Genomic DNA, 136,079 nt, shown 5'->3' with positions numbered 1-136,079 from the left:
AGTTGCACCCCAGATATTTTCAAAAGTTTCAGATTAAACGAACATTGCACCTGACTCCAAAACGGTGACGGACTTGGTCGCCTGAGACAGGCTGCTCATCTAGCTCAGTGAAATTAATGATTATTTCTTATCATTCCGAATGTGACGCTCGGACCCTCGGGTGTTGCTAGGACAGCTGCTGAGGAACCAGCGCTCTCACTTTCATGAGCCCAGAAAACTTCATCACCTTCCTCCCACTTCTCAAAACACACTGATGTCCTTGAGTCACAGGCCGAGATGGTGAGCCGACAGTTTGCTTGTCGGTAAAGATGAAACTATTTCATGTCTTTGGTTGGAAATGAACTACATGAAGCAGGATCAGGTCGCTCCAGTATTAAGAGCTGCATCAAACGACCCTGCAAGAGATGTGGGTATCGACCTTGGAGGCATGTCGGCACATCTGACTCACTCAAGTTGATGTCCCTGACATGTGTGCTGTTGTGCGCACCTGTTGAGTTCAGAGTCAAGCTCTCAGTCGAGCAGAAAATTGGTTGTAGGACGTGATCGATTTGATTTTGGTGGAATTCTGCAGGTCCATTTTGATTCAGGAATGTTCTACGTTCTTTTCAGTTTATCAGAGGGACACATGGAGAAGATTGATGTTACGGAGGTTTGAGGAACAAATGCAGACAGAAGGAGAATGTTCAAGCCAAGTGTGGAAGTGTAGGATGAAGGCAAGAGGAGTCAGAGCCTGAAAGGTGTCTGATCCTCCGTGGATCCTTCCAAAATCCAAGTGTTTACATGTGAAGCTTTTGCCTTAAACAGTCTGAAGTGTGAGTGGAATGCAACAGCGACACTAAACTGCCTGCCTGGGCTTGAAAAGAACAGACGGCACAAACATGCCATCAGTTGTTTGGACTCTCTGCTCGCCTTGAAAAAGAGCGTTTCACAAGTCGCGCTGAAAGTGATTTGTGTGTGTTGTGTGCGAAGAGATCCCCGTCTTCCATCCACGTCACTGAGCGCGTAAACAGACGCTCCATTTGAGCTGAGCCCTCCGTCTGTCCGCGATCAGGTGAAAGCACAGCATGTTCGCGGACGGGGGGGGGGAAGATAACGGCCGTGTTTTTGGTTTGAAAGGACAAAGTATTAAATTAAAGAGGGATTGTTGAAGGCATCTTGGGACCACACGGAGAGCCGACTGTAAATTTGCTTTTTTCCAGAGGAAAACAGGAGGAACGGCAAAGCAGTTTGATAGTTCTGCTCTAACTGTGATTCCATTTATAGTCAGAACTCAAACTGCAAACGGTTCTCAAAGAAACACTATTGTTATGTAGTATAGAAAAGCAGGCTTACCTGAGCCATGAAGGCAGTGAACCTCTCCCTGTCTGTCTGTCTGTCTGTCTGCCTGCCTGTCTGTCTGTCTGTCTGTCTGTCTGTCTGTCTGTCTGTCTGTCTGTCTGTCTGTCTGTCTGTCCGTCTGTCTGTCTGTCTGTCTGTCTGTCTGTCTGCCTGCCTTCTTATTTGTCTGTCTGTCTGTCTGTCTGCCAGCCTTCTTATTTGTCTGTCTGTCTGTCTGTCTGCCTGCCTTCTTATTTGTCTGTCTGTCTGTCTGTCTGTCTGCCTGTCTGTCTGCCTTCTTATTTGTCTGTCTGACTGTCTGTCTGTCGGTCTGTCTGTCTGTCTGTCTGTCGGTCTGTCTGTCTGTCTGTCTGTTTCTCGAACTTCTTGTCCGTCTGTCTGCCTTCTTATTTGTCTGTCTGTCTGCCTGTGTGTGTGTGTGTCTGTCCGTCTGTATCTCTAACATCTTGTCTATCTGTCTGCCTGTGTGTGTGTGTGTCTGTCCGTCTGTATCTCTGACCTCTTGTCTGTCTGTCTGCCTTCTTAGTTGTCTGTCTGCCTGTCTTCTTGTCTGCCTTGTCCATCCTTCTGTCTGACTGCCTACTGTCCCAGCTCAACAATGTGTGAAAACCAACACAATTTCTCTCCTCAGGACTCACATCTTGTGGACATGCGTCACCCAGGGAGGACAAAGTCAATATCTGATGCTTCAGGAGTGAATACGTGTTGGTTAACCATGGCACCAAATTACATGGCTAGAATAAAGTTATGGCAATAATGTTGAGCAGAAGAAGCATAACAGTGCTGTTGGAAATAAGCGAGTGGGCAAAGGTCTTCGCTCTCTCATTGGTCCCTCCAGACTTTTCCATTGGGGCTATCCACAAGACTTACATTGGCACTGTCCAACTTACTGTAAGACTCTGAGGTCCTCTCTGTCTTCATTCTTCTAATATTTGGTTGCTCAGTTCAGGATGTTATCAGGAGGCTGAAGAAAGGGTTGCAGGACTTAACATTGTTTGTTCTCACTGCAAGGTTTAGCTTGAGTGGAGAGGCAGTGGACATGCTGGAGGACCAGTGAAGGAAGGTCTTCATCTCCGCCTGGCTTTATTCTCGCCGCCTCTCCACGAGCACTTTCATGTGCTAATGGTCAGGTTCGACTGGACGCTGACTTCCAGACCAGAAATAAATGTGGAAGCTCACAATAAAAACCTAAAGACAGAGCTCAGCTGACTCTTCGCCTCGATGGCTCGAGATAAAGATCAGGATCTCTATCTTGTTTGGGGACAAGCCTGAACTGGAGCCTTCAGGAGCCCTGAAGACTTCAGTGACTCATGTTTGTCATTTAGTTCTGAGTTCTGATCGCATTAATGTTAGACCTTTAAAAAGCCACAATAAATCAGAACATTCACAAACAGCGACACCTTGAACACCGCTTTATCACCTCTTAGGATTCAGCTGCGGGAGAGACGCTGTTTTTAAGATGATAGTTCAGAAGTGGGTGGCAGCACTGATTGATTCTGCCAGTCACTTCCCAGTGAATTTGTCTGTTAGAATTTTGTCATAATCATGAATTGAATTGTATTTTTTATTCTACTGATCTTCTGTTCAATCATCTACCCATCAATTTTTATTTTTTAATTTTATTTTTAATTTTTTAATGTAATTTTTTACAAGAGAAGCAGTGAATTTCCAAAGTGATATTAGTGTGCAGAAAAGATGGGATTAAAAATCCAAATATCCTCTAAAAATACAGTTATGAACTGAACTAAAAATGAACTGAAAGAAGAAAAAATATATATGTGTGGTGAAGTGTGGTGAATAAATATGGCAGTGATAAGTAAATAAAAATGTATATACTGTTCAAACAATAGTTAGAATTCTATATACTGTTAAGTATATGTTTTAAGTTTATTTTTATTTAAATGTGTTCCAGTTTTGTGAAAAAGAAACTAGCCTTAAACACCCTGAGTCAGTGCAACAAAGGAGAAAGTGCAGTGTTGTGTTGTGTATATTGTTTTCGATGGTAACAATGCTCTGCACAGAGATTCAACAAAACAGGGTTAAACCCAATAAAAAAGTCTCGATGCTTGATCCAACCCTCCAATCTGTTACCCATCAGTGTTTGTCAGGACAGATGGAAGCTTTTAGTGCGCAGCTGCAGGGGAGATGTTATCCAATTGTTGCTTATGTGAAAAATAAATGTCCTTAAATGCTGTTGGAGAAAAACACAGGAGGATAATATCCCAGGTTCCCGGCGAAGCATCCGGCGAGCTGGAGGCGAAAATAAAAACTTGATTCACCAGTCAGTGTTGTCTTGGTTGTGCCAGTGAACAGGTCTCCGCCTGATGTGGGTCAGGAGCTATCGGGGCTCACCTCTGGAAACGTGAGCGGACTCCTGAAACATTCACGTGTCACTCACACCTGAGGAGGAAACCCGAGGACACACGCCTATAAATAGTCACATGACTTACGCTAGTTTGTTTCCTGGCTTGGCACAAAACAATTCCTCTAAATTCACGTAAAGTCATTCTGGGGTAGCAGATCATGAGAGAGTCATGTCCACCTGACTTGTTCCTTGGTACGATCCCTCTCAAACTCACTCAGATTCCCACAATCCTCAGCGGGGGCCGTGAGTCATCGATGAGCTACATGAAAGATTCACCAGCGTGTCTTGTTGGTCTCGTGCTGTCAATTGACCGCAGCGACCTGTGGACACCCGAGTCACGGCGTGGACAGGGGACTCCGCTCACGGACACCTGAGACTTCCACTTTGTCCACCGCTCACCCGACAGGTGAGTAATTACCTGGGTAATCTGAAGAGCGTTTAGTCACCAGCTTGCTATGCTAACACGACTGCCACCGCTAATGCTGCTGCTACTCGCACTATTATACATTCTTCTTCTGATTTTATACACTAATGCTGTAGTACTGCTGTAGTTGCTGTAGTAAGTACTTGTACCTTTTGTGCTGCTAAAATTACTACTGCTACTTCTACAAGTTCGACTGACTACATCTACGACTACCACCAACTGCTAATATTGCTAAGGCTTCTTATAAAGCTGTTCCCGCCTTCGCTACTTCCATGTACAACTACTTTGACTACTACTATCTCTGCCAATGCAACTGTACTTATACTATACTATACTATACTATATAGTGAGTTCTGTCTCTGGTCCTGCAACAGCTAGTCCTCAATCATCCGCTCAACGCAACAGCGGAAACTGACCTCTAGCTAACAGTGTTTGCCATTTGCCACACGCACAACACACTTCCAAACCACTGTCCAGAACCAGTGGTCTCTGCTGGGAGCAGGACGATTTGGTGCCGTCCACAAAGGCCGCTTTTGTCCAGCCTGTCTGCTAAACACACACACACCAGCACATCAACCCAAACAGACACCAGCTGCTTTGTAACCTCATTATGTTGCAGCTACGATCAGGCTACTTGGAATTGCAAACACGGGCCACGCCGAGGTCCACGAGGCCGTTAGCTTCTCCCGACACACACACGTGCACACACACACACACACGCTCTGGAAAATGAGGGTGGCCTTGTTTCAGCAAACTGGTGTCAGGTAGGTTTTTCCAGGGAAACAGAAGAAGCCCATCCGTCACTCTGACCTTTGAACCCTGTCATCGCCGACCCTAACATGGTGGTTTACTCTCCTCCAACAGAGAGCAGGAGCTCGCACCACACCCTGAAGCTCTCACTCTGGTCGTGGCCTTGGGACCCGGCAGTTATTTGGAGTGTGGATCTTTGTTACTCTTATTTTATCCCTCTAAAAAGGGGGCTTTGAGTGATCTACCATTGGTATTTAACCAGTAATTTTCATCCCTGAATACATATTTACTCAAATTGGGAAGAGTCAGAGAGGGTCACATGATTTCCTGACCTTTGCGCTCCTCGATCCTGAACAAACACATCAGTACTTGTCGCATGTTTGCTATGTTCACATCAAATATGATGTGACAAACATGGCTGATTCACAAGCAAAGTCAATGTGGAATCACAGTTTCATGCGACCAACTGTTGCACTGCAATATTGAATGCAACATATTTCGAGTTTCAAGCGGCACATGTCAAGGAACATCTGTCACTTCAAACGTGATCTGTGAAACAAAAGCAACTGATTCAAATATAGAATCGATGAAGAGATGTTGCGCAACAATATGGCAGCTTGGGATGGGACAGGGTTGCACTTTCAGTGCATTTCAGTCAATGTGTGTAGCATCAAACGCTGAAATTGAATAATCCGAGCTGACACCTCTCAAAAGGGAAGGAAACTCAATAAGAAGAATCATCAACAAAAAGCAATGAAATGAAAGATCCACAATGCTGACTGTCCACTCACATTAGCCCCGCCTCTAACAGACTTTTTTTAAGGCCACAAAGTGACTTTGGTGGCTGGAAGCTAGTGACTATGTGGGTGGGAGTCGTAAGTGTCGACAAGCCTGAAGTCTGAGGCTTCAGTTCGTAGTTGCACAAGAGTGGAGAAGAAATCCTTCCCTGGGTGGAGGAGTTCAAGTATTTTGGGATCTTGTTCACGAGTGAGGGTCAGAAGGAGAAGAGCTGGTGGAAGGAAGTCTGGCACTCTACACCGAAGAAATTTAAATTCAATGAAAGTGCAGTAACGTCGACCATGGATGGATGGTCAACTCACTGGGAAACGCTACAGAGATAAACATCTCCTCAGTCTTGTACCATTCCACCACACCACAATAACTGTATGACTCCCATAGTAGAGCATCTATCGTGTTTCCTTTTCACGACAGCTGGAGTCCAGATGTTCAGCAGACAAGCAGAGCGCCTCTATACAGCGAGATGTGACTGCACACAATGGATTGTGGCGTTATTGTGTAAGGGATCAGGACGGAAGGATGCCGAGGAAGGAAGGACTCCAGAACACGCCTGACAACAGTTACATAAAAGAGAATGTGATTCATCGGACCAGTGCATAATGTAACGGAAGAAGGATAATGCTCAGTTTGGAAGCAAATGCCAGCAGCGACTTCAACAATCAAACTTGAAAAGGTCAGTTTTCTATTTCATGTAGCTTTTAAATGGGCCGCTAAACCGTCAAATCACAGACTGTGAAGTAGTTTGTGGTGTTCAGGGGCATCATTGTCACACAGAACGCGAAAGAGAATGAAACTTTTTCACCTCAATGAACCGAGCAACATTTAAAGCTGGTTTTGATAAAGAATTTTTGGGCCTCATGTGAGCAACATGGAGGTGAGAGTCGAGCACACACTGATACATACGATGCTCCACCACTGGACTGACATGAATCACAGAGGATAAAGAAGAACGTGGGCTGCTCCGGAGGCAGAGATGAGACACTAAATTAGACGCTCATGCAGCACACTTTCAGCTGCCGATGACGTTCCTTGTCATGTTTGCTCATGAATCACGAGAGGGCAAAGGAGGCATAAAGGATCTTTTGTGTTGACTCTAAGCTCAGCTATGATGAGCCTATAGTCCTGAGTCTGAGTCACTCCCGGGCCATTCTTCTTCTTCGCTTTTTGTCGCCACCGGACAGGAAACATGGCGAACAAAGTCCTTTCACTTCTGGCTGTGAAACGCCACTGACGTAGCTCGGATCCAGTTCTCGCCTACTCCACGCATAATTGTCTCTATGACACACTTCATAAAGTCTGAGTGGGTTTTCCAACAGCTTCAGACCGTTTCAAATTCCTCTGGGTAGATTTACATACAAGTATGAATTCACTTTGAGGGAGACATGGAACATGAGGGACGTTTCTCCATATCCGACTTTAAGGCCGAGCCAAGGCACTGGTTTTGCTTGGTGGCCGAGATCACCATCTTCCTTAAATCTCCTTTCAACGCAAGAACGCAGATACGTTTTCCACTGTCACGTGACGTCGACTGGCGCTGATATGCCTTACAGGTACTATAGGAGTGTATTGGTCCATATGGAGAAGGAAACAGTGGACGGATAGCTTCTGTCACAGCTGCATTGACAAAATGATGCAGCGGCTTCTGCAATGAAGAAAGAGCAAGACCTGCCCAAGTGAAGACAGAGGCCTGTTGACCACACCAGGGACTGTGGCTGGGACCAAGTTGTCATGATCGCTCAGGGAGTCTGACTCAAGTGCAGAGTCGTTGTCAGAACAGAGAAAACTTGAACGACAAGATTAAGAGTTAACAATATGTTTAATACAATGAACACAAATAATACACGAACAAGAAGGATAAACTGAGGACGTCGACACCAGAAGTGGAGCAAGGAGGACAAACACAAGGGGAAGGGGTGAAAACCTGAAACAGAAAAGCAGGCAAATTCAGTTCAAACCTGGAAATCGGGACAACAGAAACGCGCTCGGAAACAAAACTCACGAGGCTAAGCTAACACAAGGCGCTCGGTGGTGGTTCAACACACACACACACACACACGAGGATAAAATATCACACGCTGAAACAGAAAAGGCCTGTCTAAACAACACTCACACACGGTCGAAGAAGCTAAAAAGGAAACCAGCGATAAGATAAACTAAACAGGCGATAAAAGATTCAAAAACACATACGAGGAAAACAGAGATATAACTAGAAACCACTAGAAATTGGAGGGTCGAGAGAGAGAGAGAGAGAGAGAGAGAGAGAGAGAGAGAGAGAGAGAGAGAGAGAGAGAATGTTACCATTGGAGCACAAGGTGACCATCTGGCAGAGCAGACTGGAACCCAGGTGTAGAAATCCTTGCAGATTGATCAGCGTAATAGGATCCAGCTGCACTGCCAATAAGCTAGAAGCGAGGGAATGATAAAAGGAAACAACAAATTGGAACACAGGAAATAACAAAATAAAAGCATGCAACAAATCAAAACAAGTGTTGCAGTCGAGACCGCCAAATCCGAGGTCAATTAGGGGGCGAGACCAAGTCCAAGTCCAACAGTTACAGGGCCTGAGAGAGCATACAGAGACCAAGTCAAAACCAAGACCAACGTGGGGTTGGAGACCAAACTGAATACAGAGGCATAAGTCTATTTGTCACATTTATTTTTTAACAAGAAAAAGAAACAGCAATCATTTTTTCAAAATACATCAAGAGCTGAAATGTTTTCATGGGAACTGTCAGTTTATTCTGTATTCAGTTTGGTCTCGGTGTCGGTCTTCTCCTCCTCATTGGTCTCGGTATCGACTCCCAAAGTCTTGGGCTTGACCTCTGTTGGCTCTGGTCTCAGGTCAGGTGAACCATAACTCTTCGGAAACATGAGCGCATTCGAAGTATAAACACCAAACTGTGGCAACTCTTCCATTACAATGAGCAGCAAACAACCATGGAGCAACGGAAACATGTTCCTGTGAAGAACACTGTTAAGGAGCTCCATATACAATCACCCGCTTAATCAAATTGCAATTTTCCGAAAAATCCATAAAAAATAGCGAAGGGTCGGGGTGGTGCAGGCTGTTGGGTTATTTTTAATATGTTGAGATGCTTTGCTGGGCAAAATAAATCCAAGGATTGCAGCAGAGACACATTTTCACTCAGACAGGTGCTGAACTTCAGCAGCACTTCTGGACAGATGAAGTGAGAAACTGGTCCACAGTGATGCTGGGTCTGATTCGGTACTGTGCTCCCTCCGATGATGCTTGCGGACTCTGGAGACGAACCGGACTCGGCCATCAAGCCGATCGTTCATCCGCGGCCTGAACAGAAGGAGCCGCAGGTGAATCACCTCATTTCACCGACACCGCGTTTGCCTCAGGCCGGAGAAAAACCAGGTGAGCGGAGGTGGCACCACAGCTTGATACAAACAAGCCTGCTGTCCCGTAAAAAAGGGCACCACGGACCGCTGCCGGAGCCAGACGGGACCTGATGTACATCCGTGAGGCGCCTCGCGGCTAAAAATGGAACATTGCCTTGAAGTTTGAAGTGTAATTCCCTACTGAACACTATCACGTCTTCCATCTGTCCACGTGGTAAATGGTCATAATGATGAAGAGGAGTTCACATCTTCAGCTCTGAAGCGACTACCAGGAGACAAAGTTCCTGAAATCTGATGAGCAGATACGAGGCCGTCTTCAGAATAATCCTCTTAGCGTGGATGATCTGAGGCGCCACTTCCTCTCAGATTTAGGAGGAAAACACAGCAGGGTTGATCATCATATCTCCTGCCCTGATTATGTCTCTCAAGTACTTTAATCACATGAAACTTTAATTAGATCTCAGCGCTGGATATAAATGGAAATTGTTTAAAGTGATAGAAACACATGACGGATGAGTAGAATCCAGTTTGTGTTGCCAGACTTGTCTGTGATTCCACGGGGAGACGTAAATATCTCATGTGGTTGGTGCTTAGACCAGGAAGTGAGAAGGCGTGAGAAGGGACCAAGGTCAACGGAGGCGCCTCATCCGATCTGTCAGCATCAAAAGTGACACGCACAAGCCAGACTTCACTCTTTACAAGCCTCACATTTTCCAAGCAGGGGTGGCTCAACCTGGGGAGGCCCAGAACTGAAGATGAAACCGAACCAGGTGATTTGGAGTGTGGACGACAGAAGAGGCACCAGCTGTCGTGGACACCTGCGAGGGGAGATGTTCCTGACATGGCCGACTAGGAGAAGAGGCTGCCCCAGGACAAGCCAGAACGGTCGTGACTCTCATGTGTCCAGGAAACACCTCAGTCATCCACTAAAAAAACTGGGGGAGGTTCCTCACCACACGAGAGTCCTGGCATCGCCATGTGCTGTAATGTCTCGAGACTGGTCTTGACTTGGTTTCGGTTGAGATGGTCTCGACTACAGCACTAGTCCTACGGCATCATTTTGAAGTCTATAAAGGGGGAGACACCATGTTTCCGTCATTGAGTCACGCATGCAGAGCTGTCATGTCCGGTTCTGTGACAGTAAGGATTAACGAAAACTGGACCAGACTTGAAGCATCTCCTGTGCTCCTCACAGTATCCTGGTCTTCCTGAGACCAAAATTTGCCCAACCCAACACCACCCTTCAAAACTGTGTGCCGTAACCCAGCCTGTTTCTGATGCCTTTTCTTTAGAGACTCGGAGGAGCCTCTGGTCAGCGGCCATCCGGGAAGAGGTGAATCCTAGGCCTGAATTATTGGGAAAGTCCAGCACCATTTGCTTATGTTTATCAATATGAAAGGCTCGCTTGTACTTGCCAGACTCCAGTCCGGAATATGCCCTCTTGGCTTGACATACCTCTGGTGGGAACAATGTAGTGAATCAGTGCTGCCAACTCCTCAACAAGGAAAGTCCATGTTGGCCTGGAGGTGGTGGGTCACAGAAGAACCCAGTGCCCAGAGACTAGGCCCGCAAAACAGTCGCTAACTTTGTCACGAGTCCCCTTGGGGGTTTGGAAATCAAAGTTAAAAGGTAATATTTTATGCTCAACAACCGATGAGTCCTTTTCACGACCTGATCCCATGATGGGTGTAAAACACGCCATTAGTCTGCCCAAATTACACACCAGTAATTGCTGTGACATTTAGAGAAACCAGCCAGAACGAGTCGCCACAAGCTCGGCTCAACCACTGACTGTCAGGAGCCTCCAAAAACACGTGTTTGTGCATCAATGAAAACAGCAGCCAGAGATGGAAAACAAAGCATCCCACCCTGATGTCATTGGTCTGTCTGTCTGTCCTGTCTGTCTGTCTGTCCGTCCGTCAGTCAGTCATGTTCCCACAGTGAGAACTGACTGAAGACCTCCATGGATGGAGGTGGCTCCACCGTCTTCCCTTGTTTGAGTCGGAAGCATTGATGGTTAAACAGCATGTTCACTGGAGTCTGGTGTTTACATTGTCGTCATCAGTCAAACCAGCCGACAGGTATGTTCTTGAACGAGACCCTCGGGTGGTCTGGGACCGTCAGCTGAGAGCAGCTATGCTGCACTAAAGGTTTCTGAATAAAGTTTTGGGTTTCCAACAGTGGTGGTTGCAATGGTTTGAGAGGGGGGTTCAATTTTATGAAGCTATATGATGGGAAACGTCTGTAGCGATGGGGGTCATTCAGGCGAACGTTCCAAAATGTTTCAAGCTTCTCCTGCCCAGGACAAAATAGAAAAAAAAATATTATAGACACTATAATAAGAGTGTAATTACTTCAAGAAAAAATATGTGATACATATTGTTGTCAATATGGGACATAAATATATTTAATAAAAAAGCAAAATGGAAAAATATGTTTTGAAGGGACAAGAAATATTTACAAAAAGGCTCACTGATGGTTTGACAAACACACAAGATGGTGAATAACACACAAGAAAGTGATTCATTTTGGAATTAAAATGGAAGCAAAGAATAAAATACAATTTTACAGTGTAACTTGTAACTAATCTATCACTCGGGTTCAGTTTTCCAGTCTCACTCTGACTTCATGAGGAGGAGAACCCTAACCTTAATCGTGACCCCAACCCCAGTCCAACCCTTGGTTCCTGAAGCGATCCCACCAACCAGAGAAGGTTCCCACAAACATCAGTGGAGGTGGACAAGAGATTCACAGCAGCAACAGTTCTCAGAAGCGAAAATTATCGTTGAGAATGAGGAGAAGAGATTTGCTCAGCCACTTCTGGGCAAGTCGTGTTGATCCACAGATAAAAGACGAGTTTCAAGCACGATAGTTGGAGGACGGGTTGGCTGCTCCCTCTGTGCACACCATCCTCAGCGTCTCTTCCCTCACACACAGTCACACACTGCTTCGATCTCACGTGCCTCCCCCTTTATCAGCCGCTCGCAGAAGCGCTGGGCTCGGCGGACGATCGGCAGCTCACATGCTGACGCCTCCCTCTGGCCTCCGTGCCGACACAGCTTATAGATAATCGCTGGCAAACGTACATCGCCTCACGTGCGGTCGGCTGCGCCTGTCTTCTTCAGTTTCACGCGAGTCAAGGCCCTCGGGGGTCTTGGCATCGATGCCATTTCTGCTCTGCCACTTCATTTAAGCGATCGCGCTTCAGAGTTATTCGTCCAGCATCACGTCTTCAGTCCAGGAGGATTCCATTATCGCCTCTGGAAAACCCTCCCGCGTCTAGATTCAGCAGCGATGAACAAACACGAGGCTGGGGCTGATGAGGTCAGTCCTGGTGAGCCGGAGGAGGCGACGACCTGACATCCATCATCCTTTATTGAGGAAGGTTTTGAAAACATGCTGGTTCTGGTGTAGGCGGCGTGTTGGCACGCTCAAGCTCAGACGTTTATTTTCCCTCTCCAGACAGTGACTCCTGGAGTGGCGCCTGGGTTCTGTAAACTAACTGGCAACCCATCCTCGACCGCTGGATTAGCGAACCGGACCGAGACTTCGCAGACGCGTTGGACGGCCGTGAGAAAGGCGTGGATTCAAATGCAGCTCATGAAGATCTTCAACTCTCATTCCTTCCATCACAAACTATCAGCTCTGCTCTGTCAGTCACAGTAAAAACTTGTTACCTCCTGAGTAACTCGATGACTGAAGGTGAAGGTGATAGATCAGGGTCACATAGACCTGGTCGCCGTCTGGCCCTTGAAGCCACACACAGCCAATTTTAACATTTTAATTCATCCAACGTGCCCATGTTTTGCTTATGTTTTTTGTTCTGTTTCTCCTTTTTATTTTCATGTTTAACTTGAAAATGTGTTTCATACACTCTATCCTATTTTATTGAATTTTATTAGTTTTCAGTATCCAATTGGTGTAGCTATTTTTCTTCCCCTTATATCCAAACTATTTTCTTTTGTTTATTTTAAAAATAATAAAGGTTGTTCCTGCATCCCAGCATCTTCCCAAATATCCATAGGCTCTCAACCTTATTTCCAGCGAGGCACCCCTTCTGGAGCACTTTTTAAAATACTACCACAGTCAATCAAGGGCTACAACTCTACCTCGTAAGCCGATTAACCAACACGGCTTGAGAGGGAAGTCGCTGGAAACCAACGTGCATTCAGCTGCAAATGCTGCGGCAAGTGTTGCCAAATGTGTTTGGTGTCAAAGTATCTCAGTCCATGGATGACACAGAATATTCAGGCATCAAGGGTCTGCTATATTGACGTGGACGTATGGAATGTTTTGGCCTCTTTTGCACAATCTTTAAGGACATCATCCAGATATGCGGCGCCGACATTGGTAATTTGGACATTCCTCAGTCAGGTGTCATGGATACCCTCCCCACATAAACCTTGTCATTATACGACTTCCTTCCCCTCCATATTCCATCTCCAACTCCATCTCCATGCCAGCGACAGGATAATTGTCGAGGAATGTACAGCTCTGAGGAGAACCAGAACGTGGCAGCACGACACGAACACTTGTTCTGTCCATTCACTCCAGGCCACGGCCATCTGCCGCTGCCGTCAACCCTCCATGAACAAGTCACTGTGTTGACCCCAATTTGATCCCTAACAACAGCTCATCTTCAGGAGCGCGTTCGCTCCGGTGCAGGTAACTTTACTTCCAATGTAATTCCCGCTCCCCTTTTTGACTCCCCCATTAGTTCTGTCTTCGGTCGGAACCGTGTGCGTGTGTCATATCACATTACACTTTGCCTATCAGCACAAAACAGACCTGAGCACTGTGACGCAGTTGCCGTGGTTCAGACAAAGGCCATTACATTATTCCTCTCTGTTTGTGTGGGTGCATTTGTTTTGGGCTGAATTGTGAAATAAGAGACGACTATTTGAAGCCTCTTCTCTCCTACTGTCAGCGAGCGGGGTCATTAGGAGTTCTTTTGTGTTTCCGCCTCATAGATGCACTTCTGAAACACAACTGAATGAGAGACAAAGTAAAATACGCACTATTCAGGGGAACCTTTTGGACCCAGTAGAGATGCGACAACTGTACCAAGCTGAATAACACTGTCTCCAGATACTGCAGTGAGTGATGGAAAGGCTACAAGTTCCTTTTTGTGTTTATCTTGTGCGTCCATTTGTTATTTTACACTTCAGTCCAAGTCAAATCCCTGACTCCTCTCTCCTTTTCTTGGGGTGTCTGCCTCGATCCCCATGCCACTGCTCTCTGCCGAAGCGTATCCTCCCCACCGAGGGCTTTTCGTGACTTGTATCTTGTCATTCATCTCAGCCACTACCTCAGAGCGCTTGAGTCCTGAACAGGGTGACACACAACAGTACTGTACTGCCATCGCCTATTGGTCTGTTGGAAATTCTGTCAGCCTCTGCAAATACATTTGTTCTGTGGATTCATCCAGATTCGGAAGTGATAGTGACATCCGTGTTGCGTGAGTTCTTCTGAAATGGCCACTGCGCATGTTGCAGGAGCTTTGTAGTGCTACTGCCACCTGCTGTTTGATCGCACTGTTGCATTCAATAGTATTTCAAATGCAAAAAAATGTGTTGAATGACATCGATAAAACAAATGTGTGAGAAATTATATTGAGAAAAATAAACAAAAATGTGAGAACATTGCTTTTTCGATAGCAACTGAATGTAGCATCAGCAGGAGGCGCTCTTGCTTGCTTGTTGTTAAAAGTCATTGATACTTGAGCATGGAGCGCCATCTGGTGGGCTCTGAAGATAAAGATACTGCTACTCAAGCCATCGCTACCCAGAACTATGGAGGGTAAAATCCTACCCTGACCCTCTAACCCGAGACTTACTGGACAGTTGTTGACCAGCACCTTCAAGTCCTCTGTTGGATAAGGTTGAAATGCCCTATCTGAGGGGGAGATAAGCTCCTACCCCAAGCAGAGCTGAGCCTTACGAAGTTCCTTAGAACTTAAGTCCATGGTTAGAGTCATGGTTAGTAGTGCTGCCTATTTTAAAATGCAAAGCAAGTGAGTCCATTTCCCCACAGCCGTCGATGGCCCATGCCACTTCCTTCACCAGTTGTCACGGACACTAGAGAACACCAGTCCAATCCCGGCCTCTTTGGTCCTTGGTTTCTAACGTCGTATGTTAAGAAAATGCTGTTCACCCTGAGTCCTGGAAGCTTTTCTTCCTTCTTCTCCATCTCTCGGTCTAAAGCTGCACTTCTCTCCCTCTAAACAGCCTCCGAACCTTTTGAGGCCTCCAGAAAAGCAGCCTCACGAGCGATTAGCACAGCTACGCATGCCACACATTCCCTTTGATTTTGTCAACGCATCATTAGCAGCAACCCTCGGGCGAATGAAGCAGATCCAGTTCTCTTGTAATCCCCCTCAGGCTGACGGATCATGCGCAGGTAATACACCTGGATGATTTTACAAACTGTTTTCAGAGCGTAAAGGAGACAGCTGCTTGGACCGACTCACAAAACCTGTCACGTCTCAGCAGATGAGGAGAAACAGATAGAAACTGCTTCAACGATCGGGTTCGATCCCGCAGCTCAGCAGCGACCTCTAGCTATAGCCTGAGATATGTGAAGAATGTGCTTCAAAATGGTGCCGCTTCTGTCTGAGGATGATTGAGTTTCAGCAGGCTTTTCTCCATGAGGAGACGCAGTGGCTCCACTTTGAGTCCCTCACTGTTGCCCACGCTTCACATCTGTCTCCAGAAGAGGGAAGTCATTTTGCCACCCCAGGTGAGGGCTTCCACGCTTTGGATTCTGAGATGTGAGCTCAAACCAACCGGACTTGGAGTCTGGACTTGAGTCTATCTGGTGGAGATCCAGAGAATGAATCACATGACCAAGGGGAAGAAAGTGATCTGGATTTTTTCGGGCAGAAAATGACCAAAGTTTCTTGTTTGGATTCATTTGGTCACCCTGACTTCTGAAACAGTGTCTTCTTTGCTGTCGAACTGGTTACTCTTAACCACAGCGCATAGTGCCCCCAGCTGGCCAGAATGTGGGGGCATAAGAACGTGACCACAGGTGAGGGCCGGACTGTCGACCAAGCTTTAGTCCTCTGGCTCAGCTCTTTCTTCACCAAGACACAGTTAGAGTCCAATAGTGAACCTGCCTTCTCATTGGCTGTCCCACACACCACAACAGGATTTTGGCTCAGCTGGAGCAGGGATCACACCTGAAGTGTCACATGCCTGCACCTCCACACTGTTCAAACTGACTTAGTCCTGGCATCAGAATAAACACTGTTGTCAAGGGTGTGTTTGTTTCCTGCTTGCTTCCATTAAGTTGTTAAAGTTTACGATCACCTGTTGGGAATATCTGGTTGGGACAGGACTGTGGGGCGTGGCGCCCAGACGGAGACACGCAACATTTGTGTGAGCGTAAACAAGCTCCTTCGATTTTTAAACGTCAGTCGTGGAACGATTTTAACGATTAATGGGGCTGTGACCTGTAGGGCGTCCCAGCTAGCTGGGATGGTGCGCAGCCCTCCAACTCTGACAGGGAAAAAATGGCAGAAAATAAATGAATTAAATAAGAAACAGAAGGCAGGAGAAGCTTCATTAAAAAGCCTCTATTTAATTTGATAAAAACAAAAAAAATCCTTGTCGGTTAAAAAAGGTGAGCTCACAAAAAAGGATTCAACCCGGATTGCGCTAGAACACTGGCGCCACCTGCTGTCCCATTCATCTCAATGAGTATGACGATTAATGATATTTCAAATGCTGAAAAAGGATCTGGTTTTCAGAATATGACTGGGGGATAGTCACAGTGCAGGTAAACGTCGAAAGTCATAACGGTGAGTCTAGCTTCGCTAAGCTAGGTGAAGCTAGCCCACACCGAAACACTGCAGTTGGCTCAACCTGCGACTCTTTGACTTGACAGTCCTAGAGGTACACGCTCCACACAGGGATATGAAGTGACACCCTTCTGGGTTTCAGTTTGGGATGTGAAATGACAACACAGGTTCAGAAATGAAGACGTTTAGGGACAAAGGTCAGGTGGACAGAGAGGTATAGCAGAGACTCACAGCCTTGGCCATGACACTGACTCACCAACTGACCGGCTGCCGCTCTGATTTATGACCGAGGTGAAGCGCTGTGGTCGTAAAGCAGGCGTCCACACTCACCAGAGGTTACGGATAGGCAACTGCTAACAAGGGCAACCACGAAAGAGGGATGGAGGTTTAACATGAGATGAGGATGATGTCACCAGCCTTCTAGCTCAGCTCAGACTGATTCTGGTTCCCTAACTCGAGAACTAAACCTCACACAGTGGAACTAGCTTCCAATTTTGCGCCACAATTCCATATCTGCCACTATCGGCAGTAACTGAGCGACTGGTGTGCGTGAGAGCCGGGTTCATGCGGAGTGTAACGCAGAGCGTGGGACTGTTGGGAACAACAATGCCGTCAAAACGCACGCACTCCAGCGTCTTTATGCTCATTCTCCTCTGACTCTGCGGGCGCCTGTCACAGCCTCCCCGGGCTCCTGAATCCCTGACAGGGTCTTGTTCGGTACATGATGAATGAAGCCCAACCTTCTTTTCTGTTCTCTTAGAAAGACTCGTTGTCCGTCATAATATAAGAGCGCCACATCAAAGAGGTCTTTGTGGGCTGTTTCCTGTCCAACTGGCCAACGATCTGGTCTCTTATTATGGGTTCATAAATTATAATCCGAAGGTGCTTCTCTGCTCATACGGAATTATGAAGAGGAAATTCTGGGTTTTCATTCCCTGTTTACAAAACAATTCAATAGAATTTTGTTGCCATACCCAACCACAAAATACCATAGTGACATAGCTGCATATATGTATATATATATGTATATGTATATATATAATTTTTTTTTTGAGGTTTTGCCATAGATCCTTCGTGAGCGTGTCATTTTTAATAATAATAAAAGAACTATGGTTGTTCAAGGTGGTTCCGAAGCAGTTGCAAGCATTAGCATCTCTGGCTGGTGTTGCTAACGTGGTTTATTTATTATTACAATTTCTATCACGTGTAGCATTTATTTCCACAAAATGCAATGTTTGTCCTTGAATCGCAAAGTTTATGTCCGTTCTTCTCCGCAGCCTGCGGAACAACGCGTCGGGATTGGCTGACACGTACGGAGCTTTGTTTTTCTTTGATATCGCACAAGAAATCACAATAGTCTCCACAGTAGTCACTTATACACATCCAGACACATTTTTATTCATTTACCAGGGAAGATATGCTTCTGTGAAGGAGTTTTCACTCCTGCCAAATCGGTTCTACCTCTTCCGCGTTTGCTGAAAGATGCGTCGTGATTGGCTGACATGTTCGGGGCATTGTTTTTATTTTATATCTCACAAAAATCAAAATAGACTCCACAGCAGATAATTATGTACATCTGACGGTATTTATAGTCGTTTAGTCGTAAAAAACAATCACCGTACGTGTCAGCCAATCACGACGCGTCTTTGGCCTAACGCGGAAGTGGCAGGACCGATTTGGTAGGGGTGAGAACTCCTTCATATATGCATGGTAAATGAATAAAAATGTATCTAGATGTGTATAAGTGCCTACTGTATAGAGTATTACAATTTCTTGCGCGATATCAAAGAAAAACAAAGCTCTGTATATGTCGGCCAATCACGACGTGTTGTTCTGCAGACTGCGGACATAAACTTTGCTTTGGTGCGAACAAGTTTGCTGTATGCCGGTGTCCATGGAACAGGAAGTTGAATCCTGCAGAGTATATCTGCACTGAAGTGTCTGTTAGCCATTTCAGTTCTTCGTTTTTGAGGTAAATCTCGAGCTGATGGGCGAGAATGGTTCTGGTCTGGATAAACTCCTCAGGACAAAGTGTGAAAGTCATGTTGTTCCGAACTTCAGGGAGGCTGTCAGAGTTAAGTTTGATTTCTCCCTCAAACTGACAGAGCTCAGATTTGGGAGTCCAGAGCCAGAGATTACAACCTCTCAGTCTGTTGGACTGGACATGCTTGTGTGAGTGTGAGAGTCATTGATGGGGTCCCGGGCCCGAGGGGCTGCCAAGACAGCTTGACTGGTGAGAACAGATGGTGTGTGTGTGTGTGTGTGTGTGAGCGAGAGAGAGAGAGAGAGAATGTACATTTTCATTTCCACACATGATGCAGAGAGAACTTGGACTCTTCTTCACAGACGTAACGCCAAACTGCTTTCAAACCCAAGTCCAAACTGGATTTTCCCCAAATCGATCCATATAAAAATGTCTTTGCAACTACATGACCCATTTTTCAGGACAAACATTCCAAGTGTTTCTAGCAGCTTGTGAATATTGTAACGCTAAATGAATGACTTTCAAGTTCAACGGGTGCCAGTGAGCTCACAACATCAACACTTTCAACAGAAGGAAGATCTGTTATCGTTGGTCTGGGTCTGATTTTATCATTTTATTATTATTTTCAAAAATATTGATCAAGGTATGAAGAACGACTGATACTGTTTTAGTCCACTATCTGGATCCACTCATCTCTTAAAGGATTCACATCAGGAGCTGCCAAAAACAGTCGTCTTTGCTTCTACTGTGGTTGTGTTGGAGAGCTACTGCCACCTGCTGTCGCTTTGAGCTCATTGTGATCAACAATATTTCAAATGTTAAAAGAGGTACAGAATTATTTAGGTAAAATAAATCACAATCAACTCCTTTCATCTGCATTGCAACATAACTTCTTGCCCCTGAAAATAAATGCGTCATTATTCATCATTTTTATTGTGAATTATATGGAGAGTATTTATTATTCCTTTCACCCTATTATCTCCTTGTTTTGTTATATTTCGAAATGAAAATGCCTTGTGTCTTCATGGCCCCTCACAATATCTAACAAGAGCAAAAATGATGAGCAAGAAACTCTCTTTTAATCTCTTCTCCAAGAAATGGGGAACTCTCCTCGGTTCTTCTGGAAAACTGACTTTACATAACACAGGGCCCAAACTTGAGCTCTCCAGAAGCCGTCTGCATTTATGCACATGTTAGTCCAGACAGCATGTGGGTCCCATCTGTCGGTTCTCATGGCGATCAGCGACAGCTGTGGTGGGAAACATTCTCTCAGCGCGAAGCCAACACGAAGCACAAGCAACAGACCGAAACCGAAGACCTGAGCCTGATATTACAACACAAGCAGTTTAGTGACAAACAAATATAATTACCATCATTATCATAAAATTGCCATGACAGCAATATTTATCCACCCACTCTGTAAAACGCATCAATTACACAGTAATAATGTGAGAAAAATGAAATATTCCTCACTATCTATTTGGGAAATTAAAGGACTGTTACCAAGAAATACGACAAATATCAACAAAAACTATGTTACGACAGAGCATAATAATAATCATTAGTCATTTTAGCATGAATGTTGGTCTCATATTTAACCTCCTCCTTGGATGATGTTTGTGTGACTATGTGTGACCGCTTCCTCCTGAACAGTGAATTCCGCTACGGTGTCGACCTCTGCTGGTCACACTGTGTACACGCAAGTCCCTTGTAATTCTGTTCCCACTCTTGGACCGGACTCCACCGGACCGTGAACCCTTGTGTGAGAAAAAAGTGTGATTATTTGTTTTTAAAAACAAGAGTCAGTCGGAGGTCCGCTTATAAATGTGACCCAAGTTAGAAAGAGTGGCGTCACCTGGTGACCCAGGAACCTGTCCGGTCAGAAGGTGGCCCCCTGCTGTCTCGTCCGCCAACTGCTCCGATGAATCATCCAAAAATGATCCACATCTTCAGTCATTGCAGTTCACAAGCTCTCCAGAATAATAATATAAAATGATAAAAATAACATAAAATAAGCGTTTCTGCGACACCGTCAACATAAATCCCTCACTTTTTTAGTCTCGTATTGGCGCAATTCACCATGTTCAGCAATTCCTGCACCAGTTTGCACCAATATATTCAACCAAAATTTTGTTACATTCTGTTAAATCAAATCTACATAAAAAAAATAATGAATAAAAATCAAGATTTCCGTTTTTCCCTCAAGCGCCTTGCATTAAAAATAAGGTGTAAACTAATCAAACTACAAATAGAAAAATGGGAGATCACACATTTACATAAATTAAAATGAATCTGCAGTCATATTTTCGTTGGACTAAACACAGTATAGAACTGTGAAAACTATGTCTTTGAATTTAGCAGCGTGAAGTGAAAGAAAGGCAGCGTTGGTGACTAGTTTCTATGGTGGAACGTACCATGTATCACCGCATTAGAATCTCAAATGATGCATGTAACAAAAAAATGTAATAATAAACATAGTTTAAACATTAAATATGAAACTGAGGACATTTTTATCACAGGAAAACATAGCAGATTTGAGCGTTATGGATGCATCGTCTCTGTCATGGATTGGAGAAAGAAAACGCACCTGAGGAGGTTGTTTTTCCAAGTGATATGACTTAGGTATTATATGTGTATTTATTATTGTAATTTGAAGTCTTAAAAATGGGTAGTCATAGATTATTTTGGGGGGAAAATAAGTCAAGTGGAAACCCCACCACACAGCCATGTGGTGATCTTAGTCAGACCAAGTGTCAGAATGAGTGACAGACCAGACAGGGTGGAGCTGGACCAATCAGAAAGCAGGATTTCCATCCTCATGAGGAAGCCAACATTGAGCCAAGTGTCCACCACGCTTCAACGAGAGCAGACAGTTGATTTTATATTCATTATTCCCATAAAATAGTTTCATAAATCAGTCACATGTTCCATGACTCAGGTGTGACGCGTCATGATCAGGGCCAAGTGACTCATCAAAAAGGTGAACTTCGGACCCGATTCCAGGCTGAAATGACTCATCTCTCCACGCACAACCTGGTCCAGAATTCCCCCACACACAGGAGACACCAGCGTCAGGTGAGTTTAACTGTGGTTCCGTGTGACGGTGTTGTTGCGAAAGTGATTTTCTGTGGAACAAACAGTCGAACAGGTTGAACAGCTTGTGTGTGTGTGTGTGCGACCGACACAGCAGCAGGTAAAAGCTTGTCTGTAGCTGTGCGTGTACGTCACACCCACCCGGGGCCAAAGTCTCAAGTCAGAAGGGAGAGGTCGGCTTAAACCAACAGCAACACACCTGAGAGGGCGTGGCTCCCTTCACATTCTTGTTCCTCATGATGAAGGCCTGTTGCACTGGGATGGAGAAGAGCGGAGCCAGGCGCACAGCATCTCATTGCCTCGACATGTTTCACACACCGGGTTTGATGTGGTGTGGGTCTGATAACCGACGACGGCTGGAATGAAAATAGCTCAAGACGTGCAGCGTCAAGTAGGTGTGATCGAACAAAGACCGTCCAGAACCACCCGTACTTCAGAGGAGCCTGAAGCAGGGAGTCTGTACGGAAGGTCAAATATGGTGACCCCATCATCACCATTGATGCAGCGTGTCCCCAAAAAACTAGTAGGAAAGTGTCATAGAAGAACCAATAAAAGTGTTCTGGGTTGCAAAAAATAGCCAGCACCCCACAGCCAAGCCGAGTTCTCCGAGATCTGTGACAGGACCTCAGAAGCTAAGGCTGAGCTTCTCAGCGGTTCCGCTCCCAGCAGCTGCTCCCACTCATCAGCCGACTCAGCAGAAAGGCGCCCTTTGATTCTCCTTCTGCATTGACTAAAAAGCTGAGGACCATTTTGGGAAGCGTGCAGCCACACCTGTCGGCAAGAGCCCTGACTCGTGTGGACTTGCCGAGAGCGGAGTCCACATGGCTCATCGAGAGCCACTCACAGTCTCCGGCACGATAAGGAAGTGACTTTTACGAGCAGAATTACTGTGATAGGATGGCGGCTGTTTTTGTTTGAATCCTGAATTATCATGTCGGGAAGCAAGGTGGCGGGGCCTCCGGTTTCAACTGGTTTCTGCCGGCGCTTCAAGTTTCCCACCTGACGAGTTTAGGCTGAACAAAACTGTCCATTCCACATGTCACTAACTGCAGATGCAGGTGTGAAAGAAGCAGCAGAGTAAACTCTGCTGGAGTCTGCTGCTGTCCTGAAGCTTTTACACTTGAATTTTGTGTTCAACTCGGTGCAATCTCATGAAACAAAGTGAATGATATGAGACATTTGCATGATTTTTTTTATTAAAAAAGGTGCTTTTAAGCCCCAGTCCCATGAAGAAACACTGTTCAAGCTCAAATCACTTCATTTCATGGCTGCCAAGTCATTTTACTGAGGGCGAAATCGAACTGAAACCTACTATGTCAATACTGAAGTGCACAAAAAAGGTAACTGAATGTTGGCTTCTCACGTTTCTCATGTGAAGGAACATCCTTGGACACTGGCCTCAGATGTTATTGCTAGGAATTCAGCAGCGAGTGCTTCTGCCTGAGCACCTGAGAGGGTTTTTCCAGCAGGTACTCTGGTTTCTTCCCAAAACAAGTAAAGGTTGAGTATTCTTGTCAGTAGGTCGAGTGAATGATTGTGTGTCTCTGGGCCCTGCGCTCGGCTGGACAGCCTCTCGCCCCAAGGAGCAGCAACCTGTGACCTCAATAAGGGAATGGACGGTAGAAGATGAAGATAGTTTTGATTTACTGCGTTACTTGTAACAAACTGATAAACACATCACTTTTGTCTGCAGCTTAGCCTAGAGCAGACCTGGGCAAAGTGCGGCCCGGGGGCCAAATGCGGCCCTTTGACTGTATTTATGTGGCCCTCCTGGAGTCAGAGCAAAACTATAAAACTGACATTGTTGTTGTCTCTGACATTTTGTCTTATGGATTGTTTTTTGTTTATTATGATGTAACTGAAACATAACCTTCTTGTTTAATTATTTTTTCTAAATCTTCTCTCGTGGCTATTTTAGGAGCATTTCTTGTCCCCTAAGTAAATTTTGAAATGTATGAGCCACATTGACAATCTTTAAATGAAATGTGGTTTAAATTAAATAAAACACAACAAACCAACAGTTTCTATGCATTTTTACAGTGTAGATTCATAATCACACATGATTTTTATTTTCTATTTTCTCTTGTCCTCCTCTCTTTGTGTTTGACGGCCCTTCTCAACGGTCACAATACATAACCCAGCCCCTTGGGAAATTTAATTGCCCACCTCTGGCCTAGAGTGACTGAGTTTGAGAAAAACCCAGGCCACAAACAGGAAATACAGCCTGTAAATCCGTAAAAACCTTGAGGCTCAGGGCTCCAATATGGTGTGGCAAGTCATTGCAAGTGGCCCAGCCAAACTTTAGACACAGAGTCCTGTAGATTCACTTGAATACGAATTTAAACCGTGACGAAAGGGACCCACAAGGAGGCAAGTGCCCACTCCACGGCTCATCACTCCTGTCAGACATCGGCATTAAAGTGAGCAACAAAAAAATCTTGGTGGACGTCCAAGTTATGTAATGTTTTTATTGGTATTTTTGGAGAAGACCATAGGTTTTACAACAGATTTAATAATAATAACAATTCAGAGCTCTAAAGAGAGAGGGAGAGAGCCAGAGCATCATTCTACCATCGACTGTTGCCATCAGCTGCTTACATGACCAACAGCCAAACTCCTAATCACCAGAGGAAAAAAAAAAAGAAAAGAAAACTCCGTTTGATTTTTTTTTTTAGTAAATAACATCCATGGTTGCATCATTCAATTTCTCAGGAAAAAAAAAAGAGGGAGAAGAGTTTTCAGGTTTACATGATTTTAACATTTGCGCGGTAAAAGGTGGAGGGGGAGTGACGGACGTGGTGAGGACGGGGGGGAGGGAGCTTGAGATGTTTCCACTGGGAGGGCGAGAACAGAGGGCCAGCTGACTAGCTCAACTTCAGTTTCCAAAGAAACCTTACAAAAAAGTCAACACTGAAAAGAGGACAGACGAGGGCGAGACGGGCGGGCGAGTGAGTGTGCGAGGGTCGGGGCAGGGGGCTATAGCCTCCACATCCAAAAACCTGGTTTGTCATTCTTCTTTTCTTTCGGAGTGGAGAGATTTATTATATACACATATGAATATATAGAGAACACAGCAGACAAATGCGTGTGTGCGTCTATACATTTCCATTACATAGATAGTTATTATGGAAGGAGAGACACAGACTTTCTGTTTGTCGCTTGTCCAGGAAGAGAGACTTGTTGGTCCTGGTCACCAACACCTCTACACCTCTGCTGTGGGTCCACTCAGAAACCTGGAGACACAAACGCACACTGGTTACCGTCATGTTGGAGGGGGTGAGGCGGCTGGGTGTTAGTGAGAGCGGATGGAAAAGGAGGAGACGTGGAGTGGCGTCCCGCCGAGCAACACGTGGACTGAGGTGACAAGGAAACGCAGGCGGGTTTGATCATCTCCTAGCAACACCACGGTGTTCAGGCTCATCTGGTTAGGCGGCACGTTGTGAGGCTCTCAGTGGCGTGGAGGATCACGAGACACTGCCTTTCGTTCTGTGTCCTCACACTGAGGATCAGACAGCAGGTTGAACACAAGTGTGATCACTGCTGCAGTAGCAGCGCTTATGTCCGCAAAGCACCTCCAAGCCATGGGCCTCATTCTTAACCCTGCCTAGAGACAACCAATGATGAAACCAGGAAGTTCTGGAGTTGAGCCTGGTGTTTGGTCAGGAAGACTTGGATACTCCGCATGAGGAGGTGACGCTCAGGACTGACACGAATGTCACTCACAGGTTAATGCTAGAACACTGGAAAAGCAGACGGACAAGTCAGGAGACTCTAATGTTTTTCCCCTGCGAAGCCAGTGACAAACACACAGCTTATATCGTGACCCAAATGTCGGGCATTGGGTCATCTGTGATGACCTCACCTACAAAAAGGTGTGACTGCTGGTGCGGTCACATGAGCACGCAGAAATATTCAAGTGAAATATTCCAACAAAACTAATAACTTATGCTGCAACACTCATAGAAAGTGATGTCACCAAAGCAAAGGACGGAATGATGCCGACGAACGAGAGAGCAAACCATGAATCCTAACGGTTCATCTTCAGGGTCTGAGCAATGTAGCGACAGCGTTGGCAAGTTATGGAAGCATCGATGAATCTGGATTTAAAGTAATCTGTACTGATCATTATACGAAATATTAAGTTCTTATTTACACAGGCTGTGGTCGTTTGGCCTTTTCCAAAAAGCACAAATACTTTAAATTAGTTTGAATCAAACAGGTTTTAAATGAGATGGGTAGAAAGGTAAGAATGTGAGCAACTAAATCTGCTTGATATCGGATGGCAGAAATACATTCATTTGAATATGAATTATCACTGAGCAAGTGAATAATGGAAATACAGCTATTTCGGTTCAAAATTATGCTCCAATACTTGGAGTGGTCTTCAGGAAAAATGTGAGCCATCAGCATTGGGGAAGTTCCTGATGCATTCCCGAGACGTTGTTGTACAAGTCACCATACTGGAAAAACAGGGTGTGTCTCGCATACACGTCATTTACGACAAACGCCTGTTTCACGCCGAGGCTGCAGTCTTATCAGATCACTTCGGAAAGCCTTTTACTCTCGAGGCTCAAATTCTGTTATTTAACTTGGCCCCGAAGCAGTCATCCAGTTACATGTGCGGTGTGCTGACTTGTCCTTAAGTAACTGTAAGAGTCAAAGGCCAGACACATGGACGCCGCAGCAGGTCACCCATTGATTCTGTTTGATCAACACTATTCGCAGGGAAAGGAAAGATGTTCACTTGTGTGGTGATGCGTCATGTGTTCACAAAACAAACAGATAAGACTGTTTGTTTTGTGTATTTTAAGGATCACCAACTCCAGCAGCACAGTGTTGGGTCATCAATAAAACCAATTCACTTTTCAATGGGGACATGATCAAAGTGTGGCTGCACCACAATTCACATGTCGTACACAACACTGATGTAAGTCACATGGAAACAATCATGTTGTCGAAGCCTCAGGTGGTGACTCGTATGCAGAAACGAGGTCTGGAAATCCCCCCACAATGTAACGGCACCAGAAGTATGTTTTTGGTCTTCCTCAAGATTTTACTTGAAGCATGTAAACACATTTACTGAGCACGAAGTTAGAGGTCTGGACAACTTGACTCAAGAGTCAACTTCCACTGAAGCGCCGTGTTCTGGCTTGAACACATCAGATGACTTTTTCCACTGTTGCAGTCCTCTTTGGGTCGTGTGTGTATGTGTGAACTCGGCAACACGTGCCCTTCTTCTGCGCCACCCTCTTATATGGCTTCACTGTTCAGTTCATCCACATCTTCTTGAGCCTGTGGATCCAACTGCTTTCTCAGATGAATTTGTTTCATATCAGATTCTTCCGGCATTTTTCCTGGTGATTGATCAAGAATAAATAAAATGCAACCGGGGGCAGTTTACTTATTTACCTAGCCGATACTTTCATTAAAAGCTAGTTCCTCTGGTCCCATTTCAAGTAGACCAGTATTTGCAGGACTCCAGTGAACTCCAGGAGCTTCCACCTCACCTAACGTCACCAGCACTAACCTTCACTGGACACCAGTGTCATTTTTAGAAACACAGAGCTTAGGATTGAGTTATGATGAGGGCAACACTTAACACAATGAAGAAGCCGCAAGTAAAATGCAGTCAACTACATTTGGACGTAAACATTACCAAATAATGGGACGACCTGCAGAAGCCTGTCTCTAACAACATATGTACGTTCGCACAAAGTTTTAAAACAGCTTGGTTGAGCAAGAGTCGACCAGATTAACTAAACCTTTTGTTAATTTTTAATGTTTTGCTGAATCTGCTGTCACTAGTGGATCCAAGTAGTAGACAAAACGCACAAACTCAGAGAGCAAAATAGTGCCCCACCCATGTTACCCGGACATGAAGCAGCTCAAGTGCTGACTGTGTGTGCTTTAGGCCCGGTCGCAGCAGCGGCACAAATACACCCAATTAAACACACAATGATATTTTCCCCGAGAGACAAACACTGGTTGCATAATAGATTCCTTCAACAAGTCTGTTCATTTTCGCAGAGAGCTCAACCACAAATACGCAAATGTGACGGTGAACTGTACAGTCGTGTGAGAAAGGGAACAGTGAAACCAGTAATCTTCATGACCGGCTGCTCATCAAGCTGCAGACTGCAGGGCTAAACGGCTGTTTGAGATGAGCGCGTTAGACACACAAATCTTTAACTGTATTGACTAACATAGGAAATCTAAACTGCAATTGAGGCAAGATTACTGACAGGATACATTTGAAACTTGTCAGGTTTTATTTGTCTCATCAGTGTCATAGCTCAACAAGCTCATTAAAATTAACAGTTTGAACAGAACAGCAGCTTTCAGACAGGAACAGTGTCACAACCTTGCTAGCACCCTCCTACTGTTCTCTTTGAAATGACACTGCTGGAAGAACATGTTTGCCAATCCAGGAAGCGACCATGGTAACGGATGGTCGACATGTGTCTCCACGTCCTCCAGGACCCGTTTTTCATTGCAACCGCTAATGAGTCACACCTGTTTGCAGTCTGGACAGATGTGGTTCATTAATGTCACAGCACAAAAACAACACAAGGGATGAAGTGTTAATGAGAAATAGAAAATCTATTTTATCATCGTCTAGTTTGAAGAGGGAGGTTTCATGGAGAGAGACTGCAGAAAGGTAAGAAGTGTGTCAGCAGAGTGAGTGGGTTAACACGCTGTCACAGTGGAGAAAGCCCATCGTCCAGCCCCAACAAAGGAACAGAAGAGCATGGCAGCAAAGTTAGTAGTCAAATTCCCCAAGGACGTCTTTGCTTCTGCAAGACAGACCAATTGTAAAAAAAAACTACTATTTTTTGGGATTTTCTGTTCTTTTGAAAAGGTGACTCCCTAACCTGATATTCAGCGGTGACAATTTGGCAATCATTCCAATGTTTCTGGCTATCTAACTGGACTCTGGTGTGTCTCAGGGAATAAAACAATAACCCTATGATGCTGAGTAGGTAAATGAGCAATTGGTGTCTGTGGAAAAAAACGTCGCTTGGCTGTTTGCTACTAACCTTTCATGTTAGGCTTGGGTTTGTCAGATTGCTTGCCTGTGGGGGTTTGTGCCTGCTGGCCCTGCCCCCCGGAAGAGGCTCCCTGCTGGGCAGCTTTCTGTTTCAGCATGGTCCAGTCGAATGTGTAGTCATACTGGTGGTTCAGAGTCCTGCAACAGAAAAAAAAATCACAATGAAAGGTCTGGAGGAAGGAAAAGGAGGAATCTAGGATTATCATACATCAATGCAAGAAATATAAAATGTTTCAGTTTGGTTTCTTATTTTTACAATTAAAAATAAAATAACGTCAAAAAACAACGCAAAGCCACGAAGTGCACATAAGAGTTTGAATTAAGAGAATGACTTACATCTGTTAGGTGTTTTGTTTTTGTCAAAATATCTCCAACCAACAAAAGCAAGTCATTATGGACACTTGACACTTGAGTTCACTCAACTGTTCTAACCTATAGCTTTGTTCAAGGGTTTGGATAAATAGAACAGAACACTTAAGCATATGTAGATGCAGCCTCTAAATTAGTTACCGGAAGAGGATGCGGAACAGCTGACGCAGGTACATGTAGTCTGGAGCCTCCTCAAAGCGCAAGCCACGGCAATAGTTCAGGTACATGGCAAACTCTGCTGGAAAACCCTAGGAGAGGAAAACCGACAGTTCAATCAGAAACAAGTACAGTAAAAACACAATGTGCTGGCCATCTACAATGATAATTACTCTCACCTTACAGAGGATCTCGACTGGGGTGGACATTTTCTTCTCTGAGATTTTCTCATACTTTTGCTTTTTTGTGGCAGCCTGAAACAGTTAGGCATCAAATCAGTGACTGGTTCAGTAGACCTACTGCTGAATACGCCAAAACAATTCATGCTTTATTCTTGTTTCCATTTGATGATTTGACAAACCCTATGTTCTAAGACTGAAATGATCAACTCATCATAAAAAAATAAAAAAATAAATAAATAATTGGGTGTCAAACTACTACGCCTAACAAAATTCGAAAGAGTTGAGCCTCAACCAGGGCTCTGGTAGAACAATTCTTTCACCATAACAGACATCACAGTGAAGTAGGCAAGGGAAATAAAGGAATCGGATATTCATGCAATTAAAAATTATTTTCATCTCAAGCTATCGTCGTGTACCTTTAGTCCTTGCCATGGTAGACTGGTTCTGTTGAAGTACATCAGCACGTAGCCTAGTGACTCCATGTCATCACGGCGACTAGACACAAGGGTTTAGAGTTCAGTAAGTTCAAGTTGTCTGAGTGCAAGAGAAGCATCTCTAGACATTTTGAAAGATGTCATGTCATACCTCTGTTCTATGCCAAGATGTGCATTAATGGAGGCATAGCGTGCTGTACCAGTCAGGTTCTTGTCTTCTCTGTAGGGGATGTGCTGTCGTGTTCGGTTGTCTCGGTACTTCTTTGCCAACCCGAAATCAATAAGGAACAACTGATGGCAGATAGAGAACACAGGTTGAATTCAGTCCCAGAGAAAAACAACAAGAGGACAAGAAAAGCGCACACAAAAGAACATGCAAAACACAGAGAATAAAATGATAACAGATACATTGCAGGTCAGGCTGGAAAACATTAATTATGTGCAAATATTAAAATGTGTGTTAACACTTATAAATTGCCTTATTTACATATGGCAGACACATTTTGTTTTAAATGAGGCATCAGCGCATGATATCGACAAGTCTAACCAACTTCCAGTTGTGCACAGCTACATTCCATCTTTTTCCTTGATTGTTTTTATGTACAGACATATGAGGAAATAAAGACATGCGGCGGTTCAACATCGTCATCGCAATGCATTGACTCCCAAGAGGTCCTACAATAAGAGCCAAGAAAACAAACTGCTCCATTGATTCTGTTCAATATTTCCTTTCGGAACTCTAGACTTCATTGCAGGATATAACAGACTGGCAAGACAAACCTACCCCAGAGTGCTTTTGAATACACACTTTCAAACACAGTAGAGCTGATGAGCAACCAGTGCAACCATAATGTGAAGAACATATACTGAACTCGCTACCATCAAGCACCTTTCCATGTCAAATCATACTTCAACGAATACACAGTTGTCAAATCCATTTCATCATGGCACTGACATACTTCACTGCAAGGGTGAAATATAATTTTTTAATTTAATCAGATAAAGGATGTTTTGAAACCAAAAACCAAAATTTGCAGGTGATATCACCAAGGCAATTGAGCACAGTCATAAAAGTCCAAAAGGGAATTCAAGGGAAAAATCTTGGTGGAACCATACAACAATAAAGATTTCTAACAACGCACTTGCTGGTGTGCCCTGTATAAACCGGAACATCCACAAACCCTCCTTGGTCACGTGCAACAAGACTCCACCCTTTTACTATATCTGCCATGTCCTCACTTGTCACAGCGGTTCAGCTGCTTCACAAATGTATTCCTGTCTCTGGACTAACTGCGAACATTTGACCATCTGCAAAGGAAGCTCTTAGATATGTGCATATATATGCAGAGTCAATTGATTCAATCTGCACAAAATGCTACTCATGCACCACAGCAGAAAATGTTCATTTTTTGAGTACACAAAGCAACAGAAGCCACAAGCAGTGTATGACTATTCTAACAGAGCGCGTGGCCAGCAACTCTCCATGATACAAGATCACGGTTCACCAAAGTTGCAGTGCTATGTAATACCATTGTAAAAGCTAGATGTGGCTGGTTGCATTACATTAAAGGGTTCAAATATTCTGACATTATTCTTGCTTCAAATAAACAGAAGATTTCTTTGTCTTCTAGTAGAGCAAACACTTTGTATGCTGGCTGGTTTGATACCAGACCATATGAACGGATAAATCACTGAAAGCTACACCACACAGCCTTATAAAGCTCCCATTGCATTAGTGCAACTACTTGTTTACCCCCTACTATTATCAAATCATCGTGATCACATGACTTTCTAGCATGTCGCTTTCAGCTGAGCATGGATTTAATGAAAGCCATTATGTGACTAGAGTCTTTGCAAGTAAAACAATGGGGGCTCCAGCAGATGTCCTTAAGCTTAATATGGCTGCTCTCTACTTTCTAACCTTCAGTAATTTCTGCCAAATATTGTTTGTCACTTGCAGATGCTATTAAAAAGCCATGCAATTAGCTAATGCATCTGTCATCACACCAAATCTTCATAGACTGAACCATCAGCTATACATTTGCAGTGGAATACACTTCATGATTACATGAACGATGCTTGTTATTTCGAGCTCATATGGGCTACATTCACTAACCTTTCAATGGGTGTTAACCGAGGACAATTCACTTCGCTTCAAGAGAGTCAACTAAGAATGTTTATTAACCTTTAATGACCTTAAATGAGGCGACAATAAGAACCCCTGTTACAAACAAGTGACGTCCAGCCAAGTTTAAGGGAACATAAAAAGCATGTTACACCAATCTACTCAGACTACAGAGGCTACTTTTGCCATCCTTGCATGGATGCTGGTGGATGGGGAGTTATGAGTGGAAGATGGGTGCAGGTGATCCTGTTCACTTGAAGCCAGTGTAGTTAGAAATGATTGCAAAGCGTCAACTGCTGTTTGTGAGGCAGCTGGTGTAGCGGTAAAGGTCACACCTGGTTTAATCCTGAGAAAGATGGGTCCTGAGAAGAGCTAACAGCCAAGCTTCTTTTCCTCTTCCCCACTGACGAGTCTAAACACTAGAGCAGACAGTAGAGGGGCAGGGGTCAAAAGTCATACAGCCTCCGTCCAGCTTCATTCATTGCATGAGTACAACAGGAAATTTGGGTTGCACCCATATCTTTGAGGCTGTTTTGGTTCAACTAGCAGCTGTGTACAGTGAGGAGAGGCACCTCCTGTGCAGCCGAGGGCTGGACCAACACATGCAAAGACGGTACAAAATTTCAATCTGGTCATCGGTCGAGAAGAAATCATGAGACTTTTCTTCTGACAGAGCAACCATTGACAGATCAACCCTTTTCAAGACAATGCCAAATGTGGAGGTGTTGAAACCTAACATGTCTGACAGTGACAATAAAGGCCAGTGCAGACAGGCAACACCATTGCTAAGAAAAGACCAGGGTGGGGGAGGGGTGAAAGATGATGAAGACACTATTCCAAGAATGCATATACTAAGTCTGCTAACAATGAACACAGTAATGGACCCCTTACAGAGAGTCTGGAACTTATGTCAATGTCTCAATAAACAATTAGCAAAACCTTGAATTACCAACTTCGAAAAGGTATGAAAGAACTAACACCAGTCTTACAGCAGCATTACGTTCCACACAAATTAAGTGTATGACTGACAAGAACAATGAAAATGAACATGTTTAATTTAGATGCACAACACCATCTTTTGTGGCCATCACATTTCCAGACATGACAGAACCCACCATTTGTAGCTCCAAATTCCTACTGCACACACTGGACTATAAACCCAATGGAGCACAACAGGTGCTTAGAAGACTTAAGTCTTGCTGTCTCAGCTGAACTTAACTCTTGTTGTGCATGCCTTGATGTTGTCAGTAAGGAGATCAGGCCCGGAACGATTCAGGATTACATCAAGATAATATTTATTTTAAATGTACGTTTGTTGTAAATCTAAAATGTACACACGCACTAAAGTGTTAGTCTCCAAAAGTGGCGAGAAACACTTTTTCTGCTGAAGTAATGTCCTCAGACATGATGAAGAGGTGAACTTGATGTTAGAGAGATTAAATGCTGTGAAATCTGTAAGAAGTCTGCATGACAAACATGCTGCACACGTTTGTGTCCAGAGCAAGTGTCAAGACAACAAAAATAAAGAGGTGCAGAGATAAGAAATGCACAAAATGGTCAAAATTACATTGAACCCCAACATTGGCTCGAGTGAGGTGCAAACATCACCAGGCATGGCCATCCAGTCATTACAGGCAGCTTTTATCAAATACCTCAAAAGTGACCAGCCTCATGCTCATGCTGCCACGACGCAGCAACATCAAACTTAATAGTTGGGTTCCCTCTGAGATTAACGCGGGCAGCATGTCCACACAGGCAAAGTGTGTCATGATTTTCTTATCCTGCATTGCTTTCTTTCAAGACCCACGGCAGAGTGTGCAAAGTAGCACCCAAGTGCCATGATCAAATACTGTAAATGTGACAGAATTTGAGCAACTGGGCAAAGCCACAGTTCACATATCCACCGTCTTGCTACAGTGATGTCAACAGGCAAGGCAGAGCAGAGTATGCTACTTGGTCCGTATACCATTATATGACCATGACAAATTGACATTGGTCACATGAGGCATTTCTTGCTGCAAACACAACAAATGATCAGGTGACATTATGAAAATGAAAAATGTTGCACATCTTAGTCAAAGAGACAAAGGAGAAAAGTGGACTATATGGACTCGCATTGAGCAGTTACTTATCAGAGAGAAAAAAGTGGAAAAAAGAATGAGTTAAAATGTGACTCATTTTTTTCACAATGGGAAAGGTTAAATTAATGTTGACAACACATGACTAGTTTATAAGGCAAGAGAAAATCACCTTGTAAAAAGAATTCATCATCCATGTGAATCAACATTATTGTAGCCAATGAATAAAGGGTGGGTTTAACTAGTTACCATTTTTAACAACAATGCATGTTGAGCCGTTTTTGTTGATAAGACAGTGATCTAGAGGGATTGTTGTTTTGTGGCATACATTCAAGATGTATGCTACATGTATACCACTAATACATCAACCTGATTTCAACCTTTGGGTTTTCACCTGAGATGACATTATTAAAACCACAACTTCAACAAAACAAGAGTGAAAATACTTGTCTCACTGGACCCCAGGACAACTCCTTGTGGCCTTGTAAAGCAAACGTAAAAACAAAAAGTACCACTAATACAATAGCCATCTGATCAAAATGCTATACACAGCCCAAGGTCTTTCGTCAAGCGGTACCTAGGCAAATCAGCAAACAGTCAGCTGACCACAGACCTGCGTGCATATCCTTGTAACGTAGCATGAGGGCATCATCAAGCCATCAATTTCACTGGAAAACCTAAATATATAGATTTTTTTAGATTGACAATCTGTCAGACCAAGCATGTGTGGGAAAGAACCAATGTTGTGTTGTTCAATTACACAATGCAGCAAAGTGCACATTCTTTGGAAGTTGGTCAAATATTCATCCCATGCATCAACTTTGCCAAATGTTGCCTGTCTGCAAGGCACAAACAGTAGATACCACTTTGAAAATCAGGAAACTGGAACATACAAACATATTTGAGGCCCAAACAAAACATCTGAAATTAGTCTTTTTTTTGCATGGGCGTCATAAAATCTGGTCAAACATGGAAAACACCATTGTAGATGCTGGGAAAGACTATTCAAGCAGGAAGTGGACACAAAGCATGGGTGACGATAGTGAATTACATATTCACTGCAAGTCTGAACTGGTGTAAAATGGAAACATTCGCCAAACATTACATTATCTAATTAACAAATTCGATTACCAACAGTGGGGGAAAAAAAGTACATAGATTGACATAGATACATTGACTTCAGTGACAGTACTGAATGAGCCTCCTCTCCCATTCAACTGGTTCTCCCTCATAGGCAATATCCACACTGTAATGTTGATTTTATATAACTGAGTGCAACGTTCATTTGAAATTCTGTAGATTTAATGTTTTCAGGAAAAAGATTATAAATAGCACTGTGCCTGGCGGAAATATCACTCTACCGTTGTTCCTCAACAACATTCTTCCTACTGAGAACACGTAAAAAAAAAGATTAGAACTTAATCATTTAAATAACAGCACACTTCTGCAATGTTCTGATTCTCTTTCATAAACCACGGATGATAAAACAAGGGGCAAATCTGGCCCAGTTCAACATCAGTCTGCATTGAAAGGTAGAGGCTGAATGAATCCCAGGAGTAAAGTGTAGTTTATTCCAAACAGGTGAATGACATACCTTGTTACAGTGACGGCCGATGCCCATGAGAAAGTTGTCTGGTTTGATATCTCTGTGGATGAAGTTCTTTGTGTGTACATATTCAATTCTGCTGATCATCTGCAGGAAGACAAAAGCAGAAGTTAGACCTTGATATGGTACACTGCAGGATTCCCATCACTTCTGCACAGGCCTGCCTACTGGCAGGAGCACATAAAGTATTCATGATTAAAGCCATTTTAAGCAGCGCAGTGTCAAACAACTTTAATAGTATCACAAATTCAACAGATTAAGAAATTACAAGAAAAAAAAATTAAATAGGAAGAAGGCAGTGGTCAAATTATACATTGGTTTTTTGATATGTTAAGTTAAAAGCCAGACTAGTCAAACACTGAAGTTGATGTTCAGCAAAAAAACATTTTGAATTGATGAAAAATTCTCTGATAGGAAATGTAATGGAAACAATCGATTTATGTATCATATGAGCTGCACCTTATGTCTAACTGTCAAAATAAATGTTGTGGACACACGACAGGAGTTAGATCTGACAGAAATTTCATTGCATGTGATTCATTTAAAAATGCTATTTTGCTCAATCATTGGGCAGGTGTGCTTCTCACAGGAGATCTTCAAAAAAGATGTTTTATTCCAAAATTACAGTGTGACTAACAATGAAGTCAAATATGCACTAAACTTCTGTGACTGTCATCATTTAGGTAAGGAATTGGGATCGTGAAAGCTAAGGACAGATTTCAGCCAGTTTGATGACAAAAAAGTAACGTTTATGAAGTTACATGATAATAATTCGGAAAGAAAAAACACCATAAACAAATCACTTATCCAGTCATCACTTTCACCTCACCTAAAAGCAAAATATAGTGCATTAAAGTACGACTCTTGCCACCTTCAGAATAAGAGCACAACTTCAGCATTGAAAGTGAAGTAACTTGTGGCAAGAACTGGGTAGAATATCAAAAATGTTATCCACCATTCAGTTTAGTGATCGATCAGTCAAGAGAAGTAAGGAGCAATGGGGTCAACCACTTACAAGAATTAACCACGAGGCCAGCCACATCGGTTTTAACAACTCTACGGCGTCATGAGCAACACAGTATCAAAACTGATTGTTTTAAATGACCTCAAGGGAGAAAGCACTGATATCACCACAATACAAGTGAGACACCCCACATCTCACTCTTGAGACGGTAAACAGCAGTATTGTCACAGACCAATCTAGTCTTTCAATCTATAATTTTGTTCCTTCTTCAAAAGTATTTTATAGTCAGTGACTTCCACCACTTCAAATACCCTCTCTACAATCGTGGATAGGACTGAAAGGTACATTGCTATACCTATATTGAGTGTCTAAATCAATCATATGTATTTCCTCCACTTGTACCGCACATAAAGCAATGGCAGTGGCAAAGGTCAGTTTTGCACTTGCCCTTCAATGTACAGCGAAGACCAAAAAAAAACAAGGTCATTTCCTACTTGCCATCAACTGACAGCTGACGACTGACAAAGCCACTCACAGAGGCAGACATCCGACTACCTTTATCTTGTTGCATATTTAAAAACCCATGGTTTTCACTAAACCCAGGGTCATATATTATCAATATAGATATGAACTTTTATCAGAATGGACAAAGGATTGTGTTATTACCTGATCTGCCAACATAAGGACCGTTTTCATGGTAAAACGGCGGGAGCAGAAGTTGAACAGGTCTTCCAAACTGGGTCCCAGCAGGTCCATGACTAGGACATTGTAGTCTTTCTCCTGGCCATACCACCTGGTGGAAAAAAAGATGAGACAACCAGGTCATTAAATATTTTGACAACTGAAGCTGATAAAGTGTCAAATATCTCATATCATGCCCATTTCTGGAGCTTTTAAATTAACATCAGACTACAAGTGGTGCACCAGAGAGTGTTTCCCTTGCTCTGATCACAACTGGTTGTGATATGGCTGGTCAGAGGTCAGCGAGTGGTGAGTGATAAAATACTACAGCATTTTGTCCAAAGTTCTTTCACTACAGTCGCATTCCAATTTATCTGACCATATAAGGTGAAATAGCTTACATTTTGTCAATTTGTTCAACTTTCCTAAATATTTCAACATAACAAGGAGTCCAGTGGTTGAATGCAAACATAATAATCATAATAAAGCTGTGCCTAAAAGCACAAGTCCTGACCTCCTTGGTTATGTTGTATGTCTACAACACTTAAATGTTTTGGAATTGAACACTGGTCTCAATGTACTCTCATTAACGTGATAAAGCTTGACAGGGCAGCTCCATACAGCATGCAAACAAAACCCTCTTTACAACAGCACATGTAAATAGAGGTCTTTTAAATAAGAAAAGCAAATAGGAATGCGTGATTGATTTCATGATACATTGCAGACACTCCATTCCAAAGAAAATCTATTAACCTCGGGCACCTGATTAAGCAATTTATCAGACGTCAATTTGATCACCACTGAGGTAAACCCAATATCCAGATAAGGAAGGAGAGTCTTTAAAAAATAAACTGATATAGGATTGGAAATCAATGTTTGACACCTGGAAGACTGAAGAAACTGTTGATAATTGCAAACGACTGATATTAAGGTGAATTCATGAAGGCTGAACAGTGGTACATGCTTTGTTTCTAATTTCTCTGTTTGAACATGATTAATTACTTTTTATTTTACTCAGGTTTGTTAGCCCCACTGATCCTACTCCATTTCTGGTCAGACGGGTTGCTCATGTATGCACACCGACCCCTGACGTGGATTTGACCTGCATTCTGGTGTCAGTTTGAATGGGGTATCGGCTAACACAGTCTTTAAAAGGGGGGCATTATGCCACTTATACAAGCATAGTGTTAACGCTTAATAAAATTAACAGGGTTCAGCATTCCATACAGGAACAACAGTGTTGCGCAAGCGTTGCAAAGACAGAAACTATAACAAGAAGTGACTGTACAAAGGTAAGCCAGGTAGTAATGTGTGTGGGGGAAGGTAAGCTGGACCAGCAGGTAGGACAGGCTTAAACTAGCTTTAGCGGAGAAAATAAAACCAAAATGACAACTTAAAGAACATTCTCCACTCCCCATACATTGAACAGCGCTGCCTCAGTGTTTAAATTACTTTTTAATATTCACAAGTAAACACAGTAAAAGACACAAATACATCCATAATGCCCTCTTTAAACTAATAATCCATTAAAGATTACTTAATTGTTTCAGAAAAAGTGAATTGCAACACACTATCATAGTTTGTGGCTAAACAAGCATGTGATACTGGCCATGAAGAGCACACTCAAGTGAAGCAACCGTCAACTCTTGTGCATCTACAGCAAGTTCAGTTACTTAACAATGAAAGTCTCGTTTGTAGAGATGATGTGGGCGTGCAGAGTTCAGGTTTCAACTCAGTCACAGAGCCCTGCAGTCATTGTCTGCAGTCAGCCATGTGCCAGCTGTACAGCTAACTGTATATGGTTGCATGCATGTGTGTGTGTGTGTGTGTTGGCCAGATATAGAACAGGGTGGACCATGAACACAAGGCCAAAGCTAATATTGTCCACCCACTTCTTTCTATGAAACATAACTGAAATTATTTTGTAGTTAACATGGCTCTAAACAAAGACAGTGTGATTACGCATTGCAAGTAGTAGCTATGATTATACAGAATAATACAAGGCACTTGCCCCTTATTACACAAATGCTTCAAAAAGCACAGAAAAAAATCCTTTATTGGAATGAAGAACCAATGCTTTGGTGAAATAAAGGTACATACATTGCACACATATGGAGTGTTCCACACTTGAGATTGGCTACTTGGGCAGCCTAAGAACAATGTTTTTTCTCAGATTTGACATTTAGAAGTGTATTTGAAATTCGCAAATGATCTGACACAATGGGTGCAAAACCACATGTGAACACATTTGATGGATTGGAATTAAAATCCTCTTTCATTGGGTTCTTTGTCGGAAGGGCTCATGTTACTTTCCGGAAATCCAACACATGCTCACAGTACTTTTTACTTGAAGTTGTAATGATACCTCTGGTCTGCATCTATTGTTTTAGTTTTGTACACCTGCACTAATTTTCCTTGTTAAGCATACTGGTAGAGCAGCACTAGATAACTATAATGCATATTTGTCAACACTGACGGTCCATCCATTAAGTTCCATACCACAGCAACGCACCTGGTGACTTGTTGATTTGTTGTTTGATTCTAATATATATCAGAGTATGGCGTTTACTGGCACGCAATGTTAGTTAGCCCCGACTAACTAACACTGTGGATGTCGGACATAGCTAAAATTACACGACAATACAGTGTTATTCGTGGCATTTTTAGGGGGGTTTTCACCTCGCCAGGACAGAGCACGGGCTCTGGGCTTGGATTGTTGTTTTCTCCGCCGCCATTTTCTAAGCGAGCAGAGGAGGACATGTTGGGAGCTAACACAACAAAAGAGGAGCGGCCATTTCCAACCGCACAGGCTACTTTCCACAAACATAACCGTTACTGTACACGCAAAACACATTGGCCCAACCGTAAAATCACCAACAAAATAACCCGAGTGGTAACGCGTGTGGTGTCAGCGGAAATGTCGCCGTTGACATGAAACGGCAGCGATGTTAGGCAGATTAGCAGGCCTAATACCTACAGGCAGCTTTACATAAGTGATTTTAACATTTTTATTGACATCATCGGACACCACAGTATACAGCAATGACAAAACAAAGGGTCGAGTTACCTTATGTGAGGGATCCCAACACCGCCTTGTAGGATTTTATAGAGCTTGCTTTCGTATAACAACTGTGGATGTCTGGCTTTCTGTGACTCCAATTTTACTGCTACCTCCTGAAAATGACAAACAAGACGCTAGTTACGATTTACATGAATCAAATCTGGCTTGGTTTTTGCACATAGCAACTCAGAAATGACGAAACATTTTAACACGAGAAACTTACAAAGCCGTGCTGCAATGTGCCTACAGGGTGAGTCAGCCGACAAAATGTTCAACAATAAACCAACTTCCCGACATTGAACCGACGTCAAGTTACTCACCTCTCCATTTGTGATGTTGATGGCCAAATATATGTCGCCAAAGGATCCCGATCCAATTTTTCGGACCAGCTTGTATTTTCCACCGACGATAAACTCGGTTTTAGAACCACTGCTGCTCGCCATAATATCCAATTCCCACAATTCACTTTAGGAAAATTCTGAGTGGCAATCTACGCCAAATGCCAGCAAAACATACAGAACGAGTCCGTGTTGGATCGGGAAGGAAATCGTTAAGGAATTAAGGAGCGTAACACGCAAGTTGGGGAAAACGATATTGACTTGTCCGATTGGTTTTCCCACCGACTACCATCAGCGACTGATAAGGCCTTCTCGAAACGTCGTGTTATAAAAGTACATCCAAAACTAAATCTGAAAAAAAGAGCCCACGGCCTTCGACGACTGCCCAGAATACAGCAGCTAGGCGAAGCGAATAAAAGCTAACGTTAGCATGAAGCTAACGTTGTCGAAAAGCCCGTCCCGACCTCCTCCGAACTGAGGCAATTGTCTCTTAACCGAATACTACTCCGATGCCTCTCAATCGTCCTCTTCCTTGAAAGCGTTTTCGACTAACTTTCGAGGGTCGCAACCGTCTGTCCACAGCGCTACCCACTCAATCCGCCATCTTGTCTTCTCTACCCTTTCTCTCAGCTGGTTTCCGTGGGAGGCGATTAGCTGTGGTTCGGTTCTCTGTGCTCCCTTCAAGTGCTGTCGGAAATACTGTACACTGGAGTCATCATGCGCTTGAACGCAGCAATACGGCGATTACTCATCCACAAAAGACGCCACACCTTCACCGACAAAGTCTGAATGTATGGAACGCTGGAGCTGACGCGTTAAACGTACATATTTTCTTCGGAACCGATAAGCGTCAACAGTGATCTTGTAAACTCCGAGTCACATTCATGTCTTTGTGAAGCATTTGCGCTTTAAAGTAGACCCTTTCATGCCACATCTTGGGTTTATATCGGTCACCTTTCCCCCCCAAAAACAATTATTTTTCTTTGTTGAGAACATTTAAATACAACGCCTTCCCGTTGATCAACACACGAAGCCTATTCTTGAGTTAATTCAAGTGTTGAACTTCATTCAAATTGCAATTTGCCATGATCCTCTGATCATGAAGATGAAGATTCATAGTTGTTGGAGGCTCTGCCTTGGATTCAGTTCTGCAATACGGCTCGTAAAGTAAAACACTGTCACACTGTTCCAATTTAAATGAATGTTAGAAGATTGGTTATAGGACTAGCACTGTTGGGGAAGCTGCTTCGCTTGAGTTGCTGATAACACTACCTTATTGTCTGGATTATGAATCACAGTTTTTGTTCAAGTTTTGCTGGTCCTGCCACAAATACTAAGAAGCGACTATATCATTTCACACGTTCTTAAATGTTATTTCACACTGACTGACATGACCACAGAGTAAACATTACACCATCCTCATTTTATTGCAGGTATTTTTCATGATTATAAAAATAGATATTTGATGTTACTGGCCAAAATTGTGGCGTGCAACTTAAGTTGAGTCACTCAAATGTGCCCAAAAGAAACGTAATAACACAAATGTATGACTGTTGTTTAGCAATAGGGTAAAAGAAAATTGTAATTAAGATGAGTAGTTTAAGTCTCCTGATAGTGTGAACAAAGAGTGATGAGCTGAAACACCTAGCAAAATGATCAGCCTCACTATTTTGCACTGGCTATTTTGATAATATGCCACTACGTCTCTAGATGTCAGAAGTGTCAGGCATGGGCTGTTTTAACACTCAACAGGAATGCAACATATTATTCTGTTGGCCTCATTTACTCAAGCCAGCTAAATATGCCGACTTCCAAAATGAATCATGGTGATTTAACTCACAAGCTATGGACCTGCAAGCTTCCTGCACCCTTAGAAATCTCACATCCTTTTTAGTATTATATTAAGACACAGAGTGATCAACTTGACAAATTCGCCAATTAGAAAACGTTATGAATGGCAGCAGGTTTTTCCAGCTCAAACCTGGATGCATACCGAGGTGCACATTATGTTGAGTTTGTTGATCGAATGTTGACACTGTTGATCAGTGGTTGAACTGGTCTGTTATCACACATGCACATAGCTGTGTGTGATTTGACAATGATGACACGTGCGTGTTGGAGCTGGAACATGAGGAGAACTTGAGGACGTTCAGGGTAAACAGCCCAGCCTTCACCATAGTGCGGACAACAAAAGTAAAACAAAGAAGCTCACAGTTGCAAGTCAGTGATATCGATTGAAGTCTCAATTGTGTTACATTGACTGAAAAGGGCGAGCGTGCACTGATGAGTCAGGACTCTGATGAGATGGTTCGGTGCCAAACAGACAGTTGACCTTTCAGCAAAAATGGTACCAGAGTCACACCCTCCCAGTTTCCGCCTCACTTACTCGCTTTAGCGAGTCTTCAGGCGCCCCCTAGTGACGATTCATCTTTGTTGCAGTTATAACTTCACTGGCGTTTTCGAGGGGGGGACACGTTCTTAGTTCATTACAAATGTCTACCTTTGTTTTAAAATAATTAACAATTAAAACAATTGAAGCAAATGTGTGTCCAGGCTCACAAGATGCTCCATGACCCGCTGCAGTTCAGCGTATCATCAAGAAGTCTTTTAGCGCCACCTACTGTTCTTTTTTTTTTACACACAACAATCAAAACCGCAGCTTTTAGAAACACGCATTTACGGGAAAAACGAAATTAAATCCAAGCGTTGAAAATACGTATCGAACAAAATCGGGTTCTTTGTTCGCTAAACATGTGAAACAGTGGACGGAAGTGAATGAGATTAAAGAATTCCTATCCTTTAAATCCGGCCACTGTTCTCTCCCTGAATTTACAAACATCTATATGTACACTGACATCTAAATCACTGTAGGGGAGAAGAGTGGTAAGGTTGAGGGCCTCAAAATAACTGGGTCATTATTGTTGCGTTAAGTTTGGTTTAGAGTCCTGCTTAAGGTTAGCCATTTGTACATTACATTACATGTTCATGAAATAGCTTATTCGCATTTGGTTGGGTTGCAGGGTTGATTCCCAAGTGGTTGCGAGTGGGGTTTCCCAGCCTAAATATACGCTTACCAGGTTAATTGGACACGCTACAATTTCCCCTAGGTGTGCATGTGTTTGAATGGTGTGTGTGCCCTGTGGTACATTAAATACACACAAAAAGGCAAATGAGAAGAAGAAAATTAGAACATTTCTTAAAACAAGAAGATATATGTTATATTTGCTGTTGAACTATTAACAAATCAAAAAGAAACGGGACAAAAAAATCGTTAGGGAAATTACTACTTATCAGTTGTATCGTTTTGGTCTGACTGCAAAAGGGTGGCATATGACCCACGGTCACACTGTGGCCAGATCTATACAGTATACTACTTCTTCTTCTTGTTTTCCTTTCGGCTTCTCCCTTCAGGGGTGGCCACAGCGGATCACCATACTCCATCTCACCCTGTCCTCTGCTTCCTGTTCTCTCAAACCTACAGACCTCATGTCCTCCTTCACCACCTCCATCAATCTCCTCTTTGGCCTTCCTCTCCAACTTGTGCCTGGCAGTTCCAACCTCAACATCTTCCTACCAGTGTACTGGCTCTCTCTCCTCTGTACATGTCCAAACCATCTCAATCTAGCCTCTCTGACATTGTCTCCTGAACACCAGATCTATACAGTATACTAATTCTAATAATAAAACAGTACAGACTCAAAGAAAATATATGGAAATTTCTCAAGCAACACCACTGATGCATACCTCTTCCTCAGTCTATTCCTCCTCCTCATCCTCCTAACTATCCTGCCCATTAAATGTAATGTGAAAATATATATTTCCTACATTATAGTGCACACAGATATGTACTCCATGTTTTTACCAAGTTTTCTCAAGTTTCATTTACACATAATTCCCCACATATTCATTAATCTATTCCATTTTATTATTATTATTCAGTTCTTTCTATAGTCAACAATAAAGGTTTTCTATATATTTGAAACATTCAATCTCTTAACATATGATGATCAGTTAATTGACGGAACACTTTGTTTTCTCCGGTTGTAAGCGAGCAAGAAAGATAAAAAAAAAAAAGTAGTTTAATAATTCACAGGAAGATTCAGGTGCAGGTTTAAGATAACATTACAGTGAAAGTAAAAACAGCACCACCTTGCTTTTTAAGAGCCTTCAGGTTCCCATCAGTGAGAATACAGTATTGTTTATTCACCCTATATTTCTCTACAGGTTGGTGGCGACCAAATATTAATATGGGAAAGATGCCACTGCTTCTTCATTCAGTGTACTTCAATAGCTGCCATGCGATTATTGTTTCTGAAGGCTGTCTCAAATATTTGTGTTCCCACAGACACTTCTCTCACTGTGCTTTCCAGAATGCAGTCAGTTTCCGGTCCTGGGAGTCACCGGTCCTGTTGTCTCACGACCAATCAGACACCGCCTCTTCAACTTCTCTATTTAAGAGCAAAACAAAGTGTGAGAAGGACACACCTGTCTCTGGCTCAACACATGACCACAACAGTCGCCATGAAGCTCACCGTGCTGCTCTGCTGTGTTGTGCTGCTCTCTGGTGAGTTCTTTAACACATACACTTGTATTTATTACCATTTGAGGGTCAATTATTATGATGGATACATTGTTAGTGACAGCCTGGTAACACAGAAGAAGGCCAGTTTACTGAAGAAGACGTAAAACTGGTTTGCATTCTTCAGTCAGGTAAACAGGTGACGACTTTGTTCATCAGGCCTGTGTTGTGTGTGTGTGGGTGTGTTTCGAACACAATAGTTTCGGCATTTGTGCCGTCTCATGTTTCATCACAAGTCATAAATAGAATTTGTTTCCCTTCAGTGTGTTTTCATTATAAATGTGCAGACAACTTATCAAATGGCAAAGGCAACAACTAGCAATTCAACAGCCATCATTTTCCGACTTTGGTCTTTTTCAGGTATCTCGGGAGGATTATGAATTTTAACACCCATCATACACAACGTGTCTTGTTGAAACATGACCTGTTTAATAGGGGTGATGATAATGTTCGGACCAATTCATTCATAGGTTAAAACTGCTTCACAAACTGTTTTTTGTTTCCCTCCCACAGTGAAAACCATTCTCTGCGCTGAGGATGAGGTAAGACATCACTTCTCACTGCTCTTCCTGGTCGAGGGACGGGAAATGATGAGGGGAAATTGTACGTTGTTCAACCTGATGTGAAGGTTTCATTACAAATAACACATGAAACTTAAACGTGCCTATCCAAAATATCTAAAGGCCTTGGACTTCTGGAATGAATTTGATGTCAAATGGGCATCCGTTGTAAAATGTTGATTTTAAAACACACTTTTAAACAATGCACAGATCTTGAACTCATTTGGACCAACGGCACAAAGTTTTTACTATTTCAGTGTTATCACTGAGAGGATCGAGCTCAGTCACACAACACCGTCTTAGCATCGTCACACTGGACCCCTCAAAACTGCATCAGCGTTACCATCGCACTGGAAATTAAGTGTTCCTGAAGATCCTCCACTCTTCAGAGCAGTCTACTTCTGACACCATCATTAGTCTCAGAATAACAAGAGCAAACCTCAGGAAAGAAACCCACAAACTCACTTCGTCATAAAGGGCCAGTTTGTTAGTGCCTGTCGCTAACCTCACCCTAACATATCCACTGCATTATCATGCTTCATCATCATCATCATCATCACTAATAGGATCGCGTCCGCATGCATCACAAACACTAGGAATGTTGACTCAACGTGACGGCATTGTGACAGATTGGGAAGACTATGTTTCATGACAGGGACTTGGATCCTGGACATCAGTGGGGAAAGCTAGTACTCAAACAAGAGATGATCTGATTAACAAATTAATCCAAATTAGGACACCGTGTTGAGTCAACGCTCTCCGCAGAGAAACGTCTCATCTTATTGTGAAACGATTCCTCAACACTCATGAGTCCATGAAATATGACAGTCCCTCAGTCACACCTGTCTTCACCTCCACTCAGCCCTGCAAGGAGTACGCAAAAGGATTTTGCACCAGAGAGTACAATCCAGTCTGCGGCACTGATGGAAAGACATATGACACAGAGTGTGTTCTGTGCAACAGGCATGTGACCCACACAAATGATTTCTCTTCAAACAACAATAAACTTATTTGGTCACTTTTGCTTTATCCCACAGTGAAGCGGGCAAGAAAAATCTTGTGAAAATGGATTACAAGGGCCCTTGCAGTTCACCCTGATGAGGCGCTGGATGTGTGCGACAGAAGCTGGATCTGTAACACACCAGTAAATTAAATGCTACTGCATCACCACTTCTCCTGTGTCATTATTTTGGCAGTAACAACAAGTGCAAGCATATGCTGAACAATCTTTAAAGAGCTGAGCAAAAGCTTGTACTGTATTTAATGTGTTTTCACTGAAATAAAGCATTAACTGACACAACGTCAGGGTGACAGAGTAGTTTGGCTAGTTCTGACGAAAAGTCTCTGGATGACATGTTTTGAGGTATGAGCATTCTTTTCTTTAGCAACATATAAAGAGGAAAACCAACAATCATGGCAGTGACGACACAACAACATGAACAGGACAACTGAAAACAGGAAGTAAAACTCTGCAAAAACACTGTCCAGGCGTTACACACTAGCTAACACAGGTTTTTAACTCGAAGGTACAACCAGTATTTTAATCATATTTCATCGTGTATTAGTGTTGCAAAGAGAACAGTAAGAGCACTAAGTAAATACTTAGAGAGCACTAAATAAATACTTAGTATTGAGAGTTCCAATTTTTTTCATAGAGTACAATCATCATGACCTCCAGCAAGGAAGTTATGTTTTCGATGGTTTGTCTGTTTGTCTGTCTGTGCTCATCATACTTTTCTAGTTTTAAGAATTGAAATCAGATGACATTATGTTCAATTGACTTAAGATGGAACCCAAAAATACTGCAGTGGAGAGAGGTAAGCCACAGATATGTGGCAAACTAAAATAAAAACAAAATGAAACTACTACTCTCTAAGCAGCTCTTTGATTAATTTCAAAAATGCCTTAAAATGTAATATAATTCACAACAATAAATTAGTTTGAAGATTGGATTTTTATACATTTATAAAGATAGGTGTATGTAATCCAGTTTTAGGTGTGCGTTTTACGGCCGCAATGAACAAAATCAAACCCTTATTGAAATAAAAGGCGAAAAAAAATGTCTAATACAATTTCCGCTGAGTGGGTATTATTTTTGTAGACTAAACCGGAAACGACTCCGGCTGACACGAACTTGACGCACTTCGGGCTCGATGCCTGCCCGACCATCGCCGCACCTGGATGAGGCAGACCTGCAGCCGAGAGGAGCTCTCGCTTCGGCCGCGCTGCGAGCCAGCCTCCGGACTTCCGTCGCCACGTTTCAGAAGGATTCGCACACCGCCGTATCACCCGGTGAAGTACCGCCTCGTATGACTGGATGCCGCCCGGCTCCGAGGAGCGGGGGGCTCGCCGCATCTGTTGCCTGGGTGAACCCAATAACACGTTAGCATCCAGGTAGCCACATCTACCGGACGTTTAGCGACGGAAATCACGAATGTCATCTCTCGGTTGCGGTGCACTGCATTCGACACGAGGCGTGTGCGAGAAGGGGCCCGGCTTTAGGGTGAAATTCTCGGTTTTATCGGAGGACGGAGCTCAAGGTGCAGGAATGCCTTTGCGGCTACACGGTAGCTACTAGCTACACACCCAGCGAGCTAACATGGTAGTGCGATGAGAACGCCGTGTTTAGCTGCCATTTAAAAGGACGACACGACGATGGAGTCTTTCCTGCAGATCGCCCCTCACTCCCTGGCTATAGTGCTGTCACGGGTCGGGGCCGGAGAGGCGGTGGGGGCGACCGGTGTGTCGGAGAGCGACGAGCTGCCGAGGCACCACACCGGCTACGAGATTTTCGCCGATTTCAAAGCGGAAAATACCCAGCAACACGCCTGGAATCCTCGGATCACAGAGGCCGTGTCCGAGACGTTTTTCCTGGGATGGATAGACGAGCATGTGCTGCTGATCCAGGGCAAGGAGGACCACTTGGAGGTGCTGCGGGAGGGATGGATGCGCAGGTCCCTCAACCCACCGCGGGGATTCACCATCAAGTACCTGGGTAAGGCCGAGCACGACCGTTATTCTGCTCGTCATTTCTCACGGGTTGCTTCCATTGACGACTGTTTCATGACGATAGACGTATGGATTTCACCAATATTCAGTCATGAATTTACACGAGTGTTTCTAATACACTTTTTCGATGATCACTAAATGAATGAATGAATAATTATAAAGTCACATCGAAAAAAAATCTACCTGGTATAAAGCTGTATCAGGGTTGTGCTAGAAAACCATTAATGGGGAGTTGCTTTTTCTTATGAACAAAACAGACGTTAAATTAATTCATCATTCATTCTCTGAATTTTCTCCATGTGATGTCTCATATCCACATTTGTTAATCGTTTAAAACATAATTATAATCGCCTCAGAAAAATAGTATTTATGCTCTTGATGGATTCAACAAACCTTCACATGAAATTAAAAGAACTATGCAATAAATTCTCGTGTACAATGACTAAAAATAATAGTGGTGCAAACAATTTAATATTGAACACGCAGGTTTCATTATTATTTTAATTTAATTCCCCAAGCATATATGTATATATTGTTTAAATAAGGTTCTGATACATTACTAATGATCTGCTCTAACCTTGCCCCCCAAAGTATTTATCAGTTCATTGTCCTCTTGGTGAATGAAGCGGACCAAATATTTATTTTAAACTGATAAGTTGTTTACGGCACACTATTTTTGTGAAATCTGAAATAAAATGGCCAAGGTTAATCGCTTCTTCAGATTTTTTTTATTTACCGAGAGGCTGATATATATTTTTGCTGATTTCTCTGGCAACTAAAACACACCAATAAGTGAGTCATCTAAAGCTGTTTTAGCCTGTTTATCATTCATTACATCATAGGTATTTAATTTGTAATAATGGTGTAGCTGAAAAATGATGTGCTCAAGAGGGTGTGTGCGACCCCTATTTTGACCCGTGAATGGGTAAAAATGTAAATTGTTGCTTTTGGTTCACATTTGTTTTGAGTTTTGTGTTTCCTGTGCTTCATAAACCTAGATTTCCTTCCCGCGGTTAAAAGAATGAGCCAATAGAGCTGACTGGCAAATTGATCAAAGAGTTTTATCCAGGTAACTTGTTATTTGTGGGGTAACACCTTCCTCTCTGTCCTGTGGGGAGTTTTTCTGGTTGCACCGGTAGTGAAATCCAACCGTGCCATGATGAGACTTTATTTAAAGTTTCATCTAAAAGTGCAAATGAAGCCTGTATTTAAGCAGCAGGAAGCTGTAATTAAATGTCAGACACCTTCAGACAGTCGCAGTCTAATGTTTTGCAGCAGGTTTTGGCTCGTCACCAATGACTGAACACTTCCAGGAGACTGCTGCTGTGGCTAAAGTTCTTGCTCACTTCCCCTCACCACTGCCCTTAGGGAACCTTGCTCACCATCTGAAATCAGCTTCCTGCTCATCCCTGTGATCAGCACCCATGTCTTTGTTGACAGTTGAACTAGTGGTCAGAGATGTGTGTAGCCAGAGGACGGCCACAGCTCTAACACATGAAGTGAAGATGGAGATAAGCTCTACTAGTCTAATTCAATTTTCACTTGGGCGCTGTACAGCAGGTGACCTGACCGAAAATAGAGGCGACTTTTTGGTGACAAAAACTGCTCTTTAAGTGGGTTGCACCCTGTGGGTTGTCATTTAATTCTGCTGCTTGATCAAATACAGCACCCTTGTGTGTATTAAGTACTGTACATGGAGGTTTTTGAGTGAAAACAAAGAGGACTGTGTTTGTGTGGTGAAAGAACTCCTCCTTATCAAGCCATGACGTGGTGAGTGAGTGAGTGTGTGTGTGTGTGTGTGCCGGGGTTTTCTGCTCTGATTAGAGAGAAGAAAGACAGGAGTACCATTAATAAAGGTCTTATTCTCCGCACCACCACAGGCGGTTCTACACACACGTTTGTGCTCACGTGCTCGATAGATGGAGCGTAGTGGAATGACACGAGCTGGAATATAAAATGATTCATAACAACGAAGAGAATGGAAATAAAACCTGGCCGTCAATAATTGAACGTAAGCGCTTCAGTTTCACAGTGTGTGTTACTGTGCAGTTGTGATGGAGAGTACTGATCAGGTGAGTAGTCAGGTGTGCCTTGTTTTCATCTCAAGCTGTTGTCACGTCTCCATCCAGCTCATAGTCAAGGATTTTCCACTTTCACAAATTGAATGATCTCAAATAACTCCTCTTGTCTTTATAACTGACTGAGATTGTAACTCTGGAAATGATGACTGTGATTACTTTATGACTGCTGTTAGGTGCCGTGTTTGTTGGGCATGCACGTTAGGCTCAAGGGCACTTCGGCAGGTCTGTAGACGCAGGGGACCTGGCAGCAAGAATGTGTTTGGAATATCAGGTTCCAGCGGCAGACTGTGTTTTTGTGGCCCTGTCTCACACTCTCACACACACACTCATGGCCTTGCACAAACAGATGAAGTCACTTGTAAAGGTAATGGAGCCGAGCCTTTCATCGGGAGGAAAATTACTTCTACCGCTCACATGTCGTGTGTGTGTGCGCGTGCGTGTGAGTGTGGCGGCGCATGCCTGGAGGCTTCTCTCCTGTGTCTTCCTCACATGGCCTTTACATTTTTGTTCCCTTTTTAATTATTTTTATTTAGAAACATTCCCTCATAAAAGCTGCACCTTCACTCCTTCCTCTCTTGATATGGAGCACTTACAGAATGGAAATATATGCTATGTCTTTGCACTGGTAGAGGTAATAAGGGCAGTGACAGAACGCTTCTTCCTGTGTGTGTCAGATGACAACTTTTTAGGGTTTGACCTTGTTATGCGGACTTTTTTGCTTCACCTTGAGTGATGTTGTTGGGTTTATTAGTCCCAGTCTTTGACATTTCTTTTGAGTGGACCCTAAATACATGTGTTGCATTCTTGCATCAGCAAAGTAGTAATTAAAGTACACACCACAAGTTAAAACGGTAAATAATTAACTGTCATTTAATTTTTTTGATCATTTGATCAAGGTTGAATCGCCGTTTATGCATCGTCTCCGTGCTTAGTTTTCCCATTAAAGCAGCGCGGTAACTGGATCTGTCCACTAGATGTCAGCAGGTCTCAGCCAACGTGAACCAGTGTGTTTCCGTCCTCGTGACCAGTTCAGTTGAGGCCAAACTACATTCAATTCTTAAAAGTTTAAATAAACTTCAAACACGCGGGAAGGAACAGAACGTGACCTGATTTATTCAGAAACGCTACACATAACAAAACCGCTTTTCATTTTGTCCCCAAAGGCTCTGGTGGCTCATCTTTCATATGATCCCTGTTTCGAAGTTTGAATTAAAAAAAAAAACATACATCAACACTAAAGTATGCGTTTTACGCCATTGTTACCAGCAAACAGAGTCGACTCCTACCTGGAATAATATCCTGAAGTCATTATTTTATTCTTGAGAGAGCGTTCTTGGATAACTATTCGTTTTAACCATATAAATGAACAATTACAGCTCACATATTCTCCTAACCCCGAACATCACTTTAATTTTTTTCAGGATGTAAGAAAGAATAAACAAAACCCTTTAATAATATCATTAGTCGCAAGTTCCCTGCAGCCTCAGCAGTCATCCACTGAATCCACTCTGTCGTCCTCTGCTGGCTATTTACACAATTGCAGTTGAGTCCCAGAGTCAACCGCTCCTTTTTAGTGATCACGTCGTGAGCAGTCAGTTAAATATCAATATTAAGTTTTCGTGCAACTCTGACCATTGGTACAAATATGTTTTGTTTTCTAATACAGCCAATGGCTGTGTTCAGTTCAACGAAACCAAATTCAAGCATCGTTGGCATCTGCTGATGACATGCATTGATCCACTGGCTTGAAGCGCAACTTGATCAGTCCAAGTGTGTGAAAGTCAACTCATGTGAGCAGCCGGACATTGTGTTGCCATTGTTAGTGAAATGGGAAAAAAACATCACGATAACCTTTTTTTTTAACTCAGTGTTGATACCTGTCACAATATGAAAAAGTCACTACTTTATTTAGTAGGAAAACCTTCCCTCTACCACTTGCTTAATAGTTCACAATAAATAAAAAGTTTTACGCAAAATGTCTGCTGCGCACTTTACATCGTGGTGGAAATATTCACGCAAAATCTTGGGCCCGTTTTCCAACATCTCGGAGCACTTAGGCATTTAAGTTCTCACTCAGCGTCACATAGTCACTATTTAAAAATTAAACTGACAAAATGACATAATGAACCATACCATGATTTATGGGAACGAATAGCTTGGGCAAGTCTCTGTCTGAAAATCTATGGCTCAGAATGGGTGTGTGCCTCTCTCAGTCCTTTGGTGGTTTATCCATGAGGATGTCAGGATCTGTAGTAGTCAGCAAGTGGTTGAAGTCTCCTGCTTGCATGAACACAAGTCTGTTCTGGGGGACAAGCTGTGGTGATGGGGACATGATAGCTAGGAGCTCTTTAGGTAGATGTGTCCTTGTCCTCCCGTGACAGTTTATGACATGGATGACCTTGTGGTGTTCAATGTTTGCAAGTGTTGAAGGGGCACTATTGTATTTTTCTTTTCTCATTATTATAGACACATATAGTATTGTAGATTTGCAGCAAAACAGCATTTCCGAAGTTTTGTGTTTGTGTATACAAAATGGCCACCTCAATGAAAACACTTCTTAAAATGAGAGGAGCGACTTTGTTCCAGTTTCAACTCCAGATCATTTAGATGCATTCAGCAGCTGAAACTATGTTTGCTGCTGAACTTTGTTCATGGAAACGAAAATGACTAGTATTATCTTTGTAACATTGACATCATGTGACTGAGACACTGCTTTGCTATGTCTCTCTCCATCCCTATGTCAGTTGTGGACAATATGTCAGTGGGCATTTGTCTGATGAAGAGTTGAACAAGGGTACATCACAGAAAAAAACGGCAAGATGATGGTAGAGAACTCTTGAAACATAGGGGAGCATAACACAGCCCCTTTAAGGGAAGAGTTTACTGAAAGATGTTCAGCTTGAAGATGAATGTGATTTTCTGGCCTCAAACCGCTGGTGTTGAAAGTCCCTCAAAGTCACGAAGAAGAGTGTCTATTTTAAACTGTGACGCATTATGACCCGGATGACTGCGTCACGGGAGGCTGTGATGGTTCAGCGTGGAGATGGAGCAGAGCAACTCTGTGGAAGGCTGTTGCCTGTGTTGCTGTGTGGGTTGCAACATTTGGTCAGTGAGCCGCTAACTTAAGAGTCACTCTAAGAGCCTGTAGCTGATTGGCTGGGCAGTGGATTCCTGGCCACTATCCAAGAGGAGTTAACACACACAGTCATACACACACGGGGATAAATGTATTAAATGCTGGCCAACCATCAGATTGACTATTGGATTTCCATGTGCGGATGCCTGTGGCTGTTTTCTGTGAATGGACCACATTCAGCTGTAACAACAGGGGGAAACAAGGGGGTGGGCAGACGAATGGGATACTAGCTGACTGACAGCCCCTCTTCCCCCCCCCTTCCACAACAACACTGCGCGTCAGAGTGAGCGCGGGCAGGGAGAGCGAGGCAAAGGGACGAGAGAGAAGACAAAGGAGAAGCAGAGGCAGCACTCGCTTCGCTCTGGATTAACCCTTTCTGCGAATGCTGTTGCTTCTGATTTATGGAATATCTCTCTTTTTTAACATCACCTCCTATGCCTTGTTTCATCCTTTTTTCCAAATAGGAGATGGCTGCGAGTGGGAAGGGAGCTCTCAGCAAGCAGTCATGGATGGATGTTAGAGGAGAGCGTGTCTGTTTTTCACATGGATATTAGCTCTTCTCTCCTCCCTTCTCGGGATTTCTTTTGTATTAGTACTCCGTCCTTTCTACGCTTCACTGCACAGGCTTTTACCTGCTCAACCAGACCAAGCTTGCCTTTTCTTTTCTTCTGCAACCTCTGTTGACCCACACAAGGGGATGGTTCCACTGTCCTCACGCTTCTGACGGACCGCAAGAATCTGATGCTGAGCACAGGCTAGGCTAACAGCTAGCTTGGGAAGCGTTGTAGAATCCTTTTGCTGAACATATGTTTGTTTGTTTGTGAGTATGTTTTGGGATACGAAAGCCATTTTGATGTTGATGATTGACTCGTGAGAGCAGAGAAAGGATAGAAGGAGAAGGCGTGGATGTTGCCATCGATTCCCTCTGAATCCACTCCATTTATTTGCTGGTCATGTCAATAGTGACATGATCACCATGAAATCCAAACAAACAGACTTTTGCAACAGGATGGATATTTAATTTTCAGTGTTGGTTTCTAATCCCCTCCCGCTGGTGCAGAATGGAATTCACGTGAGGTTGAGAGACGAGCTGCCTTTGGGGGTCAGTCATTTGGCCCAAATTTTCAGTTGGTTAACAAAAGACAAGTGTGACTCAACTCTTGCCGAGACATTTGCCGTCTGCCGATCATCCTCCACCATAGTAGAGGATGAAGAAGGCCAGCAGCAGTACGCTGAGGAGGGCATGGCCCAGCTCGGACCTGTCGGAGCGTCTGCTGGCTCCGGCAGCTTTAGCGGAGCCTCACCGGAGCCGGCGCTCTCGCAGTGAGAAGGACTACCGGACCCACAAAAGCAGCAAGAGGAGCCACTGTCCACCTCAGTACATGTGCCAGAGTCCACCTGCTTACATCCACAAAGGTACCTTACTGTCCTGTCACAAGAGTGACCACAGACTTGGTTAGTAACCTGATTTATGATGTAAACTAAATTACTTCACAGTCCACTCTCATTAAAGTGGGCTGCTGCTGAGCTAGAGAGAACCGTGCCATTATCTGGATGACATCACCGGGGTTATTTTCAGAGTCGGTTAAGCTTGAGAGGGAATTGTTTGTCCTCCAACCACAGAAACGATTACATTAGTGATCCGGATCATCAATTCAGCAGCGTTGCTGTTGCTATGTCAAATTAAATGAAAACCACATTCAAACCCCAAAGACACTTCTGACTTTATATTAACTTGCTTTTTCTATGAAATTTAAATGATCCACAAAACGTAAAAACTGTCAGGTGTTTACCAAAGGAAAACAGCTGGTAAATGTGGTCTTTTTTTCTGTCTGTATGTTCTCACTATGTTTGTGTTTGTTTTTGTGACTCTCTTTTCCTCCCACAACCTCAAACTAATAGAGCATTGTCTTATGGTTTTTGGCTGGTTTCAATCCAACCAATTTATGAGCAAATTTGAATTGCTTTGAGGTGATCCACATCCTCAAGGCATATATGTTACGCTTGTGTGCGAAATCACGTTTTCTCAATGGACACAAATTCAACATGCACTTGCACACGTCCAGTCTGTATGTTGGAACAGGAACAACTGTGGTGTGTGAATGAGACCTGTCAGTGAGTTGCTCCCAGTATTTTTTTTACTCTACAGTAGATTAGTAATTTGAAAAGAAAATAAAACATTAAAAGGTTGAGGAAAGTGTCTGAAGTCACCACCAACCAGCACATAGAATAATTGCTAAATAAAAATAAATTATATATTTTTTGTCCTTCAATAAACGTCTTTTGTCATTGAAGGGATGTGTGTGTATTCACCACCATCAGGGTTGTTGAATGGGTCACTATATGTAGAGACATATTTGGTTTCATATCCATCAATCATCAGTGATTCTTGTGGAGTCCTGTGGTGTGAGAAATAAAAGTAGCTGGGTTTGGTTCCCATGTGTTAGGAAGCTCTCTCTGGAGGAAGATCTGAACAGCATCACAGTGGTTGTCCAACCCCGAAGAGTTTTCAATAGGAGATTTCTTTTGTGTCAGATTGAGTTCATAAGACGAGCAGAACTGAGTAGCGTAGCTCCCAGAACTTCCTGTGGTCTCATAGCAACCTCAATGAGGCTGAAAGGATGGGTTGAAGAGGGAAAGAGTCTTAGAAATTGTCAAGCTGTGGTCCTGCTCTGGTGTTTTTCAGATGCTTTTTGTACATGGCTGTTCTATTTACCCGCCCCAGCAAAACCCTCTATTCAATAGGCATGTGTTTTGTAGATGTTTTTCGAACAAGTCCCATGGCAAACGTTGTCAGGGTGTGCAAACTAATCCCTGGATACTGTGGTCAGGTTCATGTTAACAAGTTCGGATTAACGGTGCTTTGGTCGACGGCCTCCAATCATGATCAACCAATATCAGCCAATCGCCTTTCATTGCGGATAACAAGTACCGATCACATGTAGCGTCTGGAGAAGCGCTGTGTAGTGTCCTCCCCGTCTTTCCGACTCTCTACTCGCTTATGGCAGCTACAGTAGAGAACAAAGTTTGCATCCTAGAACAAAGAAAATAGTGGGAGAAGAACATTCAAAGGTTTCAACACAATGAGTTAAATACGCCATTAAAAGAATAGGCACTTGACGGAGTCTGGTGAGTTTTCGGCTTATATGTTTACAGCAGAAGATGAGGGAAAGACCACTGATTCATCAGCAACAGTGAGACGGTGCTAAACTCAGCCAAGCAGCACTTGCCTGTATGAGTGAGACGGTAGCTAGTAGCACTCTCTATCTTGAAGCCTGCAACATGCAAACAATATGTAGTCCACTAACGTAGCCAAGCCAAGCTTCACCAGACAGTGTAATCTCCCATCCAAATGTTGGTGGTTCATGCACAGTGTTCCCTCGCTCGATCGCGCTTCACCTTCCACGTCTTCAGTGGATTGCGGGTTTTATACTGGGCTTCCCACTGTCAAGCAAACAAGGCTTGTCGGAAGCTCTGATAGCACACTTCCTCTTTCTCAAGTGACAAATAAACTCCCAATGCATGACGGACCGCTGCTCCAATTCAAATCGGTGATGCGGCTCAGCGTCCAATTGGAGTGGACAGGATCGTTCAGATAGGACATTAGCCTGTGAAAAGTGATGTGAATCTGGGAAAATTTCATAATGAAACGCTACTACAGACTTATTTGCATTTTACAACAGGAACGTTATGATATGGACCACAGCTCCGCGCCGTGTGTCGGGATTCACACAGTGCACATGAGTATGGAGAACTGAAGTTCTTGATCATACAAAATTGGCTTCTTAAGGGAATTGAAAACTCAGTGATCCACTCTCTGTGGACGTTGCACCATGGTGCTGCTACTACGTAGATTTCAAATATCGTGCCGGGGAACATACTGTAACCTCCACGATAAACGAGTCAACACTTCAGCAGTTGTCAGTACTGCTTCTAGAATACAAATTGAAAGCCATGTGAATAGTAGGCTGATCGGTATCTGCAATCGACAGCAAAAAGAAACTGATCTGAGAATCCTTAGTCCAAATTGTTCACTGTTGCACTACCTTTATGGCGGTTTGCTGATTCCATAGTTCCCACATAGTCCCACAATCAAATTGGGCCTTCATGAATCTCAGGTTTGTTGTCCGAAAACTCCTAAACCTAAACCCTCCGGTAAAACACACGCTGTTGTTTCTTCATCATTCGTTATTGTGGCTACGAGGGATGTGCGATAAGTTACCGTACATGACACACCGCCAAACACAATCTTCACGATGACAATTCTGCATTTCGCAGTAAATTTGATAAACACACTGCTTACTCACTGCACTGGACATGCACACGTGACCTTGGCAAGACTGTGACGGTGCACCGTGCTCTCCAGCTCTGTGGCGTTTGACAACACCGGCGTGTGACAGTTCTGGAGAGTGTGGTGGACTTTGATTCACAATCGTAGTTTTAAACTTAATTTTTAATACAGGGAACCTTTGCTAATGACTTTGATTCTCTGGGTATGTGTTTATTTTATTAGATGGAGTGGTCCTCATAGGTTCTCTGACGCGGTCATCTGCCTTGGTTCATATCAACACATGCAGGTCTCCTGCTGCACTGCCGCTTCGGCGAAACACCGTAGTGAAAATAGTTGGATATTGGACGGACCTCCGCTTCGCTGTTGGTGGTGGTGTCCTCTTCCGCGCCCCCATTAGGGTTCACTGATCGTAGACATGCGCTCATTGGGCAGCGCTAATGCTAGAACCTGGCATCAGTTAGGGACCATCAACAAATTCTGAAGCGGTCAAAATATTAGTGAAATCCATTTTAGGAGAGAGAATTGTGAAAAAGTTTTTCGTCACACTAGACAAAGGACTGACAGCCTGTATAATGATTTCGAGAATAGAACATGACTAAATTCACATTATTTCTAATGTTTATTCAGTAACATCTAGGCAATGTGTCCAGACTGGTTCATAGTTAAAGTAAACTGTTGAGAGACATGAGATGCAGCAGACGGACGGCTCAATTTAACCCCTAAATAAAGCTAGCAGAGCAGTCTGTCAGACACGTTCGGACTCTACCAGAGACGTGAAACTTTGAATTTCTCATCTCTACACTTAGTTAACTGTTATATTTAAACATAAACAAATAATGATATTGGAGACAACTCCACTAATAACTTTCGTCATAAAATAGTTTCAAGAGAGACTTAAGTGTGTCCAACACTTGGAATAGAATGAAAATGTATTTATTGTGATAATTAGCGTTATCGCCGAAATTTATCGCAATAACTTTTTTTATCCATATCGCCCATCCCTAGTGGCTCCTCATGTCATGGCACTGTTCAGAGTGTTCATTTGTATATAATGCAGTTAAACGCTTCCATTATTGTTGTCTCCTTCAGTTTTACTGACTTCTTCCATTCATGTCCGAATGTGGTAGCAATGTTTTTTTTTTTCTTTCAATCAGAAGATTTTCCGATCTGCCCATTTATGTGGTGTTATCTGGCTTGTGACTACAAATCAGCTGACTTATGGCCTGATGTGACTCTTACAATAGTGTGCATTGTAACAAATAAGACATAGAGACAATAAGACGCCTCATTTCACTGGTGACACTTGACTCCGTTCATTGGCCTGGAACCGAAGTAAAAACAAACAGACTATTTTTTAAAATCAATCATTGCCTCTCATGATCCAAACTTTACCACAGAGAACTCTCTGTCCGGGAGGCATCAAAAATGATCACGCCACCTCAACTGGCTCCTCTAGTTGTGGAGGAGTAAATGAAGACATATTCAACCGGTAGTAATTGTGTTGTTTACAAAACTTCAGCCTCACTCTTGTCATCTTCACTGCCTATAAGTTGAGTAATGGCGCATCTTGGGCAGAGTAGTAGGGATTATATTCAATCATGAATTGCAATTCAGAGTGATGGATGTCTGGTATCTATTTATTGTAGCTACAGTCGGCCATCGGCCATCAAGCAAATATGAGCCTGACCTCTTTCACAATGTGATTGGATTCTTCAGACCAAATAGATTTGAGTCTGGTGAACATGAGCTCTGTGACACGCCATGGGATCAACTTCCACATCCTAACGCTGCATCACGACTCTGCCGGATATCTCCGCCTCAGCTTGCTCTCTGAAGCGACATGTGAGCCAAGTCCATTAATAGTCCGGCCTCAGTTTGTGCGGTTTACTGGGAAAGTAGTTGACGGTGCTGTCCGGTCTGGGACTCAGAAGGAATTACTTTGATGCTTTTCCCCCCCGCCTACATGTGTGTGACTATGCTTTATCCCTTCCTCTTTTTATCCTCTACATCATCCCCATCTTAGTTTGATCATCTCCGTGCTTCTGGGAATATTTCTAGTACACATAATCTGCCTCAGTGCAGCTGGATAACTTTGATATTATATTGATGCATCAGGAGTGATCACACTGCTGACCCCAACTTAATTTAGCCCAGCTGATGTTGGACTTTGTCACATTAACAGGCACATCATGAAGTAAAACAGTGGAATATCCCCAGGTGACTGACCAACTTTGATTTGCTCCATCTTCCATGTAGAGTAGTCTCTTGCCAAACTGACTGCAACATTTGCTGTGTTTTGATCTGTGGTTAGAGGCAGGCTGAGAACAAAAGTTCCAAATAGTAAAATCTACTCCAAAAAAAAAAAATGCAGCGTGAGTCATTTTCAAAAGGCAGGGGGTTCTAATATGAATTATGGGGCATTTGTCGCAGTTACTTCATGGCAGTTTTTAGTAGTTTTTTCACTGGCAGGTCACTGGAATCCCATCTGCACACTCTGCGGAGTGGTGGCTTCTTCAAATACCGACTCCACCCACAACATCTTTCGGCCTTACATGAGTGATAAATCACGGGCTACTTGCTTACTAGAGCGCATTCTGCATGACTGTTGCTGTCTTGCAGATATACATGTTGAGGGGGACAGTGACTAACTACCATGAAGGTAGATAACATTGGTAGAGAGGTTTCGCATCCAAGTATTGGTTGATCACTGTATCGCGGTGTATTTCAAGTCATAGGATCAGCTGCCTTGATGAAGACATCTTTTAAAGCTACAACAAGGTGCAACAAATATATATGCTATTATGCCTGCTATTCTGACGCTAAATACTGTTCTGGTGCTCACTTACCAGTGAACACAAACAACTCGGTCCAATCCAAGTTTAGTAACATTAGTCACGACAAAGACTGGATAACTGTCCGCCGTAATCCACCTGGAATGTGCGCGTGTGTGGGATTGTTGAGCACTGATGACGCGGTCGACTTTTTCCCCCTTACTTCTTCCTATTCTCTTCAAACGTGGTCAATATGTGATAATGGTTCAGGGCTCATGTCGTGCATGTTGAGATTGTGAACTTATTAACCCTTCCTTTACTGAAGCCATGGGCAAACTGACGCATCACACACATACACACACACACTCATACACACTTTTTTTTTCCACTGAGGCACACAGCTGATGTAATGGGTCCTTCTGTCCTGTAATGGAATTAAAACTCCTCCACATTACCCACACGGCTGCTACACACACGGACACAAACACCCTTAAGTTGACATCTCTTACTTGTCATAGACTAGTTCTCTAGTGGCCTCTCAACCAATCGGATTGGCTGTGGCCCTGGCCTGGTTTAGATGGGCCCACCCCCTGAAGCGGACTGCAGCGGATGGGGCTATTTCTGGTTACTGTCTTCTGTGTTCCCTCATGCACGCACACACACACACACACACACACACACACACACACACACATACATTTGCAGTAATATAATGTACGGCCTTGAGTAATTGACATTCGAGTCCAAGTCAGGCATCGTTATTGCAACCTAAAAATATCCCACTTCATTAATGGTCACCGCAACTAAGAAGCCGGAAAGGTCTCTGGCAAAGTGGCCTTGTTGAGATGTGGTTATTTATTCATTTGTTCAGTCAGCAATTTTCCACTGCTCATCCGAAACAGTCAGAGGGAGAGTTAAGCCACAGGGACTGGCCTGAGGGGTTGGACCCACATTTTCCAGCCCATATGCAGCTTAAATGTGGAATTTTACTGGACAATGAAAGGTTATGTTTTTATCAAAATATTAAAAAATAAAACATTCGCTTCCACCTCTTCAGACTAGCAGCCATGCTCATGCCTTGCATAATTATTATGATGAGAAACAAGAGCAGTTGTGTTTTTATGCTTTTCCAGGGGGACTAATATTAGACATGTATCTAATCTGATCAGGATTCTGTCCTTTTGAAGGGCAAGTGAATGCATCATATAACTTGACAGCAAAATGGCGGGAAACAATGATTTTATGAGAACCCTAATACTGGTGAGTCATCCACATGCGATCCAGATTTTGCCTGGGGAGGTTTCAGCGGTCAGTGGATGCTGCTTGACCAGTGGTTACAACCGACCCAGAATGCGTGAGGCTTCTGTTCCATGGCCGAATTTCATTTCCTCAATCACAAGCCAGCTTTACGCCGTCCACTTAGTCGCGCATTAAAAAAAAAAAAAAAAAAGAAGCAGAATGACAAAGCGAGGGACAGAGGAGTCATCTGCACTCCCAGCTGTTCCGACCTGACCGCCAGCCTTCCAGATTACTGCTGGACAGCCTGTCCCTGACGCACACACAGAAGACCTCTCATGCCCTTAATGCATCCTTACATGTTCCAGCCGGACCATTCAGCCTCTTGTCGTTGGATTATGTCCACTCTTGTCCACACTGACCAATCAGAACAGAGGCTGACTCAACAGATGTGGCCCGCTGAGAGAAAAGCCTCTTTTTGTACAGGTTCTCATTGACCTGAACACAACAGCTCCCCAGGTGCCCCCCCATGTTTCTGCAAACACACCGCTCCCTGGAACTGTAAAGACCACATTAAAGCCAATTAGTGTGCGTTCATTTATTTGTTAGTACGCTTGGTTCAGACAGATAGATAAAAGAATAACCAAATATGATTGTCTTGAGTCAACATCATGACCAGGTTTAGTTAGCATGCGCAGAGATCCGCTGCCTGGAATGCTTAGACTAATCACTAATAATAAAATAGAGTTATTGTTATGTCATGACTGAATATAGTTTTGCCTCTTGTGGAAATATGGTTAGTTGCTGGTGTAAAACAGAACATGTGTTTACTATAACAAGGTCCAACAAAGTCTGTTTTCAAAACTTACTAAGTTTATCCTTTTTATCATTTCCTCCTATTACAACTGAATAGCTGAAATTTACACCAACTAGTGACGTTACATTCATTGAGTTGATAATATTAACACATTTCCCTTGCAAACAGTAGGAATTCCTCTCATGGTGGACAGACCATGGCGACGCTGTCGAGTGGTTTCATCCAGATAGTTTGAGAAATGGCAATCGGTGAATGGAAGCCTTAATGTCATGTTTTGAGTCAGTTAGAAGCCAAAATACTTGATAAACTGTGGCATAAACATTTTAATAATCCTGCTGAAGCTGATGTTAACAGAGCAGCTCCAAACTTGTCAGTGGTTTTGAGAGGCTTTTTAGCGACTAGTGGAAGGTTGTATTTAAAGTTTAAACCAAATGCCATGAAGAATAAAGGTTTCCCCTTCCCCCTTTCCTTGTCAGCTCTTTAACCCCCGCAGTCTGGTCGAGTTCAACAAGCCCCAACTGGCCTCTAGTTCTTTCTTATGGTAATCCATGCCGTTTTGGGCTTTAGCTTTTGCTATTATTCTCCACTGACCTGTTGGTCTAGCTTTCTTAAGTTTCTCTCTTCTTTGACCACAAAAGTTGTCAGTCAGTCGGGTGTCCCTGTGCGCTTTAGCCTCCGTAGTCGTGTTATTCTTGCTATCTTTGTTAACAGTCCTTGCCATAAGGTTAGATAACAACAATATGTGGCTGGATATTAGCTAAATTTGCAATCCCCAGTGGAACTAGTGGTAAACATTGAGCTTGAATTATTCAGGGAATTTTTGAGTTGAAGGACAACATTAGCCAATAATAATTATCACAACACTAAAATGGATGATATTGTAAAAAAAAAAAAAAAAAAAAAAAAAAAAAAGCAGGCTTGGCTGAGTGCAGTTTTTGACCGAATATAAAATGACAACTCCTCTTGCGTGACTTTTGCGTTCAAGTTTGATGAACGCATAAAGCAGCTGAAATATTGAGAAGGTTTTAGTGAAGCACATCTACCAATGTGGTAATAACCCCATGCATCCTGACATGAACCATATTAAACGTTTGTCTTAGAATGATTGTGGGATAATACTGCTCCTTTTGGTGTTCTCTGTGTGTGCAGACGTGTGTGTGTCCTACATCAGCCTGAGTGTTCAAACTGGGTCACACCAGAACCAAGCTGCAATACTGCAACACCGGGCACAGAGAGCATGTGCAGACACACACGGCAGAGAGGAGCAGAGACATGCTCTCGAGTTCTTAAAAGGAAAAGCGTGTGTGCACATAAGTGACGGCAACAAAGAGCAACTTGGGATGCGTTGTCATGACAACCCTGTCGGCAGCCCGCCCACAAGCTTGTATGTCTGTGAGCATTACTCAGTGAGAGAGAGAGAGAAAAAACCACGGCTGCAGAGAGAGGCAGTGTGTGATTGGTCACACCCCCTTGTCTTTGTGTGGCGCAGGGGATTGTGGGTAGCCTATGACTGAATGCTCATTTGTGTGTGTGTGGGAAAGAGGGGAGGGTGCTTCGAGTGTGTATTTATGCGCGTGAGAACAGTGGAGGACGTTGCCTGTGAGTGTGTGAGTAGAGGGGGAGGAGCACAGTGTGTGTGTGAGTGTGTGACATAGAGGAGGATGAGCTAGTGTGTGTGTAAGAGAGAGCTGCGCGACCATCTGAGACTACTCTGGTCCTTTTAACAGGATTCTATTTTGATTTCCTCAATCGTGGACCACCATCAGCCAAGGTATGGATCCGTCCCTGCGTCTTTCTCATGCACTCATTCATTAGTTAGCCTGTTAGCCACAGATGCTAGTTAGCGGGGGGGGGGGGTCATAGCCTAGCATTGGAGCTGCGAGGGAGACAGAGATGTGACAGGAGGACTGATGGCTGACAGATGGTCGGACATGCTTGCATGCTAGCAAGGAATCATATCTGAGCATTTTACATGGGAAGAAATGAAAAGAGAGGGGAAAGGATGGAGAGATAGAGAGGGTGAGAGATGAAGGAGGGAGTGCATGACAAAAGGAGGGGGTGTGGTTTAGCGCTTTGGACAAAGGAGGCTGGCTGATTGTTTACTACCACTGCAGTGAGAGAGACATGGTCATCAATGCTCCCCCGAACTCCCTCCGACTTTGTATCACCACCCCAAACTGCCTTTTAAAGATCCTGTTCGCCGCATCACACCTTCTTCCCCTCATTCGCCTCCCAATGTCTCCTCACGCGTCCCCCTCCAGCTCTCTCTCTCTCTCTGACACTGCTTTTTTGGACAGTGTAGTAGAAACAGTGGGAGCAGGGCTGCAAGCTAACAGCTGCTACTACAAAATGGCTCTTGCTTACCTTCAGCTCAGCCGTGTTACCGACACCGCAGTGCTGATACACATGCGGGAACGCACAAGTGATCCTCAACAGCTGACGCTTCATTGAGCCCAGTCTGCAATATGACTTCTGTGATATGTGCTAACCGCTAGCACAGTGAGTCCTGTGAGGCGAAAGAATCTTCCATTTTGACCTGAATATTAGATGACAAACGTGAAATCCCTCCATCAAACACTGTTCCCTCACACACTCATGAAGATGTCCTCTGACGCTCCAATAATCATAGCGCCTTCATTCACATGATATTGAGAGATCGTAGCAGCGCTATCGTTGTTGTCTCCGAACAGTGTGTGTTGGTCAGATGATAAAACACCCAGTACTTGCCAGACTGATGTTAACAGAAAGATCTCGAATACGCAGCAGCAAAACTGGGCCAAAATATTAGAATGAGTGCAGGTATGTCAGGGAGTCAGGGAAGCGTGGTGTTAAATGTTCAGAAAAATGGAGGAGCATTTTTTCACTCTTCACTGTGGATATTGTGCAGTGCCAAAGAACCTGTTCCTAATTTTCTGACCTTCCATAGATTTGTGTTCACTGACCTGAATCTTTCAAATCTTGGTATCGTGCTGCAAGATTGAGAATCAACTACAACATGGTGTCATGGTGTTGGTAAAAGGTATAGTAACAGAGCTTGAAGAGGAGAACAAGTCAGTGACTCATACTCTTGGGTTTTGTTGGTGACAATGGGGCATGTTATTATTCATTGGGAAGTTTGCACAAAGGCCTTATAATGATCATCAGCTTTCATTTCCACTTCGAATGTGACCTTTTTAACAGTTAAGTCTGTGATATGTTATGATTATGAAAAAGCTTGACATCCCAATTTAGGGACCCTTCAGCTAGCCTCCAAAAAGGGTCATGTTCACACAGTTGTCCACAGACATAAACAAATGTTAGAACAAATCCTGTTTTTTGTCAATGTTTACACCTGAGTGTTGTTTCTCCCTGGTGGTTTGCTGCACGTTTCTAAACTAATATGCAATACCCTTGGCTTTGTTGAGTCTAATTTCTGTATCGTTACAACTATCCTCGGTCTGTGGCCAAACTTTATGAGTGGCATTGACACAAGCACTGTTGAGCCTGAGTCATCTACAGATCAACTTACTCAACACACAGTTGGTCCGAAGAACTCCAGGCTTCCATCTTTGAGATGATCTTTTATTGGGGGTCTTCTCAAGCCTGTGTATCTATAATTCAACACTGAGCAGTGGCATGGAAATGGGATAGGAAATGTCCTCTCTCAGCTGTTTCTTAAAAAAAAAACCCCAAAACCTGGTTTCCACCCTTACTCTCTCTGTGAGGTTTTTTTGGGCCATTCAAAAAAGCACTTCCATGTTGGGACATGTCCAGCTGTCAGAGTTTAATGTTTTAAGTGTGGTGGTCAGCTGCTGTAGCTCCTCTTGTGCTTCAAATGGGTTTGCGGCTGTCCCCAAATATAAGCATGACATCTAGAGAAGTTTTCTTGCTCTCCACCTGCTCAGATCTCATTCTATAAAATACTTCAACATTTGAGACCCAGTTGTGTGACCACATGTATTTGCACACAGCTCTAGCATGCATGTTACATTGAATAGTAATCGAGACTGCCTTTGCATTCCGATTTGAGTTTGGATTTCAAATGTTTCAGACTTAGCCTCCGAAATCATTACATGCATTGGTATTGCAAAAAACACAGAGTCCATGTGTTGAGGGAGCTGAAGGTTGATGCACTTGTGGTGTGGAGACTGGCAGTACAACCTTAAATCCAACAGAAAATCTTGCATGGCTCAAGTTCTTGGAATGTGTCAGTAGTACTGGACGTGTCAGACAGTGTAATTGTTGTTGTGTCATATTTTGAAGACTTGGAACACAAAACCAGTGGGTTGTACATCCTTAATGTTCCTCCTCAAGATTTTACCTTTATAGGCAGAGTCCTACTTGATTGAGGTCGAGGGAGCACTGACATTTCATTTCATATTTCATTACGTTTGATAAAAAGCTGAAAACTCCCCCTGTGTCGGTATTATTGGTCAAAATACAGCGTGGGGTCCCAGCACTGTGTCTGACATCTTCCATCTTTGGGCTCCTTTTGGTAGGTACTTAGTATGAATGTGACTTTAGTAATATATTTTAAGTTACATATGTAGCCCTTGATGATATACTGCACAAACTATTGGCAATGTAAACAAACACACAAAGATGAAGGTGCCAGTGGATTAAGTAGAAAAGCACACTATTCAGCTGAACAGCTGCTTCATGTATCGATGCTGCAACAAAAGCTGAGGTCACTGCTGAGGTCATGAACAGCTTAGGCAAATCAATTTTGGTGAGGTTAGTGCATGGGTAATGAAGAAGGAGGGGTGACGTTGCATTGGGGTTAGAAAAGTGCAACGTAATAAGAGGCGTCCACATATTGGTCCACATCAGATGCATTTTGACAATTGTCAGGACCCTAAAATCATGCAAGTAGATGAAGATGCAAGTAAAATTAACCCACCAGTTGATACATTAACAAAATTGAATAGAACATATGCTACGCCGCTTGACTGTAGGATTAAAAGAAGTCCTCAATCTTACTATTAAACATCATTGTCATTGATGCATTTTGACAATTGTCAGGACCCTAAAATCAAATTTAGGACGCAGTAAAATTAACCCACCAGTTGATACATTAACAAAAATGAATCGAACATATGCTACGCTGCTTGACTGAGTCATTCTTGATTGTCCCAAGCAGGCACACCAGGATGAGGGGGTGAATTGAGTGTGAGCTTTGCGTATTCAATGTGCATCTCTGGAGAAGATTCACTTGTGTGTGTGCTGAACTTATGAACCTGTGGTCTTTATTATTCAGCGCCACAAATATCTTCCTTTTCTACTGACATTGATGCAACACTTACAGTGTGTGGACACATTTTTCTTTCTGTGTGCCGGACTCTGAATAGAAAGCAGGAAAGGGAGAAGAGCTTCTACCCGGTGAGATCCAGTCAAAAGACGATACATGACCAACGCATTTACAGCTATTTATTCATATCAACGCTTGTGATTCAGTTCATTTCTTGTGTTAAGGTTCACTAACAAGCTTAAGAAGCCGATCTATTCTGCAATAACTCTGCAAATTAAGTAATGTATAATTCCACTGACTGTTCTTTTCTCTTTCTCTCTTGTAGGTGATGTGTCACCCATCAGTATGTCCCCTATTAGCCAATCACAGTTCATCCCTCTGGGAGAGGTACTGCTATTGGCTATCTCTGCTATGAACTCCGCCCATAAGCCTGTCACTCAAGAGGCTCTGACAGATCATCTGCAGACATGTTTTCCAGGTAGGAAGTTCTCTCACAGCAGCTCAGTACATATCCCAGGATGCACCCCTAACAGCAGTTCCATTAGCCACGACTGGAGTCCTTTTTACTGAAACCTAAATCGTGTTGTTGAGAAAGGTGCTCAATCAGTGAAATTTTCTATTATTATTCGTCAAAACTTATTGGTGGCTTTGACCATGCTCTTAAAGGACAACTGTACAAAAAATAATTTTCCAATACACTCCAATTGCTGACTCATCTAGTTCCAGCAAAAGTGGAGTCTAGTCCTGAATTTGACACAGTGTTTTAACAGGCACTTTGTCTGCATCATGTATTTGTAAATGACTGCCCTGCTCCGCACCATAACAGTCATACTTCAAATTCTATTTATTGGTCCCTAACCCATTCTCACACCAGAGGCGTCAAATAGCTACTCTCGACTTTTGCGTCCTATGTTGACGCTTACAACAGCCTTCCTGCAAATTTGCTTTGCAAGCAGGTGAAACAGAATCACGTGGATTCAAAAACAACACTAAAGGATAGGTAAACAGATACTATAGAGGGCAGTTTAAGGTTAGAGCCATGGTTTTATATATAAATCGCATGTGTCATACCTACGTATTTGCTTTTCAAATTTGAACTTAGTTGTGTATAGCTCCTAATGAATGACATGCAGATGTTAGACAGCGCACCAGCTGTGCCAGAGAGCCATCATGGTGCTGGCTTTGTCACCACAAAGCCAGCACTAAACTAGAACATTTTCCAATAAAATGGGAGCTCTATTTAAACTCTTTGGTTCTTAAACTCTTTTGTTTGAGAAACATATCTGAAAACCTCTGATAATATATGGGGAACCTAAGGCGCTTGATAGTTTGTGGAACCCTGCACAACTAAACCTTGTGCACAGAGTTGGGGTTCCCTTTTAGAAAAGTTGCGTCACGTCACCAAGGCGGGTGCATGTGTATGATGTAATGTGGGGCAACACATTTACACACACAGATGTCGGCCCAGCTGCTATCAAGTTAATCAACATGCTTCTAATAATTTGTCAGGCTTCCGTTCAGCCAGGAGAGCTTTTCTGTTTACTGCTGATAGTGTTTATGAATGTACTTTGTAGAAACACATTGAAGTCTGAGTTCTCCAGCTAAGCAACTGTTGAGTTGTATTCTGGTCTTGAGCTGTAGGTGCTTAAGTCCATTACTGAAAACAGAGAAACAGTCTATATTGGTATATTGTTGTTGCTGTCAAATAGGTCTGTTTCTGTGGATAAACTATGGTAACATGATAGTGTTCTGAGAGTTTTAGACCAACACCTGCTTATTTTAGTCACATTCTTGACTATGAAAGATTAAACATGGAAAGTTCAGCTACAAAACATGGAAAGGACTTTGCTCCAACTAAGCCTGGAAGTGCATCCTCCTGATGTATCCACCTTTACAGATCGGTTCTGCTGTCCATTGCTGTACCCAAAAAGCTCTTCAATTGTAGCTTGCTGTCAATGATGTTGCTTTGACAGCCTGTGCTTGGTGTCACTATCACTTGGTGTGATACTATGTCTAGCAGATGTACAGTATATGTCTACCACCACATGAACAAATGTCTGACAATTCTGTTACACCCCTTTTTAAAGACCAAATAGCACCAAGATACTGAATACAATTTTGGCATTTCTCTGAACTGTCCTTGACGGTGCGATAATCAATCAAAGGTTCACCTGAGGTAAAGTAGCATCCCATCATGTCCCAGCATTGAAGCAGCTCGACTGCCCAACGTCCTTTCCGACAGGACACGTAGAGCAGTCTCTGATCGCTGCCATGTTCCGTATGCCACTTAAGAATGTTGGTTCTGTTAAACATGTCTGGGTTGTGGGGATGAGCATGTCCCTAATTAAACACAGCAGCTTCCAGACACCGCCTGCTTGTGTCGCCACCTCCCTATCTCGCATCTGCCCCGTTATCAACAAGATGGAGAGAAAGGGGGGATGGACAATCGCTGTGTATGTGCAGTCTGTCTGCAAGGTGTTGCATCATTGTGCCTGGGCTGAAGGCTGCAATGATGTAACTGGCAGTAATACCTCCAGACTGACACAGAGGGAGGGCTTTACAGAGTAGTGAGTAAGAGAGCGTGAAAGTGCAGAGACTTGGCTGACGAGAAGAACTATGCGAGAGCTCAGTTAAAATTGATCAGCAAGTGCCATCATTTGAGAGCTGTTAGGGCCTCTGAGCGTTAACATGCCACTTTCTATCAAGGTGACCAATTTGATAGAAAGACATAGATTCATATTAACCCATAAGAGATTTCCATTTTGGAAAAACAAATGATAAACAAGGTATTTTGTAGATGTTCAGTTGAAATTGCTTTCCATCCCCTACTTGAGACTTTGGTTTTCGTATTTGAACTGTTGAAACAAAGCTAAAAACTTTACGACCCGAGACACACGGAATGAAATCTCTGAGTCACAAATCTAGATTTTGGATCAGATTATCAGTTGGTATTCTGACTTTTCAGAGACAAAAAGTGTATTGTTTACCAAACAAATCACCAAGGTTTTGCTTAATTTCTATTGACAACAACAAGGCGCCATTATTACATTCATTTGTCTTCACATCTTGTTTTGTGCTCTTCACAGGTGTCCCCACACCAACGGAAGAGGTTCTGCATCACACGCTGGGAATGCTGGTCCGTGAGCGGAAAATCTACCCAACACCAGACGGATACTTTATTGTAACACCTCAGACTTACTTTATCACTCCAAGCCTGATCCGAACAAGCTCCAAGTGGTACCACTTAGACGAACGGGCCGCTGACAGACACCAACAGCAGCACCAACAGAACCAGCAGCAGCATCAGCAGACCCAGTGTACATCTCCTCTCTCTGGCACCATCACACCATCCACTTCTGGGGGCGTTCGCGACAGAACGCACCAAAAGTGCTCTCAGAACCACGGTGGAGGAGGAGGGGATTTTTACAACAACAGTTACCGTGAAGACCCCCCCAGCCACCACACCACCTTGCAACGCAGATCCCCCAAAGACCATCGGGAGGCGTATTCATCTCCACACTCCCCTCATTCTCCACAAACGCCTCCACAGCAAGGAGGCAACACAGAAAAGAGCCGCAGCACTCTCGGGTTCCCCTTCAAAACGGACACGCTCACCAAGCATCGAGGAGGTGGTGGTGGTGGTGGCGGTGGTGGAAGTGGAGGAGGAGGGACGACAACTGAACAAGAGAAGCAAGCAGTAAGTGGAGGAAGTGGCACAGGGAGTCGGAAGTTTGGCTTAAAGCTGTTCCGTCTAAGTTTTAAGAAGGACAAGACCAAACAGCTGGCCACCTTCTCCGCACAGTTCCCCCCTGAAGAGTGGCCGCTACGTGATGAGGAGACACCTAGTCAACTTCCACGCCATATAGAAATGGAGATAATCCGCAGAATCAACCCTGACCTCACAGTAGAGAACTTGGCCCGGCACACAGCCGTCATGAAACGCCTGGAGGAAGAGCGCGTTCAGAGGAGCAAAGCCTCATCTGCAAACCAGAGCTCTAGAAGTCGTAGGAGTGGCGGTAGACATCGTAAACAGTCTCAAACGAAGCTGAGCCGCTCGCACAGCAAGACAAGGGCATCACGTGGCGAGCCAAGTGATGGGTCCCACCTGGATCTAGCCGATAGGGACTACAGAGCTTATTCTTCATCACTTGCCCGGTCGCCCAGGGAACACGCCCTGGCCATGGAGAGGCAGCGGACACGCCTTCATCTGGCTCATAGCAACCCTAACATCCTTGATGCCTCCCACCTACCAGTCACACCTGAGTGGGATGTTTCAGGGGAGCTTGCCAAACGACGGACGGAAATGCCTTTCCCTGAGCCAAGCCATGGTCCTTCAGCACACCACTCCAAAGTCCACCGCTCACATTCCCACACCCAAGAGAGGAAGTCCAGGAATGAACGCAGTGACAAGGCCAAGGAAAGATCCAGATCCATGGACAACTCCAAAGGACCACTTGGTACTGGGTTGCTTGGGCCACCAAGTTACTACGATGATCGGAGCAGGTATTACACAGATGATGGGACACTACGAGCCAATCAGAGTTCCTCTCACTATCCCCGGTCCACTCCACCCTCAGCCAAGCTGCCTGGGGATTCACTTGGGTTGGAAGGTGGAAGGAGCTTAGAGAAGTGTAAGAGCAGGGACAGTTTGCCTGCCTACTCACCTAAACCACTGCCCTCTTCAGCGCCCCCTGATGATTACTTCCAATGCTCTGGTTCTTCTGAGGCAGTTCTCACAGCACCAAGCCCACTAGGAACTCTCGGCAAAAGTAGCCATGATGGGTTAAAACTGGGCAGCGCTGATAGGCAATCAGACAGACAGACTCCACATCTGCAAGACAGCAAAGAAGATCTGTTGAAGGTTGGACCTAAAGGTGGAAGCCTGCCTCCTATACCTCTTTCTATTCCTGACCCCCCACTCTCAAATGGACGGCCTCTGCACAGTACTTCCAGTGTACAGGAAAAACGCAAGGAGATCTTTAGTAAAGACACTCTATTCAAACCTCCTCCTAGCCTCCCGCTACCAGGTTATAGCTCTCTGAGAAAACCCCCTGCCCTTACTTCGTCCAATCTGTCCTCGTCCTGTGACGCACTTGATTCCCAGGAGGCCTTTGATGCTCCAAAACCTCTGGTGGCTACACCGTCTGTTGTTCCACAAGACATTGAACCAATGACCACTGCTGCTGAGGCCTCCTTCGACTACTATAACGTCTCAGATGATGATGAACTGGAGGAGGGGGGCAGTAAAAGCAGGGGCGAGGGTGATAAGGCTGGAGGAGGCGTTGCCGGAATGGGAGGTGGAGGAGCAGGGACCATGCAGTGGCTGCTGGAACGAGAAAAAGAGCGGGATCTCCAGAGGAGGTTTGAAAGAACCCTTGCCTTCCCTGGTGCTAAAGAGAACCTTCCAGAACCCAGTCAAAATCAGCAGTCAGCTCACTCTGCCAGACTGGACAGTATGGACTCCAGTTCGGTCACTGTGGACAGTGGATTCAACTCGCCACGGTAAGATTGTCACAAATTTAAGTAGCACTAACATCAATATTGTTTATATCGTTTTGGCAAAAGAGTGCTAAAATTGAAATAGAACTTTTCTGGGAATAATAACAATATCAGAGATACAATGCCACAAAAGGTAAACAATAACAACAGATGCAAGCAAATGAAAATATTTCCGGTGTATTTGGTGCCATCTCCTGGTCACTTAGAGACTATGCCACCTTTCTAATGGTAAATGTATTCAACTTACTGTATTGCTCTAAAATAGATTTTTTGGAGTCATTGTGAGGTCATTGTCACTGTGGTAATGAGTTGACTTCCGTATTTGGGTTGCACTCTTTATTCTGACTTGATAATACCAGACTAAACAAGCAGAATGCTGCTAAAACTCATAAGACAACCAACACTGTACCACAAGGCATTAAGGTCTTGTTTGTTGCAGTGATTGTAAAACTTAAGTCTTGCGTTCCCATGAAAATCTGGTCACAGGAATAACGCCTTTTTTGGCGTTATTCCCGGCAGTGAAGAGTTGTTATAAGGAGTCGCGGAATATCTACTCCGAGCAGTCGTCTCTCAGATAGACACTCATCTGTCGTCAGGAACTAAAATAAATACCAGAGAGTATTTTGGGAAAATCTGTCATTTACACCTGGCGTCCATGAAATATCTTATCATTCAATATTGCCTGTAATAAACTGAGCTATCTTAGATTTGTTCTGTTGTTCTTGTTATCATAGTTTTAAACAGATCTACAGTGATAAAGAATGTTAACACAAATGGTCAGAAAATAACCATTGGGTTGTGTTTGGCGATATTTTACGCTAAAAACACAACTTGAATTCTGAATTTGATAACCAAAAACCTGTCATGCAGCTGGATGCCATGCCTTCCATTTGTGCCCTGAGCAAAGTAGTCAGGTCTTCTGAAACCCAACCTTAATGTTGTTAATATCACTTTTCATTCTGGGTATCGGCACTTTAGGTAGCTCCAAACAGAAATGTGATAGCTATAAATTAATGTAGACTTTACATGACAAAGTCAGAAAAGCCCCCTAAAGCGACTCGCGATTTAATTGATGCAATGCTGTATGTATGAAAGTGAATATTAAAATAGTTGAGAATCACATGTATGTTAATCATAACTATATGTTGATAGCAACATATAGAGCCATATGGACGGTTTAGTCCAAGCTGTTCGGTGTGTGTTTGTGGGAGGTATCTTCTCAATCCTGTATCCTGCTCTGCAGAACCAGGGAGAGCCTGGCTTCAAACACGTCCTCCATCGTGGAGAGCAACCGTCGACAGAACCTGGCACTGAGCCCCGGACACCTTGGTATGACGACCGGCAATGGTCCTCCCTTCTCCTTCCGCGCCATCCCTGAACCTGCGGGCACTCAACCGGAGAAGCTGCAAAAGCCTAGCGCCTGTCTCGCGTCCATCACCAGCGTCTAGAGGCGTCATGAGGACCGCATGAGGCTCGAACCTGCCCCTGAGGGTGGTCCCACCTCAAGGACTGTTAACACCTTAAGACTTACAGACTGATCAGTGGAGCTGCCACGGGCCCACTGTGGAACTCTAGCTGTTAACACACACATACACACAATCAAATGAAGAAAGAAGTGAAGACCACCAGGAATATTTCTCTCACCATGCCACTGGGCAGACTCATCCTGTCATTCTACACACTCTAGTTTACACACTGCAGTTTTTTTTTGTTGTTGTTTGCAAGTGAGTGGGAGGGCGTGTGTGTGCGCGTGAGAAATGTTTGCATACCAGTTATCTGTTATCTCAGGTCATGTCATTTCCACTTCGTCCAGGCTTTTCCACATCAGTGTGGCTCCCTCTAGTGGTGTCGTCTGCATTTGCACATTTAAGGGACGTAAATCGATTTCTTACTCATAGACTGTTTGTCTCTGAGCATTCAGGGACAGTATTTGGTGGCAACACTGGATCTAAAAATGCATTTGCAGCTTAGCTAGTTATTGAACCAAATGGTAGGTTTTAAACACGTGACAAACCACTGCAGCTTTACTTTCTATTCAGTCCTGGAACACAAGAGTCACTCCAGAGTGACACAGTTTCAGTGTGTCTCCTGAATGTAGCTGTTTATGGCTTCCTCCTGTGTGGCCTGCACACAACAGAGCCAACACCAAATGTTGTGCTGAGGAATCACCATCCATCAGACAATTTGATCTCCCTGCAGTTAAAGTAAATCTCATTACATGCCAAGCAGATGACCAAGTATGATGTGGCCTTCTTCTAGTTGTCAGGTACACCTGACCACGTTACTGTTCCCTCTTGCGGAACCCAGTTCCCCTGGAAGGAAGAGTACAAATGCAGAATCACCAGTAGCAGCGAAAAACACGAACACCCGACACAAACGGCTGGAAAGTGGACCTGTTTTCATTTTTTAAAACCATGCAACCGCTCCATCTCGTTCAGTTTGTTTTCATCAAATCCCTGAGTGTTCAACCCTGGTGCTAAGATGTATCGTGGCCGGTCACGATGATAATCATTATTAAGAGTGATGATATAGTTGAAATATAGTATTAAATGGCTGCTTGTATCATAGGTTTCACCAATGGCCATGTATTCCCTTCTATGAAGCATTTAGGCGAACTGGATCGGTGTAACACAGAAAGCGAACAGGCAGATGGATTCACGAGAAGACAGACCTACATATGACAAAGTGGTGGTCTGACACGGAACTGAACTGCTCACAGAGAGCCCTGAGGTCCACTAGGTTTCAAGCAGGTTCTCATTCTGAGTCCTGTCCTCCTATTGGCTCAGGAATCTGTCAGTCATCCCAGTGTGGTTGTCCTACAGGCGTCTCTACAACTACCTCCACAAAAGCAAAAACACAGCCCGACCTTTCTACAATCAGACTGTCATCAGTCTCGAGCCTGTGAATGTCTACACACACATACACACACACACAGACACAGTTAACACACTACACATCAAAGTGCTGGACTCCCCTGTTGTTTTCCTCCGCTCACATTCACAGCTTCTTCTAATGGAACATGATAGCCCATCCAACCGTCCTCCCTCGTCACCACGCCCTGTGCTGGTACATGCTGGTCACCCCAAGTCCCGCAAGCCTTGAAAATATGGCTCCAGTCGCCACGTCTACAAAGACTCCCAGAAAAAGATAAGATAATGTAGTATTGATTTTAAGACTGGGGTAATTTTTGTCTGAACTTGCCTTTTGCACTCGTCTTAATTGTTGGCATCCTCACATCTCTGGAGTTCTCTTTAGGACCTAAAGGCATTTGAATTGAAAGCATCACTTGTGACACAGAGAGCTGAAGATGAGCGGCCCTGGAGTAACCCATATGAGCCAACAGAACGACGCTGTACACCAAAGACTGTTCAGTTCGCAATCATTGTACAATTTCGCATTCGAAGGTGAAACGCCAATGTGGCGCCCCCTGCAGAGAACTCCTGAGGAGTCAGTTGCTAACGGTTGGCATCACGATTTGAAACAAAGAGCCTGAAAAGAAGTCGACAGTAACAAAATATAGAAAAATGTGGAAATTAAAATTGAAAGAAATATATATATCAGTGTTTATGTGTTCATCTCACTGCCTTAGAACTGTCGCACTAGAGATTATAGGTTCTTGATGGAACCCCTTTTATGGTCATTCCACCACACATTTCTGGATATGGATCCTGAACCTCACCAGGAGAGGTATAAATCGAAGTTGCAAAGCGATTTTTATGGAAACTGAAATCGTGCAGATGTCCTTTGCAGGGCGAAAGTTCTTTATCTTGGCTAACCAAAACAGATATATTAGACTCCCATAACATGGCGTGTCTACTTTTCAATCTAGTGTAATCATTATTGAATTCTTGGCCTGGATGGTTTCACCTGCTCGGGCTCGGTAACAGGATTGTACTTAAGTGTCTGGTGGAGATCATGGGGTTCCATCCTCATGTCAAATATTTGCACTGCCCCTGCCCAGCCTCTATCAGGCCTAGTGGACCTCCATCACCCGACCCCTCCCTGCTGTAACGCTCCTCGAAACCTTCCATCCCTTTTCTACACTGACAGTCCATGAAATGTCTTCCCTTAACATCAGTGGTGGTGGTTTCTAACAATTGAGGTTCAACAATAACATTGTTTCAAATGGTGACAGTATGTCATACCTGTAAATGATGTTTATCTGTCATGCCTAGTAAAAATAATTTAAACAATAAAAAGAGGGATTTTTTAAAATGTCTATAATATCAGAAAGTCCCTTTTGATGTTAGTACTGGTGTTACCGTTGTTGTAGTGTACGTGATACCCTATGGGGATTGTGTTACTTTTTAAGATAATAAAATAACAATGTTTGTTTATACTTTTGTTGTCTGCATTTTTTTTCCAAAATTTTACGATTCAATATTGAAATTTCGCCTTATCAGACTGAAGATGTTTTTTTTTCACCTTTAAATTATTTTAAACGCTTTTTAAGTGCCAACTAGGAATGTAGTAAACATTGACACACTCAAATATCGTGATACTTGTGTAATATTGCATCAATATTGTGAAATTTAAGGCCCTACTTTACTGAGTTTATGACAACAAACTTGTTTACATGCACATAATAATCTACATCTTTTGCATTGTGTGATTTTTTTTTTCCCCTTAAAATAGTTGCCATTGTTTATTAAAATTACAAAACATTGTGAAACTTAAATTATTGCATTGTATTGTATTAGCATGTCGGCACTGTGGTGATGACATGAAGCCAATAACCTAATCTAAAAGTTGAAGAAAGAAAGTGGCGAACGATTTGAGGGACCAGGGGCCATTTTGGGTATATAACGCTTTATTTCATGACGTCATTCGACTGGATTGAACATTGCATTTTACATTTTACTTGTAGGATTTGCTAAAAGTTGTAGACTAACGGAACGGCGACACCAGTTTTATTTTGGAAACATGACTCAACAACTTAAGACTCATCCAACCAATCTGGTCCAGGTCCAGCGGCTGTAGCTCCACCCAAAGCGCGATGAGGTTCCACTCCATCTCCGCTGCAGGAACCTCATTCCTCCAGCTTCATCTCTTCATAACTTTCTCTGGAGCTTCAGCCCTCCATCTCCGGACGCCATCATGACCACTCGGAGGCTCGCGCTTTTCCCGCCACTTCTGCTGCTTCTCTCCCCGCTGCTGGGAGCCGAGGCTCGGCCGCTGCTCGTCTTTCTCATCGATGGCTTCCGCTCCGACTACTTGAACGACCTGAACTCGCTCCCCGGGTTCCGTCAGCTGGTGGAAAGCGGGGTCAAAGTGGACTACATGACCCCGGACTTCCCGAGTTTGTCTTACCCGAACTACTACACTCTCATGACAGGTGAGGACTTGAACATCCGGGCTAACAGGCAACTCCATCTTTGTTGTTGTTTGTTTTTGTACATAACTTAATTTAAATGAAAACACAAACAACATTTGCAAGAAGTAATGTTGTATTCCATAAGTGGATTTGCATCTGTGAGCCATTGTCATCCACAGCAGTTAAACCATTTTATGATATATTTATGTATATATTTTGATGGTTTTTAAATGTCAGAATTCTTCATTTGTTTATTTATACCTGTCCAAATCACAAACTTTATGACAACAACAGTTTAGTTGGGGTCATATTGGGGAGGTGGGGTGCTGTCCCCATCACATTTGTGATAGAAAGTGATTGTCTTTGTGACATAAAATGTCAAATCGAAAGACATTTGAATGTGCCATCATTGAGTAAAACTCCATTTAGTTAGAACTAAAAATGGTTCTGAAACCAGTGTTTATTTAAAATTTAACACCCAACATATAAAATACGTGAACGTGAATCCACTATATTATGAATATTCGTCTGTGCCTTTCCCCCTCTCATCTGTCCGATAATAACACAGCTTTTTTCTTGAGTTTAAGATTCTCTTCTTCAAATTCTTGAATACAATTTTAAAAGTTTCCCTGTGTGTGTTCAAAAGTAATTATTTTGAACAAGTATTTGAATTGCTTTCTGCTGAAAAGTACAATTGTGCAATATGTTTTGTTCCAGTAATGTCATAATAACAGTAACAATGCAAAAATATCATAAGTTTCAAAGACAAACATTCGTGTCAATAAATTTGCTGGTCTGTGTTGGGGACCTGCCTGTTTTCAATGTTTGTTGTGTTCTGTAGGTTTGTTGAACTTTCCAACCAGAGTCAGTTACCAATAAAATGCCTGATCTTATCTTAACAAAATATGCTGAAGTTCAGAGGACATTTCTGAACAAGCTGACTGCAGAATTCATAAGCAAGTCATATTTTAATTGTTAACTTTTATCTAAAGGTCTTTATGAGGTGATAACAACACCAGATGACTCTTGATTACTGCGGAAGAGACACTGAAGTTGGTGTCATTGGGTTCCTTGAAAGTACTGGCTGCAACTATTAAAGAATGATTACAGGTCATTACAGGTCTGTTCTAACTGCTTCCTTTAGTGTCCGAGCCTTTTGTGGTCAAGCCAAGAGGTCATCCAGGGTTTCTAGATATCACCAGGTGGGTTGTAAAATTAGATTACTGTTACATACTTTCATCATTATTACACTGTCTATTGTGTGCTTGGTGTTTGTCATTAGTTTTGTGACAAATACAGAAATGGGTTGAGACTACTGAGACTTTACATAGCAGTAAGGTGAAAACAAATTCCAGATAATATAAACAATGTTTCAGTAAAAGAAAAAAAGAAAAGAAACAAAATGTTATTTTAATCATAGTCAATAAAAAAATACAATAAAATACAAATGTGCTTATGAAACAGAACTATTCCCTTAAATTATAATCGCACTTTCAGTATATCACAGTAAAACTGTGATTCTTAAAGGTAAAGTATATACTGAAAAAGGTAATGGATAAACTAAACAAAAAAAGCTACAGGTGAATCAAATTTGGTGACTGTGAGTGTGTCTATGTGCAGCTGACTATAACATAAAAATGTGGTTATGGTAGTATCATAAAAATGAGCTGTATATAAAATATATGAGAAAGAGACTGCAGAAGTTAAAAAAAAGGTGGGATGGCAAACCTTTAAACAGCAAAGTACAGAAATATACAGTGAGCTGAACATCGAAAAACTAATTTACACCAGTACAAAATGTAAAAAAAAATTAATAATACCAGTGCAGTCGTACCAGAATGTATAAGGTGTTTGCGGGTTGAGCAGAGACTGTGTACGCAAGTGTTCATGTGATGAACGATGTAACCTTCACTTCTCATTAGGTTATTCCAAACAAAGTATCGCGACTGGTTCATTGAAACAGACAATGAACCAGTAGTGTGCAGTGTTTGGAGGTGCTGTATGGCAGAACCATCCAGCGACACAATCTTCCTTTTGTTGCTGGGAGTCACTCATTCGACATGATTCAACCTTGAAATGAAACCTTCAGAAAGCGATAGCAGCTGTGCAACACTGAAATACAGTCTGCATTTGATAATTTACGCTTTGGTCGACTCAGTCATACAGAACGCTTACTCAGCACCTCGACACTAATTACACGCCAGTCTAGTTGTCCACAATCGCTGGACTCAGATCAGAAAGCTGACTCAGCTGTGATTAATTTGTAATGCTTCAAGACCATCCGGACCCTTTTTGGAGGATAAAAATGATACTGATGCACGTGAATTGATGTGATATAAAATGTGTATTAGCTTAGCGTTAGTTTTGATTTGTTGTATTGACTCCCCACTTTTCTTGTTGGAGCTCTTCGTCCAATCACAGAATTGCATTTTTGTTTCTAGCTCCTTCATAAATGATATTTCCAATGAAGAATTCCAGAATCAGAACTTTGGTCGGGTAAAATGGAGAGCGACTCTCAGACCTGCCCTCATTGATTGTTGTGATCTCTGAGGATTAGAATCTCTGCATCTATAAATTCTGCTCCCAATCCTAAACAACCAGTCATTGTTCCGAAATCTTAACTTTTAAGCAACTTGCAAATGTTCCTGGTCAGGATAAATGATGTGCTGTGTGTTGTTAGTTGAAGGGTGTGTTAAAGATTTCGTGCATGCAGCTGTTTCCCTTGTTATGGATCCCTGAAACAACAGCCCTTCCTGGCCAATGGGATATGAGCTTTGGATCCTGCCCCAAAGCCGAGGATGTGCTGATCCGTGTGTTTCATCCAGACTTTCATGAATCCCTTGCTCATGCCACTGGTCTTACGCTAAAGCCTTCTATTGTTCAGGGGTGAATCAACTGAGTTCTATATAGATCCCAAGGAGGGTTTAGTGAGTAGCCATTAAAAGAAGAGCTTCTAATAAAGCATCTTGTGAATTGGATTGATCTTGGATTGTTATTCTCTGCCAGGTCGTCACTGTGATGTCCACCAGATGATCGGAAACTACATGTGGGATCAAGATTCCAAGAAGGAGTTCCTGATTGGGACAAATTCGGACAGCACGCTGCCTCTGTGGTGGGACGGGTCGGAACCGTTATGGGTGACTCTTCAAAAGAAGGGGAAGGGGGTTCATATGTATTACTGGCCCGGTGAGTTCTCATTCAGTGTGTGTGACAGTGAAGAAAGCGCACTTGCACGTCTATAGCACAAGATCAAGTCTGCCCTGTCGCCGGTTGGGCAAACCTTGAAATGATATTTATTGATAGAAATCTGAAAATATTCACATAAAGACAATAACTTCCCTCACATTGCCTCCGGCTGGGCAAAGTATTCAGCTCAATGATTTCAAATGATATTATTTTTCTATATATTATTCTGTTTAATATTGTTTCCTGTTGCCTGGAGCTCTGCAGGGAGCATGTCCAGGAATACAAATAAAGTTAGTTTTTTAAGCTAGCAGTGTTGTTTGCCACTGTTCATGCAGGAAAATATGCTCATATCTCAATGTACAAAATGGGCAATACATGAGAGAAGGTGAGGAGTATTGCATTATAAACGGTTGGTTTAAAATAATTGAACCTATTGAGAGCCTGTCAGAAAGATGGACCACAGTTGACAGCTCCCACAATAGTTTAGTTGGTAATTACATCTGACCCAAATATTCACAGCAGTGTGCTGGCTGTGTGTGTGTGTGGAGCTGATTGGGAACAAAAAGATGGACCGGAAGAATCACAGCAGATTGGTTCACACAGTACGTTTTTGTTTGCAAATTTAGTGTTTGATCATGATGCATGCAATGATTTACACAAGCGTTCTAGAAGGAGATTTATTATTAAGTTCTTTTGAAGATAGCAAAGTTTCCTGATGAGCTGAAGAATCAGACGTCCTTGTTAGTTCCACCTGAGTGATTTAAGTATATGATCAGGAAATGCACTCATACAGCTGTTATGCTGGTAGTTGCCAGCACCTGTGCTCTCGGACCACCCAAACACAGAGCAGGTTTATGATGCTGCCCTGCTTCATGGTTCAAGAGTTATGTGACATCTCGGTACCACAACTCCTGAACAGTCGGTGTGAGTAAAAAAGTTTAAATGACTGTTTTATACCATCATTTCTGGACTATAAGAGACTTTTTTCTCGCGGTCTGAACAGTGTGTTTTATATGACCCGGCATATATATGGATTTTTACAGGCTAAAGAGCTTCATGCTGCCAAAATATTGAACCTTGTCATATCAAACCGACGAAATCACAGGCGTTGTATTTACCTTTAAAGCACTAAAAATGTCGCTGACCGGAGACAAGAAGCAGCAGCTGAGACCGGCTGTGGTGTTGGAACGTCAGGCACGCGGGTGAAAACATCACATTTTGAGCTTTAATGCAAATAAAAGAGGTGAGGAAAAGTTCGGAGTATTGCCCAGTTTGTTCCACAAGTCTGTCTCCATGCTGAAGTTCGTTTTCCAAACTATTTTAGAAGTGATCCTCATGCATTTTTAACCTGGGTGCACCACTGACCTTTCTTGTCCTTACATTTAGTGAGTGCGGCTAATATTCAGGTGCGCTCTATAGTCTGCAAATCACTGTTCTTCAATATGACATGCATATGTATGTTGGAGGTAAAAAAAAGAAACCTAACTCTGCAGCTGCTGGAACGAGATGAACTGAGAACACTTGTTCAACGTTTATTACATTAGAAAACTCAGCAGAAAACTATTTAATTTTAGTAAGATGGCTAGTTTGGGACTGTTGTTCCAGACTGTTGTGCTATATAAGTCCGAAGCTATTTACAGTGATGTTGAGTAACTGGCTGATATTTAACTTCTCTTGATAGACGGGGGCAAATGCACCCGCTGTCGAGGTGTTTTTTAACACGTGTATACTCCTTCCAACCAGCTGGTGTGATGATTTCTAATTTTAAATGGCATTCCTGTTTTCTGTTTTCATTGTGGTTTTGAGTGAATGAATGGCCCTCAGATTTTCATTTGAGTAGCTTGCATTACTTTATATTACTACAATGTTGATCTGAGGTTTAAACTCACGTTTCAGGGTGCGAGGTCGAGATTTTGGGTGTTCGACCATCATTCTGTGAAAATTATGTCTACAATCCTTCACTGGATCAATTCATCCGTTCAATTGAAGATTCTCTCGACATCCTCAGGTAGTCACCCTGTGAAGATACGCCCTAGATCTTTATCCCATTTGCATTAAGTTTCTGTTTCATCCTCGTTGAACTAGTTCGGGCAAAGCAGAGATGGCAGCAATATATTACGAGAAAATGGACGTGGAGGGTCATCACTTCGGACCAGACTCTCCTCAGCTGCAAGAAGCCTTGCGTGAGCTGGATTCAGGCATCCAGGTTCTCAACAGCAAGATCAAAGTGAGCAAATGACTGGTTACCAGGAAACTCACTGAAGGATGTGTCTTCAGTCGTGTGGTCTGTTTCTGTTGCAGGATAAAAACATGGAGGGAAAGGTGAACGTGGTGATGTTCTCTGACCACGGCATGACAAGCCTGAAGTGGATGGAGAAGGTCATCGAGCTGGATAAATATATCAACATGGCAGACATCGTGAAGATGATGGATCGAGGACCAGTGGTCAGTCTGTGGCCGAAGGAAGACAAATTTGAGTTGGTGAGGGCAAAGTTTCAACTGACTTGATGACATGTCTTCCACTAAAAGTTTTATGTCAACACCAGGATTATGCGAAAAAACTCAAATCCTGGTCTGAAAGGAGCACGCTTCTACAGCTGTTTGACGCATTTGTTTCCAAGATCGCTGTAGGGCTTGATCCATCCTATAGTTTCATGATGGCCTCCTCCAGTAATGTTCCTTTGGGATTAATGTCCGCATTTAGACTAGAAAGTTGAAACAGGACCACTGACTGGATTGCTGAGGCTTTGCCAAGTCGTTGCATGACCTTGATCCACTTGTCTAACTGCTGAAATATGTCTCGATTAAAGTTGGTTGACAGCTTAAATAGATTTTGAGTGAAAAGATACGAATTTACAATCATGAAGCTCTTATGCTTCACCTATATGATTGTGATATTCCAACTGGACTAAGGTTTGGTTGTTGGGAAGCTTTAAGCTTCATTTCAAAGAGGCATCTGCTCTTAAGGCTGAAAATGTGTGTTCACAGTGAGACAATTAAAAACCAACAGCATAACCTAATACCTCATATTATTACTATTAAAACCGAATACTAAAGTTAATACTAGAGTGTGCACAGGAAATTTTCTGATCGGTCTCTGCTCCCCACATAGCTTCAGCTTCTAGTTGGTCCTCAACCGTCACCTGGACCACTTGTGATGTCCTGACCGCTGAAGATGGTCAAATGTATTTTGCTTCTTTCATCCCTTCATTTTTGTCAATATTGCCTGTAGTTAATGCATTAATGCACAGGTTTTGGGCAAAGTTTTTACTTTTCTCAATAACATGCACAAGAGAAGTTGCTCAGAGGCATTTATTGACATGGCCTGTTTAGTTTGTGCTTCTGAAAATGATAGTAGTACTTTGATAGGTTACTTTATTTTACAGTAAAATGAACTACCAAAATGTGCAGTAAACGTAGCTGTGAAATGTTTAATGCAGTAGATGACATGGGTATTTACCAAATAAAATTAATAGCAATAATTGTAATACAACTTTATATATTTTTAGGCATAAACTAGGTTCTTTACACTGGCGTAGAATTAAAATCGACACGAAGGACATGACGCTCAACTTTACAAACAGAACAAAACACAGATAAGACAAGGCAGATATGCAAAGAATCAAAGGACAATGAAATGCCGTGTGAGAGTAAAATGACAGAAAGTAAAATTTCATTCATCAAATGAGTGGCATTTCTTCCTGATGAAGAGCTTTGTTTAGAGATATAGTTAGGTAAAAGTACAGATACGCCATATATTGCAGAGTAAAGGTTCCTGGTCTCTCCATAGAAATTCACTCTGTCAAGAACAGAGCAAGATATTTGTGCTTCACTAGTGTCTCAACACATGAACTGCCTTTGCTCAATGAAAGTTCTGCTTTATCATGGTCCTCATTTCACTACACTGTCCAAACAGAAGCTCTGATGTGCAGATTCAGGCAGCCGAGATAAGAAACTTGGATAGGTGTGTGGGAGCGATGGCTTATCTCTCTGAGATCTGTTCCCAGTTCACAAATAGATAACATAGAGCAGGGTGTTGTCTCTCTCAAACATCACTTATACACTCTTAATTTTTTATGGTGTAGATGTGAGCTTAACTCCAGGGTCATTGGTAGTGCTTGTTAATCTCAGCAGTTATGATCTCAGAAGCATTTCTGTCAGTATTCTTCTTTCATTTTTTCATGATTTACTCTTGTTTTGCCAAACTCTAAATCACTTTGTCACAATGGGCATTTCTGCAGCGTCTGGGCTGCTGGTGTTTTCCTGACTTTACACAGTCTGGCTGCAGTCAATGAGATCTCTGTGTGTTTCTCACAGGTTCGCGCTGCTTTGGCTCGTGTCCCAAACATGCAGGTCTACGCCCAACAGGACATCCCTGAACGTTTCCACTACAAAGGAGGAAAGTTTGTTGCTCCTCTGACGCTGCTGGCTGAACTCGGCTGGTTCATAGCTGAGGTAAGATTCCTGCTCACTTGTACCCAAGTTTGTGATCTGTAACAAGGTCAAGGAGTCAAACAGTTGCATTGTAAGTTGAACCTTTATGACAATGGATCTGATTGCTGCTTTTAAAGCATAAAGGTGAGGGTCATACTTTCTTGTATTATCTTTTAGTGTATAAATTATTTTACTTCATAGGTTGAAAATGTAAAATGCAGTTAATGCATCCAAGCATAGTGATAATCGGCCGAAATACGTGAGACGTTCATATCATATCATATGTTTCTTTGCCTTCACAGAATAAAGCCTCCCTCCCGTACTGGAAAAACTCCTCCGGTGAGGCCAGTGCCTGGCAGAATGGTTGGCACGGTTATGATAATGAGTTCATGGACATGAGGGGCTTTTTCCTGGCATCGGGACCTGGTGAGAACATTGTTGCTGCCGTCCAGTTTATTAGGTTCTGTTCGCTCATGTTTAAAACCAGAGTTTCTTGAAGTAGCCAGAGTGAAGCAAGGTTTCAGTTTGGTAGCTGTCATTCATCTCAGTTCCAAACTGGAGAGTGTGGGTTGATGTCCATCTACTGAGGATGGTGTGTGTTGTGTATGCAAGTTTCCTCTGCGTAAAGCAGCTTTGGATGCTACTTGCTTCCTGCTCACCTCCCTGGTGAGGTGTTCCATCCATGTTCTTCAGGAAGTGGCACGCATCTCATAATTGACATTGGACACTGGTGTTGACCATGAGGGCCTCTTTTCTGCAACCCCTGTGGTGTGACCTCAGATAAGCAGAAGCCTCCAGCGAGGATCAAATATCACTGGCTGTCCAGTTAAGAGCAGAGCCTCATTCCCATTGTTGGTTATGACAATATTGATTTATCTATTATTCTTGGGAATGTTAGACACTAAGGAGATTCTCAGCCACTGTGGAGTCAGTTACCTGGGTTTATCTGTGGATGCCAGCGGTGTTAAACATTCTTGGCTACATTCTTAGACAGGGTGAAGGTCAATTGAGCTGCACTGATTTTAAACATCTTTGCTCTGTTGTAAATGTTTTTCCTCTCACTGACCTAGTTAATCTTTAAACATGAACAGAAAGTCAACATTTCATCACATGTCTGCACTATCTTGTCCTTTATAACGTGAAAACGTTGCATCATTCCAGCGTGAGATGTTTGCCATCAATTCTTCTTAATTTGACTTAGATTTCAAGAAGAATTTCCAGGCGGCGCCAATACGATCGGTGGACGTCTACAATCTCATGTGCAAGACACTGGAGGTGGAACCTTTGCCCAACAACGGCTCTTGGTCTCGGGTGGAGTACCTGCTGAACGGCGCTGGTGGTCCATCTTTGGAGACAACCATGTGGAGTGTGTGTGTCTGTTTGTTTGCCACTCTGCTGGCAGCACAGGGTTAAGTCCTCCGTGGTGGGCCAATGAAGCATTTCATCCGTTCATGTGTACAGTTCCACAGGTTCCCACTTATCCACTGCACAAAATACATGAACAGTAAAGGTGCACAGACTTACGTCTTCATCCATCCATGTTTGTTGGTCCTTTCACTAGTTATGGGCTGACAAAGGGTCATGAAGCAGGCTTTTTGAATATGTTTTTTTAAATATTATAATATTATTAAATATATAATACTTTTGTTTTTATCTCAGTAAAAGGACTAATATTTTTTTAGTGGAGTCACAAATCATATGAAGGTCTGGCCAATAATTCAATGCAGTATTTATGTGACCAGAAGTGCAATTCCGAATAGAATTTTCTCGCCTGCCCATGTGATCCTGATTCACGCTAAGCTTTTATTCACCTCTTCCCTTTTTTTACAATTAATATTTTGTCACTTGTTGATTTTTATATACATTCGAATGATAGTTTATCAAATATATTTTTCAGGTTGTTAATAAACAGGGTGTAGTATAACAATGGCGCCATCTGCAGGTTATATGCCATAAAACACTTTTGTACATGTCAGTGGTACTTGCGGAATAAATATCTACTCATGTTGTAATCCCTTTCTGAGCACCTTGTTCTGTTTCCATATGACTTGTATTACTTTCATTCCGGTCTCTTCACCCATGACATCATTTCCAAGCAACTTTTTTTTTTAATATTAAATTATATTTAATCTTTTTTAAATGTTCGAATGGATTATATGATTATCACTCATAATTATGTTTGCAACATTGCCTTGAAGTATATAAACTATGACAGGTTACTTTCGACCACTGATCTCTTACACAGCTTCCGTTTTATCAAAACAACACGACTGAACAAAGATCGCGGGTTTATAGCAAATGTTTTATTATTTCTTGAAGTAGAAAATACACGCAGAAAATGTCATCTTCCCCAGAGCCGCATGGAGACATGTAAAAGAACGTGATAATCACAGTAATATATATTTTTTAATTGTAACCACGTGAGGCAACGCCTCAATCGAGATTAATTTGTTTCAGCCAGGACTGTGGGTTCGATTGGGGGAACAGGGACGCCGAACGTCAATAAACAACCGTTCGTTCTTCAGTATCTCCGGAGCGTCATCTCTTCATAACTTTCTCCGGAGCTTCAGCCCTCCATCTCCGGACGCCATCATGACCACTCGGAGGCTCGCGCTGTTCCCGCCACTTCTGCTGCTTCTCTCCCCGCTGCTGGTTGTTGAGGCTCGGCCGCTGCTCGTCTTCTTCATCGATGCCCTCCGTTACGACTACGTGGACGACCTCAAGTCGCTGCCCGGGTTCCGACAACTGCTGGAGAGCGGGGTCAAAGTGGACTACATGACCCCGGTCTTCCCGAGTCTGTCCATCCCGAACTTCTACAGTCTCATGACAGGTGAGCACACGGACATTAGCCGAGAAGATCACTTAACATCACGCTCCTCCTTTGTGAACATGTCTACAAATGTGACAATGTTCAAATAACTTGGATATTTTTAGGCCACATAGAAGTACAACTGAAAGGCATGGCGGTCATATTCGAAGGAATTAACTCTTACTATTAGCTTTTGGTGAACAGCTGCTCACATTAGCATTAATACGTTTTCGTCATTGTCACGCTAACGGGTGTATAAATCCGTTTGACGTGACTTGACTCGTGCATTTTTGGATACAGAAAGAGCGTACACCCCTCGTTTATTTCCGAAGGTCCAAATGGAAATGGCTAGCTTGCTCGGCTTCATGAAACCGTGTCCTAGTTTTTCAGAGGGCACTAGATGGCGCTAGGATGGACTAGTTTTCAACTTAAAAGGACAACAAATTGGCCATTTATTATTCTTCATTATTCCATTTGTTTTTCCTGGCCAGGTCGCTACCCTGATGTTCACCAGATGACCGGTAACTACATGTGGGATGAGAAATCCGGGAAAAAGTTCCTGCTCGGGACAAACCCAGAGAGTGCGCTACCTTTGTGGTGGGAAGGCTCAGAGCCGTTATGGGTCACACTTCAGAAGATGGGAAAACGTGCCTCCATGTACAACATGCCTGGTGAGTTCTTGCTCACTAAAAAAGCGGTAGGATGACACGCTCAAGATTCTCTTTTTTTTTTTTGCAATCTTGTGCCATGTGCAGGCTGCCAGGTAATGATTTTTGGTGTCCGTGTCTGGTACTGTAAGCCTTTTGTCCCAAACATCTCTGCGACGCGCCTCATACAGATTACAGAGGAAGCCCTGGACGATCTCGGGTAAAAATTTAAGCACATTGATGCATGAAGGAGATGAGCTTGATTTGAATGTGCTTCTATTAGGTCAGGCAAAGCGGATCTGGCGGCAGTGTATTATGAGAACCTTGACAAAGTGGGACATTACTTTGGAGCAGATACCTATCCCATGAAGGCAGCTGTGCAAAGGTTGGATGCTGCCATGGTGGCGCTCAACTCCAAACTTAAAGTGAGTACTGACGCTTTCACAGCTGTGCTTGCAACACCCCTCGCCGTCCTCATGGACTCCTCTTTGGTACTTACAGATGTACGTTCCTCTTTAACTTCAATCTATTGGACCTCACTTGACTCCATGTAGGGATACATTTCAGGAAAAGAAGTGGTTGGATTTAAATCTACAACTTTGGATCCAATTAACGGTCGTAAAATACAAGATAAACTAGCAGATTAGACTCAAATCCAGTGCTGCGTCAGCTCAAAGATCTTCGCGTTTATTTCCCATGTACACGGCAATGGGTAATGTCTCTCTCGTCTCTCTGTGTGGACTCAAACCTCATGTCCGCTTGTGTCGCTCTCAGCACAGTCTGCAATCAATGCGCCGGCATGGAGACACGGGCAGGTGCATCACACCGGGCCCTCAGGTCTCTTGCATCCAGCGTGTGATGCACTTTTTTCTGTAAAAGACGAAATTGAGAAACGATTAACAGTGTAGTCAGTGAAAGAAATGTAAACGTTGGTCATTAAGCCTCGAGAACACAGACAGGTGGCGCTACAATGGTCTCACAAGAGACACGTTCATGAGGTCTTTGATGTCCATCTTCAACTATGTGATGCGACTTCAATATCAAGATGGAACAGTGTCAGTTTACGTGTATGTGAAGATTCATAGCAGATATTTTGAACATAATTCTTGATAAACTATTACAACAATCACCATAGCAACCCCACCCCTCCAAACACAACAACTTGGGGGAAACACTACCATGCATTTGAGTCTGTGCATCCTTAACTTTAGGACTCACTTTGCCATGTTGACTGATGCCCACGTTTGGAAAAGCTTCTCTACTGATGAACTGCTTTTGCCACAGGAGAAGAACTTGGTGGACAAGTTGAATATCATGATGTTTTCTGACCACGGAATGACCAACTTGAAGTCTGACCGGATCATTGAGTTGGACAAGCTTATTGTCATGTCAGATATTGAGAAAATGGTGGGCAGAGGACCAGTGGTCAGTGTGTGGCCAAAAGGAGGCAAATTTGAATCGGTGAGTAGAAACAGTCATCAAACACTGTACAGTCACTGGAGATGTACATGTGGGAGGAACAAGAAATGAACTCTCTAGAATTTTAAGATCCCAGAGGAGCAGTACATAAACGGCAAAATAGAGAAGTTGCAGTAGAAATTGTTTCTCAGTTCGTATTCTCCGATATGGTGGTAATAGTTTGGCACTTTTAGAAACATGAAGAACCCAAAATAATTACCCAATAACTTGCTCACTAAAAAAGGAAACTGTTGCCAGCTACATTTTATGTTCAAGTGCGGGGTGTCACAGATAGTATGACACATTTTGCGCAGGATTCGCTTCTAACTAGGTAACCAGTTTTGTGTTTCGGTGAATTTCTGTGTTGATGCTGAATCTCTTCAGTGTGCTTTGTTCTTCCAGCTGCGTGCCTCTTTATCCCGCATCAAGAACATGAACACCTACACCAAACAAGAGATTCCTGCCCGTTTCCACTACAAAGGCGGGAGGTTTGTTTCACCTCTGACACTGGTGGCTGAGCCGGGCTGGTACATTGCTGAGGTGAGCACCTGGAGATCAGACAAGACTGAGAATCAGCCTTCAATATTTATATTTTGATTTGGGGTTTGTTCTGTTGGTAAGAACTAAGAATAAATACTTATAGGAAAAGTGACCATTTGAGTCAAATATTTAAGTCAAGTACTTAATCAAATGATGTAGAAAAGTGATGGAGAAAAATATTTCTTGAAACTGAAAAATCTGTATGCTTTTATTTATTCCTGTCCTGTACCTTTTTTTTTCCTGGCTGACCAACTCTGCTACTGAAATCTGTTTGCCTTGGATGTCTGTGACTATTTAGCTGCAGTTTGAGGCGAGAGTATGTCTTCTTCTCTGCAGAACACCGCAGTAGTCCAGGCTTATTTAATCCATCTGTCAGAAGACCTCCAATTTGGCTGGCATGGCTATGACAACGAACATGTTGACATGAGAGCTTTTTTCTTTGCATCCGGACCTGGTGAGTACCTCGTCTCTCCTGGCAAATAGAGTTTTGATATAATATTTTGATTCACTGCTACCCCCACCGGGGCGGCCATGTTTTTACCTGCGTTTATGTGTCAGATTTTGGTGGCCTTCTGGATTGCTCTTCTGAGTTGTATAAGCAAATTCTGGAATGCTACTGCCACCTTCTGCCCCATTGAGGTCATTACAGTTTGGCTCATGGTAACCATATTTCAAATGCTAAAAGCGTGTCTTTTTAGTAGTCCTTTTACTTTCTCAACATCAACAGTTGACCTTGTAGAGAAGAAGACCTTCGATCGTGTCCTACAGTCCAGGTCGTAATTTAAACTGTTTCCATTTCTAGATTTCAAGAAGAACTTCCATGCTGCGCCCATACAATGTGTGGACGTCTATAACCTCATGTGTTGGACCATGGGTGTGGAACCTTTGCCTAACAATGGGTCTTGGTCTCGAGTAGAGTACTTTCTGCAAAGTTCTTTTCCTCAGTCACTGAAGAAGACTGCGTATACCAAGAGTGCACCGTTCTTGGGAGTAAAACAGCGATGAGTATCACAGAAACGGCTGGCTGTTGTTCCATGGTTTATTGAGCAATAAAATACAGACTGTGTATTTTGGTACCTGATACATCACCTGGACTCTGATTCGACTCGCATCCTCCACACATGAACCATATTAAAAAATTCTGAATACATATAGATTAATAAAACAATTCATGACATATATACGTTGAAGAAATAACTGAATTATGTACTTTTGAACTATGTAGCATTTAAAGGTTATTCTTTTCTATATTATTGCAAGAGAAAACTTCACATGATGAGTTTAATGATATATGTTGAATTACAATATTAAAAAACTAAAAATCAACTTTTAATTCAGATTTTTGTTTTCCATTCCATAACATACCAAATAACAGTCTCGAGTCATTTTTTTAAATTTTTATCATGACTACTCTTCAAGTTGTCTTGATAAGCATGCTTCCTTTTAAGAGACTGTATTTTCTGGAGTCCGAATGAATTGGTGGGGGAAACATCATCGCTACTGAAAGGTAGTACGGAGACTTGTGAGCGAGTTTATTGGTCTGGACGCGGCCGGGCAGGTTGGTGTTACGGACTTGCCGCTCCGCGTTGGGTCTCATCCAGCGACGAGCAGTCAGCTGTCATGCCGGCTGTTGTTCATGGTGACTGCAGAAGCTCCGCCGCTGTGGACCCCTCGCCATGGACAGCGATGACGAACAAGTAGAAGAGGTTGTGGAAGGTAAAACGTGTGAACGCGTCTTTGTCACTGGCATGTTTTGGATCATCGGTTGTCATGACGAGCACATGTCAGATGTTTTAGGACTGTTGCCGGACTGTTGTCTCACGAGGGTCTTTGCTAGCAGGCCGCTGCAGTGCGCTGGAGAGCCGCGGACTATAGTTCAGAGAGAAGCCGCAGACAGGGAGAGGAAGGCAGGCGGAGTGAATTGAGAGTCCCGCTGCCAGCTTCAGGGCTAAGTAAACTCTCGAGACACGGATGGAAATGATTCATTTTAGAAGTGCTCGACACATGTTGCAGTTTGAAAGATTCAGTTTAGTTTTTGTTTGTATTGGAAGTTTTGATTTTGTGCAGAACTGCTGATGTCTTTGTGGCTGACTTAGTGATTTTAGTGGCTGAGATTCTTTCCATAATTTTCTGGTCAAATTGAGAGGTTAAAACGAGTGTATGTGTTCAGGGCCTCTGGATGAAGATGATCAGCCTCATGGGTTCTGTAAGGTCACCTACTCATCCACAGATCGGTTTGAGGGTCACTTTGTTCATGGAGAAAAGCATGGAAAAGGCAAGTTCTTCTTCTTCGATGGAAGGTAAGGTGGATTCCATGCTTTCAAACTCAGTATTTGCCCACTGAGAGCACACACAACCCACCTCCAACCCTGCTCCTCAGTGGTGTTTCTCCATCAGAGCAGTCTCAACAAGCTTCTGACACGCTTCTATAGTTAATCCATGCCACTGGTGTTTGTCGCTGCAGCACTCTCGAGGGCTTCTACGTAGACGACGCCCTGCAGGGCCAGGGCTTGTACACGTATGAAGACGGTGGCGTCCTTCACGGCACCTATGTGGATGGAGAGCTCAACGGCCCAGCCCAGGAGCTGGACAGCGAGGGCCACCTGGTGTTTAAGGGCCAGTACAAAGACAACAGCCGCCATGGGACCTGCTGGGTGTACCACCCTGTGAGTAAACCGTTTACCAGAGAACTCACCAAATGAACCGTTAAAACTCTGTGTGTGTGCGCGTCCAGGATGGCGGCTGCGTGTTTGGACAGGTCAACGAGGACGGAGAGATGACGGGTGACTCGGTGGCGTACATTTACCCTGATGGACTGACGGCTCTCTTCGGGACCTTTGTTGACGGAGAGCTGATCCAGGCTCGACTGGCTAACGTGATCTCGACGGAGACGGAGCGACCACGATTTGAAATCTCCCCCAACAGTGAGTAACTTTGTCTACACCACAATCAAAGCTGCATTACTTCACTTTTGTGAAGCTGCTTTACTGCGTGTTTGCCAGCTGTGTGCAGGGTTGATTTGTATCACGGTATGCACCACGGGTCCTACATCAAATTACTGATGATGTGAGGACAACTACTATATCTATGCTGTGTTTATTATCACCTATTATTTGACTTGAGTTTTGCAGCATACATTGAGCAACAGGAGTATGTCTTGACCATTTCACTGTACACAATAGGGCTGAAAGATGTACAGTCATCCATATCGAGATTTGAACCTTCAAGATATCAATACACTCAATATACAGTATAACATACAGTGCCTCATTTGAACACAGTAAAACACTTTTCTATTCAACGCAACAGAAGTTATCAAATAGAAAACTTCATTCAGACATTTATTAAAACACACAGCAACACTGTTGATTTTGCCAACTTTATATCTGCGATTTAAATTACCACAATATAGATAAATGTATTTTTTAAATGTAGTCAATAATGTTTACATCTAAAAAAACAACTAAATCCTTAACTTGGTGTCCTTTATTTAAGCTTTCAATCTGTCCTTCCTGTCACAACTTCTGTCTCTAAAAATGTTAACACACACACAACAAAAGTAAAATAAACACAAATGGTCATAACAATATTAAATATGTGTCACGAAAATTCAAGAGAAAGAATGCACAGATGAGATTGAGCAACAGTGACAAAAGAAAGTGAACAACATTGTGTCTTTATCCTCATCCTCCCGTAAACCTCTAGTCGTAGTATGTCTAGTAGCTCTGGCCATTTACACTGCAAAGCTGCGGTCTGAAAATGCATATACACTAGTGAAGTCTGCAGCTTTACCGTGACCGGACCTGGACCTCGCAGTAATAATTTATTAATTTATAATTTATTTGGACGCTCTCATACTGCCAAAATGCTGACTCTAAACTCCCACTGAGACGCTGCTGGGCTCGTACTTTGACAACTTTATTTTGTTTCTTCTAACTTACCTGGTTTTTCTAATTTTCAGGTGCCATTTACTCTTACGACAAGTCGACGTCCACTTGCTTGGCCACCCACACTCTGCTACCAGATCCATATGAGAGTACGAAGTAAGAGACTCCCTGGAGAAGGTGTTGGAGGACAGACCTTCAGTGTTGACTGTGTGTTTGTGGCAGGGCATTTGTGGCAGAGTCTCTGATCAAAGGAGCAGGAGAGGGTCTGTTCGCCAAGACTCACGCAGAGAGAGACACAGTGGTGGCTTTTTATAATGGCATACGCATCACACACTCTGAGGTAGTTGACCACAGCTGCTCGTGTATGTTGACCCCATTGGATTTGCACTCCAAGTTCTTCTGAACGCAGGTGGACAGCCGAGATTGGGCCATGAACGGAAACACCATCTCTCTGGACGAGGACACCGTGATCGACGTGCCGCAGCCTTTTGACCAGACGGAGAGATACTGCGCCTCCTTAGGTCACAAGGCGAATCACTCCTTCACTCCAAACTGCAAATACGACCCGTGAGTCGACACTTGTCTTTGTTCACATCCCCTTTTTCATTGTTATTTCTATGATCACCTCAAACAAGAGTGTTTTCAGTGCCATAAAACCCAGTTTGCTTTTGCAGCTTTGTTCACCCTCGATTTGGACCCATCAAGTGCATTCGCACCCTGAGAGCTGTGCAGAAGGACGAGGAGCTGACTGTTGCCTATGGTTACAATCACGAGCCTTCAGGAAAGAATGGCCCAGAGGTGCCCGACTGGTACAAGCGGGAGCTGGACTTGTTTCGGCAGACCACCTCCACAGACCACTGAGCGTCACCAACCACATGCGATTGAGAGATCTATGCAAAAGAGAATTATCAGGTCAAGGGTGTCTGTCCCACGTTGCTGTTACACGTCATTAAAACATCATGTTACATCATCATATCATGTATTCTAGAAACTGAGCACAGTGAGTTTCTTTATTCACTTTAACAAGTTACCCCACAACATGCTTGCTGGCTCATGTGAAAGGTCATGGAAGGAAACTGCAGAGTTTCAGATGTCAAAATAAAATGGATTGTTAATAACAAATGTAGAGATGGTTTGTTTATTTGCATGGTTTGTGTGTTGCTGCTGGTCTAAATCTTTACAGTGTTTATCAAATTACCAGGTGAAGGATTACAAAGTTACTGTTCTACATAATTGGAAAACTTGTTTTTCTGTTATTGCTTTTTTTAATTGAGTTTTTCCACCTTCATATACATATTTTAGCAAAGAATATGAAATACTGTACCAGATTCTCTCTCTCTCTCTCTCTCTCTCTCTCTCTCTCTCTCTCTCTCTCTCTCTCTCTCTCTCTCTCTCTCTCTCTCTCTCTCTCTCTATATATATATATATATATATATCCCTTCAAATTACTTTTATTTATTTTAAATTTTAATTTTCATGTCGGAACGATATTGCCACTGTGGTTTATCTAGATTCACGATGGTCCTTGTTTTGTTCAAAGGATTTTATCGAAATCTGTCCCAGAATGAAAATAAATTTGCGGTGGGCGGTGCTTCAAGTCCTGCAAGACAATACCGAGGGTTTACAAACCACAGTTGTTCCGTCATCCAGGTTAATGGTTAAACTCTCCACCTGCAGAACTGATACTGGCACCAGTCGCTGACCGGAAGACTTTTACCTGCCACTTCCTGGACCGAACAACCAGTTTCACTTTGAATTGGAATCACCCGGGATGATTTGAACCCTCCCAAACCTGTGAAGCACCACCTGCGCCCCAGTGAAAGGCGGGTCAGAAGCCGAAGATGGACCGGTACAAGTACTTCATTTTCCGCCAGAAAAGAGCTCTGATCCTCGGGATCCTCCAGATCGCGTGCGCAGGTATCTGTGTTATCTGCGGGTTCATGGACGCCGCCTTCCGCAAGAACACGCCGCTGAGCGTCAGCAGGACGCCGCTGTGGGGCGGACTGGTGGGTCCACAAGGTTCCGTCTGAGCTCAAGATGCCAACCGAACCTCAAATGTGACTGTCTTCCAGGTCCTGGCCTCTCCTGGTGTTTTGGCTCTTTTTGCATCTCAAAGGAAAAACTCCATTCTGGTAAGTTAGTAAACTTTAAATTATTTTTACTAAAACTGAATTTGTATTCTTTATTTTAATGTTTACAGAAATGATGTATAGAATAATATGATAATAATAATCTGATACTTGCTATATATATATATATATATATAGAGAGCTATACAGCTTCTATAATTGTAGCGTATAATCTGAATTGAACTTGCTTGTCCAGGTGTTCGCCATGGTGGCGGCAGCTGGGGTCGCTTGTGTGGCCGCGGTCTTCGTGTCGGCTTACGCCGGTCTGACCCTCACTTACGGCGAGGAGGACGAAGACGTCTTTCACCATCATGACAATCCTAAAGTGGTAAATGCTCCACCCTAAACTCAATTGGAAACTGAAGAATTCAGCTTCTTCCATGGTGCCCTGACTTTAAATAAGATAATACCCCTTCACGGTCGCTCCCCCTGGTAAATTTCCTGGAGGGAGTCATCCCAAAGGGATCAATAAAGTCTAGTCTCAGTCTCAGTCTCAGTCTAATACATTCTGTAATAACGTTATATATTCTCCCTGATCAACTTATCAAGACTCACCAAGAGCCTTCTTTATGGATGAATTCAAGTAATTAAATACACATTTTGTAGTGTCACACTAAAATATCTACAGTTTAGATCTCAATAATGTGAGTTTCTAACCACACATTTTTCTTCCTACCGAACTCCTGGGGGCCGTCTTGTGCTGTCAGGAGGCCACATGTGATCCTGCGGGTGACACACTCTTCTGTCCAAACATACTTTAAGAGAAAAGGGTCACGTTTCTCGATGGGAATCTTATTTAAATTCTAGTCAGACGCAGACACGAGTGACCAGCAACTCAACACCTTCTCTTGTCTCAGACTTTCGTGCTTCACGGACTGGTGAAAGGAGCCAACGCCACCATCCTGCTGAGCTGCATGGTCAGCCTGCTCCTCTGCTCCCTCATGGCCTACGTGGGCTCCTCCAGCCTGCCCTGCTGCGGCTGCTACGATTCCAGAACCGGACTGGTGAGTCGCCCAGTACTGTTGTGTTTTCTCGTTTCCACCAACACGCTGTTCTTCTGAACAAACTCCTTGTTCTGCCCTGAAGGAGACACTTGTTCCTCAGTTTGATCCTGGAGACACGGAGCTGGTTTGCACTCGACAAGGTGAGCACGGCTCTCGCTTACATCACCTTATGTTTACCGAGGAGATTTCTGATGAGTGTAATACCTCAAAAAAAAAGTTTTTCTTATTCTGATTATTCGACCAGCGGGTGGCGACGACAAGCTCTTTAACTCTCCGGCTCAGGCAAGCCCTGCTGAGGAAGATGAGGGGGAGTGGAGGAGTTCATCCAGACTGCCTGCTTACAGCCGACTGACTTGACTGGCAGTCTCCTCTCCCACCATAGCAACTTGTTTCTTTAATTTAAGTCCTTTCATTTCACTCACATTGCACCATGTTATCTGGGTCCAGTGAACTTTTAAAAATAAACTCTGTCTGAAACCAAGAATCAACACATCTGTGAATTTCAAAGCGGTTTATTTTACAGTTCCAGGTGTAAACCGTTGGATGGCTTTAGAGACCAAAGTAAGGCAAACAGAACAAATGTGAGAGAATTCGGTCCTGAGATTGTTCCACTTCATCAATCCCCAATTATTATTTTTTTTAACCGGTAGGTCACTTGTTTGTTAAACAGGCTCAGAAGTCCACCTGAGGCTGCCGACATGAAACACGTTATGGTTTGTGCGTGAATCCAAGTGACTGACTGCAACTCTGATGACAGTTTTAGCTTTGAAACCAAGTAAAATCCACTGTTATGATGTGATTCAAACGTGCTAGTGGACTAGTGAGGCCTTCTTCAAGTGAACAGTTTTGAACTTACTGTACATTTCTAGTAGTCATTGAGACACCTTTTGGACATGATGGCTGACGTTTACTACCTACACTTCGAACCCAACGTTAAAGGCTGAAGTGACTGAACACTGCTGGACTTTGACTTGGTCCTGTTGTACACGTAAAATTACGCTTTTATTTCAAGCCAACGACACCCATTTCACATGCTCGTAGGCCACGTAAACAGTGGCTTGATTTGGTTTTGATAACTTAGTCATTTCGTGAGATAAAACATTAACAGGGTGAATGACAAGGCAAAACCCAACAATGGATCCCACTGCTGCTAAAAATGGCCTCAAATTTATACAGACTCAGAATCAAGGCTCGACAACCAGAACCGACGCAACATTCTTTCTCTTCCAAGATGAACCACTCCCTGTGCTCCCAGTATTAAAGAAGCACGTGGCAAAAAAGAAGAGTGGAACTACACTTAAATAAATGTCTCTATGTCAACATCAAGCTAAGTGCCCAAGACGTGATTTTCTGATTTAAAGCGGCAGCCAAGAAAAAACAGTGTGGATTATGATTTACTTATGTCACAGTGTCTCCTTTTTCTAGTCACTTCTCCCTGGTGATTTATGTCTGACGGAGTTCAAGATTTCAACAGAAGAATTAGGCATTTATGCTGGCAACGCCACCATTTTTCCCCTCTAGCATCCGCAGCCCCACTCTCTGGCTCCAGCCTCCCCACTCCCGCTGCTCAGGTTGATGGTGCCACCAGCAGGCTGACTCAGCACCAGAGGTTTCTGTGACTTGAGCTTGTGAGCCACCGTCATGAAGATGGCCTCCACGTGGTCGCTGTCGCCACGGCTTCTGTCCCCCGGGTTGTTGGGGCTCTTGGCAGACGTCTCAAACACAGGCATGGAGTGGACGTCGGCGAACTGCTGCGCCACGTCCGTGCTGACTTGAATCGAGTCCTGGAGGTCGCACTTGTTCCCCACTAGAATCCGAGGAACCTCAGCGCCCAGGGCGTGCTGCTTGCACTCCTCGATCCAGGCGGGGAGGCTGCGGAAGCTGGCGGCGTTGGTGACGTCGTAGACGAAGACGACTGCATGAACGTTGCGGTAGTAGTGCTGTACCATGGACTTTCTGAAGCGTTCCTGACCTGCAGTGTCCCACAGCTGGATCTGCACAGAGGACAGTCATCCTGCAGTCAAACCATGTCTGGTCCTGATGATGTCATAGGCCGAGTTGGACTAGAATTTAACTCCTTTTTGATACTATTGAATGATATATGGCACTTTTGTCATGTTGTTGTCGCTAAGGTTTGAACTTCCTGGTCGTATATCACAATAAATGACATATTTTACGTGACATATCTGAGAACCAGAGCAACACACCTTAATCTTCTCGCCGTCAATCTCGACCAGCCTCTCCCTGAAGTCCACACCGATGGTGGCCTCGGTCTTCTCGGGGAACTTGCCCGCACAGAAGCGGTAGGTGAGGCAGGTCTTGCCAACACCCGAGTCTCCGATCACGATGATCTTGAAAATTCTGGTCCTGGGTGGAGGCAGCGAGGAGACACTCAGGGAGCCGGGCATGTGTCCGGACGAGCTTCCCTCAGCCATGTCTCCCAGACGGACGGACTGGACCTGAGAACGGTGCAGCGTCTCCCGCAGCCTCCGCCGACACCCCCTGCAGGCACTTTTGTCAGAATTCCTGGAGCAGTGCGGGGTAAAAATGCCTCAGAGGACCGCCATATGTCACGGTTACCGACATTTATTTGAATATTCTCGAGAGGCGGAGGTTCTTCTGTGGTGTTTTATGACCTCAGGTGAGACCTGGATGTAAACAAACGGAGCTCAGCAAGAGGCCACGTTTACTCAGCAAATCTCGCGAGATCTTTTCTTCTTCGCTTACGCTAGGTGTAGCTGTTGAAAATCAAAGCGCGATACTGCCCCGCCTGGTGAGTTTAGAGGAGCATTCAAACACAATGTACGTCGAGAGGGCCAACAATAAAAGAACACAGATTGAGAAGCGCCAGCACAGATATTAATGAGAATAAACTACTCGTACAATCAAATGGGACAACACAATAAAGCAACAAGCAACGACAATGATGTATGTAATCTAGAATTTAGTGGTTCATCTGAACCTAATCTGCACTTCCGAAATATTTTAAATGTTCACGTTTCCAAATATTTTGAGGGGTTTGCCATACACCTACACGTATCTTGATAATCCTTGAGTAAATAACAAACATGTGGGTAAATTTACAGTGATTTTATCTCTGACACACTTATGATAAATATGATTTTGTTGAGTACAAAAGAGTGTAAAGAGCTGGGTATTTTTTAATACATATCCGCTGGGCAAATCATGTGAGAATCACCAAAGGGCAGATTAGTTTTTCTCTGTTTTGTAGAACAATTAAATGCATTGTATTGAAGGCATTTACTCATAATGGAGTTAGAGTTTGAGACTAGAACCATGGCCCCCGAGTTAAGCATGCAGATTTCCATCATTGCAGCATCAAAAGCATGATCATATGTAGTCAGCAAATATACCTTTGTCTACCCACTTGCCTACTGTTTTATGACTTTCTGTCTGGCATATACAGTGTGACCTGTTTTTAAGATCAAAATCTTGACTTCAGTCACACATCTTTGGTGTGGAGTTTGTCTGTTTTGACACCCAAACTTAGTGAACAGGCAGTCATCTCGGATTTACTCACACGTTGTTAAAACTATCAAAAGAAATCCATCACTTAACGATTTACATTTACCGCATTTAAATGAGACACCTCACTTCACCAAAAACGCCGCACCTTGACGTAACACACGCGCAACCTCTGGCGTGCATGTTACATCATGACCTTCACATGCCCATCACGTTGTTCTGCCCGAAAATAATCCTGATCAAAATGAACACAAAACACCCCGCTGATATACATTTTTGGTTGTTGTCAAACGAAAACATACAAAAACCATTAAGTACAAATATTCAAAACAGTATTAGTATGCACCGGATACTTAAATCTTTTAGTTGCCTCTGCTTTTTTTTATTCAGGCACCACCTTCGCTGGGTCCTAGTGGGTTCATGGTGCAACACATGTTGGATAATTCCAGAAGCAGCTTCGCATTTCGACCGGTCGAGCCGCAGCCAAGACACGGACTGTCCTCCCCCATAGCTCACCTCAGTCGACGCTAAACGCTTTTGGGGACATTTAAAAGCCTAGCTAAGCCAACGACACTTCAATGAAAATGTTGAACGTCACGAGCAAGCTTGTGTGGAACCTCCCCGCTGCCAGCAGCTCCCGGAACATCTCGACGCTAGTCAAAAAGGTAATTCCAAACCAACGTCTATATTTATGCTCGCATCTTTTCCACAGTACGCGAACTATATCGGTGTTAAGTATGGAGTCTGTTGTGTCGTTTCATTAGACGCCATTCGCTCATGTGACGTATTACCGGCTTCTCGAGTTTTCTGCTTATTATATATATGTGTTGTTCATATTTTCGTTCACATCCTTAATATGTGTGTCAGGAATATCCACATGTGGCGTTACAATGGTGGTTTTCCTAATTTAAGGTGGATGTATGACCTTCATTCAAACGCCCTCCATACCCCCAACATGCTGCAACCGTCACATGGTGTTCACTACCCAACACCGATTAGATTATCAACTGTTGTGTCTAAAATTGCGTTTCGTGAGTCTTTGAGTTTACCTTAGTTCACATGTGAAGTGACTCTTAATCCACTCTCCAGTCTTACAATTTAAACTTAACGCTCTAGTGGTTCCATATAGTCCTTTACTCCAAATTTGCGTTCATACCATCATATTGCTACGATTTTAGCAACTGGTTCAAAAGCTATACAACCATCTTTTGTTTTCTTTCCAGGCTTGCTGGGGTGGATTCCAAACGGATGCTCTCAGAGTCCTGTCCAGGAGAGACTATGCGTGAGTATTCAGAATAACTTTTCCATAATCTGAATAGTTGTGAATCGGAATGTGAGCGTCCTGTCCTTCACACTGAGAACAATGTTTGACCTCATTCACAGGTCAGAAGCTGTCAAGGGGGCTGTCATTGGGGTTGACCTTGGAACCACCAACTCCTGCGTGGCTGTGATGGAAGGAAAGCAAGCCAAGGTGATGGTTACAAACTGATACTGTGGAAACTGTTGCCTCAAAGCTCGGGAAGATAGCTTGATATTAGATGGCTTTATTAGTCCCACAGAGGGGAAATTCAACTATTATTTATGGAGTCAAATCAAGCCAAACTGCCTTGTTAATTTAGTGACTGGATTTTTTGGATTTGAATTAGTTACAAGAATCTCACTGGAACAATGTGTTTCACTGGAGAAATGTTGCAAAACAATATATAAAAAATAGGAGTGGGATTCAACTAAAAAATTAATCTAGTTAGACAATTTGTGATTAAGTAATCTCAATTAATCGCAGTTTAATGATATAAGAATATTTGCCACAACAAGCCACATTTTTCAATTTGAATGAATTTGGTATATTACTCAATCAAATGATGGACCCATACAACAAACAAACAAACAAAATGTTGTTTATTTTGCCTCAGTTTGACAATAGCACAATAAATCACGATGGTGTCTATTTTCAAGTTTTTATATCGCCTTATTTAAACTAAAGCTCTTTTAATGTCTTGAAAATATTTGAATAAGAATTTCAATTTTATAAGAATTTCAAGTCCATTCAGAGTAGTGGAAACCCTGGCCATTGTGTCGTGAAAAACATCCCTGAACAAAAGCAAACAGATGCTTTTGTTTGCTTTTGTTCAGGGATTCCTCCATTTTTATTATCATCCTAGCTGCCGTGTCTTGTGCATCAGTGTGATCAGTGGACCAGGAACTCCTGCACTTAAGGTGCTGCGTTGTCTGGAGAGCAAACTCTTAAATTAAAATTTTCGTTCTAATTAATTAATTGTAATAATGTTGTAATAAATTAATCGTAATTAACTCGTTTAAGTCCCACTACTAATAAAAAAATGTAGATGGTCGATGATCTTTGGGGTAGTAGGGTTGCTTCGCTCCCTTTTCAATAGAAGTTTGTCTCTAATCATAATAAGTGTCTTAATTGTCTCAGCATAACGTATGTCAATGGTCTGTCTTGTGTTTTAAGGAGTCTACAGCCTCTCCTCAGAATTTAAACTAAATAAAGAGAGACCATTTATTGAATTGATCCTCTGTATTCAAAACAAATTTTACATCACGGCACAACACTGCAGTAGTTACCTGCTCGTAGACTTGGCTGTCTGATCCGTCTGACCTCAAACACGCCGCATGTTGTGTGTAGCAAAATGTGTCGGCACTTGTCCACAAATAAAAGCCTCACAGCCTCACTGCGTCCTGTGAGTCCAAGAGTTCTCATTATAAAGTCAAGTTTGCTTTCATTTCACTTGGAAATCTTGACTCTAGGTGTTAGAAAATGCAGAGGGAGCCAGGACAACCCCTTCTGTCATCGCCTTCACCGCTGATGGGGAACGTCTGGCCGGGATGCCTGCCAAGCGCCAGGCTGTCACCAACCCACAGAACACGCTTTACGCAACCAAGCGTCTCATCGGGCGCCGTTTTGACGACCCAGAGGTTCAGAAAGATATGTAAGAGCAGCTGCAGTATTCTTTTTCTGTTTGAGTTCATGAGTGATCACGTGTGTCTCTTTTCATTCGACAGGAAAAATGTGCCGTACAAAATTGTGCGCGCGTCCAATGGTGACGCTTGGGTAGAGGCTCACGGTAAAATGTACTCCCCCAGCCAGGCCGGTGCCTTCGTGCTGATGAAGATGAAGGAAACTGCAGGTGAGTGTGACTCACTCAGCCACTCATATTTTTAAAGGGTCAAATTTACATTTCAATTTACACTTCCTTCTTCAGAGAACTACCTGGGGACCAAAGTGAAGAATGCTGTGATCACAGTTCCAGCCTATTTCAACGACTCCCAGAGACAGGTACATGTGAAGAGAACACAATTGAAGGAAATTAGTTGGTTTACTCCTCTTTGACCTTGAATCTGAGTCGTGTGCCAGATAAACAATCTAAGTCTATTTTGGGGGGAGATTTTGACGCTGACATAAGTGTGGTACATAAGGATTTTTCTTACATATTGAAGTGGCCCCACACATGAAGAAGAGAAAAATCTGGAGTTGATTTTTCTTTGTTTGTGGTGCGCCTCCATAGTCCACACACATCAAGATTCTGTCCTCCGCAAGCTTGACCTCTAAGCCAGAAACGTCATGTGATAAAATAAAGCAGAAGCATTTTAACGACTAGAGAACACAACATAGAGGTGGAGGGGTTGATGATGTTTTTTTAACGGCAAATTCCCAAAAGAAAAGTCACTAAATGACAGGAGAGCAGAACAGAAAACACAGGAGGTACTGAGAAACATGTATTGAATAAGATTCTGTTTTGTTTAAAACATTAAAACCAAATCTCTATATACAGAATCGAAAGTGATCAACGACACAATGAAAACTCATGACAACTTTGCTGATGCTAGAATAATGTGTCAGTTTATTCCCCACATTCAGCAAACATCAAAGCAACAAGCATTCAACTTGGTTTAAACAGCAAAGAAATCTTTCCACGCCTACCTTGACAGTAGACTGGAGAGCCAACAGTCTGGTAAAAGCGAGCTGTTCAACAGCTGGGCGATCGTACGTATCCCACAGCAGACTCCAACTCCCCAAAATACGCATTCTGATTTTATACCCTTAGACAAACAAGGTTGCGCGTAAAGCAGAGCTGGCCAGGCACTATCTTAAACAGATTCCAATACGAAAGTTCATTTTTTATCTTGATTCTGGAGACAATTTTGGGATGCACCCCACAAATGCTGCTGCTTTACTTGCTGTGTCTGGACTGCTGATGATGTCACTCCCTGGTTTTTCTTTCAAACGTTCTCATACACCATAGTTGCACCATATATGTTAATTCTGCTCTCATTAATTTATTGAAAAAACTAATTTTGTCTTGTGAAATTCCAGGTGATTCACTAATACTTCATAAACATTTTTGCGAGGGATGGTCCGATAAATCGGTCACTGATCATGATCGGATGGTTTCTGCGTGATCACTACCTGCGACGTCTCGCATCGACTTGAATGTTTTTCAGCTGTCCTTTTGACAGAATCATTGCTGCTAATTCAGCAAGGTTTTTCCATTTTTGCCACCTTGAAGAGGTATATTAAAACGTGTCTGAATTAATATGATTTAAAGTTCATTTTTTTCACGTCATGTGGACAGAAGGTCTCATCATTTTGAGGACAAATTTATTGTCAATCCATATGATCAGTATCGGTGATCGGCAGCTAAAATCCTGATCGTAACATCCCAAATTTTTGCCCCTGTTTGTCCTCCATGAAGGACTTCATTTTTACACATGGCACTCTTTGATGCAGTGATTGTTGGTCTCTGACGTCTGCCTCTGTGCCTTCAGGCCACCAAAGATGCCGGACAGATCGCTGGTCTGAACGTCCTCCGTGTGATCAATGAGCCAACTGCTGCTGCTCTGGCCTACGGCCTCGACAAAACCCAGGACAAGATGTGAGTGGAGCGCTGCTGGTGAAACATGAGCTTGTGCTGACTCTTATTTGCTCCTACAGAATTGCCGTGTACGATCTGGGCGGCGGGACGTTCGATATTTCGGTGCTGGAGATCCAGAAGGGAGTTTTTGAGGTCAAGTCGACCAACGGTGACACCTTCTTGGGAGGAGAGGACTTTGACCAGCACCTGCTGAAGTACATTGTTAAAGAGTTCAAGAGAGAGGTGAGAGTCGAGTCTGTGGCTGGCGTCAGGTACATATCTGATGTTTAACCAGGTTCTATAGCCAACTGGCTCTTAAAATATTAACAGTGTTTAGTCAAGGTTTCTGCCTTCTCTTGTAATGTGGAAGAATCTTCCAGCATTTGATGTTTTCTCTGCTCCTCAGTCTGGAGTGGATCTCATGAAGGACAACATGGCCCTGCAGAGAGTCAGGGAAGCTGCCGAGAAGGCCAAGTGTGAGCTGTCATCTTCTCTGCAGGTACCGTCTCCACCTTGTTCTGTGCCGTTTTTTATGAAACTCCGCCTCCTTGTCTGCTCTCCAGAGGCCCTCAGTCTTGATGTCTCATGAGGTTCTCTTCCACAGACTGACATCAACCTCCCGTATTTGACCATGGACGCCTCCGGACCCAAACATCTCAACATGAAGCTGACCCGTTCTCAGTTTGAAGGCATCGTCGCTGACCTGATCCGGCGCACGGTTGCGCCGTGCCAGAAGGCCATGCAGGATGCTGAAGTGTCGAAGGGGGACATTGGCGAAGTGCTGCTGGTGGGAGGCATGTCCCGCATGCCCAAGGTGTGTAGTCCAGACACACTCCGTTTCAGAGGTCTGTTTGGGTTCAAGTGTTTTATCAATGTTCTGATTTCACCTGCAGGTCCAGCAGACGGTTCAGGATCTCTTCGGTCGGGCGCCGAGCAAGTCTGTGAACCCAGATGAGGCTGTTGCCATCGGCGCTGCCATCCAGGGCGGAGTCTTGGCTGGCGACGTCACGGACGTGCTGCTGTTGGATGTGACTCCACTGTCGCTGGGCATTGAGACTCTGGGCGGAGTCTTCACCAAGCTCATCAACAGGAACACCACCATCCCCACCAAGAAGAGCCAGGTACCCGGGTCGCTGGTGCCGTGACCAGTGCTGCCTCCTTCTCTTTGCTGACTTGTCTTTGCTCCAGGTCTTCTCCACTGCCGCCGACGGGCAGACCCAGGTGGAGATCAAGGTGTGTCAGGGTGAGAGAGAAATGGCCGTCGACAACAAAGTCCTGGGGCAGTTCACCTTGGTCGGCATCCCACCTGCACCCCGAGGTGTCCCCCAGATCGAGGTCACCTTCGACATCGACGCCAACGGCATCGTCCATGTTTCGGCAAAGGACAAGGGCACTGGCCGCGAGCAGCAGAGTAAGTCTGGAGCGAATCAAGGGGTCAGACATTGATCAGCATGACATCATCATGATGGGCCGAGGGATTTTTATATATATTTTTTTGACTCAAACATAGAGATGTTTTCAGATTTGGACTTGTTTCATGTCAGTGAAATGGTTTTTAAAGGAGTGAATTTTCATTTCAGTTGTTATCCAGTCATCTGGAGGCCTCAGCAAGGATGACATCGAGAACATGATCAAGAACGCTGAAAAGTACGCTGAGGAGGACAGGAGAAGAAAGGTACGGACTTGGGAAAGACCACCTGCCTCGATGTGTGGGCTCAGAGAGAAGATACTGAGGTTGTTGTGGAAGGACAAGATGAGAAATGAGTGTCGGAGGGACATGAGAAGTTTGGAGGCGAAGTTAGGGAGGAGAGATGGTTTGGGGAGAAGAGAGAGTATAGGACCTATATTGCTGGAGAAAAGGAGGAGGAAGAGGAAGGAGGACGTGACCCCTGATGAGAAGTGCTGAGAAGATATTTTGAGGATCAAACCCCTCGTGTCTCACTGCGCTGTCTTCATGACCCAGGACCGCGTTGAAGCCGTCAACATGGCTGAAGGTATCGTCATTGACACAGAATCCAAGATGGAGGAGTTCAAGGACCAGCTTCCTGCTGATGAGGTACAAAGAAGCTGAGGACTCTTCGCCTGTTTGTGAAGATGTGCAGATATTGACCTTCTTTTTTTGTTTGTTTCTCTCAGTGCAACAAACTGAAGGAGGAAATCGCCAAGGTCCGGGAGCTCTTGAGCAACAAGGAGACGGAGACAGGAGAGAACATCAAGCAGGCAGCAACCAACCTGCAGCAGGCTTCGCTTAAGCTTTTCGAAATGGCTTACAAGAAGGTGAGTGTTCAAATCAACGTGTCATGCTCTTTAGTTTCCCTGAAGAATTGATTGCATTCTCTGCAATGTCCTCTCTTCCCTCCAGATGGCAGCAGAGCGCGACAGCAGCAGCAGCGGCAGCAGCTCAGGCTCCTCAGAGGGAGAGAAGAAGGAAGGCCAGCAGTAGACGCTTCTTGGATCGTGGCTGTTGGGTTGAGTTTCTGTGGAGAAACAGAGGACTGTTGGACATTGGGGGTGGGTGGGGGAGGAGCTCCACTTAAGACGGACATACCGAATAATTGTCCAGTTGATAATAGTTTACTGTGTTTTGGCAGTAAGTTATTCTAGCATCAAGCCGTCGCGTGTCCTGATATCACGTCTGTAATTTAATTCATGCATTTTCCTTTTTATGTTTGTTCTACAGAGCTGTTTATATACATTCTAAAACAAGTCAATGTTTTGTCTGAGAGAGAGATTTACTGTCCCCTTCTCTGGCGAGGATCCTGAACCTGCAGCAGCACTGTCTTCTCTCTGTGAACGGTGCATGTGATCTGCTCTTCTGATGGGTAATCAAACTGCACAACTGAGCGCGAGGCCTTCGTTCCTGAGACGTGCATGTGTGAGAAGAACCCCTGCTTTGGCATTCCCACCCTATCATACGTTCTTTTCCGGCATCCAAAAAGTGCTGATGCGCGAGTGGAGAGTGAAGCCCTCTGGCGACCCTGGACTGTACCAGGATGTGATCATGTGGAAACTATAACTGTCTTTTCTAATAAAAATCCAAGTGTAAAATTCTGTCGACAGGAAGTGTTTTGATGCTGAAATCAACCCAGTTCACTCGGGTTACGTGCACCTTTAATACTTGTCAGGAGACTCTCAGTACATATGATCAGGAGGTTACTTTATAAAAGATTTGGTACTTCAGAATACGCTCTAATGCGTTTAAGTTGGGCGGCAGATTTGTAACCAGTTTAGCCGTTAATGTTGACCGATTTGGGTATTCAAACGGAGGCCAGTAGTTTTCCTTCCTTAGTTGAAGCTGAACTGAAGTCTTCTTGAGTAAATTCATCTGAAAACATGTCATTTGTTTCTTCTGCCTGTACATTGCTCTCAAATGATTAAGAACAATGTAAATATTCATGCTTATTACCGAGGTTTTATAAGATGTGATGAGTGAAGAGACAAATCCCTCCCCCAGTGGGGAAACTTGGTACTGCAGTGTTAAAGTCCTCATCAAGTGGGAGCAGAAGAACCATGGTGCTTGAGGTGTAACACTCATGTTTCACTCAGATTTCCTCCCATTAACCAACAACAGAATGGTTGATGAGCGGCTGAATTATGCGCCAAAGTTATAAACCCTGTCCAAGATTCAGGTGGAACTATTTATACATGGAAGATATTGAACAGAACGCCATCGGAACATCATGGGTCATGATGTCATGTTCAGGTGATCTAGTTTTTTTTGCAACGCATTTGTTATTTTTAAAAACGTTTTTGATAATATGATCCAATCAATTATATTTTCACATTTTGCTCAAAAAAAAAAAAAAAAATAAATATGATTTAAGATTGTTGTGATTTTTAAACAATAGATATTTTTTGTGATACAAAAAATAAAGTCTTGCCATTTTACATTGAGTTGAAATGAAAAAAAAAATCGCTTGTCTCTTTGGGACAGAATAGTGTCCACATTTACCATCCAGATAGTTCGTTTTTGAAACTAAAAAAAGTATTTATTTAATATTTACTACAATATCATTTTTTTGTAATTTTCATTTTCAGGCAACAAAACGAATTTCAAGTTTCCACCGGGCCACATAAGTTTGGCCCGCGGGCCTCGAGTTTGAGTGAATGATGGGTCGAACGGTTTGCCGAACTCGGCTGCGAACTTCTCGCTGAACGCAGCTGAACTTCTTACTTTGATCCTCGGTTTAAAGTGATAGATTCTTGAAACCAGCAGCGCATACTTTCAAGGCACAAAAATAGCCTCCGTTTTTCAACATTCGAGTGCCGCATCTTTTTGCGACCATCTCTATGACGTCAGGACGCGGCCTCAAAGAGGTCCGGTCTTTATTACCGCTGCCGCGCCTCCATATACGCGAGCGCCGACTCGGGCGGCGGTTTACTTGCGCTTGTTCGTCGCCGCATCCGCATCTTCCCGACAGAGACAGTGAGTTCGCGCGTGCTTGTGTGCAGAGACGGCGGCAAACGCGGCTGCGTCAGTGAATGCCACACTAAAATGTTCGCAAAAATCTTTGCGCAACTTTAAATAATTCACCAAGAAGTCGCGGCAAAAACGCTTTCTTGACGAAAAAACAGACATTCGAGAAACAGAATATTATGATTTTGTATCTGAACTTATGGGGAGTCTGAGACATTTTTTTTTCCACCTGGTAATGCCAAGAATTACTCTGCACCGTGCTTCTTCTTCTTTTTTTTTCATATATAGATTATTTTTTGAAGGAATCCAGTGTGAGACTATATTTATATTACTTTTTTTCTGGTCCACATCTTCAGCAAAACATATAAAAATGAATAAGGCAGGTTTTTAACACTCCTTTATTAAAATACAACGCAACTGTATTCAGATCTGTTTGCAATGGTAGCATCAGTGTTGCAGCTTTTGCAAATGGAGTCTGCTTGGATCCAGCAACCTCTGGAGGTGAATGCCTGCTGAATCTGCTTTCTTTAGTCATCATGTCTAAGAATAGACATGATAGATACCCATTAAAGACATGAAAGCACAAAAGTGCAACTGTCGGAGTTGTAGATATTTGAGGAGACTCGATGAGCAAGCTGTCATTTCTGCTGGAGAACCGGTCTCACCTCAACGTCACTGAGCAGCCCATAAGTGACCGACTTAAGCATCAGAGGAGAGACAGAGAAGGTCTTGTTTTCTGTGGCGCAGCGCTGATGAAGATTTCCTCATCAGTCTTTTCAAGGCTTTCTACCAAATCTGAGTCAAGCTTTGGCTGCTTTTCGAGAATAACAAACCTATTTCCCGTCCTCAGTCCTGTGACCACGACATGGAAAACCAGCTGAACCAGCCAACTGGACTCGTGCAGCTCCATGAGGGCGAGGACTATTTTCCACTGGACTATGCTCTTCCCTCGCTGCCAGGTGAGTCCCTCCTCCCTGCAGTCGACGTTCACCATCCATGTTGACGTCAAGCCCTCTTTTTTGACGTCAAGTGTTCCAGGGCGGGCCTACGCAGTGTCAGGCCAAGTGTCCACAGGAGCTGCAGCTCATGACCCTAATAAACGTCCCTTCAGCAGAGCTTCGGCCCCAGAACATCCACACAAGCGCCGACACGCAGGATGGGCTGCAGATCTTCCCGCCTGGACCCTTAAGAGGTAGCGTTTGATGTGAACATCCTCGCCGCCATGTTTCTACCAAGGATGTGAGACTCATGTTGTCGGTCAATGGTGGGGCGCCACTGAAGCCCCGAACAGCCGGCAGCCTCACAGCAGCAGCTCCAGGGGCCCGGTCCAGTCCAACCCTCGCACTGTGAAGAAGACAGGGCCAGAAGTGTTACAGAAGAAAGCGCTTCGGTTAATTAGCCACAGGTACGCAAAACTTTCACCCTCGACTTGTCTTTGCCTGTCTGTTAGTTTGCTGCGTCGCCCAAAATATACGGGCCCCCCTCTCTGAAAGGCTAATCTTGTGTCTCCACACAACCCTGGCCACCTCGCTGAAGAATTCCTGGCCCCACTTAAACAAGGTTTTAGCTAGGAGGGCGAGAATTGGATGTCCATTTTTCATGTTTTGCAGACGCCCAGACGCCCTCCAAGCTAAAAGCCGGCACTTAAATGACTTAGCAGGCCGGAATTCACACATATAGTAGGTGTGATGACCTGTTCAAGGACATGAGCGGAAGTAAGTATTCTGATACTGAAGCCGTTCTTTCTTTAATCCTCAGTTTAAAGTGAAAGATTCTTGAACCCAGCAGAACACTTTTAAGGGACAAAAATAATCTCAGTTTTTCAAAATTTGAGTGATACCATTTTGCTGGGAAAAAAAAGTCATGACACAGCGCCTCCTCCACATGCCAGGATCTATTGGCCTGAGGGTGAATGAAATGCTTAAACCTGGGTCCATCACTAGAGGGTCAGAGCTGAAGGACACCAATTGAAGCACTGGGGATCAGAGCTTATCTCAAAAGTTACCAGCTTTGCAGATGATGTGATTCCTGTGACGCTGAGGTGCAGCTTGGGGATCTCAGATGTGGAAAAACAACAAGACAAAATTCTAATAAAACAAAATGGAAAACCCAAGCTGTCCTCAAAAGTCTGACTAAACACAACTAGGAAAAATTGGAATGGGAGGCTCTGTGGCAAGTCAAATGAAAGTACGTGGAGGTAAAAAACAAACACTCATGAGTCAGAGAACGCCCCAAAGTTGTTGTCCAAAAAGGCAAGTGAAAGGGTCATCAGGAGACTAACTGATCGGCTGGCACTATCACAGGTCACGTAATAATCTGAGACCTGTACAGCAACTTGACCTTGAGATGGCCTCACTGTCCTCCCTCCCACTGACTCCCTCAGCATCTGCTAAACTCTGTCTGACTTTATGCTCCAGGAAAGCCAACCAGGAGTATCGGCAGAGGAACAAAGAATATCTCAAGCGGCTTGAGATGCACGTGGCTGAGCTGGAGAAGAAGAACAAGAGCCTGATGGAGCAGATACAGGACGTGAAGAGCGAATTTGAGCAGAACATCCAGTAACTGTTTGGTGTTCTGAGTCTGTCTCTCCGTGTTGCTCCTCTCTGGGTTTGTAACAACAAAACTGACTGAATAAAAGTGATATTGTTTTTAAGACTTGGCTCTGTTGGTGAGACTAAAATAAGGAAGTTGCATGGAATGTTTTAAAGGGGTCCGATTCTGCTTCGTCCTCCTTCAGTAGTAGCATCTTTATGCCTCAGCTCTGCTGCCGTGTGTGTCAGGATGTTTTCTTCATCTCTCACTTTTTATGTTTGTCCAGCATATTCACAGTTTTAGTCATCCAAAAACGGTTTATTGGTGTTTTACCAGTGTTAAAATCATGTATTCATAGTAGAGATGGCAGTTCCAGTGAAGGATTCAAAGAGTCTGACATCAAGGCAAAGCCATGGTTAAAAAGTTGTTCTTTCACACTTCATCTTGCCAACACTTTCCCGTGGATAACTCTTAAATAAGGGAGACCACAATAGGTTTTAGCTTTAAACTTTGTTTGGTTGCTGTTGTAGGACTCTTTTTGCTGACATTGTCGCCATCTTGTTTTCACTGAAATGAGTGTAATGCTGGCAAGACAGTGCAGTTAGTGTCTCTAAATCGGGCTAATAAAAGTTTGAAAACAAAGAAGCATCCAGGTGCTGAAAGATGAGGATCTGTGAGGATGGAGGTTATGACTGGGACCGAAGGGGTGAAGTGGGTCGAGGGTAACAAGGCTGTGGTCACAGCAGATCTAATACTGACCCATTGGAGGGCAATAGTTGAGCCAGCTTTAATCCTGGGATCCGAACTAACGCTAGCATGAGTCAAGTGGGAGCTGAGAAGTTACAGAGAGCCTCCCAGTTTTGCTTCAATGAACCACTTTTAGGGGGGCGTCTCTGGGCTTGGGAGGTTAGGTCTTCACTCCCCTGACTAGGGTGAAGAACCGCGCTGCTGATGGACCCACTGGTCTGACCTGGGTTTCATCAGAAGGATCGCAGCTTTGCTTGCATCTCCAGCAGCTTCAGGCTGGTTTACCAGGGAGCTGGCGGACTGGTTTGGGTCAATAGAGATATACCAGGATCTGTATTCACGAGTCTGAATGGGATTTCTTCATGAAAAAGCACTGTATGAGGGATTGATGGTGTTTAATTTCAGTCGTCATTATGTCCATAAATACTTTTCAGCTCTTTTATCTCTTCCAATAGCAGCTTGTTTTGACCGTCCAGCTCGGCTGCCCGTTCCTCCAACTGTTTGAGATACTCTTTCTTCCTCTGTCGACACTCGCGAGCAGCTTTCCTGCAAGACAAAAGTCAAGTGATAGTTCCAGTCTCTCAATTTCCTTCTTCATCACCTTGATATAGACTGTGAATAAAAAACAAGATCACTGAACACGTTTTCAAATAACTGTTTACTAAAAAAATACTGCCGTTCCAAACGCTGACAGGAACCGATTCTTGACTTTAGTCCAAGTGCCATTCACTGGAGGGGAACTTTACAGGTACCATGGGCGCCCTCCACTGGCCAGGAGTACAACTATTTTACTGGTGTGCCGTTTTGCATATCCCCCCATTTATTTCTTTATTCAGTGACCCTTAAAATTAACATTCTTAAAGCGTTTCTATCTGCTCTTAGGGTCCGTATCTCGCAGGGTGGAGGGGGGGATTGGAGGGAGACCCTGGATTAAAAAGTTGAATCTTGTGAATCATTCCAGCGCAGAAAATATTTTTATTTAAAATATTGCTATCATGCTGTGTGGGTCTGATACGTAAAAATGTACTTTTAAACTTTTTAAAGAAACTTTTGAAATTTTCGTAATTCAGCGTTTCAATGGAACTTAAAATCCCCAAAACTCCCGAAAAAAAGATAAATTATATATCGTAAAATGAATAACACAACAGTTTGGTCAATTATTATTATTATTATTATTTTAATATGTGTTTAATGAACTGTTGAAATAAAATTTAGGGTTGGTTGATTCCACTGAGGGGCGCTAGGATAAAGGTCCAGGTGGAGGTCCAGAGAAACGGGCCGGATGAAACCAGGCGTCAGATTTTGACACACCTCCGTGACATGCTCTGCGGAAGGTGACCTCCTGACCCCCACCCTTGTGGTCGCCCTCATCCACTGCATCGCTCATTTACACACAGCAGAGTTGGACTGGTGGAGTCATGTGGGAGAGTCACCTCTTTGTCTCACGCTACCTGTTGCTCATGAGGCGCTGCGCTCTCTTCTGAGAGAAGCCCTGTCTGGGCGAAGAAGTGCTGGACGTGTTGGCTTGGACCACGGTCTGCTGATGCGTGGGAGCGGCTCGGTGCAGCGGGTGGTAGGCGGCCATGTCACCCGAGGAGGCTGCAGGGAAGTCAGGAAGACACCAGTGACCACAATGGGACTCACTTCAGCTCTGGTCGTGCTGTATTATCCTGAATCAAAATTAGGAGTCAAGGTCATTAAAGGCTGCATCCTTATCTTCAGTTTCCTCCACTTCTGAAGCTTTCAGCTTCTTAAGAATCCCTAGGACATCAGTGACATCAGGCCTCTGGTGGGCCATGAAACGCAGAGGCTGCCTGACTGGGTTCTAGAGCCAAGCCAACTGGGCTCAATGTGGAAGGCACATCGGTTCTAATCTGAGTCTCATCCAGATACCTGAACGTTTCACCAGTGAATATGTACTGGCTTTCTTATTCCTGATTGGAGGTCTTGGAGAGCGTATCTTGTGTTGAGGGTGCACAGAAACTATGCAACACTGGACCTGTATATATGGTCCCTATACAACCGGTGCCAGTGGGATCCTCATAACCTCAGTAAGTTGGACCTGTTTCCGGTCTCAGTTGAACTGTCAGACCAGTGAGATGACCATGATAAAGTGGTGTGGGCTCCATCTCTTGCAGTCAGTGTAAATCTGAGCCCATCTTTATTACTTTATTAAAGGCTTGTGGTGGAGTTCCAACCCTGAGCGGAGAAGTTTCTCTTTCTCAAGCAAAACCTTGCCAACTTTCTAGATCTTGTACTTCATTTTTAATTGAAGCAGCACTATAAGTACAGTACCTGTATTACAGATATTGAGTCGTGGCTTAGTGAGACAGCTCCGTAGGTGACGCTCTTGGCTTTAAAAGGATCTGAGGTTTCATTGAAACAGCTTTGCTGCAGACAGTGCCATCTAGTGGCCTCTGGAAATTAGGACACTGTTTCATGAAGCAACCCACTATTTTATGACTCTTAAGACAACTAGAAAATCATCTGTCCACCAGTCAGTCGAAGAAGGACTGATTCCACCCCCCCAAAAAATGTTCAAAAGTTCGAAAAACAGTAGAAACTTCAGCCAAACCACTCACGTCCTCCCACAATATCATTGTTATTAACCTATATTTTTGCCCTACATTCATTATATCTGTGTAATTCAGTGTGAAATAGCCGAGTGCACTGACCCCAATTGACGGTAGGGAGCAGTAGCACTACAGCGCTCCTACAACACACTCGGGGTGTTTAACACCTTAACTACAGCAACAGGATTTCGAGACATAATCTTAGTAATACTTTGTAGGGTAAATTTTAAAAATGTTTTTGACATTTCCAACAGCCAAATGGCAGAGACCTCAGGCAGTGATGCCAACACCAGACCCTGTCATGGGTCGTACCTTGCACCGCGTCGCTAGAGAACATGGGCAGCCCGTCCATCACCTCGTTGTTGTACTGGAGAACGTGCTGGAGCGGCTCTGCGGTCGGGACGTTGATCATGGTCATCAGCTGCAGATTTTGCGGACACTCGTACTGGAACTGAGGATGATGCTCTCCTGGCGGATCAGAACCAGCCTCAGTCCAACTCAAGACACCTTTAAAACCAAGAGCCAAACCAAGCTGACGCACCTGGCACCGTGTGAAGAGAGTAATACTGTATCTGACCAGACTGAGGGTTCGGCTTGTTCTCCATGATTGTAGAAGCCTCTGATGTTAAGAACTCACCTGCTGATGTTTAACACCAGAAACAGGAAGACATGTGGTTAATTCACTTTCAATTGGATCTCACTGGTTTACAGTAGAAGCTTGTTTCTTTATTCATTTTCAAAAGACTGATCCAGAGCAGTGAACCAGATGTGTTGATATGGAATAGAGTTCTTGACATAACTGGTCCACTGGATGCTTAAATCAGACTGAACTGATGAACCACCTCATGCTTGAGGTCCAAATAAATGCATATAGAGTCAACAGTTACATTGATGTCTATGTGCTTGGTTCATTTATTAAGAGCCTAGCATGTTTTCTGCTCCATAATAAAGCTAAAAAACAAAAACATTCAAAGCTACTCAGCTGAATGAGTTGGTTCATAATCTTGTCTTTTTTTCTGTCCCGCCTTCATGCTCAGACCTAATATTTCAACCACATAGAACGCACAGAAGAAGAGCGTATCATTGAGAATTGGTGTTAGCATTAGCTTGAAGAGTGCTACACTGTTACATCCTACATGGACACTATGTTACTATGTTACTATGCAGTTATGCAGCCAACAGTGGAGGACAAATGTACGTACAGTCGACGCTGCTTCTGTCTGCCGGGATCCACCAAGTCACTCAAAAGTCTCAAATAACAAGTCATCCTGCAGCACCAGCTCTCCTTTATATTAATTTGAGGGGGATTATGGGAATCGGAACTACTTTGGTCCGCGGCCGCCTTTGAGCTGAGAAGGTGGACTTTACAACAAAGGTTCCAAAGACAGCAGTGCTTTTGTGGTGGGGAACATCTTCTTCCTCTTCACTCGCTCCTTTTTAAGCAGCAGATCGCGACGCTTAATAATATTTGTTTAATAGTTCTTGCAGCACATGATGAGCACTCAGAGAGCGCAAACCTCGGCCAGTCAAGAAGCCTTTAAAAAAAGATCCTGGATCCAGACGGTGATCCGGATCACTCCCAAAACGGAATCATTTCGCCCATGTTCATTTATTCATGGGAACTTTCACATTCAGATCAGTCCAACCTCCGTGCCGCAGGTAAATACAAACAACATGAATGTGTGAAGCTCAGTTTCTCACTGGTCTGAATCTGTGACCTGCTCTGAAGAGAGTGGAGTCTCTCGAGTCACAAGTCAGTTTGGTAAGACTTTTCCAATCCACTGAATAATGAATCTTTATATAGTCCATCTATCTATCAAAGGAATGCGTGATATTGAAGACCACTAGAGGGCCCACTTGTGCTTGACCTAATCTTGTTGAAGACAGGAAGTGAGTCTCTGTCACTGGAGGTTCTGAGCTGTCATCATGAGCTCCTGCAGAGGAACGGAGGTATTAAAAGCTGCTGGTACTTTTGACCAGGTTTCTCTTCTGCTGCAGGGAGATCCTGACAAACTTGTTTTGGAGGTTGATCGAACTGAAGGACGTCACCTGATCAGTGAGGAATCATGACAGGAACTTAAGAAAAGTGATGTGAGGAGTCGCTCCAGGACTTTAATCCAAACACAAACACACTGAGTCTTTTATATTCTGAGCACAATCGAAGGCAAATAACTGATTCATTCATGTTCTTCTAGATTTGATTAGATTCATCAGGGCTGCAGGAGACCCTGATGGAGATCCATGTCAGGTCTGGAAGAGCTGCAGAGCGCGGATCCACAGAAGCCTCTTCTCTTCCTTCACTCGTTGGTGTTTCCGTTGGCTGCCCTCAGACTTCTGATCTCCTCCATCAGCATGTGGTTCTGCCTCTCCAGGTCATGGGCCCGTATCTCCAGGTGTCTCAGGTAGTCTTTCTTCCTCTGGCGACACTCGCGAGCCGCGATCCTGCAACATCGGAACATGTATTCAAAACAAAAAAACATTAAAATCTGAATTGAAAATCATACTTGGAACAAAAAACAATTCCAATTTTCCGCTTCAAATGAGACATTTGTCTTTGAGATGGCATTAAACATTAAAACAATCCTCAAACACAGTAATAACTGTACAATAAATGAAAATATATTCAGTTTGATTGAAGTACAGTGGTACCTCGGTTTTCGTCTCGGAATTCGAACAAATCAGAGTTTGAACAAAAATTTCGAGATTGTTTTGCTCCTGATTTCTATAAAAAATCCAGAACTGGAACGGCCCCGAAAAAAGACGGAAAAAACATAACATGCGTGGACCGATCAGCTGACCCACGACTCGCTTTGTTATTGTGTATAACGCAGCCTCTGTATGCAGACGTGTCCCGTTAGCTACATTTACTGACTGTTTTTTCTTCATATTGAGGTGTAAAACCTTTTCTGTCTCCGCACTGGACCGTGGTAGAGCGTCACAGGGGAGGTGCTCGCTCTCCACACCTCCGGTGCTGGAGCACACACTCCAGCATTACGGGGTTTATGATTTTGTCACAGCCAAACTGCACAGAAGCGCACATTCAGAGCTGGACACGCACCGGGCACCTCTTCACTTCTGGAGAGACCTCACTCATTCACTCCTACAAAAGCCCATTTTAAGGCTTGGAACGCATTATTTCTTTTTCCATTCATTGTTATGGGAAAAATCGATTCAGATTTCGAACAATTCGCTTCTGGAACGGCCCTCTGGAATGGATTGTGGTCGAGAACTGAGGTACCACTGTACTGTCTACTATACTTGTCACTATCAGTAGGTGTGTGAATTGTCGGTCGGTGGACGGTTGTGTTGCACCTGTTGCTGATCAAGCGCAGAACTCGCTTCTGTGACGAATCGTCCGCCTGCTGGTTCGGATCAGAACCTGGAACACCAAGATTGGACGTCAGTGTGTGGAGGCTCACATGGGTCCACGACTAAAGATGTTTTATCTTTAACAATGCTACTTTGCGGTTATTTATTCGGGTTATCTTGCGTGATCCGAGTCTCAGCAACTAAATCATGAATGACTAAAACTAAACTTGAGTTGTATATAAAGTGATTTAAAAAGAACTACTCATAGATGAAGATAATTGTTGAATAGAGGGATTATGACGTCAGTTTCCGCAGATTTGCTGCCCCCTACAGGTTACCTGCAACTCCGTCACTAGAGAGCATGCGCAGTCGCTCCAGCATCTCCTGGTTGCAGTGGTGCGAGTGTGGACGAGGCTCCGCTGTTGGGACGTTGAGCATGTACGGGACCTTCCGGGGACACTCGTGCGGGAAGTGCACGTGCTCTGCGTCAGAAAAAACAAAGTTAACAACATTAAGTGAGTCTCGCCGCACCGGAAGTACCTGGGAGCGTGTGGTGGGAGTAGCTGTCGTGGTAAAACTTCCGGTCCGGATAGAAGTGCATCGGTGCCGCTGGAGGGTTCTGGTGGTTCATTTTCTGGCGAGGAGGAAGACTGTAAACGCCTTTTCCGATTGATATTGTAGAGAAGGAATTTATTATTATTTATTTATTACTAAAAAAAAATCTAAATCCTGCTTTTTAACCATATATTTCGGTATTTATGCCTGTCTTGGTATTTAAATACACTTCCCACATTTTATTTTTTTGTTTCATTGCTGTAAAGGCTTGTCTATATTATTAACCTCCTGATTGATTCAGAATCTCACTTTTCATTTGGAAATTATTTTTTTCCTCACAATATATTTCATATCTGATTTTAATTTATTTCCCACTGCATATATTTCGGTTTAGGAATTTTAAACAATACGCCATTTCTGTTTTATTACTTGCTGACTTGTGGGACTTTTCCATCATTATAAAATAATTTATAAAATACAAAAGTTTGATAATAATTTAAACATTTTTTCTGCGTGTCTTGAACCTTTATTAAAGCCTATGCTTGTAAATCTTCCCGAAAGCAGTTTGACGGACTTTAAAATACTTATTCAGTACTTAATAATTCGAATAATCCCGATGAAATAGAATTCTTAAGATGAGGTTTATGATTTAAGCCTTCTATTTCTCGAAAATCTAATTTAAAAAATGAGATTTACAGAGCTCTGTCGCCCTCTAGCGTCAAAGCAACAGGCTGGCGGGTTGTTGTGTGGAGAGGCGAGACAGCAGACAAATCTCTGCTTGTGATATGAAACAATGACTCTGACTAGCAAGAAATAAAAAGGGCTTTGAATGATGACTTGCACCCACAAGGTTGCTTCACTAGTATCTGGTATCTGGGACGCTGCAAACACAAGTTGAAACGATCTTCAGCGGACGCTGCTATATATAAACACACAGAGCTCATAATGAGTGACACAATCTTAGGCCTCCTCTTTTACGCCTCAAAAGGTGACTTTGGTCTTCAAATGCCTGAAACGCCTGCCTTCATCTTTAGCGTTCGGTGGTGACATCATCAATAGACATGGAGCTGTGGTGAAACAGGCAGCTGCTGTGTTGGTGTTTGTATTTGTCACAGTTTGATAACATAAAAAAACAAAACAAAACTTTATTGCCATGGTCAACTAGGAACTAGGAAAGTGCTTTGGAATAAAGTGTTGTCATGAAGAAATTAAAATAAAATAAAATAAAATTAGGTACAGATGGTTACTTCCAGGGCTTGTGGTGGGCTGAGGACACTTCAGTTTGAGGTGCAGGCCCATCATGATGGAGGAAACCCTGGGTGAGATGAGCTCCATCCGCCTGTGTTCGTGGGCTCTCTGCCACTGAGCAGCTCCAACTCTCCAAACCTCACCTTCACCTTCACCTTCTTCTGCTGCTTATCCGTGGTCGGGTTGTGGAGGCAGCATTTGGAGCAAGGATGTCCAAACTTCCCAGTCCGCACAAACCTCCTCCAGCTCCTCCTGGGGGATCCCGAGGCGTTCCCAGGCCAGACCGGAGACATAATCTCTCCAGCGAGTCCTGCGTCTGGACATGCCCGGAACACCTCCCCAGGGAGGCGTCCACGGGCCATCCGGATCAGATGCCCACGCCACCTCAACTGGTTCCTCTCGATGTGGAGGAGCAGCGGCTCCACCCCGAGCTCCTCCCGGATGACCGAACTCCTCACCCTATCTCTAAGGGTGCGCCCAGCCACCCTGCGGAGGAAACTCATCTCAGCCGCTTGTATCCGCGATCTCATCCTTTCGGTCATGACCCAAAGCTCGTGACCATACCCACCAACCCGTCTATCAATCTCACGCTCCCCTTTTCCCTCACTCGAGAACAAGACCCCGAGATACTTAAACGCCACCACTTGGGGCAAGAACTCTCCACCGACCCAGAGAGAGAAAACCGCCTTATTCCAGTGGAGAACCATGGCCTCAGACTTGGAGGTGCTGATCCTCATCCTGGCCGCTTCACACTCGGCTGCAAACCGCCCCAGAGCATGCTGAAGGTCCCGGTCCGATGAGGTCAGCAGAACAACATCGTCCACAAATAGCAGAGATGAAATTCTGTGGTTCCCGAACCGGATCCTGACCCCTGGCTGCTCCTAGAAATTCTGTCCATAAAAGTAATGAACAGAACCGGCGACAAAGGGCTCTCCAACTCTGCTCTGTAAATGTGCTGCAGTGGAGGGTTCTCCATGCTGATGATGCTACCTGCAACACCAGTCGTGGTACTTTGGTCGGCGTTCAGTCTTTGAAATTGCTTTGCTGAGTTTCTCGTGGTGTTTACTGGGCTTTCACCCCGGCCTGCGCTCGGCCCCACAGCCTGCGATTGTGTTGTTATGAGTGGATGACAAAACAGGCAGGACTTTAAAACTTTATGGACTGTGCAACCTCCCTGCTGTCAGCGTTAATGGAAAAGTGGAGCAGAACCTCCAGCGAGGAAGTAATTATGAGCAGTGAGGCTGGAGTCGACTGCCAGCTCCACACCAGCGCCAACATCCAGCAGCAGGACTCGCATGATAGATGGTTTCAGTGGTCTGGGAAGAAAGTAGTGGAGGAAAACTTTTCTTTCCTCAACGTGTTTATTTTGGGGGGGAAACGGAAGAGTTTCTGTTGCTTCTGGTGTTATTGTTATTTTGTGCTATTGAGGTCCAGCTCATCTACTTTGGGCGTCTGGTTTCGGGTCGAGAGATGCATGGAGCATGGAGGTTGTGCATGGAGGTTCCGGTGTAGAGGAGTGACTGGTCAATGAAGCATTATGGAGACGCCCCGATCCTACTCATGTGGCAAAGGTCTGAAGTGAGGAAACGTCTGTCATGAACATAGCCCTGTCTTCTTTTCCACTACTTTGTTATAGCATTCCCTGAAATATTCATGTGGCTGGATGTATTCTGGGATTCATTCCGGATTAACAATGGGTCACATGTGTATGGACCTGTTTTCCCACATCTGAAAAGGAATGTTGGCCACATTTGGCCCAGAGTAGCAAAATCTGTGCCGGATACGGCTCGGATCCAAGCCACATCCAGCTGGGCTTTGGGACACAGATGTTGACAGTCTGATTCCGGATAGCAGCTGAGTCCATGTCGGATATTTGTCGGGAGGATCCAGCCCAGACCTGGTGCGGAGACAGCCCAGATCCGGCTGCTGTCTTGGGTGACTAAGTCACACGCAGGCTTACTGTGTGTACAACATCATTTTCAGTGACTTGTGTGGGAGTTTTGTAGAATGCGCTACTTATTCATATATATATATATATATATATATATATATATATATATATATATATATATATATATATATATATATATATATATATATTTATATATTTTATTTAGTGGTGGGACTTTAACAAGTGAATCACAATTAATTAATTAGTTTTAATGTAATTTAATGTAACAGTTTGCTCTCCAGACAACAGGGAACCTTTGTAAGTGCAGGAGTTCCTGGTCCACTGATCCACTGATGCACAAGAGAAGTGGCAGCTAGGATGATGACAACAACAACAAACATGGAGGAATCCCTGAACCAAAGCAAACAAAACATCTGTTTGCTTTTGTTCAGGGATGTGTTTCACTACACAATGGCCAGAGTTTCCACTACTCTGAATGGACTTGAAATTCTTATGAAATTGAAATTCTTATCCAAATATTTTCAAGACATTAAAAGAGCTTCAGTTTAAACAAGGTGATATAAAAACTTGAATATAGCCACCATCGTGATTTATTGTGCTATTGTCAAACTGATGCAAAATAAACAATATTTTGTTTGTTTAAAATAAACAATATTTTGTTTATTAATATTATGTTTGTTTGTTGGGTCCATCATTAGTTTCACTAACACAAATTCATTCAAATTGAAAAATGTGGCAAATATCCTTATACGATTAAACTGCGATTAATTTAGATTAATGAATTAGATTATTTTTTTTTATAGAATCCCACCCCTAATATTAATATAAATAAATAAATAAATACATAAAAGCAAAAAGGTTGGATGGGCAAATGCATTCATGTGGATGCTGCCTTTGAGAAAAAGTTGCCCATGGACCAAACCAGAACCAGTCTCAGTCCAATACTGAACAGCATCAAGACATGCATGAGTCAAGACTGGTGACCGTGTGTGACTGTGGCGGATCCAACTCACATGGTTGGCCTCAGTGTGTTGCACCACTAGTCCCTGAGCTCCACGGTGGTCCGCTCTCCAAGCCAGGACCTCGGCAGACAAGTCTCATATCTCAGCTGTGAGAGCACAAAAGTGCCCGCACCTGCCAGCTGTTCTTTGCTTTGACTCCCTCCGCGGTGAGGTAGTTAACTCGCAGCTCCATTCATGTGTTTTTAACCTTTAAGAGTGCACCTCAACAGATCCATCTATAATCTGTAGACTTATTTTTCTGGATGCGCCACTCACATGTAAAAGCCACGAGAAGGGTCAGAGGTCGCCGAGTCAGCAGACTCGAATCTACAAAATCCAGTACGACTGAGGAGCTGAACTAACCAACTAACTTCATTATCCAATGTTATCTTCCACATTGAGGCTAATCTCCGGCAGGGATCGGCGCTGATTCATAATTTAATCTGAGTCCTGAATGTTTTAAAAGATCCCAGCACAGGTCTCCCAAAATAAGCAGTGATCTCAGCTTTCCTCAGGTCGCTGTTTTTCTTTCTTCAAACTGTTGAGTTTTTTTCCGTTTGGCTCGGACTTACATCATCTTCCTTCACACACACACGCCCCGTCGGGAGCCGTGGCTCCTGAAGACAGAGGGAGGACAAACATGATGGTTGTTGTTTTGAATCCAGATGATTTATTTAATGGTGTGTGAAGACTGGACCTGAGCAGCTGATGATCATCTCCGCCACCTTCAGGATGTTTCGGCCGTCACGTTTCTCCCTGAGGTGGAGACCAATATGGCCGCGGCGCAGGTGGCGGGAGGAGCACCTAAACAGATTTGGGATCAGGAGCAGTGACTCAGCTCAAATCAGATGGAGCCTCCCGTCAGCCAACGAATTTATCATGACAGCCAAGTGCCTGTGTGATACTGGACATCATCTGCTGTGGTTGGACGTCCCGCCACAAGAGGGCAGTGCAACACCATTTTTATTGATTGTTGCTTTCCATAACTGAAAGTCTTCAGTCACAAAATTGAGGCTTCATTTTTTCAGTGATTCAGATTTGATTCAACATCTGAACCGATCTGAACGTGCTTCAAGATTTGCTCACGTGTCGCCCATCTTTGCCTGCAGCTTTGACACACAGTTATGATTTCATATAACACACCTGTTAAAATGCAGACCAAAACGGCTTCCAACGCTGGAGGACTGCTTGTCTACATGGTGGTTTGGGGATTGAATTTCAGTTTCCTGTAGATGGACAAGGCTTCTTAGAAGACTAACTCTTCAGGCGCCAGTTTTTCAATGAAATATTCAGCTTTGAAATCACAATTTCAAACGGCTGATGCTTGAAAATGGCACGAGATGAAGAAGAACTGTCGAAGAACAGAATCTTCAGTGCGACCCAAACTTCGGGATGGGAGCACATTCACTCATCTACTGTGGATATTATGAAGTCACCAGGCAGTGGACAGTGTGAATTACATATCTTTGATATTTTTTCCGATCCATTGGTCACAAGCAACAATTCGACACAGCTGGCACAGTAGCTTCATCCTCGTCCACTCCGATCGCTCACATTTTACTCATTTTATGGCCTCAGTAAATCCTGAACAAAGGTGGCCGAACTTTCACAGAAGGCCAATTCAAGTTTTAAACATCTGTTGATGCCAATAATGAAACCAAAGTCTATTTTAATGTTAGTGATGAAAAGTTAAGCGGTGAAGCTTCATGAAGCTTCATTTCCACAGCTCAGCCGGTGAAGATCTCATGCAAGAAAAGACATGAATTTTCAGTAAAATACTTTTAATAGGTCAAAGATTCTAGAGCATCTAGTGGCTTCAGAAGACCATAGCAGGGTTTCATGAAGCTTCACCAATCACTCAACAATTTGTGTATGCGTATTTTGTTCGTGTGTATGTATATTTTTAGAAGTTTATCTGCAGCTCTAGAGAACTTTTCATCCGTTGTTGGGTCGCGGGGCAGCAGCTTCAAAAGGTCACACCAAACGTCCTTCTCCCGGGCAACATCCACCAGCTCCGACTGGCAGATCCCGAGAGGCTCCCAGGCCAGTGAAGCGACATAGTCCCTCCACCTGGTCCTGGCTTGACCCCTCTGCCTGCACCCAGCTGGCCGTGCCTGAAACACCTCCAAAGGGGGACGTTCAGGGGGCATCCTCATGAGATGCCCAAACTCAGCCGGCTTCGTTCAAAGCAGAGAGGCAGCGGCTCTACTCCGAGTCTCTCCCAGGTGTCGGAACTCCTCGGCCTATCTCTAAGGGAGATGCCTGCCATTGAATCCCCCTTAAAATTCATGCTGTTGCACGTTAAAATGCACCCGCCACGTTTGTTCCATGTTGCCATGTGAACTGGCAGACTCCTCTGGCAGGTTGTTGTGGATTAAATTGGGACACAGAGCTGATAGTGTTGCGGCACTCTTTCATGGACGGGGTCAGAGGTGAACCAGCTAAAATGAAAAGAAGCCAAAAAAAAGGACCTGGCAAACACACTCACACACACACATCAGACCACAAGAGACGCCTGAGAAACTACTGGAGGCTGGACACTTGCTACAAGTTCACCTCTGGGTTCAGAGTCGCGTCGCCTGTGGAGGACGAGTCGCGTCCACAACACGCTGCGAAATGAACCAATCTGGGGCTGCAGAAAAACATCTACCTTTCCCATCCAGGCACAATCCCGTCGGTGAAAAAGACCAATCAGTTGGAATCACTTGAGACGAAATGGAGTCAGAGACAGGTTCAGAGTACAGTGGCAGCGATGCGCTGCTGATTAAACAGTCGCGCTCTGACAAGTCTGCTGTTATGATCACTCCAATTACTGATCACACACACACCTGCCTTCACCGCGGCATCAGTCAGGCTCCTGGATTCACGCTGGCTGTCTTGCACTCTTCCTGCTGGAGCACTTCCTGGAGCGGACTGAGGCTGTGGTTCCTTCAGACGACTTGGCGCGACTTGCTTTACGTGAAATGTCAATGAGCCAAAGCCACTTAGGAATCAAAAAACAGCTTTAAATACACAGCTGATCTATTTTTTATGGCTGTGTCACTTTCATTTGGAGTAGAGGGGAGCGTTCAGGGAGGGAATCAGTCTGTGGAGAGAAGCACCGACCTGGAAATTGCTCTTATTAAAACACTATGAAGTCAACTGCTCCAGCTCCACCACGCCTCTGGTGAGGAGTCCAGTCCGGTGCAGTCCGTGGCAGGTCCATTTCACTCTGCCTTCACAGCCCTTCTGCCTTCAAGACCCAAGTGTTGCTAACTTGTCAACTTTGTCGCTGGATTGAGCCACTTTCTAAAGTCTCTTGGAGACTTTTATTTTGAAAAGCATTTCTTTTTTTCCAGTTTCCGTCTTCAGCAGGCAGCCAGTCCTTCACTAAGCCCCTCTCAGGTCTCTAGTGATGCTTCCATGAGGTTTCATGATACAGTGCTGAAGGGGTGAAGAGGTTTCACGAAACTGTGTTCTAATTTCAGGAGGCCACCAGATGGCACTGTCTTCTTTAAATGGTTTGGACTTAAAAAAACAAATTCAAGTTAACTTTACATCATTTCTAAACCAAGAGCACCACCTAGTGGCCTCTGAAAATTAGGGCACTGTCTCATCAATACTGCATTACTGTTTCATGATGCCTGCGTTGTGTGTCCCTCTAAAGTTTTTTCAGATGTGTTGTCAAACTTGGTTGAGATCCAGCGATGAACGTGTGATTTTAGGCTGGTTTTATGTCACACAGAGGCCCAGCAGCCTCTCATGAAGATGTCCAAATGGAACTCCAAATTGGACTTTCTTTTAACCAGTTATAAGCGCTGTTGCGCCACAGTATGGGACTTGAGTTTGAGTGATGAACTCCCAAAACTCATTCTAGAGTTTTCAGTTGCCTTTATTTGTGGTACCAGTCCTCAAACTTTGGTTAATCTCAACAAGATTTTTCTGGATTGAACACACCTGACCTGACTCCACCGAAGAGGCCGAGTGTGGTCGTCCTGAGGCTTCCTCACAACAACAGACTGCTGATCTGTTTGTGGCAAAACTATTTGTCCTCCTGTGCTCTTTGTGCATGCCGTCCTTGTTCTTGTGCAGAGATGACAGGGATTTCAGTTAATTCCTCACAATAGGAAAGTCTCCAAATGTCATCAGAGGCCCCACCGTGAGGCTCTGCTTTTTCCATCCAGACTAATTTGAGATTGCCTCAGTGAACCACGCCCTCCTGAGGTCAGGCAGAAGGAGAGTGGCCACCATCTACTGTGATGTGTCGGCCAAGCTGTCGAGAATCAGTAATTTCACAAAAATAACAAAGGTTGGCATGTCAACGCGTGTGGCCCCGTATCTGTGTGTGTGTGTGTGTGTTTGCGTCCCGTGAGTGGAGGTACTGACTTGTATCCCTTCAGAGGATGCAGTAGATTACCGCGGGCGAGCAGAAGACTGCTGGCTCTATTCCCAGAGACACAGAAGCAAAGGCACCTATTGATGGATGAGTTACTCCCACGGTGCTCTGCTCTCTGCACACACCAACACTGGCACAAATATGCCGAGTCTCGCTTGTATTTCCCTATTCACACACATAAACGCTGATGTTTTAACATCCTGATTTATTGAGGTGGCTCTCCAACGCGGGTTCAGACACGGAGGCTTTGTGTACTAGAGAAATGAAAATGATAATCTGATGTCATTGCAGACGTGAAGACGGTGGGAGACCGCCTACCTTGATATACTTTATTATTAGTAGTAATGGGTGGATGAGGCTTCATGAAACAGCGTCACAATTTTCATAGACTAGTTTCATAGACCGTTGACCATGTGACCGTTAGATTGTTTTTAAAAATAATAATGTTTTAAATGATTTTATTGACATACATAATGCATAAAAAGATAAAACATAAAAATGAAAAATGAAAATACAAACATAAAATGAAAATAAAAATAGACCGCGCCCACGACCGCTGTCTCACCTACATTTTGCTGCTTTCCTCATTTACACTGAAAGGTCATATAAAAAATATAATAAAAATAATAAAAAATATAATCATAATTATGAAATTAAATTAAATCACAGGTTGCAGATCTTTTGGAATAATGTCATATGCCAACTTCTCAAGTGAAAAAAGACATGAAATAAAAGACATGAAATTTGTCAGACCCACATGTCAACAGTAGGAATCTGTTGTGTAGACAGTTGTAGCAGAATACACTTCTTAGCTAAAAACAAAAGTACGGTTCATCATGACTTGATGTCAGTGCTGAAGAAAATACCACATGTATTGTAAGTAAATATAAAGCGGGTGTGTATTTTTTTTGTGTTTTCGTTGAATTCCTTTTCTTCTTTTCCTTTTACATATGGCGGAGCATGATCTTGTTGCTGAATTGTTGCCGTGTGGATGACTAAAAGTCACAGTCAAACCTTTGTCTGTTTATTTTAAATCTGTGCTGACACCACACCTGGAGCGTCGGCGTCACCAGTCAACAATCTTTTCCAAAATTCCCCCTCCTGGGTGGGTCACCTGACCAGTCAACGAAAAGCTCCGCCTATACGGTACATTCCCAAAATCGCATGCTAAGACACATATAATAACTGCAATATAATAACACCTTAACTACACTTTCTTCATTATTAGCAGTATTTTTTTGGACATTCTCACAAAGCCACAAGTTCAGCAGAAGCAGAAAACGGCTCTGCCTGTCCTCGCCTTTGTTTTCAGGTGCCGTCTCCCACACAAACACTTAAAAAAGACATTAACCTACAGTCTCGGACAACCAAGCGCTCGCTGTTCTTTTGCCATTTCCTTCGCTAATTAATCCAACTGTCCTCCTTTGATGAATGAGTCTCTTCGCCGCGGAAAAGTTCCCCACTGGCCAAAGCCATTTTTTTTAACGGCATGAAAGCATTTTCCTTTTTTCTCCGTCCCCTAATCTGTTTTAGCACCGAGAAGGGAAGCGATTCAAACGTGAGATAGCTTATCAAGTGGGCGAGGCTAGCTGCTAAAGCGCTGTAACATCGGTGAGTAATTGTTCGGTTTTGAGATAAGATGGAGGGAAAAGTGAGCGACAGCGGAGGGCGGGAGGCTGGAAAGTTCCCCTGTTAATGGCGAGCGTGTAGAGTGAAAACAACTTGGGCAATATAAGGAGGTTTGTTTTATTTGTCTCGCGGAGAATTTTTGAGGCTTAAAATATTTCCTTTCAGACGCCCATTTTCTTCGCTCCGTTAGCTCGTATTTCAGCGAACTTGAATGGTGTGCTGCGGGGTAGCGCTCATTCCTCTGTGTGAGCCACTGAAAGACTCCCAGCTCCCTGGTCAGCTGAAACAGAAACCCATTAGTTTGGGTGGAGGCACGCAAGCGCGGATGTTTGAAGCCTTTGTGTCCGAGCGCACGAGCAGGAGTGTAATTCCTCTGAGCGCCGTCTATTTCCGTCCGTGTTTGTCTAATTGAAATGTTGCCACAGAAACAATAAAGGGAGGCAGAGGGGAAAATCCAATTTAAAAAAGTTGATGAGGATTGGATTTTCTGGCTGGAATGCTTTAAGGGTTGAGGATAGATTTCATGAGCCTGCTGCTAAATTCCCCACGTGTCTCACGGTCATGAGCACGTACACAATTACGGAAACCAGCATGTGTGGCATGTACTTTATTCATAAGAAGCCATGTGAAAACTCAATTTCATGCATATTAAGCTTTATTAATGCGTGTGTTGTGTGTAACGCATCTCTTTTAAGAGTGATCCAATCCTTCCTGCGTCCCGGGTGGGCGTCGTTTTCACTTCCTCTGTGCTGTGCAATGTGATTTGTTGACTCGCGAGGGGTGTTGTTCCTGCTCCCCAGGTTTGGTGATTTTCACGATGGGTAGATGAGGCTTCATGAAACAGTACTGCAGTGTTGATGAAACTGTGTCGTGATTTTCAGAGGCCACTAGATGGCGCTCTTAGTTTAGAAATGTGAGGCAATTTAAAGAATGCGTGGAAGCATGTGATCAGTGGCGGTAACATCGGTTGAAAAGGGAACATAAATGGGCCTTCAGTCTACAACCCCCACTGAGACTGCAGTGTTGGCAGTGTTGAGTTCCTGCTGTCACGCTTCCATCTACCTGAGGACCTCCAGCACTTCCTGTGTGTGATGCTTTGTTTGACCATACACCGTACTTGCAGTTACAGTTTCACATTTTTATTTCATGTTGCAGACTTTGTTTTTCTATTTATTCTGCTCTTGTGTTCAGTTCAGGTGACCCATGAGGGAAACACGTCGGCCGACAGCTGACACGGCAAACAGGAGTAAATATTGCTTGCTGTGAGCCAGCACACTACTTGTATAGCTAGACTTCTGGGAACCTATTCTGGGAATCACATTTCTATGTGGAGAGATTTTTACAGGTCCCCACAAGGTTAAACCTCTATTCAATAATGAAGATGTCAAAATTACTTCGTCATTATATTTGGGTTTCAGTCCAGTCCTGGTTCATGTTAGCCATGTGTTTTGGATGGTTAGGTTTAGGGTAAGAGGCTGGGGAAAGGGTTATGGCAATTTGCAAACGTGTATGGGTGTAGGACTGAGTCCCAGTGTCTGTTGTTACAGAACAACTGTCTACAACAGTCAAATATTCAGACTTTCTAGTCTCATCTTGGTGAAGAAAGTGACGACACCCCACTGCCGTACTGCAAAGTCACACACTCAGATTGCTATTTTACTTTGGAAAACAGAGGCTCTTCTGTACCGCAGAAGTCTGACTGAGCCGCAGATGATATTGTTATCAGCCAACATTAGTGGGTCACCACAGGCAGCGGCGGGATGTTGTTATGGTGCACGCGGCGAGGAGTCAATTGATTCTGAAGTTTGTTCCATCAGAGGTTCATGAGGGGGTCAGACAAAATGCTAAACGGAAATGCTTTTCTTCAGTGACTGAGAATTACATGGAGCTCTTTTCAAACTGGACTGAAGCTAACTGACCCGAAAACGGCCACCTCAGTTGGATAAGACATGGAGCTGCACTCGGGAGATACTGGGTGATGGATTTTTCTTTTTTGGGGGGGATGAAAGTGGACTTTTCTGTCTTCCTCAACAGCAAAGTTTTGAGCCAATATCTCAATTTTTCTGTCCAAAGATGGGTAGATGAGGCTTCATGACACACAGTGTTTCATGATACGGTGTCCTGATTTTCAGAGGCCACCAGGTGGCACTGTCTGCTGTATATTGTTTGGACTTGAACAACTAATCCAATGAAACCTCACATCTAGCGCCGTCTAGTGGTCTACTGCTTCATCAACCCTGCACTACTGTTTCATGAAGCTTCATCTACCATCACAACCAAAAGTATCACAATAGAGTCCTGTTCTCCTGACATCGTGGACAAAGAAGAACCACAAAAAAATGAGCTTCAGCACTGCTGGGTCCAGCATGTACTCGGCCATTTGCGGGACCTTCCTGAACTTACTAGGTTTAAAATGACACAAGGAACGATACCTCCACTCAAAACCTCCAGGCTGCTCCTGCATGCAGAGTCTAGGTTCTGAAGGGGATGACACCTGAACCTTAGTTGACGATCTCTGTGACAGAAACCTTCCACTCCTAGTTGACGTCTCATGGACACCAATTCACCTCGTCCTTATTTTAGGCCTCTTGTGGATAAAAGCCTCAGGCAAAGTTGGGAAAGCAATGAAGAGCAGAACCTGAAGACTGGAGGGAAGGAGGTCATGATGGGGAAGAGAAGGGATGAAGATCGAGGGGACATAAAAGGTGAAGATGCATGAAAGTGTGGCGTGTCATCATGTCGGAGGGGCAGCTGTCCCTGAGCTGCCTCACCAGGCCCTGCGTTAGAAGACTCCATGAAGAGAAGAAGGCACGAGGAAGACTGGCACTGAATAATACATCAGGAGTGGCAGCGGGCTGCTGTTAGCAGGGAGGAACACGCTGGACGTTTCTGAGAGAATCCCACCGCCAGATGCAATTTTCTTTGTCCATTTGCCTCCAGGGTCCCACTGTGTTGGGAGAAAATGGTGAGTTTAATATTCAAGGAATCTTAATTTGACTCACTGACGCTGAGTCGTGGTGCAAAACCCTGCATGAAACACAACACATGACTTGGCGCCAACAGTGAGTTCTGATGGGGATGAGGATCAAGGGGACAATCTGTCAAGGGGACTTCCTGTTCGGTCCTGAAGCCAGGTACTAGCGAGGATTCTTGGATCTTGTTCATGAGTGAAGGTTGAGTTGCGTTTTGTTTAAGTCACTGTAAACACACCATGAGAGTCTTGTGCGACTCTTCCTCCTCCGAGCCAGTGCATCTGCTGCAAAGTTTGCCGCCTGTGTCCAGCCTTGTGTGACTTGGTGGAGTGTGTGTGTTTGCACTTCCCTCAGCTCCACTGAATGCCAGTTTTAGCCGCCGGCCTCCTCCCTGCTCACTGACATTTTGACAAAGCTGACAGTGAGGACTTGTGATTGAAGGGAAAAGCAGAGGAGACACTGCAATTCAGTGCATTCCAGAGAGGAAAGTGCCTCACAAATGTGTTAAAAATAATAGTGATGAGTCCCCTTTCTTCTTCTATAATAATGATGTCATTTTTTTTTTTTTTTTACCTTCTTTTTTTTTTTAAAGACGAGATTTCATTTATATGTTTTCCATTTCTGTTCATTTCATATCTTTGCTCATGGACTGGACTTTGTTGGGCATTTTGGACATTTTTGCACATTATTGTATTATTTTGCAGCAATTTTTAAAGTACATTTCACTTTCTGTTATGATGTTAATTTTTCATTTGTCTTTGTTTCTGCAATGTTGATTGTTTCGTCTACTGTATGTCATGCTAGTTACCTGGATATGACTCCAGTTCTATGAGTTCATCTATGAGCCCACCAGAGAAGAGCGAAAGTAGTGGTG

The 136,079-nt window shown here is 43.6% G+C and overlaps 11 protein-coding genes across 22 annotated transcripts; 7 read left to right on the top strand and 4 right to left on the bottom strand.

Annotated features, from left to right (window-relative positions):
* Positions 1 to 24,367: 24,367 nt before the first annotated feature.
* On the bottom strand, positions 24,368 to 41,773 carry csnk1a1 (casein kinase 1, alpha 1). 5 transcript variants are annotated; one of them, XM_053878944.1, is made up of 11 exons: positions 40,944 to 41,772; positions 40,630 to 40,736; positions 37,548 to 37,674; positions 35,906 to 36,004; positions 32,569 to 32,652; positions 30,260 to 30,399; positions 30,091 to 30,169; positions 29,672 to 29,746; positions 29,478 to 29,584; positions 28,993 to 29,105; positions 24,368 to 25,152 (listed from the first exon to the last, which is right to left on the bottom strand). In XM_053878944.1, exons 1-11 carry the CDS (start codon positions 41,064 to 41,066, stop codon positions 25,145 to 25,147), a joined length of 1,062 nt encoding a protein of 353 aa, XP_053734919.1. In that variant the 5' UTR covers positions 41,067 to 41,772; the 3' UTR covers positions 24,368 to 25,144. The 5 variants fall into 5 exon arrangements, with proteins under 5 accessions (XP_053734919.1, XP_053734915.1, XP_053734920.1 ...); XM_053878940.1 differs by having other exon boundaries at positions 28,957 to 29,105; positions 40,944 to 41,771; XM_053878943.1 differs by lacking the exon at positions 24,368 to 25,152 and adding an exon at positions 28,166 to 28,443 and having other exon boundaries at positions 40,944 to 41,773.
* Positions 41,774 to 41,991: 218 nt separating this feature from the next.
* Positions 41,992 to 47,270, top strand: LOC128767384 (serine protease inhibitor Kazal-type 1-like). Of its 2 annotated transcripts, none has more exons than XM_053879402.1 (5): positions 41,992 to 42,128; positions 45,332 to 45,525; positions 46,054 to 46,082; positions 46,963 to 47,063; positions 47,138 to 47,270. In XM_053879402.1, exons 1-5 carry the CDS (start codon positions 42,061 to 42,063, stop codon positions 47,196 to 47,198), a joined length of 453 nt encoding a protein of 150 aa, XP_053735377.1. In that variant the 5' UTR covers positions 41,992 to 42,060; the 3' UTR covers positions 47,199 to 47,270. The 2 variants fall into 2 exon arrangements, with proteins under 2 accessions (XP_053735377.1, XP_053735378.1); XM_053879403.1 differs by having other exon boundaries at positions 41,994 to 42,128; positions 45,307 to 45,525.
* A 983-nt stretch (positions 47,271 to 48,253) lies between these two features.
* On the top strand, positions 48,254 to 78,506 carry LOC128767079 (storkhead-box protein 2-like). 5 transcript variants are annotated; one of them, XM_053878787.1, is made up of 5 exons: positions 55,800 to 65,212; positions 66,368 to 66,460; positions 68,994 to 69,146; positions 71,755 to 74,170; positions 75,411 to 78,506. In XM_053878787.1, exons 2-5 carry the CDS (start codon positions 66,445 to 66,447, stop codon positions 75,613 to 75,615), a joined length of 2,790 nt encoding a protein of 929 aa, XP_053734762.1. In that variant the 5' UTR covers positions 55,800 to 65,212; positions 66,368 to 66,444; the 3' UTR covers positions 75,616 to 78,506. The 5 variants fall into 5 exon arrangements, with proteins under 5 accessions (XP_053734759.1, XP_053734760.1, XP_053734761.1 ...); XM_053878784.1 differs by lacking the exons at positions 55,800 to 65,212; positions 66,368 to 66,460 and adding an exon at positions 48,254 to 49,095; XM_053878785.1 differs by lacking the exons at positions 55,800 to 65,212; positions 66,368 to 66,460 and adding an exon at positions 54,450 to 55,781.
* Positions 78,507 to 79,160: 654 nt separating this feature from the next.
* LOC128767292 (glycerophosphocholine cholinephosphodiesterase ENPP6-like) lies at positions 79,161 to 89,126 on the top strand. Its single transcript, XM_053879236.1, has 8 exons — positions 79,161 to 79,502; positions 82,488 to 82,667; positions 84,564 to 84,675; positions 84,753 to 84,894; positions 84,969 to 85,148; positions 86,985 to 87,122; positions 87,404 to 87,527; positions 88,303 to 89,126. Exons 1-8 carry the CDS (start codon positions 79,265 to 79,267, stop codon positions 88,512 to 88,514), a joined length of 1,326 nt encoding a protein of 441 aa, XP_053735211.1. The 5' UTR covers positions 79,161 to 79,264; the 3' UTR covers positions 88,515 to 89,126.
* A 445-nt stretch (positions 89,127 to 89,571) lies between these two features.
* LOC128767731 (glycerophosphocholine cholinephosphodiesterase ENPP6-like) lies at positions 89,572 to 93,500 on the top strand. The gene is made up of 9 exons (XM_053879972.1): positions 89,572 to 89,931; positions 90,402 to 90,581; positions 90,666 to 90,777; positions 90,841 to 90,982; positions 91,842 to 92,018; positions 92,418 to 92,555; positions 92,892 to 93,009; positions 93,114 to 93,215; positions 93,358 to 93,500. Exons 1-8 carry the CDS (start codon positions 89,694 to 89,696, stop codon positions 93,191 to 93,193), a joined length of 1,185 nt encoding a protein of 394 aa, XP_053735947.1. The 5' UTR covers positions 89,572 to 89,693; the 3' UTR covers positions 93,194 to 93,215; positions 93,358 to 93,500.
* Positions 93,501 to 93,610: 110 nt separating this feature from the next.
* On the top strand, positions 93,611 to 97,545 carry setd7 (SET domain containing 7, histone lysine methyltransferase). The gene is made up of 8 exons (XM_053879974.1): positions 93,611 to 94,271; positions 94,726 to 94,855; positions 95,020 to 95,221; positions 95,290 to 95,479; positions 96,517 to 96,598; positions 96,665 to 96,782; positions 96,852 to 97,009; positions 97,117 to 97,545. Exons 1-8 carry the CDS (start codon positions 94,232 to 94,234, stop codon positions 97,301 to 97,303), a joined length of 1,107 nt encoding a protein of 368 aa, XP_053735949.1. The 5' UTR covers positions 93,611 to 94,231; the 3' UTR covers positions 97,304 to 97,545.
* A 601-nt stretch (positions 97,546 to 98,146) lies between these two features.
* On the top strand, positions 98,147 to 100,040 carry zgc:113425 (uncharacterized protein LOC541425 homolog). The gene is made up of 6 exons (XM_053879976.1): positions 98,147 to 98,448; positions 98,515 to 98,574; positions 98,768 to 98,899; positions 99,429 to 99,575; positions 99,658 to 99,715; positions 99,820 to 100,040. The coding sequence occupies exons 1-6, from the start codon at positions 98,284 to 98,286 to the stop codon at positions 99,930 to 99,932; spliced, it is 675 nt and encodes a 224-aa protein (XP_053735951.1). The 5' UTR covers positions 98,147 to 98,283; the 3' UTR covers positions 99,933 to 100,040.
* A 48-nt stretch (positions 100,041 to 100,088) lies between these two features.
* rab33ba (RAB33B, member RAS oncogene family a) lies at positions 100,089 to 102,259 on the bottom strand. Its single transcript, XM_053879975.1, has 2 exons — positions 101,783 to 102,259; positions 100,089 to 101,569 (listed from the first exon to the last, which is right to left on the bottom strand). The coding sequence occupies exons 1-2, from the start codon at positions 102,008 to 102,010 to the stop codon at positions 101,093 to 101,095; spliced, it is 705 nt and encodes a 234-aa protein (XP_053735950.1). The 5' UTR covers positions 102,011 to 102,259; the 3' UTR covers positions 100,089 to 101,092.
* Positions 102,260 to 103,476: 1,217 nt separating this feature from the next.
* hspa9 (heat shock protein 9) lies at positions 103,477 to 110,986 on the top strand. Its single transcript, XM_053879971.1, has 16 exons — positions 103,477 to 103,726; positions 104,285 to 104,343; positions 104,445 to 104,532; positions 105,831 to 106,012; positions 106,086 to 106,210; positions 106,286 to 106,359; positions 107,850 to 107,956; positions 108,016 to 108,178; positions 108,342 to 108,434; positions 108,540 to 108,749; positions 108,829 to 109,056; positions 109,124 to 109,346; positions 109,516 to 109,610; positions 109,899 to 109,991; positions 110,072 to 110,212; positions 110,298 to 110,986. The coding sequence occupies exons 1-16, from the start codon at positions 103,640 to 103,642 to the stop codon at positions 110,376 to 110,378; spliced, it is 2,049 nt and encodes a 682-aa protein (XP_053735946.1). The 5' UTR covers positions 103,477 to 103,639; the 3' UTR covers positions 110,379 to 110,986.
* Positions 110,987 to 116,009: 5,023 nt separating this feature from the next.
* On the bottom strand, positions 116,010 to 119,516 carry LOC128767708 (cyclic AMP-responsive element-binding protein 1-like). 3 transcript variants are annotated; one of them, XM_053879931.1, is made up of 5 exons: positions 119,407 to 119,516; positions 118,746 to 118,844; positions 118,517 to 118,672; positions 117,083 to 117,230; positions 116,010 to 116,177 (listed from the first exon to the last, which is right to left on the bottom strand). In XM_053879931.1, exons 2-5 carry the CDS (start codon positions 118,807 to 118,809, stop codon positions 116,033 to 116,035), a joined length of 513 nt encoding a protein of 170 aa, XP_053735906.1. In that variant the 5' UTR covers positions 118,810 to 118,844; positions 119,407 to 119,516; the 3' UTR covers positions 116,010 to 116,032. The 3 variants fall into 3 exon arrangements, with proteins under 3 accessions (XP_053735906.1, XP_053735907.1, XP_053735908.1); XM_053879932.1 differs by having other exon boundaries at positions 118,746 to 118,841; XM_053879933.1 differs by lacking the exon at positions 119,407 to 119,516 and adding an exon at positions 119,188 to 119,237 and having other exon boundaries at positions 118,746 to 118,841.
* A 672-nt stretch (positions 119,517 to 120,188) lies between these two features.
* On the bottom strand, positions 120,189 to 122,942 carry LOC128767709 (cyclic AMP-responsive element-binding protein 3-like protein 4). The gene is made up of 5 exons (XM_053879934.1): positions 122,765 to 122,942; positions 122,054 to 122,147; positions 121,852 to 121,995; positions 121,517 to 121,583; positions 120,189 to 120,646 (listed from the first exon to the last, which is right to left on the bottom strand). Exons 2-5 carry the CDS (start codon positions 122,142 to 122,144, stop codon positions 120,502 to 120,504), a joined length of 447 nt encoding a protein of 148 aa, XP_053735909.1. The 5' UTR covers positions 122,145 to 122,147; positions 122,765 to 122,942; the 3' UTR covers positions 120,189 to 120,501.
* Positions 122,943 to 136,079: the final 13,137 nt, after the last annotated feature.

Source organism: Synchiropus splendidus, chromosome 11 (assembly GCF_027744825.2).
Source record: "Synchiropus splendidus isolate RoL2022-P1 chromosome 11, RoL_Sspl_1.0, whole genome shotgun sequence".
NCBI classification, from domain to species: domain Eukaryota; kingdom Metazoa; phylum Chordata; class Actinopteri; order Syngnathiformes; family Callionymidae; genus Synchiropus; species Synchiropus splendidus.
The sequence above is the reverse complement of the archived record's forward strand: the minus strand, read 5'-3'. Positions and strand labels throughout refer to the sequence as shown.

Excerpts from the sequence above, each read along its gene's own strand:
- LOC128767708 (XM_053879931.1), bottom strand. The coding sequence starts at position 118,809 with ATGGAGAACAAGCCGAACCCTCAGTCTGGTCAGATACAGTATTACTCT. Across the intron at positions 118,673-118,745 it reads CTCTCTTCACACGGTGCCAG|GAGAGCATCATCCTCAGTTC; the intron begins GTGCGTCAGCTT and ends CTGATCCGCCAG. Across the intron at positions 116,178-117,082 it reads CAGCGCCTCATGAGCAACAG|GAAAGCTGCTCGCGAGTGTC; the intron begins GTAGCGTGAGAC and ends TTTGTCTTGCAG.
- LOC128767292 (XM_053879236.1), top strand. The coding sequence starts at position 79,265 with ATGACCACTCGGAGGCTCGCGCTTTTCCCGCCACTTCTGCTGCTTCTC. Across the intron at positions 79,503-82,487 it reads CTACTACACTCTCATGACAG|GTCGTCACTGTGATGTCCAC; the intron begins GTGAGGACTTGA and ends ATTCTCTGCCAG. Across the intron at positions 87,528-88,302 it reads TTTCCTGGCATCGGGACCTG|ATTTCAAGAAGAATTTCCAG; the intron begins GTGAGAACATTG and ends AATTTGACTTAG.
- LOC128767384 (XM_053879402.1), top strand. The coding sequence starts at position 42,061 with ATGAAGATGAAGATTCATAGTTGTTGGAGGCTCTGCCTTGGATTCAGT. Across the intron at positions 42,129-45,331 it reads TCTGCAATACGGCTCGTAAA|AATGCAGTCAGTTTCCGGTC; the intron begins GTAAAACACTGT and ends TGTGCTTTCCAG. Across the intron at positions 47,064-47,137 it reads GAGTGTGTTCTGTGCAACAG|TGAAGCGGGCAAGAAAAATC; the intron begins GCATGTGACCCA and ends TTTATCCCACAG.
- zgc:113425 (XM_053879976.1), top strand. The coding sequence starts at position 98,284 with ATGGACCGGTACAAGTACTTCATTTTCCGCCAGAAAAGAGCTCTGATC. Across the intron at positions 98,449-98,514 it reads CGCCGCTGTGGGGCGGACTG|GTCCTGGCCTCTCCTGGTGT; the intron begins GTGGGTCCACAA and ends ACTGTCTTCCAG. Across the intron at positions 98,900-99,428 it reads ATCATGACAATCCTAAAGTG|ACTTTCGTGCTTCACGGACT; the intron begins GTAAATGCTCCA and ends CTCTTGTCTCAG.
- LOC128767731 (XM_053879972.1), top strand. The coding sequence starts at position 89,694 with ATGACCACTCGGAGGCTCGCGCTGTTCCCGCCACTTCTGCTGCTTCTC. Across the intron at positions 89,932-90,401 it reads CTTCTACAGTCTCATGACAG|GTCGCTACCCTGATGTTCAC; the intron begins GTGAGCACACGG and ends TTTCCTGGCCAG. Across the intron at positions 90,582-90,665 it reads CTCCATGTACAACATGCCTG|GCTGCCAGGTAATGATTTTT; the intron begins GTGAGTTCTTGC and ends TGCCATGTGCAG.
- LOC128767079 (XM_053878784.1), top strand. The coding sequence starts at position 48,756 with ATGGAGTCTTTCCTGCAGATCGCCCCTCACTCCCTGGCTATAGTGCTG. Across the intron at positions 69,147-71,754 it reads TCTGCAGACATGTTTTCCAG|GTGTCCCCACACCAACGGAA; the intron begins GTAGGAAGTTCT and ends TGCTCTTCACAG. Across the intron at positions 74,171-75,410 it reads AGTGGATTCAACTCGCCACG|AACCAGGGAGAGCCTGGCTT; the intron begins GTAAGATTGTCA and ends CCTGCTCTGCAG.
- csnk1a1 (XM_053878940.1), bottom strand. The coding sequence starts at position 41,066 with ATGGCGAGCAGCAGTGGTTCTAAAACCGAGTTTATCGTCGGTGGAAAA. Across the intron at positions 36,005-37,547 it reads TCCTTATGTTGGCAGATCAG|ATGATCAGCAGAATTGAATA; the intron begins GTAATAACACAA and ends GTCTTCCTGCAG. Across the intron at positions 29,585-29,671 it reads CAGTCGAGATCCTCTGTAAG|GGTTTTCCAGCAGAGTTTGC; the intron begins GTGAGAGTAATT and ends TTCCTCTCCTAG.
- LOC128767709 (XM_053879934.1), bottom strand. The coding sequence starts at position 122,144 with ATGAACCACCAGAACCCTCCAGCGGCACCGATGCACTTCTATCCGGAC. Across the intron at positions 121,584-121,851 it reads CTCTAGTGACGGAGTTGCAG|GTTCTGATCCGAACCAGCAG; the intron begins GTAACCTGTAGG and ends TTGGTGTTCCAG. Across the intron at positions 120,647-121,516 it reads CTGCGCTTGATCAGCAACAG|GATCGCGGCTCGCGAGTGTC; the intron begins GTGCAACACAAC and ends CCGATGTTGCAG.
- setd7 (XM_053879974.1), top strand. The coding sequence starts at position 94,232 with ATGGACAGCGATGACGAACAAGTAGAAGAGGTTGTGGAAG. Across the intron at positions 95,222-95,289 it reads CCTGCTGGGTGTACCACCCT|GATGGCGGCTGCGTGTTTGG; the intron begins GTGAGTAAACCG and ends GTGCGCGTCCAG. Across the intron at positions 96,783-96,851 it reads TACGCATCACACACTCTGAG|GTGGACAGCCGAGATTGGGC; the intron begins GTAGTTGACCAC and ends TTCTGAACGCAG.
- rab33ba (XM_053879975.1), bottom strand. The coding sequence starts at position 102,010 with ATGGCTGAGGGAAGCTCGTCCGGACACATGCCCGGCTCCCTGAGTGTC. Across the intron at positions 101,570-101,782 it reads TTGACGGCGAGAAGATTAAG|ATCCAGCTGTGGGACACTGC; the intron begins GTGTGTTGCTCT and ends TCCTCTGTGCAG.
- hspa9 (XM_053879971.1), top strand. The coding sequence starts at position 103,640 with ATGAAAATGTTGAACGTCACGAGCAAGCTTGTGTGGAACCTCCCCGCT. Across the intron at positions 106,360-107,849 it reads TCAACGACTCCCAGAGACAG|GCCACCAAAGATGCCGGACA; the intron begins GTACATGTGAAG and ends CTGTGCCTTCAG. Across the intron at positions 109,347-109,515 it reads CACTGGCCGCGAGCAGCAGA|TTGTTATCCAGTCATCTGGA; the intron begins GTAAGTCTGGAG and ends TTTTCATTTCAG.